Genomic DNA, 143,283 nt, shown 5'->3' with positions numbered 1-143,283 from the left:
AACTTCCAATCACTAGCCTTCCTTTAAGACCTAATATTTATACATATATATATAAATGTTCTTTTCTTTTTCTTTCCATTGATTCTTCCTATTTGCCAGTATGTCAGTCAAGCCCAATAACCAATAATGGTATCATCAAAAGTTATAATCAAATGAATTATGATATCTTTCATTCTTAAATTTAAATTCTCGAGCTCGAGTCCTTATAAATATCAAAAAAATTCAATCAACTTATAACTAGCAAGCATTCTCCACTTCAATGAACCTAATAAGGTCATGACCTTATACTACGTGGATTCATATAAATTGAGGTCTAAAATAAATACCATCGATATCGCTTTGTAAGCAAAAATGAAAACACTACGATAATGACAAAACAAAGAATAAGTGCTTTTTCATTTTGCTAGGTTCAAATACTTAATAGACGTTACATGTTATATCATTCTTCAAAAGAAATGGTTTCAATAACATGACATAAATTTTTTCGTCATAAAACTCAATAACTATAACGAGCTATAAATTCGACCACAATTTAAGTATACTCATGCAAAGTAAGTAAGCACTATTGCATGCTATTCAATGTAGAATTTTGTTAGAGTTTCATGTGAATTGACAAAACATAGGAATAGGTCAAACAAAAAACATCATTTATACAAATAATATAGTACGTGGTACGTGAGAGAGTACTGTAGTTTTTCACATGGGGATGTTATCATTATAACTCCCACAACGACCTGCACGTTACGCCTCAATTATTTCACACTATATATAAATCAAACTCGTATCTGATTTTAATTTGATATACAGATTAAAATACAACATAAAATGTGAGATTTTGAATAAGTTTTCTCTACAATTTTTTGATTCATCAAATCAACAATAATCATGTTACATGAAAATAAAAATTTACAATAAGCTAATAGCGATAATCCATTAATTAATAGGACTAATCACACTAGTTATTAATTTGTCCCTCGTGTTGTTGAATTTCACTCCGAGTCCAACCCGGGACGACTCAGTGGTAAAAAACGACCCGCCCACCGTTTTGCCATCTCCAATCACATTCTCGCCGAATATACTCGACTCGTAACTCAATCACTCAATCTCGATTTATCGTAAAAAAATATATATATAAAAAAAGGATTTAGTTTTTTTTATTAATCGTGTAAATAATTTTTATACTATTAGTATAAAGTTTCTTGTTACAATATATTAATTGTTTTATCTCTCATGTTACTAATTCCACAAAACAGAAACAGTTATTTACATTTATCATATAACTGTAAATAACTGTTCATGAAAAGCGAAGTAATAACTTGAAAAATAAAACAAGTTAACTATTATAACAATTTAAAATTACACTAATAATGTAACAATTTAGTACACAATTAATAAACCTTTAAACTTACCAGTAAATTTTATTTCCGATAAGCAAAAGAATAGTTCCCTCAATTAGTAAAACTAACTCGAACGAGTCGAACCCGGGTCAAAATCATCACCGATCTTCTTATTTTCTTTTTTATTCTTCTTAATTATCATATAACGAAATTTCGATCAATTTCTATTTTTAATTAACTCTCGAAATTTCATCCGTCGTTGTATGAATATTACCAAATGGATTTATCTGAAATTCCATTCAATAGAGGTCTTGAATCAGCCCAGAAATCAAGGTTACTCCGAATACCAACATGACAATATCTCTGAAAATCTTCGAAATTGATGAAACATCCAGCGTTGTTTTTATCAGATTCGTATCGAGCTAGGTAACATAATATCTCCTCGAATAATAATTCATCGCAGGGTATATATAACGGACCAGAATTCGAAAAACCAAATTCTTCCTCAACCTGCGCTAGTAATTTTTTGAATAATGGATGGTTTAAATAAGTTGTTCTTACGACGAATCTTTTAGAATGAGCACCGACATTTACAGCTACGTGACCAGAAGGTACATCTGAGGGTACGCGACAACGAGCAGTTGTCGCGGCCTTCTTCCTCCATCGTCGTAGCATTTGACGGAGACGAACAATGTATCGGATTTTACTGCACGCAGACATTTTTTTCTCGAGAAAATCTGAAGGAAAATTTTGATTTTTTTTGGCTGTCGTTTTGAGGGTAATTGATGGTCGTTTTGTTGATTTTTTTCACAAGGAAGAAAAATAGTAAAGGTTTTATTTTCCAGGATTTTCAGATTGGGGATGGCGGGGTTTATATAAAAGTTTGATTTGATTAATAGCCCTTGACTGTTGATTGATTTACGAGATTTGCCATTACTTCTAATTTAGGGAATTTTACGAGTTTTGCCACGAAATTTTTGTAATTTGCAATTTTGGCATGGAAAGTTTTTTGGGTTGTTCAATTTCGGCGTTGAAGTTTCTCTTTAAGGCAATTTTGACATTTATTTATTTTTCTTTTTAAATTGTTTATATCTTGAAAGTATATTTACACACTTGCTCATAACATACCTTATATTGATCTTTAATATTTTAAAATAGTTGCAATTTTGTTAGCTAAATGGATATTGACATATATAATATGTTTAATGTGGATTTTTTACGATTTTATTGTGTTAATTAAAAATGAAATGTGATTTCCGATTTATAGATGGACATATCATGGATTTAAAAAACTTATGATATTTTAATTAGATTATTGTGATTGACGAAAAAGAAAGAAATAATTAAAAATAACTGAAACCTCGTTAAAATAAAAAGCTATATTGATTATTCATATATATATATATATATATATATATATATATATATATATATATATATATATCATAATTCATAACACCTATTCATCTATTGATCAAGTGCATGTTTGCACTAACAAATAAAGAATTTTGGTAATTATACAATCATATTATATTTAACGGTAATATAATATAAATATTTATAAATATATATCTAAATAAATGTCGTTAGAAAATTTTGCAACTCTAGATATAATAAAATTAATTTAATTATCGCTAAAATATTTTTAGATTAATAAATATTATCTTAAATATCTCTTTTGTTATAGTATTATTGGTTTTTAAATAGAATTTTTCTAAACAATATATACGAGGAAGATGTCAAGGTGACGTCCCTGGAATTTTATATAAGTAGCAAAAATTAATGTCAGAGCCAAAGTCAATTACTATAATTTCTTTAAAAACAGAAAAAGAACAATAATGATTTTTTCAAAAAAATAAAATTAGAAGCTCTCAACTAGTTAATATTATGTGGTCACCTAAGTTAAGAGAATTATCTTGAAATATCATTTCTGTTTCATTTAGGTACAAAATATTTCTCAACTATCACTATTTTCCTCCAGATATACTTGGCACTTTAAAATCATTACTCTCTTCTAGTTGACATGACATGTCATTAATTTATTTTTTTAATAATATAATTCATTGTACCTATTTAACTAAAATAATGATCATATTATTTTTACTTTATTTTTAATCTATTAAGAATAATTTTTCATACTTAAATCTTTTTATCAAAATTAATTTTTTTTTATGAAGAATACATTTTTAAAATGTACTATAATTTTATTAATTTTGAATACTTATAAACACATACATTCAAAAAAATATTTATATGCAAATCACTCATTAACGCTAATTTACATCAATTAATCATAAATTGTATAACAAATCAATCATATCAAAATTCAATTAACAATTACAATAATATTAATTGTATATTTTGCAATTCATGCTTCCGATATTTATTTATTTATTTTTGAAAAAAAAAAGAAGAAAGTGAATTATATTATATTTTTATCCATTAGAAATATTAAATACCTCAAAAGTCTCGTTAAATTCTAGTTGATATGCCCTGTCATAAAATAATCATTTAAAAAAGTCTAGTAAGTTTATATATTGTTACCAAATAAAATTCAATGATAAATTCTCTGTGTATAATTATTACCTGATAATTTTAAAATTTCTGACTAAATTATTTGAAAATTTTTAAACAATTGTATTTAGATAAATTTGTAAGATTTACAAAAAAAAAAATTGGTAAGAAAAATAAAATAATTATTTAACTTCTTTTAATATTATTTTTATTTTAATTCTTTTATTTTATATTATGTTATATTAAAACTTTCCATACAATTAAACATCAATAAATAAGCTAATAATTAATTGAATTTAATAATTTAATTTGATAGTATACATATTATATGAGATTAATATACTAATAAATGAAGAATAAAATTTTATTTTCTATAAATATTATTTACTTATAAGTATATATGGATTTCAAAGCACCCAAATAATTATTTTTTATTAATTAATCGATTTTTAATATTATTGATTTGTTATACAATTTATGATTAATTGAAGTAAATTAGCGTTCATGAGTGATTTGTAGATCCATATTTTTTTTAATGTATGTGTTTATTAGCATTTAAAATTGATGAGATTATAGTACGTTTTAAAAACGCATTCTGCATAACATAAAAAAAAGTTTGATTATGATAAAATATTTTAAGTATGAAAATTTATTTTTAATAAATTAATTAAAAAAATTAAAACAGTATGATCATTATTTTAGTTAAATGAGTTTAATGAATTAAATTAGTTTACTATTAAAAAAAGACTTTAATGACATGTCATGTCAACTAGGAGAGGATAATGCTTTTGAATTGTCAAGTATATTTAAAGGAAAATAATAATAATTAGGTGATATTTTGGTTCTAAATGAAAAATAAATAATATTTTATGATAATTCCCTTAACCTGGGTGATTATTTGGGAAATTAACTCAAATATTTTACGTAATCTAATGAAACATACATATCGCTTAGCTTTCCAAGAAAATAAAATGCATATTAATTAACCACTTATCGACACCTAACTAAATAAAGAAAAATTAAGCACACACGAATCCTCTATTTTTTGTTTTCTTTTAATTTTTTTCAATCAATATGGAGATAGGATTTTACTTTGAAATAAGTGTTCTTTTTATGGACTTAATTTGTTTGTGTTTGAATTATTTGATCTTAAAACTACTGATAAGTACATAACATTAAAATAATTTGTAAATTGATAGTTATATATTTGAATAAATAGATTAAGATTGATGATAAACATTTGATATATTCAACAAAAATATTGATGATGAGTTTAATCTTAGAAATACTTGCGAAAATGTAAGAATGATGTAAATTAAATAGTGAAGAAGTTAGACGTTTATATTTAAAAAAATAAAATTATTAAAGATTCAAAATTATGAATTTAATACATATGGAGTTTATTAAGTACAGTCACAATAATTTAGAAAAGTTATTCACGAACTTGATATATTTCTAAATATTACTTATTTGCATATTTAATTTATAGTTTAACTCGAAAATAGTGAATGAACTGAATAATTAATATATAAATTATGCGAATAAGTTAAAACTTTCTTGATGAAATTCAAAATTTTGATCATATCATACATTAATTAAGTAAAAATTTATCAATATCAGGTGTTTATATCAAATTATATTATCTAATATTGATTTAGTATAAACATTAAACAGTTTATGCTCGTAAATGTTTACCTTCATGCACTTTTCGTACAATTTTTCTATGTTTGGACCAATTCAATAATTAAGTTCAATAAAAGACTGCCCTACCAACTTATAACTATTAGTTTAAAACAAAAGACAGTACAAATTACAAAAAAAAGAATTAAAAAAATGAGTAATTTCACTAATTAATTAATTAAAGTTTGATTTTCTCCTAATTCGAAGCCGCTAGTTGACATTTCCAGAATCAACAAAACATAAAAAAATTTATAATATTATAATTAGTAATATGGTTGTTGCTAGAATCTTTTGGTACAGTACTGAAATAATTTATATATCTTTCCATAAAAACAGCTATTACAAAATAAAAATTGCACTACCAATATCAACAACTAATTTTTTTTTTTTTTTTAAAGAAATGAAATTAACAATATTATTTAATTTAGATTAATTTGGTAATTAGCGGGTTGATTTAAAATCCTAATTAAGGGACTAAAAGACAGTAGAGAACAGTCATAGTGAAGTTCGTGTGTTTTCCAAATGTTTTTTTTTTTTTAAATGTACGCACGAATTGTCGACATCTCACATGTCACGTCTTCATAATTATAACAACAACAAATAAATTGTTTTTTATTTTTATTATATTTTCAAAATTTAAGAAAATAATACTAGTTTGATTTAGTGATTGTCTAAAAAAATTATATGTGCTATGGAGGATTTTTTTTTCTCGGAAAATGTTACAAAACAAGCTATATATATCGGGTATCTAAATTTCAAGTTTGAAGTTTGAAAATAACTCACAATTAAGAGATTATCAAGATTGAACATCTGGAAGTGAAAAATAACATTGTGGCACTAACTGTAATCTCATGTATTCATATAGAAAATCAAAAACAATAAAGACGAAAAGAAAAGGACAATTTGAGTTCACATAACTCATTATGTGACTTTAAGAAATTTAATCCCCTCAAGTAGTCAAGTTGTGAATTAATTTCTCTCAAGATAAAAATAATTAATCATTAAAGAAGTAGAGGTATCTCAAATTTCAAAAATTTCAACGAACTCAAAAGATAATAATGAGATCACACACATGCACAGTCATTTTAATTGTACCTTATTGAAAATATCACAATTCATTGGGAAATAAACAACCCTTTTGAAAGATCACAATACATTTGGAAAAGGTGCAACTTTTTGAATAGTCACAACCCTTTATAAAAAACACGATATTTTGTAAAGATCACAAACATTCATAAAATCACAACCTTTTCAGAAGAGTCATAACCCTTCATTTCGTATTACCATCTTTAAAACTCAAACACCAGAAACAAGAGTATTATGTCAGTCTACTTTGATATCGTTAAAAAAGTGTACATTAATTGGTATTAACTCAACTAAAAGTAGTTCGTACTAACAAAAAAATACCATATAATATAAGAAAGACAACAATTTATTCACGCAATTAATACACAACATTTTAACAAATTTATTTGCACTTTATATTCTTACTCCAAAATGTAAATCATGGAGTATATACTATATTTTTAGTTGATACAAATTTTAGAGTTTCTGTACATATTTAAAATTTATATTCACAATTTATTTGACAAATAATTTACATATATGTATTTGGTTGTTGGACAATGGACATATATATACAACAACATCTTCGTGTTCTACTTTAAGTATAATAATTTTTACTTTATTACTAAAAATAAATTAAAAGAAAATTGAGTATTTTTACATTTCTAAAAATGTATAATATAAATATTTTTGGAAGTTCTCCATATCTGACCATTACCCATGTGCAAGGATGGCCCATTTTCCCTTTGTTAATTTCCTTAACAATTTTAACCTAACTTCCAAAAAATGTTTCTCCTAATCTATTATTATATCATAGCCCATCTTTTCAAATTCTAAATATATATTGCTTAGCTCAAATATGATTGGTTCCCTCACTCTCTTTTCCAATTTTATTTTTAATTTACGTAGTCAGATTACTCTATAATGATCACTATTTAATTACAATAATATTTCTTTATAGTTATTTATTAGCTGAAACGTCTACAATCATGTATCAAGAGTATACTCACAATCCTCGCATAATGTATGAACGTTATATTTGATGCAATAACAAAAACTCTAATACCATGTAAAATTAAGTTTTGCAACTATTTCATGTTCACAAGCTAGCTCAAATACTTGAGAATTTTCAGGCCTTAGTAGGAGTCTACGAATCTCATCTCGTCTCATGCAGATCATTTCATTTATTTGTAATAATTATAGCGTTTATCTACAACAATAAAAACATATCTGGATAAACAATATCGTAACATAGAGGTTTGACCATATTTTTGATCCTTTGAACACAAATACCTTAACACATGGTATGTATTTTAAGCATCCAAAAGTTGAAATTATGCATAAGTCTTTTGCTTAACTTTATAAGTAATGAATTTTTGTCATAGATTTTTTGGATATCTCAAATTAATTGGGACAAAATTGTAATAATAAAAAGTATCAAGAAGGGCTAGTAGGAAACAAATTATGGTCCCGCATGCTTTATAAAAGTACAAATTCATCCCCCCAAAAAGTCTTTAACTGCATAAATGCCCCCACTTGCTCTAAATTTTATTTTATTTAATCACTTTTCATTTATCCAACAATTTTATTTTAATTATTCATTTATTTATCCAACAATGTTCAATGTTTTGTGCAAATATGCCTCCAAACTAACAACATTAATATTTTCTAAATTTAAAATATATTTCCCCTCAACATGCACATATTCATTTATAGATTAATTAATCTTTTCCAATAAATCAAATTGTGACTAAAATTTTTTTTAAAAATATTTTTGTTTGAGACATAAACACTACACTTTTATGAATTATTGAGGGGTATAGGAAAATAATTAAATTGGATTTGGGGAATATATGTTAAGATTTTGAAGGGTAATGCCAATTTGTGTGTGAATTTTATTTAAGTGCATGAATATTGATTCAATTTTCTCTTTATTAGATTACACTTTTGTATTTTTATGTTTGTAGATAATATTCTTCTTGATAAGATTGCGATAAAAAACTACATTTAATTTTAATAAGTTGCTACTTAAAGCTAGGGATTACTATATACAGAATTATCCAATTACTTCTTTTCATATCTAAGTTTGACTACCATAATATCATATCAACCTTTAAAAGCTTGATATATCGAATTATTTAAATTAAACTTTAAAAATATCGAACAAAATATCAAAGGACCACCCTGCCAAGATATGTGCCGACAAATTCAATCAGAAATTTCTAATAGCTAACATGTTAAAAGTCGATAAATAATAACATATATTTCTATTATATACATAATTGCTAAATTATTGTACTAAAATTTAATTTATCTAATCGTATTTATATGTTCAAACCTGTTGATTAAAATCAAAATTTTAAAGTCTACTTGTAATATTTAAATGTTGCTTGCCTAGACCCTAGTAGAACAAAAAAGTGAAAATGTAAGTGGGATTCAAATAAAGAAATTAAAAATAACGTGGGATCCAAATAAAAAGCTATTAATTGCTGGATATGTAAAATAATAAAAATAATAATCCAGATTGATGACATGGCAACAAAGAGTCCACTTCTCAAGAAGACCGTTATCTCACGTAAGCTCCAGTAGCTGACATGGCACCCTTCTTGGAACTCATCAACCTCCCATTTGCTCTCTTGAAAGATGGGGCCGTCTTCTCGAATCAAAATTTTCATTAACGAGTATCAAAATAAATTTTCAAGTTACGTCATAATGATTTGCTACGTAATATATATGTACACATAAATTTAATATATAATATACTTTTTTGACAATTAAATTTCAGATAAACCTCTTCCGTCACTTTAACTCCGTATCCGGTTCAAATGGGTCAATAAGATTATTATTTTTTGAATATAATATTAGTCCAAGAAGTTATTTTTTGTCAGAAATTTATTTTTGGTTTGGAGTTAGAACGTCTAGGTACGTAGAAGCTTAGTTGTATAGTGAGCAGTAATCACGGGCCTCTTGTGGACCCACATGGGCCCATATTCAACGTTGTTGTACGGCCCAGTTGTATTTTAAAAAAAATAAAATTACAGTGAAAAAGAAAGAGTAAAAAACCGTGGGCGTAATGTTGACTAGAATTAGCCGTATTTTACGGTTCCGTCATCTAATCACGGTTAATTTTACTCTGTTCGTTTACTTTTAACTGTCATTTTATATATATTTTAAAAAATAGTGATTATTATCGTCTCATTTTATGATATGACATTACATAAGACTTTCGAATCTTTTAACTTAGAATCATTTTAAAATATTTGAGTGATTGACTGTCATTTTATTAAGGGTGAAGGAATATTTATAAGTTAAATTATTTCTAATTATAATAAGATTAAAAAGAAAAAGCATGTCAAATAGGACACTAAGAGTAATATTTTATCACAATATTCTTATTAATTGATGTACAAATAAAAAAAATAATCTAATATCGCAAGAAACATAGAGAGTGGTTAGGAACTTAGGATAAATTTTTTTTATGCAACGTTATTCAACTTTATTTAAAAATCTCTTTTTTTTTAAATCGTTCAATTTTACTCGAAAATATTATGTATTATATTTAGAATCTTCTTGCTATGAACTTGGTTTTTTCTTTGGCAGTATAGCAAATTGGAAGTAGAAGGGAATTATACTCTTGTTGTGACCATTTTGAGTCTTTTTTACTCTCTATTAAATTAATAAGTTGGAGAAATAAAATATGTATCGGATAAGATTTAGTTGTATTTATACAGATTTTTTTTGTGGGTGAAATTATGGACTTTGAACTGTCAATAGTGCGTGTGCATGCCTTTTTATTGTTGTTTTTTTCCCTATTTTGTTTTGGTGTTTGTCTTAAAAATCGCAGCCTGTAAAAAGATTTGGTAAGTTGATAGAATTTGGATACAAACGACAAATTTTAGATAAAACAACAATAATAATATATTCAGTATAATTATATTATATATATGTATATATAATGTATATAGACTCTGTACATTTCTATCTAAAAATAAAGATTACTTATTAACGATTGATCCTCGATTCAAGAGATAAAGTAAAGATAATTTAGATAATAAATTGAAAATTAAAACAACATTAAAGTATATATTGCATGGATACTTTTGAGTGGTAGAGAGGTGACATGTGTACATTTTTAACTTTAAACTCATTAACAAATGTTTTATGTTGGTTGTTTAATATAAATTTTTGCTTTTATTGAAGAATCTTTTTTATCCTTTTTGGCTTTTACGTTAATCATGTTGGATTAAGCACGACAATCTCGGATAATTAAACATGTTACACCATATTTTATAATCACCAAAAAAGTTGGCACCACTCCATGCGCATATATCTTATATTTCAAAATCATAATAAAAAATTCACACGTCTTTATTTTTTATTAAAGATCTTTTTTTTCTGAATCATATTCGATACTCATATTGAAAGTGATTAAATTTGAATCATACTTATTTTGAAAAGTAGTTGTTTAAACTTAAACGATATTTTATTAAAATTAGAGCAATAATTTATACTTTATCATAAATTCAAAAATACCTTAGTGGAAAATCTATATTGTTAAACTTTTCCTAATACATAAAACTATTTAGTTTTTCCTTAAGAAAAATATTCAAAAATCAAAACTCTCATAAATAAATATTTTAAAATAAAATAAAGGCTATTAAACTTTATTTTCTCTATGATTTATGTTTCGATTTTTCACAACATTTAATTTTGGCGTATGCAGCACCGCACGAGGGGGGCAATGCCAGATGTTTGTTGTTACTAATTACAATAATTAACGATTTTAATTAAGGTTATTAACAAAAATTAGACACAAGATAAGATCATAATCCAAAATTATATATCTTGATGTTCTTATTTTTTTTGTTTGTAATAATACAGGTTCTGATATTCACATGGTTTTGTGATAAAAAAGACAAAGCAAAATCTTTTGCTACTTATTATGAAAAAACATGCATGCATTGTTTGTAGATCAGTAAGTCCTACTAATGTTTTATGATTAATTTGTCCTAATTAAAGGTGTTTATAAATTACTAATAAGTATAATTAATGATGTTCAATGAATATAGCACAAAGTTATTATTATTGGATATGTAATCTTTGACTACAAGATTTTGTTTTCAGAAAAAAACACATGCTTTTATTTTGTTCTTAATGGATGATTAAGCTTCCACAGAAATTATTTAATTTGGCTCAAATAAATCAGAAGAACTTTTTTTTTTGTCTCAAGATAATTTGGCTAATGATAATATTTTTTTTCCTCTTAATTAGAAAATTTAACATGAAATAAGAATTTGTTTGGCCAAATTATTAGAAACTAGTACTTGTATTTTGGAATATATTAACGAAGAATGTGTTGATGGTATTAATAATTATGTATGAAAATTTAATTTAAATTTTTCTTCAATATAAAAGCATTAATTAAATTTGTAGATTTTTCTTAACGACGATAAAATTAGTTTTTGCTAATGCTTAAGGATTTGTACTTTTTTTTTTTTATGGCCAAACACCTTAAATCTCAATTTAAGTGATTTTTTTTATGTATTCAAATATAAAATAAGCCAAATATGTTATATTATCAAGCAATTATATCTATCTATTAATCCTTCTTTTTTCTTATTAATATTTAGAGTCGACTTCAAACAAGCTGAAGTGTCTATAAACGTCAGGAGAGGTCAAGTTAAAGATTATATTTTAATATTTGGATTTGACAACATGCAATAAAGTTGTCTAATATTAAATAATCTTATCGTCATTACTTTTCTTAATTCCTTCTTTTTTCTTATAAATTTTTAGAATCGACTTCAAACAAGCCAAAGTATCTATTTATTTGCACAAATTAGAGGGTATAAACGTCAGGAGAGGCCAAGTTAAAAATTATGTTCATGAGTTATGTTTTAATATTTGGATTTGACAACATGCAATAAAGTTGCCACATATTAAATAATCTTATCGTCATTACTTTTCTTAATTGTATTCTAATCCATCGGACTGCTCAATTTTAAAGCTATTTTGTCGTCAACTAACGACTTAATTAAAATATGATTAACTTTAATTAATTAAATAATCATGTATAGTTTAATTTGTTTGCATGTTTAAGATGCTCTTGGGGTGCACATGTACTTCAGTTTGCATACTAAGTAGACTCCTAATTAACTCTTCTTAAAATTAGAGATAAAGCCAAAATATTCGTTAATTTTTTTTTATTATCTTTATAGTAATGGTTAATGAAGGTTTGTTAGAATTTTAATTAGTTTGTCTAAATCCACAAAAAAAAAGGGCAAAAGTATTTGTTAAATGTTAAAATGAAATTGATTTCACAGCTGTTTGATGGACTCTATATATGTGCTTTGTTCATGATTAGATGTGTAAAGAATATATTATTGACTAATTAAGGTACATTAATAATATCAATTCGTCCATCTATTTTATAATTTATAATTTTTGTGGTTCTTAATAAAGCAAATTCAAGGAATTTACACGTTTGGTTTTATTAAAAAATTGAAGAGATTATTGGTGCTTGGTGTATATAATAAAAGATGATATACGATAATCACCTCTATTTTATCACATTAATTTGTAACTTAAAAATTATTACATTATGATTAATATATACAACTTAAATAGTACTTACTTTATACCCTTGTATATATGCAAATTTAACGTAGTCAGACTTCAATGTAAATATTAAATGGGGCTAAAAAAAAAAGAATGTACTCGATAATCAAATTTATCAGTAGTATTTTTATAAGTGTCATAACTTTTTTTCTTTTGCGAATTCAAACTAGTGTCTTTAATTTAATAAAATACGTCTATGTAATACAGTAATTGTGATCCTTTTATCTTTAATTAAGAAATTTTGAGTTCAACTAATTAAAATTAAAAAAATTCTGTAGAAATGTCTCTCTCAAAAATGCATACATGAAATAGTGTTGCTAATATATATGACTCCAAATAATATGAAAATAAATGTAACTAATATAATCCAATTATTATACTATATATATTGATAATTATAATTATAAAATCATGAACTGGAAATGGAATATAGTTGCACCAGACTTGATCAATATATATTCCACCACCAATAACAAACAAAATATACAAATTTCATATATATATTTTACCTAATTGCCTTACAAACCGTACGACCCAAAATTCCAATTATAATATATAGTATTTATTATTTATATATTTGAATTGAAAAACAGCTAAGTTTGTACATAAAAATAAATAAATTAATTAAGTTAGTGCAAGGATGTGTTGTAAAATTTCCAACCAAAAAGTTTTGAAGACAGTACAGATAGTGTTGCACTAACACGTACGTACCCATCATTAACATTATTCCTTACGTAATAAACCTATAATATATATTTCTATATTTAAATACCCGATTTTATTGCATCATTCGATCAAATAAATCAAGCTCATATACGTATGTGAATTTATGTTTTAAAGGTGCATATATTTTTGTACCAAATTAAGTTATATGCCTTGACGTGCACAATTACATAATATATCGTATTAATAACATGTTATACAACTAGAAGTCAACACTATATTATACTCGATATATTTTTTGAAAGTGAATTTGTGTTTTGACGGTGTATGTATTTTTATACTCAATCAAATTATGTACCTTGACGTACACAATTACATTATATGTACTAATTATTATTTACATTATAAGCTTTGATAAGATAATTAGTAGAATATATAGTATCGATAACATATACAATAATTAAGAACACAACATATACATTAGGTCTATTTTTATAAGTAAAGTGAGAAGTTGTTTTTGAAAAATTATGGAGATTCAAATTAAGATCAGTAACATTTTACAGATAGTTAAATCGATGGAAATTATATTATATTAAAGTCCAATTATACTTTTCTTTTAAATTAATTGATCGAAAAATCTTAGATTATATTTGAAATTTACATTGAAGTCTCGATTAAATTCAAATCACACATTATATATCCATTCGAGAATGATGTTCTTGATAAGATATTCTCCATATTCAAATCACACCCAAAACCTTTAATTAAAAATGAAATAATTTTACCACTATATCACAATCGCGATAAAGCCGAAAGCTTTGAAAAGCCTGTTTTATAAAGAGGCCACGTCTAGAGCCCCTAATAATTTTGGACGGTGAGATGAGAATCTATCTATAGGCTAATAAAGTTTGGTATATCATGATCAAATATATCGCTGCAGACAATATTATCACGTTACAAATTTCGATATACAAATTTCTAAATTTCGACGGTTTAAATTTGGATATGAAAAATTTAAATTTTAAAATAAAATATATTTATTCATAAGCTGCATTAAAAAAATTGTAAAAAAGTATAATAAAAAATAGAATTTAGCTATTTTTAAAATTTTAATTATGTCATATGAATCGAGAAAAAAAGAGTGTTATAGAGCTAGCATGTTAGAAATTTATTGACAATAATGGTTAAGGTGAACTGGAATTCTGACTGAAATTTTGGACGTTCAGAGACTTCAAAGACGTGTAATATTATATATGTGTGGTTTGAAATCGATCGAGGAACTATTGTAATTATTTTGACCTATGTATGTTATTTTATTTTTATGATAATTATCGTGCATTTGGATCGTTGAGTTTTGAATATGAAATATCAAGGTTTTTAATCACTTTTGTTGACTACTAGGTCATACCCTTGGATACATGTCGTATTTACTTTTTTTTTTTTTATGTACAGCAATATATCTAAAATAGTTTTATGAGCGAGAGATATAAAAAAAAAAAATCCTACATGTACCTTAATTTTTCTCGTATGGTTCTTGGTTATATGTGAGCGTATATACACCTAATTACTCTAAATATATGAAATGAATACGTATAATATATTTTTTGTTAATTATTCTTGATGTATTCTAGAAGAATTCGTAGGAATTAAGCACTCGATCATTCTAAAAATCATTGAGTTCATTATATTATTTGAGGAATTTAATTCAAGATAATTACTTAGACAAAGTTATTTTCTTCCAAAATGGAACTTATAATATACCTATATATGTTTGTGTGTTGAACATAAATATTTTAATTTTTAAAACGTTGGTATAAGAGAATGGTCATAAGTCATAACATGATCATTAACGTCTAATCTAGGATCGTAGATGCTAACAGAACCCTTTTTGTATGCTCTCTACGTATAAGGTATATAACACTCTTGAAAAAATAGAAATTATTTCACACTTAATTAGAGATTTTGAATTCGAATCCTACTTAATAGACTCTGTGCGATTAATTTTTATTTTTGTAGTACATTGAAGTATTCCGTGTTGAAAGGGTAAGGACACATGTTGTACGTAAATGAAAAAAATAAATTAAAATCATGCCCTCAATTTAAAGTTATTAGCTGGATATAAATTATGATATGTCAAAAAAAAAATCATATTCACATGATGTACGTAAGTAAGATATATGTATGCAAATTGGCAAATTGCAAAAATTAGTACATTATCTTAGCTTATCTTTATTATATAATCCTTCCTGTTTTTGCACATTGGAATGTAAAACCAGGCTTAAAAATTCATTGTCATTTTGATGTAACATTTCCAATTTTAGCAACATGCCAAATAATATTGAAATTTCTACAACAACACATACATAATAATTGCTTAGCTTGAACTATATATTATATATTTGTGTTGTGTAAATAATTAAAGTTGCTTGTTCCCAAGAAAATAAATATAATATTGAGTTCCCATATAGACGTATGTGATATTTGCTCTATATATATTTGAGTATTTTATTTATTTAGTTCCCATATTATAGAGCATGTTGCGCAGCCCACAGCATTCATTTGCGTACACGTCCATTACCAGACCTTTTGTTCTTCGAGACCTAAATTAGACGCGAATAATTCTATCATAAATTATTTATTAGAGTTCGATGTGTTTATATTTTTAGAAATGTAACATATATATAATAGGTTTTGAATTTGGATGAATCTTGTAATTACACTCTATGTATCTATATTCGGCCTTTCATTGAACCTATTAAAATTTTTAAAAAAATATTTCAAATTGTAATAAGTACTCGAAAGTTAATTATTTATAAACAAATGTATTTTTAAACAGTATTTATTTTGGGTGATATCTGAGAATGACAAATGAATGAATCAGATTATGACATGTGATTGACGTTATTTTTTTTCTATTTTGAGAAATTTTGGGGATTGCAACACTGAGGCTGACTTGAAATGGTATAACCTCAACATAATCAAATTTGTTCTGTATCGACTAGAAATAAATGTTTTAATAGCTTGGAACACACTTATAATGACCTGAACAACAATCAACCTTGAGTACTTTAATTATTTTTGGATATTGATTTTTAAAAAATATAACTATTTTTGAATCAGTTATTTTTAGTAAACGCAATAATTAAAATATACTAAAAGAGCTATAATGGATTAAATACGAATTTTATTTGTTGTCTATAATTATTTACTTTTGTGTCCACTTTTTGTTTCTCTAAAAAGAAAAGAGGAAAAAGTTGCATGCAACAATAAATTAAATGGAGTAATACAGTTGGTAATTAACAATATAAAATGGGTTTAAGCGACTCATTTACGTGATTAAGGGGCATAATGATGCAACTAAACGACTTTTATTGTGACACTAGTGATCATTAAATTATTTAATTACTAACCAACAAGCTTGGTGGGTTGGATGTTACTAAGACTTTAATTATTTTCAAACTTCAATCATTTTTAATATTTCTAATTCTTTTAAAGGGATTCAAATGATTGAAAATGATTGATCGATTCACCAAATATGTATAGTTTCCTTTGAAGATATAATATTTAATAGTGGCTAATTATCATAATATATAATTTAATTGCTAGCTTAATTGTATATAGAGCTAAGAGATTTCCATCTTAGTTTGTATAAATTAAATTAATTTCGAGTTATTTTTCTATTAATCAAACAATGGAGAAAATATTACATTTTAATTTCTTAACGATAAAAAAAAATGATTTAAGTTGAAGAAAATTCATTTACAAGTGAGGCTTATTCAAGTTGTTGACTATTTCCATCATCGATCGATAAAAGTGTTTGAGTCACACATAAGAATAAGTAAAAATACTATTGATCATGTTGGGCGGTGAAATCCATTAACCTAGACATGTACATTTTATTAGGTTTTCCTTGTTTTCTGAGTTCGTGTGAGAGTCCCAACTAGATTCTGGTTGTGCACTGATCCATTTGAAGATGACGCTTCCAATATGATATCTTCATAACCAAGACTTCAAACTGAGACTTTTGATTAGGGATAAAGCAATTTCCCCCACTATACCACAACTCATGTTAATAAATTACATTTCATCAGTACGTACATTGTTAAGATAGTAGCATCAAGTGTCACATTTTGTTATTTTGTACTTCTTGACAATTTTCTTCATTGTCTTCGATATGAATTTTTCACTATCATACTTACTTTTACATATATGTTTTTTATGTTTTATATTAAGTTGAGATTGATCAACAATCAACTTTTTACCTTTCTGAAGTAGGAATAAAAATTCGTACATCTCCGTTTTCTCATATTTTACTCAGAAAATTACATTAATACTTTATTATTATCATTGATTTTACTATACTACCAAATAATATAATTTTCCTCATTGACGGTTCCTAAATTAGAAACTAGAAATTCAACGAATGATATCATAATACAAATTGTATACATACAAAAAAAACAAAAAAATTGCGAAAACCAAAGCTACCATTTATTGTTACAACATTAGTAATAACCAATAAAATTATTTGCAGATCACATCTATCGAAGATACTAATCAATTTTCTCATTATTATTTAAACAAAAAACCTTATTATAAAATTGAAAAATGCCATAATTCACATATCTGCAAAGATCTTAAAGATCTGTAGTTCATTACGATAGTGTCAGAAGTAACAAGTGTTGGGTGGAATGGGTCAAAATTATATATCAAACTTGTAATAAACCAAATAAAGATTCCAAAAGTGGCTTAACTACTAGTCTACAAATTAATAATTCAACTTCTTATGATTACCCTATAATTTAAAAATAAATTTTTAAAAAATCAAATACTATTAGTTAAATTAATTAATTAATTAAAGTTATGAAGAAATTAAAAAGATATGGGCTATTTTTGATTCTTTAATCATTGAGAGGGAGAGAAAAATTAAAAAATAGCATGGAAGCATGTTAGGAGTCCGTATTAAACGGGAATTCTTGTTTTCATTTTTTTATATTTATTTTTTAATTCATATTTTACTTATTATAATAAAAATTTAAAAAATTTAAACCCTCACATGGGAGGAAGATGCACCATTTACCAAACCACAAATAATAAAATTTAGTACTATAAGTATTTTTTTTCCCTTCCTTTTTAGACTCATGTATCATTTGTTTATTTGTATAAAAAAAAAAATATAGTGGTTACACTATAATCTATCTGTTTCGATTATTTCAACGAATACCTATTTATTATCTGAGAGCATCAATTGTGAGTTGAGAGACTAAACTAGAGGGTTGAGGTAGTAAAAGGGTTCATCTGAACATGAACATCGATCTTTAATTGAAAAATTATACTATCAACCTTTGTTCACAAAAGGATGTATGCAGATAGGAGAAATCATCTACTGTTTATGTTTATGTTTGTAATGAATCTCGATCTTGCATGATTTTCACTGATCAGTAAATCATACTTTTTAGTTACTAGTGAGTGCGACAACAAGCATGGAGGAATTCGGCAAATATAATTAAGGAGTTCAATTAAATCTTCTTCGTCAAAAAATTATATATATTACACAAGTAGGTTATGTTTATTTAATACATAATGTTGAATTCCTTGACATACTAAAGAATTCTTGTGAAGTGACAAAAATGTGGTTAATAAGAAATTTCTTTATTTCGAATTACAAAACCGAAATATAATATTCTAACATAAACTTGAATTTCTCCATATATAATAATTTCTAAATTCATTGATAGTGACTCATGCATGCTATCATTTATTTTATTAATTTTAATAAAGTAGAAGAGTATTATTTTGCTTTTTGAGCTTTCATTTTCATCTGGATTTTGTAGATGGTCCCATTATAAACATTAAATATTTTGGGGGTCCATTAAAGAATATGGGGTGTTACTTATAACAAACCAAATAACCAATGGATTATTTGATTCCCCTATGAAATTTGTTTCTATTTTCATTTCTCTTCATTAATCATTAGGTAATATGGCATGAATGCAATGTACTTGCATCCACCAAAATTACATAATCTTATTATGAGATTTTTTGAGTAAACAAGAAGCCATAGTTTATAAATCACGGGATTTTTTATGTGCATGATGTTAAAAGAAGTGAAGATGAGTTAGTTAGTGGCAGCAAGTAACTATTCAAAAGTTAGTTAGAAGTTGAAGTTAGTTGGTAGTTAGTTAGGCCTATTATTGTAATTTCAAGTTAGTAGGTTGTTACATCGATTAATGTGTAGAGTTAGTTAGTTAGTTTGTATTTTTTTGTTTGCATTATCTGATTGCTATATAAGCAATACAGATCACGTGTAGAGGAGCAATTCAATACAACAATTTTACTCTTTCATTCTTCTTCTTCTTCTTTGGTAAAAGCTTCAAGCCTCATCAATGGAGTAAGGCTTGGAAGCTACTGTTTTTGTTCATGGTATCAGAGCAGTGTAATCTGTATCATTAGAGGAGTTTAAATCTCTGTCAATTTGTGATAATCTGTAGCTTAAGATCTACAGATATGGTAGGAGTGAAGATCGATCAGAATGATCCATTATTCATTGGAAATTCTGATAGTTCTAGTGCTGTGTTAGTTCCAATCAAGTTGGTTGGATCTGAGAACTATGGAATCTGGAGTAGAGCAATGAGAATTGCATTATTGGGGAAGAGGAAGTATGGTTTCGTAACTGGCACCTGCACAAAAGATCTGTACAAAGATGAATTGCATGAGCAATGGGAAACTTGCAATGCTATTGTGCTGTCTTGGCTGATGAACACAGTCAGTGAAGAGCTACTTAGTGGCATTGTGTATGCCACAAATTCTTTCTCAGTATGGAATGATCTAAAGGAAAGATTCGACAAGGTGAACTGAGTAAGGATCTATCAATTACATAGAGATATCACCACTCTCTCACAAGGTACAGATTCTGTATCTCATTACTTCTCAAAGTTGAAAACACTATGGAATGAGTATGATGCTATAGTTCCAAATCCATGTAGTTCATGTTCTCAGTCGAAGGAGTATAATAATCATTTGGAACAGATGAGATTGATTCAATTCTTAAGTGGCCTAAATGAATCATATGATCAGGCTAGGAGACAAATACTACTCAAAGGAACTACACCTTCTATGAATCAAGCTTATGCTATGATTATAGAAGATGAGATTCAGCACTCAAGTTATATGGATAATGTAGTTGAGAAACCAAGTTCTATGGTAATGAGTGTTAACAGGAATCAAGGAACTGGAAAGGAACAGTACAAGGGAAAGAAATGTGATTACTGCCATTTCTCAGGTCACACAAAGGATAATTGTTACAAGTTGATTGGTTATCCAAGTGACTGGAAACAAAGGAAGAAACCAGGTTTTGGAAATGGGAATGGAAACACAAGAAATGGTACAGGCACAAGTCAATTCAATGGATATGGGGGACAAAGTTCAGGAAATAATGGTGGATATGGAAGAGGATTTCAAGCTGCAAACAACATCTCTAATGATCACTGTGATCATCCTAATGCTATGTCAAATAATCAGGTGGAAAACAATAACATGCAGAAGGTGCCAAAGGGACAAACATTCACTGAGAAGGAGTATAACCAAATAATGGAAATGCTGAACAAAGATGTACAAGAAACAAAGCAAGTTAATATGGCAGGTATTACAACTTGTTTAATAACAAAGCCTGCTATACAGGATTGGATTGTTGATTCAGGTGCAACTCATCATATCATTGCAAATAAGCAGCTACTAACTAGGAGACATGAATTAACAAAGTCACAAATGAATCAAGTTCATCTTCCAACAGGTGACAAGGTTACAGTCAGTCATATTGGTGAAACACCTATATTTGAAAATGAAGTGGCCAGAAGTGTTTTACATGTGCCAGATTTCAAGTTCAGTCTATTGTCAGTGTCAAAGATTACAAGAGAACTAAATTGTTTTGTATCTTTTTACCCTGATTTTTGTGTGTTTCAGGACCTCTGCAGTGGCAGGGTGAAGGGGATTGGTAGAGAAGAAGGAGGATTATACAGTTTTAAGGCTGTTTTTTCATCTAAACAAAGGGAAGAAATAAAGTGTGCTCAAGAAATAGTAGCTGCAGGAGCTGTAATACAAGACACAAAACTATGGCACAGAAGGTTAGGACATCCATCTCAACAGATATTGAGACTTCTCAAGATAGATACAAGCAGTAAAAGTGATGAAATATCAGCACATTGTCCTGTTTGCCCTTTAGCTAAGCAAACTAGACTTGCTTTCCCTGTTAGTACTACTAGAGCATCCATGATGTTGTTCATATGGATCTATGGGGACCTTATAAGACTCCTACTCTAGATAGAAAGCATTACTTCTTGACTATAGTAGATGACTATAGTAGATTTGTATGGGTTCATTTGTTGCAGTTAAAAACAGAAACCATTGTAGCCATCAAAATTTTTCTTTCAATGATCAAAACTCAGTTCAATTCTCATGTCAAAGTTGTGAGATCAGATAATGGCACAGAGTTCCTTAATTCACAGTGTAGAGATTTGTTCAATCATCTGGGAATATTACATCAGAGTAGTTGCCCTCACACACCACAACAAAATGGTGTGGTTGAAAGAAAGCACATACACATCCTTAATATTGCAAGAGCAATCAGATTCCAAGCTCATCTACCTATCAGATTTTGGGGTTATTGCATTAAGGCTGCAGTTTATTTGATGAATAGGTTACCATCATCAGTCAATTCCAACAAGAGTGCCTATGAGTTACTTTATTGTAAACAACCTAGTTTATCTCATCTAAAGGTTATAGGTTGTCTTTGTTATGCTACAAAAGTGCCTAAAGGAGATAAATTTTCAGCCAGAGCTAGTGCAGCTATTCTCTTGGGGTACTCAGAATTACAGAAAGGATATGTGTTGTTGGATATTCACTCTACTAAAGTGCATGTGAATAGAGATGTGATATTTCATGAAGAAACATTTCCTTTTGCTAAAGTGAGGCCTCAACTTGATCCATTAGTTGATGTACATGGTTCACCCTTAGAGAAAGCAGGAAATTAAACTATTAAAGTTGAGATTGATAATAGTGAACCTGCAGACACTGGTATAGTTCATGAAGACAGTCAGAGTAATGAGGCTGAGAATTCTTCAGAAGATCAGATGTTTAGACCAAGTACAACAGAGGAAGTTGCAGAAAATACTCATGTTGTACCATCACATGTTGACTCTTATGTTCGAAGATCTTCAAGAAGCATCAAGGAGCCAATGTGGATGAAAGATTATGCTATTACTAAAGGCCATAGTAGCACTAAACATCCTATGGCTAGCTATCTGAATTATGAGAAGCTAAAACCTGAGTGTAGAAGTTTTCTGAGTAAACTTTCAGAGTATACAGAACCTAAGAATTTCAATCAAGCTTCACAAGATGAAAGGTGGATACATGCTATGAAGCAAGAAATCAAAGCTCTTGAAGATAATAATACATGGCAAGTAGTTGAACTACCAGAAGGTATGCATGCAGTTGGTTCTAAGTGGATATATAAAGTTAAGTATAAGGCAAATGGTGAGATAGAAAGGTTTAAAGCAAGACTTGTAGCAAAGGGATACAGTCAACAAGAAGGGTTGGATTATCATGATACTTTTTCTCCAGTAGTCAAGATGGTAACAGTTAGATGTGTCATTGCATTGGCAGTATCAAAGGGCTGGACATTGTACCAGATGGATGTCTACAATGCTTTCCTACAGGGTGATTTAGATGAAGAAGTCTATATGAAAATGCCTGAAGGTTTTGCAAAGCCAGGTGTAAACAAAGTCTGCAAGTTGTTAAAGTCTTTATATGGACTTAAACAAGCCTCAAGACAGTGGAACCTGAAGCTTACAAAGGTGTTACAAGATACAGGTTTTAGCCAGAGTGCTCATGACTACTCACTGTTCACACTAAAGAAGGAGGAAGATATTGTCATTGTCCTAGTCTATGTAGATGATCTATTGATCACAGGAAATAACACACAACTGATTGCTGAGGTTAAGGTGTGTCTACACAAATAGTTCAAGCTGAAGGATCTAGGTGAACTTAAATTTTTTCTAGGCATTGAAGTATTAAGATCTTCTGGAGGAATTATTTTGAATCAAAGGAAGTATATATTGGAACTTATTGCTGAAGCTGGATTAACAGGTGCTAAACCTGCAGTTACACCAATGGAGTCTAATTTGAGATTAACCTCTGTAGAACATGATCAAGCAAATGGCTATGTTAATGATGATGTGCTGCATGACATTACTTCATATCAAAGGTTGGTTGGTAAATTGTTGTATGCTACTATCACCAGGCCAGACATAAGTTATGCAGTGCAAACCTTAAGTCAGTTCATGCAATCTCCCAAGAAATCACATATGGAAGCAGCTACTAGAGTGATTAGATACTTGAAAGGTTCAGTTGGTCAAGGTATATGGTTGCACTCTGAACCTACCAACATAATTACTTGCTGGTGTGATTCTGATTGGGCAGCCTGTCCTAACACAAGAAGGTCCATCACAGGATATGTGATTAAGTTTGGAGAATCCTTAGTTTCTTGGAAATCAAAGAAACAGCAAACTGTTTCAAGAAGCTCAGCTGAAGCTGAGTACAGAAGTATGGCATCAGCAGTCTCAGAAATTACTTGGCTTCTAGGATTGTTCAAGGAATTAGGAGTGAATGTTCAATTACCTATTACAATCTTTAGTGACAGCAAATCAGCTATACAACTAGCAGCTAATCCAGTGTTACACGAAAGGACAAAACACATTGAGATAGATTGTCATTTTATCCGAGATAAGATCAAATCAGGAGAAGTGGACACTGCCTATGTTCACACACATCAACAACTCGCAGACATACTGACAAAAGGGCTGAGCCAAGTTCAACATGTGCATCTTCTAGGCAAGCTTGGAGTGATCAATATTATGCACTCATCAGCTTGAGGGGGTGTGTTAAAAGAAGTGAAGATGAGTTAGTTAGTGGCAGCAAGTAACTATTCAAAAGTTAGTTAGAAGTTGAAGTTAGTTGGTAGTTAGTTAGGCCTATTATTGTAATTTCAAGTTAGTAGGTTGTTACATCGATTAATGTGTAGAGTTAGTTAGTTAGTTTGTATTTTTTTGTTTGCATTATCTGATTGCTATATAAGCAATACAGATCACGTGTAGAGGAGCAATTCAATACAACAATTTTACTCTTTCATTCTTCTTCTTCTTCTTTGGTAAAAGCTTCAAGCCTCATCAATGGAGTAAGGCTTGGAAGCTACTGTTTTTGTTCACATGAACGTCTTGAAAAAACAGTTGAAGCTTAGTCATATGTGCCTAAAGTTAATTAAAAAATGACTTTCTTTAGTCATATGTGTATGTACTTCAATCATATGAAAATTCTAGGCACCATACGTTTGAAGTTATTCTAACGTGGGTAAATTTTTATTTTTTCTACACGATACGAATATAATTTAAATGATGGTCCCAAAAAAACATCATCTATATTCTTGGGCCATTGTGAAGATCCAACAATCCAATTTAGCTTTTCAAAAGTTGATGGGTTCTTGGGTTTGGAACTTTGGATCGAGTGGGTTAAGGGTTTGTGGGGCATGGGGTTGAGGGTTTATTGGGCTTGTACTATTTAAATTCAAATTTGTCTATGAGATTCTTTAAGAAATTTTTTTATTTTATTTTTTTAAAAAAAAAACTAAATCAATGATATTTTCTTGTCGATCAAAGCATGAGAATAAGTGTGCCACATAAATTGAGATTGATAAATTTAACTTATTTAGTAAGACGAAAGTTACTATTTTATTTTTAAATTATAGCAAAATATTATATATATAGTTTTCAAAAAATTCTATGAATTTAAGGGATCATCTCATTAGAAGTCTTAAATGGGCTAGTGCCTAGTTGAACTGAAATTGAAGAAATTAAAAAAGATTTGAACTAAAATTTAAGTTGGGTTATGATCCATCCATATTTATTATCGGCTAAAATGAGTTAGGCTCAAATAGGCTAAAAAAATCGAATTGGATCATGCATGACCTGTTGGATTTGACTCCCATTTATTCTCATGTAAAATATACAAATCATAATACATTTTTCAGAATGGGCCTTGGCCCAAAGCTTAGAATTTCTTCAGTCCAAACAAATATTCCCTTGATGAAAACCAGTAGTAGTATGACTTTGGTGTACCATAATTACTTATTAACTAAGGGGTGGTTTGATACATTTTTTCATTTTCCATCTTCTCATTCTAAATAATCAAAGGAGGGGAGGTGTGAAAAGTTGGCTATAGGGGATACGTCGAGAGGTGGAAGTAGGGTAAAAGTATTAAAAAGATATAATTAGACAGGACATTATATGACTTCAAATTACCAAGGACGTAACTCTAGATATGATGGAGTAAATGTCGCGTATTCGGTCAAAAAGTTTTAAGTAAGGGTAGAGTGTTGTTTTGTCTTGCAACGGTTTGACTTATTACTACATATCTCAGTACTAATCGCACCTTTGTATTTCTTGTCATACGTTATTTATTGTGTTTTGAGTATCACACTATTTTTTTTATTTGCTCTTTTTATTGTTTCTCGCTTGTAGTCTCTACAATGTTTTTCTTATTAATTAGTGTCCTTTTGGCCATGCGATATGGTATCAATGATACGGAATCATGATATGAAATCATGAGATGAATTCGATGTTTTGTTTGGACATGCGATATGGAATTTTGATGTGGTATATTTTCTCAAAAACATAAATTCACATAAGTTCTAAAACTGTTAAAATAGTCTCAATTGTTTATTCAATCTTATCAAATAAACAAAAAATTATAAAATCGCATAATAAATTATTATAAAGTTATTTGTTCTCCACTTTAGTAATCGTTTCATCAATATATTTGAGTAAAAATGAAACACCTTTCACGGGCTCTTCAAGATTTTACTACTCAATAATCGTGAAGTGTGGGTTAAAGTGACTAAATGTTAGAGAGAATAATAAATTTTATATCGGTGAGAATAATAAATTATAAAAAGTAATGATGTGATTATAAATTTTATTTATATGTAAAATAAATGATTAATAGATATAAATGTGGGGTTGTTTTAACAAAAATATAAACTTGTGGATCAATTTTTTGTATAAAAATTTCTCAAATCATGATATGGTATCCATATGATTCCATATCATGGTATTTTGAGAATATGAAATCACATCTCATGATATGGAATCATGAGATGGAACCAGCGTAAAAATTGTATGTCCATACGCTGATTCCATCTCACGATACCATATAGTGATATGGTATCGCATGGCCAAACGCCTACTTAATATGTTTTTTTTTCTTTTTACTTGAGTTAATGCACTTGAATCAAACATCTTTTTAAATGCAGTCTTTCTATCTCTACAGATAATGATAAGATCTACGTATATTCTATCCTCTCCAATTTTAAGTTAATGAGATTTTACTAAATATATTGATATCGTCGTCGTAAGTTACATGCATTGCTTTTTTCTATTAAGGCCCACAATAAGAAAAATGAGCAAAGTGAAGATTGCATAAAAATAGATATAAAAGGGACAAAATGAATAATAAAGAGAGAACAAAAACAAAAAATGTTTCCTCACTTCCCTACACTTTATACTATTCTTATGTTCCCTTGGCAGCACGCCCAATTCCATTCTTTTATTTTGCCTTTTAAGTCCTTTCACTTTCAATCATCACTTGTGGACCCCTTATTTTATTTTTATTTTTATTTTTACCCCATGCCAATACAATTATCAAACTATTAATACTATACTCTATAATATATATTCTCAAAAACAACTTTTCTAGGATTATCTTAGTGAAATCTTACTACATTATAATGATGATGTAAATCATTTGCTTGTGCCATAAAGTTCAACCACTTAGTTTCTTAGTGTTGTGTCCACTTAGTTAATAAAATTGTTTTACTAATATGAAAATCAAGTTTATAGTACGTATTAATTGTTTTAATTCAACATATCTTATATAGATTTGTTTCTTAGACTTTATCATTGTTGAGTTAAAAAATGTGTGTGTTATATGAACTATCTCTTTAATTACTTCTCTCTCTATTCTAATGTTGATGAATTTATCTAAGGTGTCATGTCTGCCATCCTTTTTCCAAAGCTTGCCAACTTAAAATTCTATGTTCTTTTTTAACTCCTTCTCATTGTTTCGTCATTGATCATGTTCGTCACCCACAATAATGAGAAAATTGTTATAAACGTATCGCGGATTCTATTGAGTAGTGAAAAGAAGAAAAAAAAACAAATTCTTTACTATCTGATTAGAGCACTTTAACAATTATCTTGAAGATTCATATTAATAATTTCATCATTTTAAATAATTTTTGGTTTGATTACTTTTAGTTTGTTCAGAACAATAACAATAATATATAGTCTTACCCATTGAAATTTTTATAAGTTGAATCTAGAAAAGGTGGTGCGTATATATATATATGCAAACATATCTCAATATAGTGATGAGTATTGAAGATAAATAACATATTTTTGATAGACCATCTACTCAAGCTAAGCATATTCTAATCAATAAGAAAAAAAATACAGTAAAAAAGAAGTCATATAGAAAATAATGGCAAAAAGAAAAGTAATCACAACAAACAATATCATAAACAAAATTGCGAAAATATGTAAAAAAATCAAAATTGAAAGTAGCAAGCGAGTACTTGATATTCGAATACCTATTAAATAACCTTCCACCTAATTCTTGATATTCATATATATATAAATATATATATATATATATATATATATATATATATATATATATATATATATATATATATATATATATATTTATATATATATATATATATATATATATATATATATATATATTAATAATAATACTAATTATGTTCCATAAAAAAGAAAACTAGAAAAACATTATCCTTTTTATGGTATGTAAATATGATTCAAATAGGATTTATAAATGTCAATTTTTATTTTTATTTTTGAAAAATAAAAAGTACGCATGCAGGCTGATGATTTTGCGTTTGGTATAATAATCAATTATAAGATGGGCAATAATTAATTACCAATATCTTTTCATCATTCAACAATCTCAAATTATTAAAACATTGACCAAACACCAATTATTTATACAATGTTTTTTTATTTTTTAATTAAATATATATAATTAAAAAAAGATAAAAGATATTTTTCAGATAGTGATAATTGACTCTCCACTCTTATTTTTTTTTCTTGATACGTATCTCACACTTTTAAGAAAGTGCTTTTGCTTTATTAGAAGCAATCTAAGGTCAAATAAAAAGAGCAATATACATGATTAGTTGATTTATGATTACTTATAATTAATTACTTTTTTTTTTCTTCATCTTTTTTCTCCAATAACTCTACTTTTTTTTATCCTTTTGGTGAAAAAAGGGATCATCTTTATGATATTATGTACTTCTACTAATAACACTGTGGGGTACCATGATTTCTTCCAACCATAGTAATGGTTGAAATATAATTTCTATATTTTTGGAGAATATATATATATATGGTATAAAAGTGATAAAATAAAGTCAAATTAAAAAAGAAATTAATTTATTTATCGTAGATATTTGAGTAAATTTTTCATTAATTAATTATAATATATTTATTAATACAAATATGAAATAACTTTATCTAATAATATATGTATGTGTTAGTCTCTATTGAAATTTGAACCTATACATTGATTTTCCTTAAATGAATGCTCATAGTAAGATTTAAATATAAAACAATAAACTCGCGATACTTTTTTTTTCTTTTAATATAATTACTACAAACGTATAACAATCTTTTTGAGGAAATTCTGTGTAAGATGTGTCTATAAGCTTTTGCTATCATGTCACAATGGGTCGAGTTTGAGTTTTGATATGAAATTTTTTAAAAAAAATATTTTATTTATAATAAGTCATTTTAATAACGTGAATTTAAATTAATTAGGATCTAAAGCTGCAACATGAATATTGACATCAAATGAGAAAGAAGAAGAAGTTGAAATTAGGGATTCTAAATAGGGTTTGTAGAGGTTTTAAGTTGATCATATATATTATATAAGAAACCACTTTTAATGGTAAAAAAGCTTATCAATATCAAATACTTACATCAATCAATATGAATACAATACATATATATTGTTTATAAAATTTTATCACTTACCCATAAGTACTACGCATCTCTCTTTTATATTATTTGCTTTATATAAATATCAAGTGCAGATAAATATTTTCCGCGTTTAGATCCTCTAGTTGAAGAAATCTTCCTATTTTAATGGAAATTTATTTTTGTGGATAATTGGATTAGTTTTTACTACTTTCGGTGGAAATTTTGTTTGTTATTGGAAAAAAAATGTCATATTGTCTGACTGACAGTTTGACTATGTAATTGAGTTTCATTTTTCTAATAATAATAATAATAAAATTCTTTTTTCGTCCTTTTTCTGCTAGAATTTTTTGCCCATAATAATTTAAAAAGATTCAATAATTGAGAGCATGCTAAATTAGCCTCAATGTTTGGTGCAATAAAACTAAAGGATAAAATAATTGTGGTCAATAATAGCATTACTTCTTTAACAACACCATTATTAACTTAATTAGTGGTACTTCACTTTTAGTTTTGGCTGCTGCTACTAAATTTTTTTTTTGTTGTTGTTAGCTTTTTACGGATAAATTATTAAATTAAGATATATTCATCATTGTATAGTCAAATATTGACAACTTTTTTTTTTTGTCATATGAAAGGAAAATACAATTTGTCAAATAATAGTATAATAATGTAATTGATTATACGATGGTTACTTTGTTTATTCTTTACAAGTTTCATAATTATAATTTGAATCTAACTTCTTGACCACGATTTAGTATTCCTATGTTGTAGATTTATGTTGAAACAAAGTGAAAAAAATTATATCGCTCAAAATTTTATTTTTTTCCTTTATCGAATTTACGAAATATATTTTTTATTTTGATTTGTCAAATTTCGAGAAAGAACTTGATCACATTTGATTAAATTTTTTTGCTTGTGTAAGATACTTCGATTTGTCAAATTTGTCCACATCAACATGACACTTGACAACGTATATAAGTATTTCTAACTTGAATTTCTACCTAATATATCAATTTATCTAAGCTCATGTATTCAATGTCTTGTTCGATAAGATTAAGGAAGAAAAGTTCTGGCAAGTGAAGAGAAAATCAACTACAAAAGAAAAAGTGCCTCGAGAATAAGCTTTTCTCAAATCTTTACGTCATACAAATATCGATTCTTTTTTTAAAAAAATATAAAATTTAGTTTTACGTTAACTTACACGCTAATTCAAACGGAAAAAGATTGTCCAGATCATATAATAAAATCGATCAGAGTTCTCATCCCCGATGCAATATGGAATAAATCTCATCAACACCCTATTACAACTAAATTCAAATCTCTCTATTTTGCAATTTCATTATTCGATTCGTAGTGTGACATGCAAAGATCATTAATATATTCTCAACTCAATCAGTATAAACTCTGAAATCATTTCAAAATTAAATCGCAACTCTAACTCAAAGAAAATTTACCAAGCCTTATAACGAGTTCACAATTCTTATTCCGATCTTTTATATACATGAGATGACTAATTTCCACGTCATGAAAATCAAAATTCGTCATCAATCCACCGCCTAACGTACCTGATGGACCCACAAATAGTTTCAGCGGTTAGATGATGGACACGTGTCCTCTAATCGACGGTGTACGAAAATCGAGATTTTTTCTGGAAAATATAAAATCAGAAAAAATGGAATATAAATGTACAGAATAATGCGGCGAGTTTAAGTTCCAAAGGACCATAGAAAGCTGCGCTTAATGGGCCGGGCCCTACTTAACAAAAAAGGCAATTTGGGGCGTGCTATTGGGCCCAGATCTCAATGAACTGATTTTTTAACGGCTCTGATTTAGACAAAATGCATGCGTGCATGATAATTCGTGGTCCTCATGCATATTTTCACGTGCTTCTCTCCGGGATTAGTGTATTTCTCTTCTTGTTCCTTAATTATGCTACAATCTTCAAATTAATTATTAACAAATAAAATAATTGTCTCAAAAATATTCACTTAATTAATGTCATTTTGTTGTTATATAGTAGGACTTAGGAGTAGAGTTACATCGTATGAAATTAATTAATTTAATTATTTTGTAAAATTATATCGAATATATGATACTTTCACTGCGCTCTTAATTTGCCTATTTCTTTTTAGCGTTTGTGTAGCCACGTACTAATAATTCATATACATCTCTGATCCTTATTAATTTTCAACTTGAGAATCATAATTGATAACAGTTGACAAGAATTTAAATAGGTGATAGTTAAAAGACCTAAGAATAGGAGTAGTAAAATAAATATTCTCCGTCCTTGTAAACTGCGACTCACCCGTTTTTTTTTTAAATTCTCTTTTAATATTAATTAATAAATAATTTTAATATTAAATTTTTTGAAAATAATTTTGAAATTAAATAATTAAATTAATTTAAAAAATAAAAAAAGTCTCAACAATTTAATTTATATAAATTGGAGAAAGTATTTAAGATCAGCTTAAAAATCATATACTAATAATAATATCAATAATTTGTTCATAGTTAATTCTCTATTAATTGATGTATATATGTAAGTGTGCATAAATACGCTAAACATGGGTTTTCTTGCTCTTTAAATAAGTATACATATCAGCTTTAATAAAAATAATTAAATTTAAAATTTATTAAACTTATATATACATATAATTTATATCAATAATTTTATAATTTAACACGTGAGATCACAAATAAATTTAACCAAAATTTTAATCGCTAAAACACGCATACACACAAAGAGGTCAGCCATGTGAATGCCTTTTGCATTTTCGCTTCTTCGGCGCCTCTTTCCCTTTGTATTTCCCTTATATCAATGGTGGTTGGTTAAATAAAAATTTACGAAAATATCGTTATTTTATTTTTTTAAAAATAAAAAATAAAAAATGCTATGTTATTTTCGATTTTAACGTATTTTGAATGTTTGAACTTTATTAATATATAAAGTGATGAACTCATTTAGAAAGATCGTTTTTAGTAATCATCATCGATCATAATATATATGTTCTCTTCGTTTTATAAAGAAATATCTAATTTAATTTGATACGATATTTAAAAAAACAAAAAAATATTTTTGATTATGTGGTTTTAAATGAAAGTTATGTTAAATGTATAAAATTGTCTTTTAATTTTGTGGCATTAAGCATGTCATGTTGAAAATTGTTATAAAAGAAATAATCATTATTTTTGAAACAGACTAAAATGGAAAGAATGCCTTTTTTTTTAAACGAATAGAGTAATAATTTTTTCTTTTGCCTCTCTTAATTGTTAAATCTGATCAACACTATTCACTTTTCTCTATCATGACTTCTCGCGTCATTTCATTTTTAGTTTTGAACCGTAACTTCAATAATATTTTGTATTTGTTGAATTGATACACATATTTAATGTGGAGTAATTTTTTTCAAAATATACTAAAGAATTTGTGTAGAAATTGCTAACTCTTACTACTCCTGTCTCTATTTATTTGTCTATATTTCCTCTTTTAGATGTCTCTATTTATATATTTATTTTGATAAATCAAGAAATGATTTTTTTTTCTATTATATCCTCATTTAAACTCTTGAAAATTTCTAAATTTTAATTTATTTTTTTTGAAATCTTATTTAATGAGAATAAAATTGTAACTTCACTATATTAATTATTGTTATCTTAATATAATTGCCTTTTCTAAAGTCGACGACTAAATATTGACAAAGAAAGTATCTTTTATTATCCTTTAATATTTAATTAGGAGTGTTTTAGTCACGTAAGTGGCACGGCCCCTTCATTACGCTCAACACCAAAGTCATTACTCATTAGTCATTTCATTGTCTTTTATTATATTTTGTATTTTTCGTCGAAATTTCAGTACAAATATTAGATACCTGATGAAATAAAAGAATTATGTATTTAAATTGGAATTTGAATAGAAATATTGTACATCTAATGAAAATATATATACAAAAAATTATGTACTTTAGGTTGTCCTTAGCTAAGCACAATAAATTAATTAAGGCACTATATTTATCTATATGTAGTACGTGCTATTTCATCTAGAATATTTATGACTATTGCACATAATTATCAACGAATATAATTACATTCTTTGTATATTAGGTTTGTTGGAAGTACAATTTGATAGCAAAAGAAGAATTATTAGCAAAGTTTTTCTAAACGAAACGTATATACAATATATATTTTAGTCAATTCGTTCAGACTTTGAGAAAGATAAAATTATTTTAAATCTGTTTCTTTTTCTCTCAAAATTTTACTAATTTAAGTGAAAATACTAAAGATAGGAAGTATCCAATGAGAGTAAGTAGGTCCAATTTCTAAGCATATTAAGAAAAAAAGTTAAATAATAATTGCACATATTTTTGTTGGTTAATTAAGGTTATGAAAAAACAAAAAAGAATGATTAACATGGAACATACTAATATGGAAATAGAGTTTATCCTTCTATTCGACCTAACTCATAAAATTTATGTAAAATACATTGTACACCTACTTCTTTTTCTTGTTGATTATATAGTTCAATTAATAGGATAGAAACTTCAAATATAAATTTGAAAAAGTTTCTCAAATTTAATATATATTTGGTTAATATTTTTTTTTTTAAAAAAATTAAGACCAAAGAAATATCTCAAAATCAATTGATTTTTTTTTTATAAATTTATTAATTAATCAAGATAAACAGATAAATTTTTATATCAAAATACAAGATAAAAGTAATGAATTGTATTAACGTTCAATTAATATTTCATTTGAGAGAATTTTTTCATATTAAAAGTTCGATTTTAATTAAAACACGAATAACTGTACCGCGTAATTAGTCAGGTGCAAAACGAAGAAACTCTTTTCCTAGTAAATCCTTCAAAGCACTTTCCAAAGTTTAAAAAATTATTAACTTTTCAAGTATTCTTTTCAAACAAATGACTATGCTAACATGCGCCGACGTCGTGTATTACACGCGCTTGTGTGAGGGTGGGGAAAAAATCCGATGGATAAAGGGAATTGCCCATAAAGACTGAAAAAAGATGGAAAATGAAAACCCCACGCAGAGAAAATATTTCTTCTTGATTTTATTTAATACCAAAAATATATATATATTTTTTTGTCATTTTCTTCTTCCTTTCCACATGAGAAAAAATTATGTAAATTTCTCCATATTACCACTCTTTTCACATTTTGTTTCTCCATTCAAATTTGGAAAAAAAAAAATTATATGAAATTTTGTATTCGTGGTTGAATCGTTGAGGATTATCTCATTTAGTTTAAATAATAAGGATCGAGTTAATATAATATAACATAACATAAATATAATATATATTTATACAATAATATAAAATTTAAAGACTTTATATCATGTTCAAAACTAGATATTTTGAAATTCGAAAATGAATAACACGACATCCTTAATTAGATATATCAAGAAAAGTATATCCAACTTTGAAATTATGTTAAGAAATTGAATGATGAGCAATATTTAAGGTGTAGTTCTGATATTAAAATTTTAATATATTTTTAATCTAATTTTGATTGATAATTTTTTTTTTCATTTCAAATATCTATGTTGATGAAAAATAATATATATGAAATTATTAAAAGTATGCATAAACTGATTTAGACGGTCTGACTATTAAATTTTTTTTTTGAGATGAAATGACTTTGAAAGATACACGAATTAATAAAGTGCGGAAATTTCTCCAAAATCATATACAAGGAAAATTACTCCTCAATATACCTCCCACCGATAACAAATTCGTACGATAAAAAAAAATGTCGCTTTAAGATATTAAATTAGATTAGTGCGATAATAAACAAATAAGTAACCCATAATTAATTATATATCCATTTAAATAGAGATATTAGAAGTTGAAATTTCGAAAATAACCTTTTACGAAAATGCAATGAAAGCAAGACTTTGATGAATATATTGCTACGTTAGCAATGTTTACGAATTCAAATAATCGATCTTTAACTTATTTGAATCGATTAATTAATTCTTGTATAGTATTGTGTGAAAGCTTAGCAAGCAAAGTACGTTTAGTCATTTCTTTATTAGTTATAATCAATCAAGATTCCTAAATTTCTTCATACGAAGTGTTATTAGTACGATTTCGTGTTAACTTAGTTTTCCCCCTTCTTTAGCTGCAAGAGTCTCTCTCTAAAGCTGCAAAAGAATCAACCTAAAAGTATTATTATACAGAGAGAAAAGAAAAGAGTGTGTACAGGGTAAGAGCATGCAACACTCTTTTCTACTTTCAAGAAAACAGTGTAGTAGTATTTGCAGAGTTAATAAAAATTGAATCTTTTTTCATTTTTATCATAAAGGGGTTTTGGGGTTTTTATTTCTAAAGCTTAGAAAGAGAGGAATCAGAATGATGACCACTTTCATCGAAAGGTCGGTTTCTTTTGATGATAAAGAAAGTTTTTTTTTTTTTTTTGATTTTTAACAAAGGTAATTGATAGCTAAAGACCCCTCATGCTTTGGTCCGCGTGCTTTGATGGAAAAAATAAACTGACCCCTTTTGGATTTATCTTTATATTCTTCCTTATAATTTGCAAAAATTGAAAAAAAAAAAAAAGGAGAAAGGAATTTGCTTTGATGGGGTGTTGATGGAGAGTAAGGCCCACTTAGATTGCAGAGAGAAAGACTCTTTTTGCAGGGTGGGTGTTTGTTCTTTGGTTTTGGATTATTTGGGCATGCTCTCTGTGTCCAATTAGATTGTTTTCTTGTATAATAACTTAGATTCTCTCTTTGCTCTTTTATTCTCCAAGAAGATGTTGTCATGTTCTGTAGTATGTTTTCATTCCTCTTAAGAATCATTCCCTTGACTTGGAATGTGGGTTGGCAGTTATGTTAGTTTGAACTAAGAAATATGTCATCTTGTTGACTTGCTGATTGGTGGTTAGTGGGAGTTCTTTTTTTTTTTTTGGGAAAGATGGGGTCTTCGGTTTTGGTTTTGGGGTTGATGTAAAGGGAATCACAGAGGTTTTTATGGGTTCTGTTGAAGAGAAGAACAAGCCAGGGAGTTTGGTTAGTGGAGCACATACTCTACTTGAGGAAATGAAGTTGTTGAAGGAAATGCAGGATCATACTGGTTAGTTTCCTTGTGAATTCTTGTTTTTGGTGTTTGGAGTTGTGTATGAACTTAGCTCAGACTAGGCAGAATATAAAAATTGAAACTTGAAATTGATTATCTAGTTTTAATAGTTGTAAAAATTGAATCTTTACGTGGATTTTGTTGAATCTTGATGCAATATAGGGGGAGGAAGAAAGCTAATTAGTTCTGAGTTGTGGCATGCTTGTGCTGGCCCACTTGTAACTTTGCCTCAGGTTGGAAGCCTTGTGTATTACTTCCCACAGGGGCACAGTGAACAGGTTTGATCTTTTTTACTGTTATTGTTGTTTGGTACAACTACTTTTATCAGCATTTCTTTTCAAAATTGCGCAAAATTGTCTGAATTTGAATCTGTTAGCATCGACTTAAGACCGGATTGTTCAATCGTAGTCCTTCAAATCATTTATCTGAAGAAAATACTCTCTTATCCTGCTTGTTCAAACAAATGTTCCAGGAGAGCTGTTTTGTTCTGAATTTTCTTTTCTTTTGTACTATTAGAATGTTGAAGGGAATCAAGAAAACAAGTTGTAAATTTGTATTTGTAGAATTCAAACTTGAATCAAGTTATAGTTATGGCTAAGAATAATTTATGTTCATTTCTTAGTAAAGCCTTTCCCTTTCTTTTCTTTAAATATTGAAGACTTCTTTTTATACAAGCAAATATGGATATCCTGGTAAATGTATTCCAGTAGTTTTGTTAGTGTAGTTAGGAAAACCAAAAAGCCTAAGATCTCCTATGGATAACAGAGTCCTTTGGTCATTTGTTCTGTCCATTCACAGCTTGTGCTTTGTTGGTTGTTGAAAGAAGACTATTTCCAAGAGAAGCTGATAAAGATCTAACTTGTTGCAACAGGTGGCGGTTTCCACGAATAGAACAGCAACTTCACAGATACCTAATTATCCAAATCTTGCTTCTCAGTTGTTGTGCCAAGTTCACAATGTTACCCTGCATGTATGTGCTTTTAAGATGATGCTTTTACTCCATATAATAACTTTTATTATTATATTGGAGTACTATATGGAGTTATTCTGGTATCATACGTTGTTTGTTTTGTCGTGTCATTTACAGGCAGATAAGGAGACAGATGAGATCTATGCGCAAATGAGCCTCCAACCTGTGAATTCTGTAAGTTTTCTAATCTACTATTTGTACTAAATTTTATACAGATGCAAAAGTAATAATGGTATGCATGCTGAAATTCTTTTCTCGTACGTGTTCTTGGTTAGGAGAAAGATGTCTTCCCCATTCCAGATTTTGGGCTGAAGCCTAATAAGCATCCAACTGAGTTCTTTTGCAAAACGTTGACTGCCAGTGATACAAGCACACATGGAGGATTCTCTGTTCCTAGAAGAGCAGCAGAAAAGCTGTTCCCACCCTTGGTGAGAGTTATGTTTTTTTTAATGAGTTACATTTGCCAGATGGAAGTAAAATAAGACTTAAGAGTTTTCCTGACGTCTTGTGTTGTATTTACTTGCTCTTTTAGGATTATTCAATGCAACCTCCAACGCAAGAGCTTGTTGTACGAGACTTGCATGATAATACTTGGACATTCCGTCACATATACCGCGGTGAGCATGCTGAAATTACATTATACCAAATTCTAATCTCTTTTGTTTTGGTTTAATTTGGTGGTTGTTTGTCTTCTCATGATTCACTTGGCTATCAGTTTAATGTTTATTCCACCTGTTTTGTCTTACTTTATAGGGCAGCCAAAGCGACATCTTCTCACAACTGGATGGAGCATGTTTGTTGGAGCAAAACGCCTTAGAGCTGGTGACTCTGTTCTATTTATCAGGTATTGCAAAAATAAAGTAATGAAAGTTGCAGCTTCATGAATTATTCAATGTTGAGAAATATGTGCGTATAAAATTTCAAACATTCTGATTGTAAGCAAACAAGAGAGTATCCGTTACGTGGTACTCACTAATTCATATTTTGAATTTTACTGCTGTAGGGATGAGAAATCACAGTTGTTGCTTGGAGTGAGGCGCGCTAACCGTCAGCAAACTTCATTGCCCTCTTCAGTTCTGTCTGCTGATAGTATGCATATTGGAGTACTTGCTGCTGCTGCTCATGCTGCTGCTAATAGAAGCACATTCACAATATTCTACAATCCTAGGTATGTCTATAACGGCAGCTTCCATTTTCATACTTCACATAGCTGTGAGATTTGCCTATAACTAGATGCTTATTTTCTACAGGGCATGCCCTTCAGAGTTTGTCATTCCTTTGGCCAAATTTAGAAAATCTGTTTATAACACACAACTGTCTGTTGGTATGAGATTTGGAATGATGTTTGAAACTGAGGAATCGGGTAAACGCAGGTATATCTTTCATGCTGGGAATTTGTGGGACCACTTTCTAAAATTAAATTCTGATTATAGATCTTCTTCACTTCATCTGACTTTGAAGTCCTTTCACCCTCTATTTCAGATATATGGGCACTATTAGCGGAATTAGTGATTTGGATCCACTGAGATGGCCTGGTTCCAAGTGGCGGTGTCTTCAGGTGATTAAAATTTCACACTGATTGCAGCTTATTATCATGTTTTCCTAAATGTGAGCTAATTGGCACTTCACAGTTTTCTATCAAATTGACTCGACTTATATAACAGGTAGAGTGGGATGAGCCTGGATGTGGAGACAAGCAGAATAGAGTTAGTCCATGGGAAGTTGAGACACCAGAAAGTCTCTTCATATTTCCTTCCCTGACTGCAGGCCTCAAACGACCTTACCAGTCCACCTTTTTGGGTAAGTTGATCCTTACTTCTTCCTCATTTGATTAACTCAAATTTGTGATAGTTTTAACTTTTGATTAAAACAGGAGCACAAACTGAGTGGGACAGTTTGATGCAGCACCGCCCTTTCATGCGTGTTCCTGAAAATGTATATGGGGATCTTCAGAGCTCCTCTATCTCAAACCTATGGTCAGAACAGCTAATGAAGATGCTGATAAGACCTCCTCCTGGCCTTACTGGTCTTCAATGCGGTGTTCCCACAGTACAAGACATTAAGGTTGCACTACCTCAGGAAGCTAGGAATGTAGTACAGCCAGCAGGAAACCAAAAACCTGAGCTAATAACTGTAGAAGCTACACCTGCACAAAGTGAAACAAATTCGGAAGTTGTCCTTAATCAACCTGTTGGTGTTGTGAACTCTATTTCTTCACAGCAAGCAACTCTGCAGGTGAAGTCTAAACCTCCGGAAAAAGTAGAAACTGACATTATTGGAAAAAATTCCGAGCCAAGAAAAGAAACTAGTAATTCATCAGTTAAGTTAGATCAGTTTCAGTGTAATGAAGACAAAGTGGCTATCAAGCCTGCAAGTCCCCATGATCTTCCAACTGATGCGAGTGTGACAGCTTCCCACCATAACAGCTTTTCTCAATTACAAGCTAGTCCATGGCTCATTCCTCATAACCCTCAAATTGATTCTGCTGCTTCCAACAATATCCTTCAATGCCCAACTAATAATGAGTGGAATATGTCCTCTCTCCAATCTGCTGCTGGATTGCTCAGATATCCTGTGTCGACCTCCACTTTGACAAAGCATGATAATTCTTTTATGTTGCCTGATACAATTGGTCATGGATTAGCTCCAATAGGCCAGGATTTGTGGGATCATCAGTTGAATGATGTTAAGTGCTTTTCCCAGACAAACCTTCAGGTTCCACTAGACATAACTAACATGCAGTTCCTACCTGATTCTTATGGTTTTAAGGACCTGTCAGAGGAGAGCCATAACCAAAGTGATATATATAGCTGTCTTAACTTTGATAGTAACAGCGGGAGCACAGTGATTGATAATTCTGTTTCGAGCACAGTGTTAGATGAGTTCTGCAATTTGAAGCATACTGATTTCCAGAATCCTTCAGATTTTCTATTAGGCAACATCAGTTCTAGTCAAGATGTTCAATCTCAAATTACATCAGCCAGCCTGGCAGATTCTCAGAATTTCTCTGTACAAGAATTTGCTGACAACTCGGGTGGTGCATCATCAAGCAATGTAAATTTTGATGAATGCAATCTTTTGCAGAATAGCTCATGGCAGCAAGTTGCTCCACGTGTGCGGACATATACAAAGGTAAGCGGTTTATATGTAGTAGCTATGTTATATCAATCTTAGTAGCAAGGATAATCCTGAGTCGATAGATATTATGCTCATGTTAACTCATTACTTTGAGTTATAGTCTTCTTTGTCTCTTTTGGTTATTTCACCACTTCTTTTTAAGGGTTCCCTTTGCATTTTCATAACATGTCCTTGCATATGCAATCTTTATTTGTTTATCTGTTTATATATTATCCATTTATTTACTGCGAAATAGTCACTTTTGTATTTCAATGTTCTATATGTAATCTGACTGGATTTACTGGTGAACAGATTCAAAAGACTGGATCTGTAGGAAGATCAATTGATGTCTCTGGTTTCAAAAATTATGAAGAGCTGCAGTCTGAAATTGAAAGAATGTTTGGACTTGAGGGGCTTCTGAATGACACTCGAGGCTCGAGCTGGAAGTTGGTATATGTGGATTTTGAGAATGATGTCCTCCTTGTTGGGGATGATCCTTGGGAGTAAGTTCTCTTTGACACAAATCTCTCTCATATTCAGGTTGCAATACGAAGCGCATACTATGCATTTTTAACTGTAGATCAATAACTTCACAATGCATAATCCAGAAACAAACTCAGTATGATGTTCAACTAATATCTCTTGAATGGTCTTGCAGGGAATTTGTTGGATGTGTTCGATGCATCAGAATTTTATCGCCTACTGAAGTTCAGCAAATGGGAGAGGAAGGAATGCAGCTACTGAACTCTGCTGGACTGCAAAGCATCAATGGATCAACATCAGAATTCCCAAACTAAGCTCAATACAAGTGATCTATGAGAGCTCACAGTGATTGATCACTAGAGTTGCATGGAGCAACATGCAAATGTGATGTTGTTGAACAACTTAACAAGAAGATGATTCACTAGGTTTCTGTTATGTTAGTGTTGTAATTTATGAGTGTTGATGACTCTGTAAGAAAACAGCTTTAGCATATTAAACTTTGCCTTCCACATATTAGAGTTGTTTTCAGCTGCATCTTGTTTGTCTTATAAGGCTGTTTCTTAATGGAGAAAGTTGCTCTGACTTGGAAATGAAAGTACAATCTGTTTGCATTAAGCTCTAGCTATATGCAGGGTTCTGAAAGAGCCGAACTATAAATGATATATTGTATCAACTTTATCTTGCATTTTTGTAACACGATGATTTCATAGTTTAAACTTATGACCTTGTGATCACTTAACTATTTTTGCAAGACGTCGATATCACCTCTTTGATAATATATTGCATTAGCAAAATATTATGATACGTGAAAAAAAAAATATTAATATTAAAATTCGATTAAATTACATGAGTACTACTACTTTCTTATTTTTGAATAAATATTGCCTCAATATTTTATTGTCTTTTGGGTGGCACGAAGAGCCACATAATCGAAATGTATATAAATCTTATTGATACGTGTCTTTTCTCTACAATTCCTTGATGCTTTGAACTTCCCATCTTCCACCGACGACAACCGGCAAAAGGGAAAATCTGTCTATCAGACTTCAGTTAAGCTTGAAATGGGTCAATCTTCATCGGCCGAGCAAGTGTCGCCGGAGCAACGGGAAGCAGAATCTGTAGCTGCTTCAACTGGAGCTCTTCCTAATCTTAAAAAAGCTTTCTCTGTTCTTTCTGATCCTCAAACTCACTCCATCCCCATTCATTCCCTTCAGGTGATTCTTCTTCTTGTTCCGCTCGTAAAGTTTTCTTTCGCTTATCTTTGCTCAATTTACATTTTGCTGACATTGTTTGAATTACCTACAAGTGGGGTTTAAGCAAAAGTTGAAATTTTCATGAAATTTATGGATTTCCCGAACTTTACCCTTTTGTTTATCTGTGCTCAATTTTCATTTTGGTGACTATTCTTGAATCACCCACAAATGGGGTTGTAGTAAAAACTGGAATCTAGGTGGAATTTATGGATCTTCCGTTTCAGTTTTTGAGTTATTTTTTGGTTGTGTTAAGATGTTTACATTTGAGAGACTTATTTTGCATAAACCACAAGTGCTTTTGTGGCAAAAGTTGGGACTTTCATGAATTTTCTGTGTTTAGTTATTGTTTTGAGCTGTTTTGTGATTAGTTTATGTTGTTGGTTACAGAAATGTTTTGGGTTCTCTATTGATGGATCAACAAACGAAGAGTCTGTAGTGCCAAAGGAATTTCCAGTTTTGATGAGTAATTTGAGTTCTTCAATAGTTGACTTGTTTTTCTTGTCTGAAAAGGGAGGTATCAGTTGGGTTGAGTTTCTAAAGGGCTATATAAAGTGTTCTGGAAGGACAGTTAGTTCAGCTTCACTTAATAGTTTGTTGAGGTTATTTGGGATGGTATCTGTTAAGGCAGGTCTTCCGGAAAAACTACAGGTCGTTTCCGATGAGGATGATTGTAAAATCAGCGGATTTTTATTGCCTGTTGATGTTCAGATGCTTCTTTCTATGTGTTGGATTATGTGGTGGGACTCGAACAAGTTGAATGCTTCATCTAGTTTAGGTGATTCTGGTCTTCCAGATGTTACACATTTGGTTTTGTCAGCTATAAACTCTTGTGCCGAAGCTGATAAAAAAATTGATTTATGGGATAACAGCATTTTAGATATGGATATACAACTTCCTGTTGCAAAGATTATAATGTGGGCTTTGAGGACAGTGCCAAGCCTCTCCGATTGCTTTGGAAAATTTGTCCACGCTAGACTGTTTTACGTAGCCGCTCACGAGGTACTCCCATTTTAAATTTAAAAATTGAAGGATGTGTCTTGTGTTGATTGATTCTTGTGATATCATAAAGGCAATGTGCATTAAAAACTGAGTAAAGTAGGTGTTTCAATATGCCCAAAGGGTGTCATGAGACTAATTCTTGTGGGCAAAGGGAAAAATGTCGTAATCCCTCCGTCTAAATTTATGTCGAAGTGTGTGACTGGGCGCAAATTTTAAGAATGAAAAGGAACCCTTTTGAAATTTGTGGTTCAAAATAATTTATAGATATTTGTGCAATTATAAATCATCTTATTAGGGGTAAAATGAGTAGTTCAAATTTAAATTGCTACTAAATATAGAAAGGTGTCATCTTTTTTAGATGGACTAAAAAGGATAGTCTCATATAAATTGAGACAACAGAGGGAGTAGTATATATCCTTCATGAAAGAACAATTAACCCATGAGTCCTTCAGTTTTCACCATGAAGTTTCTGCCCATTAACATGCTTGATAAGCTAATTTTAACCATTGGTGTTGTTACCCAATGGTTACTAGTCAATACGAGTCTTCTGAAATAACAAGAGTAATTCTTTCTGTTATCAAAGGGTGCCATGTATTTGATGCTTCCCTTTGTTGAGGTAATGGTTAGTTCTCTAAGTTCAGTCAGCAACAACAACATACCGAGTGAAATCCCATGAGTGAAATTTGGGGAAGTTAGAATGCACGCAGACCTTACTACTACCTCGTGGAGGTAGAGAGGCTGTTTTCAAAAGATCCTCGGCTCAAGTGCAACAAATCCAGGTACGAAGAAGGAGACAGTGAAGAGAATACGACAAGTAATAAGGTAACAGTGCAAAGTCTACCAAAAACAACAATACAATAATGTGATAGTCGAAACTACTTAACAACAAACTAGGATACTATACAGATTTCTAAGTTCAGTCGGTTGCAATATTTCTGCTGTGCTTTCAAGCCTTTCATATCTAATTGGAGAAATGATAAGTTTGTTTGCTGGTTGCAATGATTTAACTGGAGGAGTCTTCCATCATGTTTACTAATTTGCTATTTAATTCTAATCATTTGTCCTCCATTTTCAATTTTTGCATCTCTTGGTTTTTCTCACTGTTAGGTTCAGGACTTGGTTCTGGGTGGGGGGCAGAACGAAAAGAAAGAACGTGAACCATAGTCTTGAGGTCTACATTTGCTTTTATCTATATTTACTAGGAAAAAAACTTACATCTAGTGCGAGTGGTTTTTCAATTTGTAAGTTCTTTTTCATTTGATTACATCTGTGCATGTTGTGCCTCATGTAGTTTTCTCGCATGCGAAGAGAACCTCTGTAATGTAGAATTGGCTTGGATTTCACTAAATCCTTTTTCTGGGTACAAAGGTCTAGACATTTTTATGCACATCATAGCACTTTCGTGGTTCTCATCTGAACAAAATAGTTTACTTTAAACAACTGCTTCTACGCTTTAGTCCCAAACAAATTGGGATCAGCTACATGAATCCTCATTTCTTCGTTTAAGCTCATATCATCAACTACTACTACTCTTTGTATGTTATATATTTTTGTCTTGCATCACTACCATAAGGTCAACTCAATATTTCCCATCTTCTGAAAATCCCTAATTCTATCGGGTGTTCTGTAACATCTATTTATCACCTTTTTGATCTCTCAAGACTAATATGTCTTCCACTTCGGGACCATGTCTTTGATATATAAAGACAATGGTAGAAGAATGGAGGGAAAAAAAATGAACTACCAACACACAGCACCTTTCTCATCTCTCAGGGCTATCCTTAAAGCTTGTTGTCCAAGTAGAACTCTAGTTTGAGTTTGACATCTTACTATAACCCTTAGCCGGATTTTTATTGGAGTTCAAGTGCTTCATATTCTGGCGGATTATTGTTGTTGTCTTCCTGATAAAAGACGAAGATAAGCAGTTATGCAAGTTTCACAGTTGTTATTTGTTGCCCGTGATGCCATACTATATATGAACACTTACTGCACTGTGATCAAGAAATTGGAATTCTGCAATCACCAACTCTGAAGTTGAATTGATAGCAGGAAAAACTTGACCAAGCGGACCTTTTCTCGCATGATATTTCTGCAAAGGAAATGAGCGTTGGCCATCTCCTTAATTCTGGAAGGGCTTGGGCTATCTCACTTACATTGAGGGGCAATTTAAGTGAAGAGATTTCAAAAGTATGCTTTCCAAGTGCTGCAGAGGAAGTAGATGATTACCTACTTTATCGGTTAGTACCTGGTTTAGGTCGACTATTAGTCGAACTCTCTGAATTTCTTGTATTACTTTCTATCTTTCTGAATTGATTTTCATTTTTCTCTCACCTACAGGTCTTCCCTTCATGGAAAAGGTCTGAACAGATTCTGGTCAAATATTGAAGGATATAATGCTCCATTGCTAATTCTTATCTCTGCTCACGAGGCCAATAATGACGCAAGGAGATGGACTATTGGTGCTCTCATTCATCAGGGTTTAGAAAATCATGACACTTTCTATGGGACTTCTGGTAGTTTATACTCCATCAGTCCAGTTTTTCATGTATTCACACCTTCAGGTAGTGTATCTGGTCTTACCAGCTCGGATAGTTCTACATGAATGATGTGCCTAAGGCTAATGTATGTTCTTTGACAGGAAAGGAGAAAAACTTTGTTTACAGCCACTTGCATGGAACTGTTAAATATGAAGCTCATCCAAAGCCTGTCGGACTTGCTTTTGGAGGATCCTCTGGCAATGAAAGAATATTTGTGGATGAAGATTTTGCTAAAGTTATAGTTCGTCATCATGCTTGTGACAAAACTTACCATCATGGTCCTCTTTACCCTGACCAGGTATAGTAGATGAGTCATATGGTAGAGGTGTGAAAATACTTCGAGTATCGATAGTTGTATAGACTTCCTGCATATTGTTTGTTCCCCTCATGCCTCTGTTAGTCAAACAACGCTTTCACTCTTTGACCAAAAAGAAGTTGCTCTTGGCATTTAATTGATTTTATTTGTAACTGCGATAAATTTGGAAAACTAGCTTAGAGTCTGCAGCACATGGATCCGATAAAAACACAAATCAACATATCCACTCTTTAGTTTGCATACATTTGTTTAATATACTTTGGACTTGATTAGCATTAGCTACTAACTTTTATTTCTTGTATAAGTACCAAGGAAAAATGCCTTTTGCATAAATGATAATACTTCAAATGCTGACCATTGCTCTTCAGAAGTTCTTGTTGTTTCTCTTCTGAAGTTCTCAATCATCTCAATGCCATATTCAGGGGTTCTTACCGGTTGAAGCTCTGATTATGGACGTGGAGGTACTGGGGTTGGGAGGAAAAAGGGCTAGAGACATTCAATCATCGTACAAAAAGAGGGAAGAACTCTTTACTGAGCAAAGACGAAAGGTAATACAACTTCAGTGGACATTATTCATTGTTTCATCATGTTATCAGCAGCATGATAAAGTAAATTTTTTTTTCCTTAATATTATCTGCAGGTTGACTTGAAAACATTTGGAAATTGGGAAGATTCCCCCGAGAAAATGATGATGGATATGGTTTCTGACCCTAACAGAGTTCGTAGAGAAGATCGATGAGCTGATTCTTCCCTAGAAGAGATTTCACACGATCCAGAACTTAGTATATACAAGGAAATGTTGGAGTTTTATGTGCTACTACACTTTGAATAAGATTTGTATGTTTGGCTTCACAAGTCTGTATTTCACCCACTCTCTGTTATCTGTTGTGTCAAAAGTAAGTTTATATAGTACACAAACATAATGCATATTATGTATAAGATGTATACTAGATTTGAGATGCTCTGTTTGGTCAAATATTATCCATCATCTATGATTTTTATACAATCCTCACTCAATTAATACTGCTATAGTTGGAACAGTTTGCGTAGAGTAATACTACTTGTTTTTTTCCAGAATATCAATTACTTTGAAACAAATATAGCTTTGCCAGAAAAAAGCACATACCACTCACTGTTTACTTCTCAGACAAGAGTGTTAGAGTCAATTCCAAAATGAGATCAAACGTTTTGGAAGGGAATTTTATTCTTTTGCGAGGATTGGAGAAATGAGGATTGGGAAGACATTTCAAAGTCTCACAATACAAAAGGATAGCAAATTCATCATCTAGTACAAATATAATGTTCTTGTTAACATAAATGCCACAAAAAACTAGCTTTGCCCCTAGTTGAAGACTCATCTCTCTGGAATGTCATATAGCTGATCTAACGCTGAAAAAATGCCCCGATGAGAAGCTAGGTGTGAGTAGCTTCGACTATTGCTTCTTCTCTTCTGCTTTCTTTGGCTGAAAATTTGTAGAGAAATACAGTTAGAAGACTAACCAAATGAATAATTAGGAATAATGAAGTTTTACATAGACGACACGCTTGTTGGTACAAGTAGCTAGTGATCTATCCTCTAAACTAGCTAACAGTTTCAACAAGTTCTCAAACCTAAGCAGCACCAATGCAGAACAAGGTTGTGGTCAACAACGAATAATTTCAAAGTTCTTGGGCAGTAGAACATTCTACGTACTAGAAATAATTTACTAGGAAAAGTAACTTCTTTCTGAAAAGGAGCAAGGATAAGAGAGATTCATGACTTATATCTCTGGGAGAAAGAAATGCATATGCATATGATTCCAAAATGTCAAGATCTCTTTCATATTCAAATCGAAGAAGAATAGATTTTCCGGGACAAGCAAAACAGGGGGAAAAAGGTGAAAACGAGAAGGGAACAGGAAGAGAAATATAGGAAATTAAACACACTTTAGGCTAGCTTGTAGGGCATGTTGAAGACCTAAAAGCAATTGATAGGCTGTCTGAGCTTAATTTGTTCGACATCTAAAAGCACAGATCTCTAACACTTCCGATTGCCTTGTCCTTCACAACTATTGTCTTCTACACAGTACTTTCCCTTTTGGGGAGAGGGGGGGAGGGGAGACCTCAGGTAACTTAGCCCTAATCAATCACTTTATGTACATAATAAAGAAGTTCATTTTATTAGTACTCCTAGACTACATTACCTTCCTAGACTAATAACTAGCAATTGATCTTGAAGCATACCAACACGAGTGACTCTTCAGTGGTAACCAAATCAGTATCAACTATCAACTACAAAGAAATATATTCTTGCTCTTATCGATGGTCCGGTTAAAAACAGAAAGTTCCTCAAAGTCTCTTATACAATTAATCTTACATAGTCTTTCCAAGGGTCTGATATCAAGGCACAAAGCTCCTCAAAACGACTACATTATCTGTAGAAAGTAATAAGTGAGACAAAAACTGCTTTATCGCAGCACCTTTAATCACAACTCTGGACATCGTCTAGATTCCACTGATCTTTTTGGGATAACTGACTAATGAAATTATAGATCCATCAAACTGATGTCTTATGAAAACCTAAATGATACATATTGACAACTAGAAAGGCAAAAACCTTAATGCAACTCCTTTCATGATATAAAGATCCCTTCTTTATGATAGTGGGCTACTCTCCGCATGATAAACATACCCTCAGCTATCTAAGAATTGTCTCGCGTATCATTTTTAAGAAACACACACACAAAGCAACACATTGGCATATAGAAGAACTGGTAAATGCAACATTTAGCTTCTAAAATCAAGGAGAGAAAGTATTTCAAGAATGTTAACCTGTTATAATATTCACCAAACAAATATTAACATGTTATTCTTTGTCAACAAATTATTACGTGAGGGTTCTTAAAACATAATCATATGCATACAATTAGGTAAACTGATAGCCACTAACTACTACAAGAGCATCTTACTGTTCTACTCAAGTTCATGCAAATTGAAGGAGTTTTCATTAGTTTTCATGTTTTAGTTGATAACAATAGGCAGTACAGATGCGAACAAAACCACAAACACGGATTCGTTAAAGATTAGCAAACAAAAGTTCCAAGACTTTGAAAATAGATCATCAGATAAGAGCTCAATCAGGACGGGATATACAAAACAGCAAATAAGGGTGCCCCGGATACAGGACGAGCTACAATATAGTAACAATAATCATGAATGTGTTACACCTCCAGCATAACAAAAGAGTTCTCATTTCATCATCCAATTTAGACAGTCCAGTTGTAGAGGATCACAAACAAACTATATCATCCTTGGAGAAGCATATCTATACAAAGAGCTACAAATTTCAGAAAATTATAGAAAGATGATAATCTTCTCTCCCCCTTTTGAGGGCAGAGTTAGGGGGTGCAAGCACTTGAAAATTAAACTACATACATACACAAGGTCAAAATTATATATTTTCGATTCATTTGGTTTCTTTGTGTGTTTACTTTGATATATTTTGAATCACCCTATTGAAAATCCCGACTCCGCTACTGCACCCACATTCTCAACCCCAATCCGGGAACATAAATCAAACTAAAAGAAAAAACATAAGCAGGTACACTCAACCTGTTCGACAATATGCCTCAACCAAATCACAACAAAAACCCACATACAATCAATGGAAAAGGGAAAAAGCTATCACCTTTATTCCAAGAAATGGTTGTTTAAGCTCTTCATCAGGAATAATAACAGGCCATTTCTCACCAGCTTCACGAAACATCTGTTCAGTCTCAAGGTACTGACCCTTTTCAAGAATCATAGTACGGATGTTCTGTGCGGGTGTAGAAGTAGCATCATAGGTCTGCTCGACTCCATTGACGAAAGTGACAGAGATTTGCGGTGGATGGTCATCAGTGCGGCGCTTGACCTGAATTTGGCAACTTGGGTTTGATTCTTTGGCTTTAGGAGCATTACATTGAGCCAAAAACTCCATACATGAAGCTATTCGTGGATCTAAGGCATTGAATTCGATTTTCACTTTTGACAAGAATTTCAACATTTTCTCTTTTGGCTACACTGATTTCTGCTTCCCCTCTCTTTTGAGTTTTGAGTATATATTTGGATTTTATTTTTAAGTGGCCAATAAAAAGTATTTACATTTAATTTTTAAGTAATTGTGCAAGTATAAAAAACCTTTTCTTATTTTTTTTCTTTTTGGTAATTAAACAATTCTATTATTCCTTCCCTGATAAGTTTATGCAGCTTTTTATGTTTAGTAGTGATCAAACATTCAAAGACAATTCTTTTCAAGTGTTTTATTCGGTGTATATTATTTCATTGAAATGACTTCCATAATTATTTTTGTCTTTGTTTTAGTTTTTTTTTTAATTCTGTTATAAAAAGAATGTGTCTTTCCTTTTTCGATAACTCTTTAATGTTAACTTTTTATATTCACCGTATGATATGTTTAAAACTACAAAATTAGAGTGTTTCAAAAAAGATTCTTGGGAAGTATATTGGTTAGCTTTGATAACCTTCTGTATCACCCAAGATACCTTTCTAGATAAAGCTTCTCAGAGACTTATATACCATTTGCATCATATAAATGTACCTATTGAACCCACAGTTTATTCTACTTCTTGCATAGTTCTCCAGCTGACTTGGGTAAATTTGAAGGCAATTTTCACATAATATCAAAAGAATCAAATGAACTTAGATGCCATAGTGGGGGAGGGGGGTTGACAGCACCTACAGCTGAAAGCAACTCTTCCAAACTTCTCATTAGCAGTCAGAAATATATCAGCCAGAAAAGCACACAATATTATAAAGATACACACAAAAGTGATGTAAAGGAAAAAGAAGAACAAGCATCTCAAACAAAATCCTTGAAAAAGAAAAGGGGGTTTGAGTAGGCATGAGAAAATAGTAAATTTACAAGAAAAATAGCTCTTTCTACATTTCTCTTCACAAATAAATAATGGCCCAGGGTATAGCTTTGCTGTGGAGTTCCTAAGAACAGATGTCAAGCACCCAAAGGAATTGCCAATAAGCCACAGAGTAACTCTACTCATCTCTGCCATTTCCTCTCTGAAAAACACACATCAGACACCAACAAAATATTACATATGAGAATTCAAAGCTCAGAATTGGAAGAAGAAGAAGAAGAAAAAAGTTAGCCCAACGGTTAAAGAACCATGGTGCCCCACAATTGTCATCATAAATTGTCAGTGAGTTTCATCCTTTTGAAGCTTAATGCCTGTGCAAACTGCCAAAATTTGCATGAAAAAGCTCAAGGATAAGCGGATCTCTAGGGGGACACACATGCATGGTTCACAATCAACAATTTTGGTGTCGATGAAAGTAGTGTAGTTAAGCAGTCTAAATATAACATAGTAATAGTAGTTAAAAGAAACAAAATGCAAGGGGAAGAATAAATGTCAGGTGATCGACGTGTGAATAAACAGTGCTGCAATTGACGTACATGCCAGATTCAAAAAGGGAGTTGATACCATTTGTTAGTGCTTAAAACACTAAGGTTTTTTGCTCATCTAAATCATTGTGATACTATATCAGCACAGTTTTAATAGTTTTCAGGTGACTAGACTGTGAATAACATACTTGATCCTATCTCGATTTTATCATTGGGGGAAAGGACGTACTAGGCAGGAAATGAGTTGGAGTACCGGGTCATAACTCCACTCAGAAACTCAAGTAGTTCTCTCATTGCAGTAATCAATAGTAATAGATTGTATACAAGGCATCTGAAGGTTTAGAAAATACCTTGTGGAGATTGAGTTCCATTTCCCTTTGCACCCTGCTGTGCATTAGACAGAGACCGCTGGATACGAGGTGAACCTTGCCTACCATTTGAACCAGGGAGAGAATGTCTCTTTTTGATGTATTCATCTTTATTGTGGACATCTGGACTAGATCTTGGGGAGCTATTTGGGATAGCTTTGGCTCTTGCAGATTCTGTTGCTTGCATGTAACTTGGGAGAGAACTGCTAGTACTGTTATCTCTAGCCTCCTGATCAGCTTGTCCAGCTTTTGTTGAACCAAACGAGTTTCGTCGCTTCTCATTTTTATGATCCTTAGATAATTGTTCCGAACTAGTTGTACCTGGAGCATGGTTTAACTTTGAAGGAGACTTTTTGCCAGCAGGTGCAGAGCGGCGCTTGGGAATCGATCCACTTTTTTCACTTCTTATCTTCTTAGGATTCACGGACACTTGACTAGAAGGTGTCCCTTGGGATTCAGGGACAGTTATATGGCTCCTTGGAGATGCGTCTGGTGATGACTTGTCTAGCCGATCCGTCCTAGCTTCTTGCTCTATTTGAACATTAACTGAATTGTTCTCTGGCTTCTGCTCTTCGGGTGATAGATCTGAACTGACCATAACATCTACATGCTTAGCATCATCAGTAGGATCCTCTCTCCCTGCCTGAACATAGTCGGAGTGTGATAAGTCATTTGTACTATCATCTTCAATGTGAGGGTATCCATTGCTCTTATGATGGTCAGTGCCACCATTGGAAGGAAGTTCCTGCTCAAATACATGACCTCCGACTTCAGACCTATCTGGTGAATCCAGGGTAGAAGAAATAGAAAGCTCCGTGCCACATTCTGAACCACCAACTTGAGCTCTTGTACTGTGAGGAACAGAATTTTCTGATGGAGCAGCATCCCTTGCCCCAAATGAATGATTAGTGATAGTTGAAAACGTATCTTCACTAGATTCATCTTCTGTTTTATGATTGGGCAAACTAGAATCTTTGGTTGATTTAGCTGCCAAAGTGAGTTCCTCAAACTTTGTCTGAGCAGCAATAAATGCAGGATTACTTGCCTTCCTTGATCCATGTAAAATCTTTTTGCTCTCAGTCTCTGAAAGTTCCAGGGAATGTGTATCCTCTCTCTCAACTTCAGTGTTTGCAGGGAAAGAATTGGGCTCCGTCTCAGGGAGAGCCTTGGCCTCCTTATGTTGAGTAGGAATAGAACAGAAAGTGTCATCTCTTGAAGTTTTTTCATCAACATTCTGAGGCTGAGGAGGTGAAAAGGGTGTGTTGGCTTGAAAATCTAAGCTGTCTGCATCATAAGTGATCAAATTATCATCACTTTCAGATGGCACTGCAGACAAGGATGCCTCCTCGCCCTGTCTGAAGTCCATTGACTCGGAATCAAGCTGAACTTCATTTTCAATAAGGTTACTGGGGTGCTCGATAGGTTCATTCTCCGGCTGATCGGCAGATAGTTCCGATTGTGGTGACGGTTGATTTCCTGGTGATGCAACAGACATCCATCTCTCTAACCATTTCCAGGCAGAATCAGATTTGGAAGGGTCACACTTAATATTTATACTTTTGGTCCTTGGAGTTGATTCAAGGAGCTTGTACCAAAGGAGAAATAACAAATCAGTTTGGATGGGAAATGATACATATTTAAAAAAATATCGCATATCAGGTCACATAGCGGAAAATGACTAATATATACCTGTTGAGCGAAGCTATTGCTCAGTAGCTTTGAAATTGAAATGTATGTGAACTCTGATTTTGTTCCTGAGTTCTCTTTTCCCTGAAATAAAGAAACATAAGAAATGTGACTCCATCAGTTGAAATAGCTAAGAGTGTGTTAGTGTCTGATCTAGGATTCCAAAGCGAGGAGACCAGAATCATTCCAATTTATGCTTGAGACAGAAATATTGCCAATATAGTTTCATACTATTGATCTTTCCAATACTTACTTTTAGCTTCTCCTTGATACTAGATCCTTCTGCAATGCGATTAGTGTGACGTGCTCGAACAAGAATTTGCATTTTGACAATAGCTTGGACACATCGCAGAGTTCCTACAGCTTGCCTGCGAACTAAATGTCCACGTACAGCAGCTTGCAATTTAGTTATATGCTTTTGCTTTAATTGAGCTCTTCGTGCCTAGGAGAAGAAACAATCAAATACAAATTAACTTTATAATTGCCAAAACCTTTAACCATAAAATGGTCAAATTAATTGAAAGAATATATAACAAAATTGAGGTACCAGAAATGCTCTGACTGCAGTCTGAATAACAAGAGCGTGTTCATCCGGAATGACATCAGCTTTAGCATCATTAAATCCAGCTATTATTACTGACTCTGATTGTTTTGCATCCACCAAGTCTGAGACCAGGGATTTCTCTTCTGATGAGATAGGAGGCTTCTCATCTATAGAGATGTTGGGCTTCTCATCTTCGGAGACCTCGAGCTTCTCTTCTTCGGATATCAAGGGCTTTTCATCCGCTGAGACCTCCACCAAGAGCTGGGGCTTCGCGTCTGTGGAGACACGGGGCTTCTCATCTGCTGAGACCTGGGGCTTCTTATCCACAGAGACTAGGGGCGTCTCATCCTCCAGGATCTGGGGCTTCTCGTCTGCCGAGACCTGGGACTTCTCGACCGTTGAAAACTGGGGTTTCTCATCTGCCCATTGGACGACAGATGCCTTCTCTGGAATGGTAGAGTTAGATTGTGTTTGCAGATTGGCATTAGCAGCTTCTGGCCAGTCCTTGTTCCCAGATGGTGTTTCTGAAACTACTGAATTGCTTAATACACGATGCCTGGTAGATTTCTTGCGGAAACTCCATCCACGTTTATCACTTGAGCTTTTACTCTAGGAAAATGTATCAAATAATTCATTCAACAAAGAATAGAGGAGGAAAAGGCAAAAGATAAATTCCGAAAAGATATTTAACTGAACATCCAATCTGATATAAAGTTGTATTGCTAGTAGCTGAGTTTAACATCCACCCACAGGAACATCAATTTCTCTTTTTACCCATGAAGTATAAGTACAAAGAGGGAACCTTTATTAGATCCATACTATGGACCACGGCGGACAAGGGAGGACGGTGTGCAGATTGTAGATCGAACATTTCTGGAATCATGTAACAAGCATACATAGATGAGTCATGATGCATATAGTAGGAACTGAATCCATTGACAACAAGATCTTCTTTATCACATCTATTCACTTTTGGTACAAATGATGATTTCTTTTCTGCCAACCCCTTAACCTCCCATGCAGAGACCATAGATAAAGAAATGAAATCATACACAAGCTTGTCTTCTTAATCATGTTTCATTACATGTATGTCAACGGACTGGTACTTGATTTGTTTTTCCATACTTATGCATTCCACCAATCAGGTAGTAGGTAATGTGAAGTCTCATAGCTGGAATTATCAGCTCAACTTATATTACAAACTACACCAGAAGCAAGGCCATAATGATGTAAGAAGGAAGACAACATATATTTGGCATACAGCATTTGGAAACAAGTAGTGCTTGCATCAGAGTATCATGTTGATGCCATCATAAAAAAATTAACTTGATGTTGAAATATTGCATACTCAACTTGAAAAGAGAACTAGATGTTATCTAAACTTACACTATAAATTTGAGAAGACATTACTAAGAACAAGTACCGCTCAATTAATGAAACTACATTTTTGACAAACACTGAAAGCCAAGTATGGTATTTTAAGATGAGGCGACGTTGATTAATTGAATGGTCCAGAAATTGAAAGGCTTCACTAGCATTTACCTTATGACAACACATCCCTAATTGACGGTCACAAATCGAATCAATTTTCATTTCTTGGTAAATTGCATCACTACTTTCCCATTCCCCTCTAACCAAAAGAAAGCCACTTACAATAGTGATCCATTTCATTTCCATTTAAAACACATTGAATCCATACAGTTCACATCTACATGGTGTAAAATGTAAATGGTTTTATATCAACTGATCAAAATCAAGCCTTCCTTGGAATTGGCAATAATTTAACTAACAAACATGAACAATTAAACTATTTAATATCTTAAACACTCTCATTTAACATTGATGTAAAATACATCTAACAAGTTCTCAACCAAACCATTCCACAATCTTACATCCCCTAATAGAGATCCAGTGACAAAGTTCAAAAGTTCCCTACATACCTTCCACAAAAAAAAAAAAGAACTCCTTTATTTAAGAACCAAATCAGCTCAACTCCATCATCTCAAAAACTTATCAAATTAGTAAAAACAAAAACCCCCCACAAAAGATCAGACTCCATACTTTGATGGGTTGATCCAAGATTCACTTCAAAACCATTATCTCACAAAAAAGATTCAATTTTTATCACACATTACCATCTTTGAAATGGAAAAAAACATAAAATACTACATGAAAATTTGATCTGATAAAAATTGGTTGTAGATTTTTCACCTCAGGATGAGCTTCAAGTTCATCACGGTCAACAGAATCACTGCCACAAGCAATGATCTTTAAGCAAGAAGAAGCTGTAGATTTTCCCATTTTCTTCTTCTTCTTTCACTCACTGATTGACCAGTCTTGTTAAGTGTTGTAGTAGATATTCTATATTTGTTGGAAATTGTACCTCATGAGCTGATAATAAAAATTAAAAAAATTAAAAGTAAAAATAAAATAAAATAAAAAAATTTAAGAAGACGGACTTGAAACACTCTCCTAAAATCTAGCTAAATTTTGTATTTTGAGTTCCGTGGCTTCAGTTTTTCTTTTTTTTACAGGTCCCAGTAGTCTCTTTATATTATTAAAAAAAAAGAAAATTAAAGAAAAAGATATATCAATAATTAATAATATATTTCCGTTATGACTTGAAGACAAAAATTATCCTATTTAAAAATTAAAGTTCAGATCTGTTCTTCTCTTTTACTACTATTCATTCGATATTATTAATAATAATATAGTCAGTATAATCTCGTAGAATAAAATGAGAGTAGAATATATATATCTTACGAATAAAGTATGTACAAATATTATTCTTATTCAAAAGATAAATGAGTTGTTTCAGAGAAAAAACATTTAAATAATTCGAAAAAGTAATGAAAATATAAGAAATAACATATAGTTACAAAAACTGAAAAGATAAAAAAACTACAAAAAATAATATTACAATTATTGATAAGATGAACAAATCAATAAGATAAAACATTATTACCTACTAATATTCTATCTTAATTTGTGTCTTTCATAGTCTTTTATCTAAAAATTATGTTCTCGATAAGTTTATATATATTTATTCATACTCAACTAAATTTAAATTCATACCGTAATATTTATATTTTAAAGTAAAGTACTACTCGAAGCAAGTTTAAACTCAAAAAATTTAACTAAAATAAAAAATATTTATCACTCTATTATAATCCTCGTTCCGTCGATAATTGGCTTTTTTTCATTCCATTCTCTTTATTACATTCACATCTATAACCTCTACTATTGACTTGAAAATGACTTTTTCTTTTATTACTATTATTATTTACTATACTATATTAAATAAATAAATGTCTAGTTCGGAAAGAAATTAATGTAAAATACAGTTGAGTAAATTAAAAAGGAAGACAAAAAGAGAAATTAATAAATGAAAACAATAAAAAAAAAATCTTTAATTACGCAAAAAGTATTTGAAAATTCAAAAGTAGTTCACCAATATCTTGTTCAACTAATAATCACAAGAAATGACATTAACTATAATCTATCTATTTATTATTTCTTTTCTACAAAATGACTATTTTTTAATCTTTTAGCATAATATATATTCTTTCATCTAATGACTTTTTAAGGTAGTTTTATCTTTTACCTTTATCTTTACTTTTAAAATCTTACTCTACAAAACAGATAAATATTTACTTGCATTTAATATTCATATTAAATTACATTAATTTCATATAACTAAATAAGATAAATATATATATTTAAGTAATTTCAGTTTTAAGTGAAATACATGCTCACACGAAAATTCAAGTTTTAAGTATCATTTTTTTATTTTGATATTAACTTTTTAATCAAAAACTATAATCTAAAGAAGATAATGATGATTATAGTTGGTGTGTTGTGTAGATTATCATTATAAATAGTCGTTAACTGACATTGACCAAAGATGGGATCAGTTAAACCAAAATCCTAATGATGGATTAGTGTAAAGTTAATCCATAAGTTAAGATGTTTTTTCCAACACTGAAATCAAAACAAAACAATCGTAACATTAAAGAAAGGTATCTAATTATACTTTAAGAAATTGATGACATTTGTGACTTATAAGATGCAAAATATTATTTATCGTAGGATAGTTGAGATCTCTTTACATATATATCTCGAATTTGAGTTTTATGAACGATTTTTTATTTATTTAGAGTGATATTTTCATAAATAGATTTTACGAACATGTATTTAAATAATATGAATACTGAATATCAAGTGGATCGTAAAAGAATATGTGGTGAGTCCAACTCCCTATTAGTGGACCATTAATGGTCCTTGCCTCCTTGATGCTAAAAAAGCTAAGGATAATTTTGGAGATTACAACCTTATTTTTAATGAAAATGACAAAAATGGTCCTTACATTTAAGGTAAGTGTAAGTTAAATCCTAAAATATATTTTGATTTTTTAAACTTTCGAAGGTTTGAAAAAGAGTCGAATTATAAAAATTTATTATGTACAATTTTATTATTATTTTATCCTAATATCTTAGGATATAATCATTTTTCGCTAAATATATATTCAATTTGTTGTGTTCCTCTTTTAGATATTTTTTATATCGTTATTTTAAAAATCACGATAAATTATTTATTACGAACGTAATATATTATATCATATGATATAATAAGAGAGGAACATATAATTTAATAGTAGCGGTGACACAGTTAGAATCTCAGTATGTAAGAAAATGTTATGACAAAAAGGTTTGAATATATTTTACGCAACACCAAATACGACGAGTCTTTATTGCCTTTTTCAAATATATTTCAAAATGATGTTAATTTTTATTTTATTACTTTAAACTTTATACTATATTAAAATATTTGATATTTTCGAAATAAGAAACATCCTATTTAAAAAGATATCTTACAACTTTCATTAATGTAACATTAATTAAGTACTGACATGAGTTATGATACAGTGGTAAAATTATTTCACCCTTAATAAGATATTTTGAGTTCCAATTCTGAATATGAAAAAAATAATGTAAGAAATTGGAAGAACGAGTTGTTATCTCCTTACATTCATAGAATCTTCTTTGTCGACTAACTTTTGAGGTTGAATTAGGTTAGAAGTTTAATTTTTCCGAGTTGTTGACAGGTGTCGTGTCCTCATTGGGTATGGTTTTCGGACAGGTTACCCGACACATGCGGAGCACATGAGAAGAACCTCCGACCCGTTTTCTTACAACTGACAGCGCATGCCAATCGGTGAATTTATTTTTAAAAAAATATATATTTTTAATATATTTTGCATGTGAGATTCAAATAATTTACATGTTGATGAGATTTATTTAATCAAAATGATTAACCGATAATTCACATATAAAAAAAATACATATTGGTCTTATCGATAACCAATAAACACAAGTTTCGTGAGTTGTAATTTATTGAATACCCAATTTAAAACGTAAAATTTTATAATAAATAAATATATATATTCTTCTACTGTTCGACCTTATTGGTTTGAATTTAAATTTTCAATTGGAGAGATTATATATCTATTGAAGTAAACACATGAATTCGTTAAACGGACTTTTAAAATCTACTATATATATAAGTTTAATTTTAACCATATTTTCCGTCGAAAGTTTGGATGAACCCCGAATCGGAAGTTGGTTCCGGCCTTACTTAAATCATATTGACTTGACACAATTCTTAAAAAAAAATTAATAGAGGTCTCTATATAATTAAAATATTCATTATGACATTTTGAAACGGTAAGAATTACATTTTCCTATAGTTATTTAGTATTAGGAACACAAAGAAAAAATATAATAAATTTTTAAATTTTTAAATTTAGATAAGTAAAATAAAATATGTAATTTTAATACAAAAGTCAAATAATATGAAACAAGTAAGCAGTAAATGAAATATTATACTAACTTATTTTTTTCTCAAAGTAGAAAAAATGCCATCAATTAATAAAATAATTAAAGTCCTGTTGTACATTATAAACACGTAATACATTTGACTTTTTTGTCTATAAGTTTTTAAAATAAAAATGAAAGAGAAAAATGTGATTGACTATAATTATTTTGTGCTTAACTAGTTTATCCTCTCAATTATTTTAAAAACTATTAAGTACGTAATTACTAATTTTAGAAAATAATAAAACAATTATTAAGTTTAGACAGGGACTACTACGTTAAAGATCCAATTAGAATAATCCAACAAAATATAGGGGAAAAAAATCATCAAATAGATTATGCTGTCTCTTTTTCCCTACATCTAAGTTTAGTGTAAAAGCATAATCTATTTCAGAAATAATTATTTTTAGGTAACACAATAAAGTAACTTGTCTTTTTGTCACCAAATAGATGAGGCTAATTGATTGTAACAATTAGTCAATTAAAAGTAGTTAAGAGAATTGATATTAGAACATGCTTCAACTGAAACGATTAGTTAGTTTTTGAGGTGAGAATTTTCGAAAAGTCATATAAAAGGACAACGTTATATTTTCTCAGTTAATTGAAGGATCGATAAACGTAGTAGGTGAGTCCAACATTAGGTAAATCAAGATTATTAATGAGTATAGTTGTGCTTCCATGTTAAGAAAAAGAATCTTGGACATAAAATAACCTAAACGCTAGTTTATAAGATAAAAATTGTCGTAAATCACATAAAATAGCAATCGTTCATTCCCTTAATTAATGTGAAACTAACAAATCAAGACATATACACAAGGTCATAGTACAAGACGACGGTCTATTAACTTTGAGAAAATAAGAATAATTGAGATCCTGCTTGTAAAATTACACTGACTTTATAAGAATTATCGTTGTTGTTGTAAGGTATCAAAGTATAACTAAACCTATCTATAACAATCATTTGCTAAACGAACATTTCACTAATAACAATGAAGATTTCTTTGGAATCGTTTTTATAACAATATTTTACTCTAACAACCAAAGTATCTGAAAAAAACAACGTTGAAATTAATAAAGGGAAGGACCAAGTAAAAAATAATGGATATGTGGGGTTCAAACCCTACAAAAGATTCCTCCTTTATTCTACCTTCTCCTCCATTATTCACAAACACAACTCAAATAATAAAAAACTTTCAATATTTAGTTTTAGCTTTGATTGTTCCTTCAAGATTTTAATTAGGTTTAGTGATACTTTCAGGTCCCATTCACCTTATATAGCAAACTACAATGGAAATTGACTAAAAAATTCTAAGGGGAAAATGAAGCTTACTTTGAAAGCATAAATTTCATAATTAAAACTTCACAAACTTACTTTAAAGTTGAGAAACAAAAGAGGGCAAGTCACATTTAGGTACCAACAATAGAAGACAAAGTTTCCACACACAAATATGCAACTTTTTACTTGTATAAAAATGGGTGGTGGGACCTTAGGCACATGGAGAAAAGTTCCAATCATTATACTTAACACAAATGTAACCTCCTAAACCTTCTCATTCTTCTTTAGTCCTTCTCACTTGTTGCTCTGTAAAATCATCATCAAAAGAAAAACACTATGTTCCCAAGAGAACAATAACCCCACCACAAACCTTTTTCATAATGTTTTATTGTACACCTACAAGTTGATTTCATCAACAAGGAGGTTTACATAGTAACAATAACAAGAGGTTATCATGAAACTCAAAATCCTAAGCAAATCATCTTTGCACAAGATCTAAGATTTAGACATAAAAACTTAAATTCCCTTCATTTTCTTTACTATATCAGGCCCCCACATTTGTTCCCTACAAAGGGAAAAGTCACCTCTAGCTTTCCATAAATGAAAGCAACAAGACATTTGTATTGTAGTTGCTATCTGTTCCATGCTTGACTTTACAAGCAACCACAATTAAAACTGTAGGGACCAAAACACACACAATAACATAGTTATGCACTAAACTGTACTTATTGGAATCACTTCAACTTGTATTACAAAAATTCCTCAGAACTCTTAAGATACAAAGAACATTTTCTGTTTTCTGGTTCTTTTAGCTCATAGACAAACCATCTTTTGTCTATCCAAGTAGACTCCAAACATGCTTATGATATTATAGGAAGATAAATCAATACTCAGCATGATCGTTGTGTAAGTCTCATCATTGATCATCAACAAGGCTAGAACGAAATGTTAAAATGATCAACTACAACAAAACATTCTGATAAATACTTCATTTACACAGCAATATTACTAATCAGCATAGATTTTCAGAACAAATGTGTTTCAGTTGCACCACAAATTAATAACAAAAATAGACATCAGAGTACACTGGGCAGAATAGGTTTTTCCTTTCTTTTCCCCTGTTTCCGCTCCTATCCAAAAAACGAGCTTAACTAGGTACAAGCTCGGATAAACACCTGTCTTTTCAGTCAATGATCTATGTCAATACGGGTTACAAGTTACGCAAATGGATTACACTTGCTAAATTTCAGAATGTTGAATGGAGTTAATGACGAAAATTAATAACTTGTGAAAGTGCAACTAATTAGCCAATGGAGAATAAAGATACATTCCATAATATAGAGAGTGCCTTACATTTTGACCAGGAAAGCCGTACTCTTACGATTTCCTCGGCCTTCCCCTTTTACCTGTCGATACTTTCGCTTCAGGTGGGGAGCTTTTGTTTGCTGCTGGAGCCCGACCCCTTCCTCGACCAGCGCCCTTTTTAGCAGCTATAGCTTTGCCAGCAGCCTTTCCTCGACCCCTGCCGGAAGACTTGGCCCGCCCATTCGATTGTTCCTCATAGTCATCACTTTCATCATCACTATTTTCCTCTTCCTCATCTTCAGATTCAGATGCATCTTTTGACTTCTTCCGTTTATTTGACTTTGCAGGCGCCTTAGCAGATGCCTTTTTGGTAGTCTTTTTAGAAGCTGGAGATTCACTCACAGGTTCTGCCCCCACTGCAGCAAAGAACAATTTGGAACTATAGTAAAAAAGGTAAATGATTGTAAAATAAATAGGGCTGCATGCCAACTATCTCCTCAGTTCAACAAGAGAAGTATAACCTTTCACCTGTCATGTCTGTGTACAAGGATTTCGATAAAACAAATCGGAAAAATTTGACACAAATTGTTATATTATTTTTTTGACAACACAATTTGTTATATTATTCCAATTTTAAGATTTGTCTTTTAAGAGAAATTAAGACTGTTTTGACACTAGAGAATTTGCAAATCTCAATACTTATCCTCCACCAAAATAATATGTCTCTGACCACAATAAAAAAGAAAAATCCTAATAAACAACCAAACATAAGAAACAATAACTAAGTGATTAATCCAAACTAGTTGGTATTAACACTAAGATTACTATTCTTTCATGCAATTAGTTATTAGGCAAGTTAACACTGATTTTGCTAAATTGTAAAATCTTTTTTAAAAAAACCAAACACATGTGATTTCAAGTCTAGCTCATTATTTTCAATTATCATTTTAAATGAAATTCAAGCATATTGTTGCACCTTCAAACTATCATATAGTTGTGCCTGCAGATGATACATCTCGAAGTCTGTAAGACATGGCAAAAGTGTCTCAAGCAAAATTCTCTGTGTATCCTCTATGTTCAATGATATCAACATCTATGGCATTCATCTCGAGGACATGTGGGCTTTGCAGACCTATATTCACCCCAATACAACATTACTAGTCTCACAACCGTTCTATAAAACTTGACTGTAGCTTGTTAGATGACTTCTATCACATAGCAGTCCCAGCACAGTCCTTTAATTTATCCTAATTGTTATATTGCATCTATCACTATATATTCCTAGAAGCCTAAATGTACATATTTGAAGTCTGTACTAGGCACCACAAAAACTAATCTAGTTTCACTTCACTTTCACCTAATCATGATATTCTCCTATACTTAGCAACAAATTTTTGTCCTGCGCATTAAATCTTCATATATCAAGCTATTGTCCTTGAAATTGAACATATATATATATAAATTGTCTGAATGTAGATGTCATATGGACTCTTTGACATATTATTATTTGCAAATAGCATATACAATCAAACCTTATCCTGCATTGTATCGAAAACAGATAAGGACTCAAGGACAAAGTAGATGAATTGAACATCATTAACAGACTCCTTGTTCTTTCATCTCCCAAGGAATTAGCAATTCAATGGCTACTTAAGTCAACTGCCCTTGAAGCAAATTCAGAGGAAAACCAGTATATTTTCCAAATGAAATAGTACAATTAGCTAAAACTTATGAAGATAGATGAAGCTTAGACCTATACCTTCCTCAGAAGCCTTGCCATCATATACATCAAGCTGTCAGGTAAAACGGGAGAAATTAGATAACTTACACGAGCAAATTAATACAAATAAAGAAAAATTGAAACTGATGTATGTATCAGCACCCCCAGACACACACCAACACCCATCCACAAACAAATATTACACTCAACCAAAAACCTGTACATATAAACTGAAAAAATCATATTCTAATTCACAAGCAACACTACCTTGTAACCATAACATTACCTGCTCAAGTCGATCCTCAACATTTGTCCTATCAATAACAACCATGGAGTGGGCAAATCCACAAGCAACACTACACAAAAAGGAACGCACTAGGATTCAGACTCTGATGTAAAGTTCCATCTTCCAAAATTTCTTTTTTAAACAGAAATACACTAACCTGATAACATGCATGCCATCTAAAATGTCCACCTTCTTAGGAACTGCAGAAGATCTTTAGAAAAATAGACAAAATAAATGAGCAAAACGCACACAAGTCACCAAAAAGAAAAGTAAAACACAAGATATGAATCAAACCTACTTCTGTCCATGTGGTCCATAACCCAGCTCCCCACACTGTGCAAGGCCCCAACTTATGCAAGAGGAATCAGCACCAACAAAGTGGTGCATATAGCCAGAATCCATACATCGGAGGTTCCACCCACTAGAAATACATATTATCAGTCCTATAGACTTAGCGACAAAAGAAAAAAAATATTGTGCTTCTGAAATGAGAATATCCAGTTTAAAACAATCCAAGCCAATGATTATGGGGGCAGAAACAACAATACATTATTACCATGTGATTGATTTTAAATAACATTCCAACATGAAATATTGAATCTCATAATTAAATACAAGAGTAGAGACTCTCTGCTAGGACTTTGCAATGAAATCACTCCATCACCCCTAGTCACGAGACACAAGGAAAAGAAAATTGAACTCTTCATAGATGTTATTGCAGATGGTTCTAACCAGAAATTATGGATAAATAATAATTCAACCAAAAATGTGGAATTTATCACACATGCAACTCATGTTGTATCTACACTAATACTATATGACCAAAATAAAAAATTGGAGATGCAAATGCTGTTAACATCATAACCTCAAATCCAGAAGAGGTTTGGGATACATCGAATCATCTCCTGTGCTCTTAATTTTTCCCCACATGTAAAGCTGCCCTCCTCCTGCACAAGAATATTTTATTAGAAGTGCCAAGTCATTTGCAATTAGTAGAACGTGACCTCATCATATCTTCAGATTACTTGCAGGCTTGCAGCGCAAATTTCAAACATAAATTTTACTTCAACAACAACTATATGTCTCAGCCCCAACCAAGTTGAGGTCAGCTATATGAATAATTATCTCCATTTAAGTTCAAACTGATGTCATCATCATACCATATAAAAATAAAATGAAAAATAAATTAATTACATACAAAATAATAGTTAATAATAATAATAATATTTAAATACTATTTACTACAATTATACAACAAAATACCCAGTGTAGTCCCAAAAAGGGGATTCGGGGAAGATAGTATGCAAACATTACCTCTACCTCAAAGGTAGAAAGGCTGTTTCTATTTAGCATCATGTTTTTTTTATTTGGACATTTTCTTTTTTTTCATCACCATTCACCAATGATTACTCAAACTCTAAACTCCACCTATGTAAGCTTTGCAAAACATATCCAATACCAAATCCGCAATAAAGACAGACTATCATGAGTTACTAATGTGAAAATACTCGAACTACTTGATTTTTCAAAATTTTGAAATTAATCGAACTCGTTAAGCATTAACATGGATTAGATTAGCGTTTACCTATTTTCACAAGTAATCCATACTAAACCATATATAACCGCACATTAATTTTACATATTTTTTACATATAAGTGTCAGCTTGCTAGATGTTCACACTCCTCAAAGCAATAACTAAATGAGCAAACACTATATATACAATCATAGTTGGTCAGAACATAGATTTAATAAAGGCAATTCACTCATTTGAATACTCATTCAACTTATACTTTAAGCAGTTTGGACAACTTGCGGAAAGATTTTTTTGGAAACAAAAAGTTGTGTAAAATGAGTGCAGCTAATAGAGATATCAAATATGATGTCATCTCATGTGAATACACAGTAACTTATAAGTGCACTGGATAAGATTTCAAGAATGATATCAAAACAGAATGGAGAGAAAACAAGACGAATCATACCGGCAGTACATGATGAGCTGGCAGAACCTGCTGAAACTATTGCATCTGGAGGCAAGACATTCTGCCGTGTAAAAACATCAACTCGTCGAGGAGCAAACTCGTCCTTCTGTTCTCGATGACCAAGCCTGTAATCCAAAAAAATCAAACATTTCATGTTTATTATAATAAGGGCCCAAAAAGAGTATGGAAAGCCAAGGCGGTTCAACAGACGTCCATTAACATAGATCTGAATATGCAAATATGAAATAGGATGTACGAACCTCCCGTAACCGCCAAATCCCCACCTAAGATTTGATTGTCAAAACAGAGAAAGAACAAATTAGCTTCTGTACACAGGGTAAAATCCATACAAAAGAGCTAAGGTGGAACTTACGTGTAAACATATCCACTCTTATCCACTGCAACTGAAATCCAGAAAAAAAGAAGGTAAATGCACTAGACATATCTGAAAGATGACAATATACAAATTTATTAAAATGAAGTTGAGATGAACCTGTGTGGTTTGTTCCACAAGCGACTTTGACAACAGTCTCTCCAGAAAAGGCAGCTATAGGTCTAGGTCTGGGTTGAGCTTCATAAGCTAGCCTTACAGAGCTATCTTTGGTATTATACTGCATGTTACAGGGCATCCTCAAATCATTCAAACAAGGCAACAACTCCCAGTTCAAATTTAAAGATAACACTGTGTGAATGCCTTCATGACAACAAGTTCCAAATTTATACATCAAGGGTATTGTCATGGAAGGGCAAAATAGTTACTATCGTCTTCCCAATTTGGTGCATTTACATTTAGGTTTCCACACTTAATTTTGGAGAAATACTAGACCAGATATCATCAGGAAACAAAAGAGTAATATGAAGTATAAAAGCACTCCACTATGAAGGAGAACAAAACAACGTTTCTTTTAGGAATAGGAAAATACTGATTATTTTGTGGAAATTGTGCTATCCACAACGCTTATCAAGTACATGCTTCAGATTGGCAAGAAGCATAAGTAAATAGAAATTGGAAAAGCAAGGAAACAAGAAATGGAAAAGGCAGAAACATGACTATATTAAGGTCGTTTGATACAGCAATTAGCACCCGACATCAGCATGTATAGATCATGTCATGCAATACATTCCAAAAGATCAATAGTAAAAAATAAATGAAGTTCTGCAAATATCCTCCAATGATGCTGCACAGTCACACGAAAGAGGCGTTTGTATCCCTAAATATTTTGCCTGTTTAGTGCACCAATATCTCCAGAACTTTATGTTCATAAAGCGCAAGCTCTTTTTAATGGAACACCTTACTTCATAAAATATAAAACTTCATGTGCCTAAAGCAGGAAGAAATCAAAGCTGAGGGAGAAATATAGAAGTCAGTATTCAGAGGTAGGATCTCATTTGATAAAAATTTCCACTCTCTATTAGCAAAAAGAACAAGTGCATACTGTTGCAATGGACAAAAAGGCATTGAACAGAATACAAGATAGATGGGAGACGATAACAACTATACTCATCCAATTGCCTGCTAATTGTGATTTCAATTTATGTAGAAGTATCACAAAAGCTGAATCACTATCAATCAAATTGAACAGATGATCTTGTCATGACATATTGTTGCCGATAGGTAATATTGCAATTTGAGATTGTTAATTTGTTATACAGCATGTAGAGGTCTAGAACTTCCGATAAATAACAATAAAATATTGGAAGTCTTTGTCCATGTCACAGAAGATAAACTAAAAACTTTTTCATGAAGTGTACCTCGTTGTCAGTAGCATGACCAAGCTGACCATACTGAGGCAAACCAGCAGTTCTAGAAGACACGAATAGCATGAAAATCAGAGTGCAAGAAAAGTTAGAGATGAAAATGCCACTACCAAAATCTTTTATTTGTACACAGCATTATCAATGTAATAGAAAGTAAAAACTTTACAAACCATACAATATAGAAGCTCCTTCAACTGAGGTTAGCCACACAGTAAAGTCAGCCCCACAAGCTACAGAGTTGACTTCAGTGACGGCACACCGGACTGGAGATAATTCAGTTTCTGCAACAATACAAAAAAGAGATGATCTTAGTTTGTTTTATAAATGAAAGAAAAAATAAGCCAAGACAGAAGAAATTAGTGAACTAATATTTCTAGGAAAAAAAGACAACGTTGCTTAAAGCAAATTCTTGGTTCCATCCTAAACTAGCTCATATTTTTTTAACTTGGATCCTACACTAGCTTACATAATAATAAATTTATTGTTCTTCCCTACACTAGATTAGCTTTGTTAAAGGTTTGTTTAAAGCATGCTTAAACCTAGAAACTTGGTGAAAACCAGGTTGTGCCCTTAGCCTCACTTAGTTGGTACTTTCGTGTAGGCGTCAAGATGCAAAAGCGTGTGTTAATGACAGATATGTTTAAGTATCCAATACATGTGCATCTAGGTTTTTGGTAACTTTGTATAAATATGATGAATCCACACACTTGTTACTCCCGTTTTGACATGAGTTATAAAACAAATGAAGGACCCATTTGACCTAGGTCATATCTGAAGATAAATGCATGATCAAAGAGGGAGATGAAATAATGTGCATGCAACTGAGACAACAACAATTTGAATACTAACAGAAGGTCTTCTCTTTTGATGCAAGTGAGTCAGAAACAGAGAAGGTAAGGAGCAACAGAGGATAACAAAGGAGCTCACCATTTTTTACAGAGCCTATACCGAGCTGCCCATGTTTATTCCAACCAAAAGCAAAGGACTGTCCGTCATCTGTAACTACCACTGTGTGGTTCTTTCCAGCTGCAGCTCTAATAATTTTATACCTGGAACAAAAAAGTTTTAAGTGATGCCAGAGATAAGTACTTGATAGACATAATTGCTTCAGGAGACATGGGCTAACCATTCAGGAAATATAAGAAGGACATTGAAAGAATTTCTTACTTCTAGACACAAAATCTCAGTTCTGAGTTAAAAAAACAAACATTACTGTCCATCAGAATATTCACCATTATAACATTATTTTCTTTCCATCTCATTTTTTACATGTACCCTAGAAGTATGCATTGCCCCAAGGCTTTGCTCAAGTGATAAGAGCGCAATGACAAAATAAAATAAAAAGGTAAATTCTTTTTCTTAAAAAAAAAAAGAGAGTAGAAAGATGGGATCTTGTCTCAATGTTTTCAAGAAAAAGAGAAGAATCAAACAACTATAAGAAGAAAAAAGAGGGTGAATTTAGGATTTTAAGAAGTGGATACGGCATATCTATGCACCCTTCACTCCTTCGTGGTATGGATTTGAACTTAATACATATTTTGAAACTTTTACTACAATATCTGTCACTGATAGAGGAACAAAACCAAGAAAAAACTTACTTAGATAGTTCTGAAACAACCGTTGGTCTATCACGTGTAATTTTATCTCCATGACCAAGCTGCCCTTTCTGCAAAGTCACAACACACTTCAGATTCCCTACATCGAGAAAACAACACAAAAAGGCACAAAAGAAAATAAAAACGAACACAGACAACACACTTGCCTCATTCCTTCCCCATGTATAACAACGACCTTCAGTATCTAGCGCTACACAGTGACAAGAAGCTGCATTTCCACCAAGAATGAAAGTAAGCAATCAAAAAGGGAAGTCTTCAATCACATTATGGAAGCGTTTAGCCTTGAAAATTGTCAGTATTTGAAAAAACAAAAGAGTAGTTTTTGGAGTTGTGTTTAACCATGAACACAAAATGGAGTTGTTTTTTTTACTTATTTAAGTATTTTGAAGTGAAAACAACTTTTCCGTGTTCTTCAAATTCCGGAATTTTATGGCCAAACGTTAAGTCATGGCCAAAATCCCCCATAATCTCACAATAAAGATGATAACTTTAAATTGGGTTCCGCTATACGAATCCTCAACATACATTTCACAACATTTTTGAGCACTAAACAAAATCAACTAAGTATACAACTAAGAAAAAATAATCTGAAAAAAAACAATCAGAACAGAGTATACCGCAGCCAGCAGCAACAAAACAAATGTCGACACCAACAAGCGGACGAAGCCTCGTCGGCGACACCAAATTCCCCTCCGTCAAACCTTTCCGGCGACCAACAGAATCCCAACAAGTACTTCCACAAAACAACAACTCCCCACCTTTCACCACCACCACTTCCGACATCTCCGGCGAACTCAACGGTCAAAAAATTCAAAAAAAAAGTTTTTAAAAATCAGATCTTGCTAAACCTCAACGTCAGTACCACAAAACCCACAAAAATTAGTAAAAAAAACAGAGATTTGTAAGTAATCGGCGGCAAAAGAAGTTTTAGAAGGAAAACATCTGAAACCCTACAACAGCATTGAGAGTTATTAAAAAGAAGATTTGTTTTGTGTATTCCGAGAATGTGAGCTTTTTATTGGTTTAATAAATTAAAAGATATAAAATTACGTGAGTTCAAAATATAAATACCAATTGGTGGAATGGATAATTACTACTACTACTGGCTTTTTTCTTCTTTTTATTCTTTTTACTTATATTATTCGTTTGGTTATAGATTTTGAAACAAAATTTAAATAATTATATTTTAAAAATTTACTGAAATTTTATAATGTTAGAGATTTATAGAATTGTGTGTAGTAGGGTTTAAGGTTCCCGCGGGTTTAGTCTGTTAAAGAATAAAGAATTTCGAGGTATTCTTTATTTGAAAAGAAGGTATATGCTTTTATTTTGTACTCTTTGGTCATTATCCATATTCTTTTTTTCTTTTTTCTTCTTTTTTTGGAATTATCTCTTGGACTTTTTTTTTTTGTTTATTAGAACTTAAAATTATTATGAGACTGTTTTCATGTGATTAACAACTAAGTAGAGGTTTTTCAATTGGTTGTTGAAAAAATAAACATAATATCTAAGTATTCCTTATCTAAAATAATTTCGAGTTCATATGTGTATAAGTCATAGATTCGACTCGTGGGTGATGCAACTCTTGTTGCAAGATGCTTTGGGCAACTATCTGCTTTTCTGCAACTTTGACTACTTTAATTTTTTCTTTTTTTTATTGAAGATGAGGGAAACAAGACAGTGTGTGATCTCTTTGTCTGGTTGTGCTAGTCCCATTGAACCAATAATACGGTGAAGTGGCCCAAATTCATAGAACTACTACTTTTTATGAGTTATAGTCCACACTAAGCTCCCTGATCGGAGTTTCGGATCAGAAGGGTCTATTGTATATGGTATGCAGATGGATTTTATACTATGCAAGTGCAAATTAACAGCCAGGCAAAAGGGCTTAAAGTTCCCTTAGAAGTAGAGAACAGTATCGGAGAAAACATTGGCACCACAAAGTTTGACTCCAATTTATTGATACAGTCATTTCCAAAGAACAAAATAATGATTCACTACATATAGTATAAATTGTAGCCAGACACACATAAGAAACTTATATAAATATAATACTATATGAAAGCTTAGTTTCTCACTGTTTGTGCGTAGCATGTAAGACCGATAATTGAAGTAATAAACTTTTAGGCTTCATGTAGAGATAATCTTCACCTCCTCAAAGGCTTTAATGTTCGCCCACTAGGCGGATGCAGGTGTTGCTGAAGCCGCAGATGCTTTACCAACAGATAATTGTTGCATTTGACTAGGCTGTTGACGCTGCATCTGGAACATATTATGCTTCACTGGCGTCTGTTGTGTCATGTTATTAGGCAACCGTCCTTCCTCCCTATGTTCCCCAGCAGCAAGCTTTAGACGTTGGACTTCTGCAGTTAATGCCTCATGCAGAGCTGCAGCGGAAAGCTAAAATTATGAATATCCATATTTATGGGCAGGTGCATCAGATGTTCACATAGTATCAGCATATCTATATGTCTTGAATGTAGAGTATAAAATGCGATTTGGACCTTGTCCCTTGTCAAATCCAAAAGACTAGAACAGTATAACTTGTCCTTCCTTCAGATTAATATAAATGTATCCTGAGATAATCAAACAAACACAGGCAAACTTGCTTTTTGGAAAATATAATGTTTTTCAAATACCTACTTAAGACTTCATGACCAGAACTGGGGAAAACAATAAAATGGGCACTGTTATAGAGAGAACTTAGTAACAAAGACGAACACAAACAGGTCCTGCTGGAAAATCTTACTTCTTGACTATCTGTGACACGGCATTTGGTAATATTGAAGTTCGGGTGTTTTTCAGTAGGAGATGTTGATGTTGTGGAACTGTTTAAGAAAATCATGCCTCCTGAGTAGGCCAGCTAGTTACTGGTTAGAATCAAATATTATTACTGAAACAGGTACATCAAATATTTTGGTTATCTGGCTCGGGTTTTTCAGTGCTCAGTGAGGGATATTGAAATTTTCACATTGCTTACATTTTGAAAATTTCCAACCAACCAAACAAAAGTAATCAAAGAGATATTGATTGTGCATCATTTTCACATATCATTGAGTTATTATTGTGAACTTGGGTCCCTAATTATTTTTCCATTTATCTCATCGGCTTCCCTGACACGAACAGTATGTTTCCTATTTGGCTTCCTTCAGAGTATTCTTCGCCTATCTTCACAGATCCAAAATGGATTTCTACCATCTCTCTCCCTGTCTTCCTTCCAGCAGGCCATAGTCCTTCTCCCCCTATTTTCCCCTTCCAAAGTCTCTATATGCCATTGTAAACTAATTTATTCTTCTCTTTTTGCACCTCACATAAAAGTACTTCACGAAACTGATCTACTTAATTATGAGTTCACGGGAACCATTAAAATTCCCTTCCTCCCAAATTCTTCAAACGATAGCAACAAATTCAATATTTAGAAGGCTAGAACCATGAAGCTCAAATCAGGCCAAGTTCCAAGCTTTTCTTTTTATAAAACTTAAATTTGCAAACTTCTCTTTCTGTAAACTAATTATCCAGCTGTATTCAGTAAACACCCAATTATTTCCAAACTTCTCCAAGTTTGATGAATTTAATTTTAAGAGGTAAAAAAAAATACATTAGAGTATATTCTAATTTAAAACGATTATACTATGGAACATATCTTATTTCATTCTAGATACCTTTTTGCAACACACTAGGGACTTGGAAAACGAAAGAAAAAAGAAATTGGAACGGTAATACCATCTCTAAGCTGTGCCTGTTGCTCCATGGCTTGGATGCGGAATTTCAGCTCACTGTTCAGGCTTGAAATCTCAACAAAATTTTTCTGTAACAAGAATGAAAATCCAGTAAACAAACCGAAGTTCATAAAAGAAGTATTGAAGGTACACCACAATATTTTCTACAGGCACCTGCAGGATTGTAACTTGTGTGGATAAGGTAGTTGTTTCTGTCTGTAGCTTTTGAACCTTGTGTTCCAATTCTGAGATGTAACGTGTTTTACGCTCCTTGGATCGAGCAGCAGACAGACGATTAGCCAGTATCCTGAGGAAAGAAACTATCAGGTACACTTGTATATGTAGCACCCTCCTTATATATATTTTTTCAATTTTTCATGGATAACACAAGTTTATGCTTCTTAATGGGATACAAATATAAACTAGAATACATTAGCATCTATTTCCATACCTTTTAGCACGCTTGGGATCTAAAACTGCAATCTCAGCAAGTCTTTCATCTGCCATAATCTTCTTCATCTCAGCTTCACTAAATTCAGAATTTCCGAAGTCAAGATTGTGCTTGCTCGAACTTTCATTTCCTGAATTACTTGGTGAAAGCTGACCGGAACGCATCATCAGAGAAGTTGGTACATTTGGTGACTCATCGCCATAGTGAAAATTTCCAATAGCACTATCCATGGAAAGACTCCTAAAGTGACGTGCAGCAGGAGCAATATTCGCATCAGCGCTCCTCTTGGTTCCTTCCCTTAAATTTGTTGGTTGGATACTAACAGTATTCCCTTTCATAACACTTTCTGCTTCATTATTGCTGCTCTCAGAACCGCTTACCTTTGTCCCACTGACAATGCTATCCTTATCTCTGTCCTCCGTGCCAGAACCGTTCAATGTCTCTATATTTTCCAAATTCATGTAGGAAAACAACAACTCATCTGTAACCTCTCCCTTTGATTTCCTCTCATCAATCTTTCCATTGCTATCCCCAAGACTCACTGCTCTCCCTAAAACCTTCTGACCACTTATAGGCATCAACTGAGGTGAAGACTGAATCATAGCCGAGAATCCCAATGGAACATCACTATTAGATCGACGATGCCCCTTCCGAGGAGGAAGACCATCCCTCGTAAACGAAGACACAACTCCTACACCTTGAGAATTCACATCTACTTCCTCCATGGATATATCCTTCAAGATAGAATGACCCGACACCATCCCCGGCTCACTAGGAGGAAAAGGACTCAATGGGGGCAAACAACTATTCGAGAAAATACTCGATTGAGATAAAGACCTCACATGAGATACAGCTCCAACACCAAAATTCTGACTACTCATAGGTGGCTTAGAATTAGACTGAGCCATCAAAAATCAACAAATAAAACCCGCAAAAGATTCAATTTTTCCGACACCCCAAATGCTATTTCTTCGTAATAATCAAAGAACTTCAGCAATTCTCATTAAATAAATCAAAATTTCAGCTCCCAGCAAAACCCTAAATAGAAAAACTCCTTAAACCCACCCAAAAAAAAACTGTTTCAACCCAATCCAATTCAAACAAACACAAAAACCCAAACAACAGATGAATGAAAAACAAGATTGAGAAAAACAGAGCAAGGAAGAAAACGGAGTACCTGAAAGTTTATAGTCAAAATTTAAAGGAGCTACAGTTGAATATGATGAGAGACAAACGTGCAAACATTGATGAAAGTGAAGTTGTGGGGGGTGGGGTTATAGGGGAAAAAAATGGGATTTTGGAGAGAAGGTGAATTTCCCGCTGAAAATGGCGGTGATTACGGTTGAATTTGTAAGAGAAAATGAAAATAACTTGTACTGATATGAAAGAGAAGAGTAGAGAAGAAGTGAAAGAGACAAAAACTTTGTCTTTGCACACAACAAACTATATTTTATAAGTGTGATTTGGAAAAAAAATAAAATATAAAAATAAAATTATTGAGATGGTTCAAAATAAGTAATTTTTTCAAAATTTAAAAGGATGATTAAATTTTTTTCTATTTTTATCTTTTTTTAGTGATATTTTTAATTACTTTATAGTAATATTTAAAAGAAGAATTTAAGAATGCTTTAAAAGGTAATTATGAAAAATATTATTCAATTGTGTCTTTAACTATCTTTTTAAAGATTTATGTCATTTCACATTCACTTTATATAAATAAGAGAAAATAATATTTACTTCCTCTTCCGTTTTAAAAAATAATAAAATAGCATAACTTAATATGAAATCTTAATACTCCTCTCATTTTTATTTATATGTTTAGATTTTACCGTTGTTTAAGAAATTAGATAAATTTATTATTATTATCTTTATTTAATTTCTCTTAAAGTCAAATCGTCAATTGATCATGAATTAATTCATTTTAATTAATCAATTAGGTTAATGGATATGAAATATTTATTAAATTTTTCTATATTGATCGTTTATATATTCTTAAAGTTAATAACTTTCGAGGATAAAATACGAAGTATAGTATATTTTATACATGATTTTGTAAAATGACAAATATTAAGGTGACATATAAATGAAAACGGAAGGAATACTCTTTTATAGTCCTTAATTGTATTTATGTCGATATGTTGAAATACTATTTAATCTTGTAATCCTTAAAATACTACAAAAGGCTTAAATTAGAACATTATAAAAAAGAAAAGGATCATTTTTTTAAAAATAAACTAAGACGAAAACGATACACGAAAAATATATATAGATAATAACAAAGAATAAAGAATAAATAATGTAATAATCAATAATTAAAAATAAATAAAATTTTATGAGAATAAATGTATGATAATTAAAAGGACAAAAACTTTGTATTTTACATAAATAAATTAAAAAAATGACGGGCCGTTTTATATCTAAGTGCAACAATGCTACGCTCTACGACAAAAACAGGATTTTCTCCGATGTTGACTTAAGATTTGACATTTTTTTATATATTTTGTTTAATTAATCCATATTTTCAGATTTTGGTCCACTAATATCAATTCGTGTCAGGTAAAAATTGTTAAAGTAATAAAGTTTCCAGTAAAATAATTCTAATTATGTTGTTTAAAGTCGTTTGTACTTATCTTGATTAATTTATCAGATTATTTATCTAAGCTGATGCTTAGATAAAAAGGAAAAGAATTACATATTAATCTCATGATTTTTTATCTGCTTAGATTATCAAATTTCAGATCTCATGACTTTCAACTTAATTTACTGATTACTAGGCTTGATTTTCAAATACAAATTAGGGCTGAGCATAAACATCGGAAAATTGAATACCTTACTGAATCGATCTTTATTGGTATTTTGGTTTCGGTTTTTTGATATTCGATATATGTTTTTGTATTTTTTGGTATTTCGATTCGATTTTCGGTATGTAATTTTGTGTTATTAGGTATTTCGGTTTACCGAAATATATTTTATTATAATATATATTTATATTATATTAATTATCAATGTTAAATAATATCATAATTTAAATAAAAAAATAAAAAGTAAAAGACACTTTTTGATGGAACTATTTTTAGCCCATTAAGCTGAAAAATCAAATAAAAAAAATTATAATTTTTTAGAAGCCCAACTAAGCAGGCCCATTACAAAAATCAAATAACAAAACCGAACCGAATTATTTCGATTAGGTGTTCGGTACACATTGTACAAGAACCAAAAATTAAAAAAAAAAAACAAAACCAAACCGAATTAATGAATGCCCATCCCTAATACAAATGACTTTTTTTTCGTAGTTCACGTCATAACTTGTTAAATTTAGATTTGTGATATGTATGCGATGTCCACGAATAGAAAAAAGTATTGTCAAACTTTTAGATTAGCTATCATTTGAAAAAGTAACGTAAATTACACTTTAGATGAATCACACATTAAAATAAAATACTTTCTAAAAAATTAAGATATAGTATAAATTTAAATTATACACGAACTCAATCTTAGTGTAATTTAAAAAAATAAATATATAAAATAGCGAATAATACGTAACATCAGATTAGACATTGATGATATAAAACTCGTTAAAAGTGTTTTCTATTAAAAAAAAAAAAGTTAGCTTTCATTTTGATAACTCATTTCATTGGCAACTAATTATAATTTTACTCCACTCAAATGGTGTATGAAATTATGCATTTATAGCCGGCCCCCCAAGTCAAAGTTTACTATGTGGTATCTATTTTGACTAATTTTGTGGAATTTCACTTTTGCCAACTTGGACAATTGTAAAGTCCATCAATCATTGACATTATCATCATATTTTGTAAGAGAAAATGTGTTTTTCGAACTAATAAATCACAATTTAGATATAAAATTTACATTTTTATTGATTTGCGTATGAAACTCAAGAAAACGAAATAGTTTAATTGTGTTTTTCTTGTACTTCACTCAATCTAAACAGACTCTCAATTTGTGTGTCTGAAGCTTAAGATGTAAGATTAGACTGAAGAAAGACTCATATGATGATTTCATTGCAAACTCTTAAAAGCACAAAGAGACAGAAAGCTTCTTGATGTTTCTAATGGCTTAGTGAAATTGTAGATGAGAAATTAAATACTCTGTTACATGCATTTCAATTTCTCCATTATGTAAAAGTTGACCTTTGTTCTCTCATTTTCTCCATTGTGCTTTTCCAGGGCTCTAAACTTTGAATACAATTTAAAAAAATGTATCTCAAACTTCATTGCCCCTTGAAAAATAGGGGCCAGACAGGAGCTTAATTACTTTGAGTATTTATGACTCTGATGGCAATACATGACCGGTGAATCTTAGCGCAAGCACTAGAATAGTTGAAAAATTCTAAAGTAAACAATTGATATGATACAATCAATATAGAAGAAGTTCAATTTTTTATTAGGTCAAATTCTTTCATAAAAAATTTGAGTTAGGTACACAGTGGATGAGTGTGTTAACTGAACAGCTGGTTTTCTTGATATGAAATAATGTTTTTTAGTCACTTTTTCGATGATAAAGTATTTTTTCGGTCATGTATTTAAATGACTTATTTCTTTAGCCATAATAGGTTTTAATTCTTCTGTTTTTATTTAGTTTTTCACCTTGCTTTCTTTCTTTGAAAGGTTAACAGTTATTCATCGTTTATTTTCAATGTTGACTTTATGAGTATGTTTGGATTAACTTCAAAGTTGGTCAAACTCTATTTTAATTCAGTTTTTAATTTTTTGTGTTTGATAAATATAAAGTTTAAAAAATGACTTAAAATAAATTATAAAGTATTTTACAAGATTAAAAAATAAGTTAAAACAAATTTAAAATGACTTAAAAACTCTACTTTTCTCACATCTATATATTGTTACAATTGAATTGCTTGATTGTTTGTATAAAATCAAATTAAAAAGTGCATTAATGATATTTTATAATATAAGCTACTGTTAAAATTTTCTATTAAAAAGTATTAATATTTGAAAATAGATTTAAGTGAGTATTCTAATTGTACTATCATTTTTCACTCGTATAATATAAGCCAAATTAATCAATATCATAGTAATTGATATTAAATCGATGCTTTTTAAATCTAATTGTTTAATATCTAAGTAAAAACTCAAAAGATTTGGAGAAAAATTTTGCAAAGACAAAATTTAAATTAAAGTGAATTATACAAAACTAAGAAGTAGAAAACAATACAGATTTAGTTACCAACAAATGCAATCATAATTAAGTCAATCGTATTTTATAATTAAGTCAATCGTATTTTTTATAAAATAGAAATTTAATAAAAATATGCTCATAATAATTGAAAAAAATTATTAAAAAGATTTTAATTAACACTAATAAGTAATAATCAATACTCCCCCTTTGTCTACCTCATACAACCCACTTTTTATAGCCCATTCCAAAGAAAAAAAAACATTTTCATATTAAATAAAATTTTAACTTTAAAATATCTATATTACTTTAAGATATTTTTTAATCACTCAGTCAAACGGTATCATATAAACGTTATAGTCTCTTGGTCAAATTATCATATAAATTAAAACAGATGAAGTGTGCATTTATAGTCTCTTAGTCAAATTACCATATAAATTGAAACAGATAGATGAAGTGTGTATATATATATAAGTTATAACTATATTTATGTTTATACTAATTATAACACAATTGAGCCGTCCCTTGTCTCTCTAATGGCTAATCATCAAGAATTATCTGAAATAGCAGCACAATGTGCTGCTATGACGGAATTAGAAAGAGAAGTTATGGATATTCTGTTAAGTTTACCGGAGCTCATAGCTGATTTACGCGTTTACGGCGTAGATCAGCTAATTGCTTGGGGCTGGAAGAGACGGAGGTCAGCCGTTAATTATCCTCGAACTCCATTACCGTCTCCTCAATCTTCTCCATCTCCTCCACCGCGAGATAATTGAAGATTTTTAAATTTAGCGTTACATATAATACTAAGGTTAACGCGATCGATCATATTGTTCATGCTTGTTGAATTATTATTTGTATAACTTATAAGAATATTTAAAATAAATAATCAGTTTAAATTTAATTTACGTTTTTGTTGTAGTACTTAGGGATTGTACGTTTACGTACATTCTTACAAAATCGTTTTATATTTATCCTTTGTCTGTAACGAAGCTTCAACATGAATGAGACAAGTAAAAAAAAAAAACCCTAATTTTTTTTTAGTTTGAGCTAAAGCTATTAGTTTCGCTGCCGTGTTATTATTTGGAAAGGAAAAATAAAGGTAAAATTAAGATATTTCATGCGGTTGATTTTTATTTGTAATTTCCTCTAAATTAATTAGTTTGTAGAATGTACAACAATTAGAACAGTTTTAATAGTTGGTAGATTCTCTTGACTAGTTATTTATTTATTGGATGATTAATCTTTTAAACGATTTAATTAATTTGTGTTAATTTTATGTAGGAGCAATATATGAAGGAGATTATTGAGTTAATACAGTGGAAAAAGGATTAATACCAACAGGTTGTTTTTTGGCAAAATATTATTATAAATTTGGAATAATTATAGAAATCTCATCTTTCAGTTTACTTATTATCATTATTCCCTATAAGTTTCTCAAATCTTCAAAAAAAATTATTTTTTTCTCAAGTCAAAAATATCATTAATATATTTAACCCTCTCTTTTTAATGTATCATCACTTTGATTTTTTGGCTATTAATGTATTCGGACCTTTCATTAATGTATCCATCCTTTTTTTAATGTATTAACACTTTAATTTTTTTATCATTAATGTATCCATTTGAGAGATTTATGTATTTATAAACTTTTATTCTATAAATTATTTATAATATAATATATGAATAATCTGTCAATATTAATAAAATATTATTATAAAGAATAATAATTTTATTAGTTTCTCTTTTGATCTTAATCATTAGAGAATTAACTATACTATCTCTGTATCTCTAGCTTATTTATCATTTGTGAGATGACAAGAAAGGAAATAGAATGTGCACGGTTACTGAATGTGATATTTTATAAAAAGAATTATTGAACAATTTTCCTGGTCAGTGTCTTCTCAAAATTGAGCTTGTCAACTTTCACATATAGCAAATAAAAAATTCGTATTTGTATGCTATAGCAAATCACACTTGTAACGCAATGGACGTATATATGAATCGATATAAAATATTTCAAAAAGACATCTCCAGATTATGATTTTCAACCATTGATAATCTTGAAACTATAATAACTATGAACAGAGTCATCATACTAGATATTCAATACATTTAACATCAACGTTGTTGCAAAGTATCCTGAATACAGGCTTCTTTACAGTTCTCTCTCGTTGATCCTACTCCGAATCCAGCTAACATTTTAGAACGATGACAAACTTACATAGGGGCTTAAAGGAAGTTGATGAACAGAAAACATAATATGTAAACGATGTTGAGGTATACCGTCCTAGATTGAAGACTTTGGAAGCATTACTTGATGGTGATGTAGCGATTCGTCCCATGCTTTGCCCAGTTGTTCTTAAGATCAACTGGATTTGATAGATCATGGCCTTCGGCTGCCAGACGACTAAGCAGCTTGGTGAATGCACTTCCACTCATTTTTCTACCACCAATTCGAGCATGTCGTTTGTTGGGAACAGCTGGTAGAGGATACATCGACAAATTGGTTGTGCAACATGAAGATTGCCAACCTCCATTTCCCCATTTGTAGCAAGGTCTCAAGACTCCGGTGCAGGAACAGACTGGGACTGGCATGGTTGTTTCATCGAAAGCAACTTGATTGAGCCCGAGGTCCTGATCCTTCCAGTCGGGTTTTGCCACAGATAACTGTCTGTTAAGGTCATCGCTTGCCCCAACCATCTCTTGTGCACCCTTCCACTCTGGAGACTTGCCATAAGTTGTTTGGTTAAGATCTTCAGTTTCCCTTTTTACTTTCTTTGATGCTTTTGGAGTCTTCTTGGAACCTGTTGCTGCCTTTGGCTCCTTGGCTCTTTTGTTTCGACGGGGCTTTGCTGGCTCCGGAGCAGGTTGGGAAACTGGTATGGCTTCAACCATGTGCATTTCTCTGGGGTTATATGTTGGTTCTCCCATATGTGGCTGGTGATGTACATGTTGCTGAGGATGGTGCATATGTTTCACTCCACGGACAATCTGACCAGCAGTCATAGAGGTTTCACGATACTGAAGTGTAGCAAAGGCATTATCCCGCTCCATGATGGCATTATTTCGTTCTGCTATTGCTGAATCCCGCTGCAGGATAGCCATGTCACGCTCTGCCAAGGCAGCCTTTTTTTCAGAAAGGGCCAGATTCCTCTCTTGTATGGCAGCATCTCTTTCTGCCATGATGGCCATTATCTGCTTCATTGATGGCTGATGCTGCATCAACCACTGAAACATGGAAAATTTAGCATTTCGACACAAAGCATAGACATATATATATATATATATGAAAAATCCCGAAAGTTTCAATAAAACAGTACATTTTGAACCCGTAACGAACATAAAGGTTGAAACCATCAAGTTTAAATTGAGGATCCACCTCTGGTTACAACACATGAGAATCATACTTAAGATCCAAATTAAGAAAGTAGACTTAAGCTATCAACCTCAACTCCTGCTACATACCTGACCCTGAGGCGGTTTATGCCTTCCATTATCGCGATTCCCGCTGTCATCCATACGATATATGCAGGTAGTTAATGTCAAAATAAGTGTCAGCCCTCAATCCAACTGAACCGACATATACTCATCAAGGAAAAACCAACACCTGTAGCCAAATGTTAGATAATCAAATAGGTCACAGCTTCTTCTTGGAAGGATAGTGTCCCTGAGTACCCAACACAGAAATTATAGTGCACAAAGTAAATGACACAACTATCATTAAGGGATCTTCACACAAATAGCCGGGCAGATTTACAATTTACTTTATCTAGCCGATATACATTGATTATTCACGATCATACACATATTATACATGAATTATATTGTACACTATATTATACATCTGCGGCCTATTTTTAGTTTAGTCAGTTGTGGCTATTTATTAATTCTTATATTTTATAGTAGTTGTGTCCTGGTGTTGTACCTACATCTAGATTTCCTTAGGTTGCCAGGGTTCCATTAGATCTTTCAGATACAAGTTGATTACAACCACGACGGTTTTCTTGCGCTCACCACGCATGTTTATAACTTTCGTTTTTTCTAGCTAACCAACAATGATGATCAAAACAACCTCTCAATTTCTCCTTTTATATCTATCTATATAGCAAAGCTCGGTCCACAAAGCATCTCGCATTCATGTACTGTCCGAGAGAAGGACCGCACCACAAGGGGTGTGATGTAGACGGTCTAACCTAATAGAAATATTAGTAGTTGCTTCCACGGCTTGAACATGTGACCTATAGGTCAAACAAAGACAACTACCATTGCTCCTAGTTTCCCCTTTTTCTCCATATTATACAACATTATAAACTATACAATCCCACAAGTGGGTTTTGGGGAGGGTAGAGCGTAAATAGGCATTGTGTCCGTAGGCGTTATCCCTACCTTTACACATAGAGAGGTTGTTTTAGATAGAACCTCGGCTCAAGGAAAAGCATATCAAAGCAGACCAACCACTCTCAAATAATTAAAGAACACATGAGCAGGAAGAATCAAGAGTCAAACCCTTCACCTTTAAATGATCTTAACAAAAGAAATAAGGGAAACATAAGAGTTGCCAAAAAGGGAAAAAATCCAACATAATTAATCCATTACATTTTAGGAAGCATGCACATATATGAGCTTTGAGTGAATAAATGAATCAATATGACAAACTTACCGACTACCAACAGTTCAGATCTGCATTCTCTTAGTCAAGGCTGAATCATAAAGAACCTGAAAGACAAGCACTCATCATTAGCTCCGTCGACCCTAAAGAAACACAAGGAAGCAGAAATGAGAAAAGAACACAAGATTTGTAATGCTTTGGTCATGGTAGAATACACATATGTTGTTCCATTAGACACCGGACATTCGAATTATCCCGACTTCATATAAAAAAAACCCAACCCAAAAGAGGAAAATAGAAGCATACATTAGTTATGAATTATGGAAAGCTAAGGCAATCACAGGAGCAGATTTCAACAGATTGGCTAGACATAAAACGTGTAAAGTTAAATTCATAGGAGTTGCTGAAAGGTAGAGAAAATATGAATAAGCTAATCCCAGATGAGAGTACGTGAGGCCTAAGTATGTTAAAAACTATTCCAGCAGTGGGTGCGCGGATTTTACAAATTCCATAGAGATCTTGGGAAGATTTTGGCACGTTAAACCAGCATGATTAACTTGTTCTATTGTGCTAAGAAAATATCACCCCAATTATGTACAAGTTCAAAACTATTGTTGGTGCTAAGATAAGTTGCATGGAAAGAATATGTATTTAAAGAAAAAGGGAAGAAGCTTAGCTCTTTCATCTAGTCAGTTTCATCAGTCAAACGATAACTGATTTCAAGATAAAATCCAAGTTAAAATACATATTGAAAAAAGAATTTATGCAATATTCACTTCTGAAACAACATTGCACCATAACTCATAATGCTTGATTGATTGAGACAAAATGATTCCATAAATACAGCTTAATTCCATATCAAACTATCAAGGGCCAGTACGAAAAAATGGAAGCTCCATGTTGCCAATTTGGTATGATAATCTTGCAAATGTCAAACTCTTAAAGAGTTGAGATAATCTTACAAATAGCACTTTCTTAAATGAGTGTGGTCTCTTCATGGAAAACATGAATGATCAATTCGGACATATTGCAGTTTCTACAACATGTTCCTGCTGACTGGAACTAAGTAGCAGGTCTATTTACAATAATAAGTATCTTCTCATGCTAAAAACTTGCAATAAAATGAACAAAATTAGTAGTCATTAGTTATCTTCCACGACTACAGCTTACTGTGGACTAAGCCCACTCGGGACGGGAGGTTTTTCAACTACTATTACAGCTATTACAACCTTGAGGAATCGAGACTAATCTAATAACTCACTAGCCTAGTGCTACTCCTCACAGAAAACTTGCTAGAATAGCTATCACCCTTTCTCTCGACTTTCTCTTTGCCAAAAGAATCCCACCTATGAAGCTCTTGGATTACCTACGAATCAATTATTTTTATCCAACAAAAAAATTAACTGCTGTGGTTTCAACTACTAATGGGAATGCCACATCGAGAAATGCTGCTTCAGGATAAACTTGAACAACCCTCAAAAATTTCATTACAAGATGCAATTTAACCTAAAGAGTAACTCATAAGCACCCCCCCCCCCTCCGACCCCCAACAGCCAAAAGGAATAAAAATCAGAGCTTTATGATTATCTGTTAACAACATACACTCTACTAACACTTTCTTCCAGCTATAAAGTGTTCACTGTATCGGCTCAACCACATACATTCTGTTGTTAAAAATGGAAAGGTTTTAAGGCTAATGAGTGTTCCATTAAACAATGCCTTGACTTAATCTAAACTAAAGCATAAAAAAAGAAAGTTCTAACAAAAAAACCTAAGTCTTTCTACATAGAAAGAACCAATCTTTATAACCAAAAAATAAGCAAATCCAGAAATGGGCACCTTAAAAATGAAATCTTGAAGATCAATCATACAAACAGGAAAATGAACTTCAGCAGCAATTAAACAATCAGCTAATCAAGATTCTGAGAACCAATTAACCCCAAAACCAAAACAAGTAAAAAAAAACAATTCATAACCAAAATTCAAGCTCAAACAACTCATAAACAAGCTCGAACACTCATCAAAGTCTACAAGATTCAGAATTTCATTCAACCACAACTGAATTAACTATAAACAAACATCAACTTACCAACAAAATACATAAAAAGTAAAAAAAGAAGATACACCCATTAAAGACTACATGTAAAGCTTACATAGCAGAGCTGATACATATCTGAGAAAAAATAAAAATCAAGAAAGAAAAGAGGGTCAAAACTCAAAACCCTAACTTGAAAGAGATAAATATCAGTGAAGAAAGAGCAGTAGTTGAAAGAAAGAGCAACATTGACATCACCCATCAACTCTTCTTTCCTTTTTTTTCTTTTTTTTCTTTTTTGGTATTTTTCATTAATTTTATCTTTTACCTGTCAACACCAATACCAACACCCATACCAGCATCTTTTTGTTTTCTTCCTCTCTCTTTCTTGAGTTTCTTTATTACCCTTTGGAAAAAAATATTACAGTACTCAAATCCACTTTGATATATCTATAGTGTTTTCTGAAAAATTGACTGCAAAGCCATGACTGTAAGTGGAAGCTTATACAGAAAAATTTGTACTAATAAGGCAAAAAGACTACCTTTTTATGTGTCTGCTTGCTACTGGTTGGATTACTTCCTCTTTTTTTTTGCTAAAATGAGAATTTTTCTTCACTAATATCACCTGAATATGACTTAACAGCTCACTTTCTTTCTTCTTCTGTATATATAAGAAGAAAACTGAATTATTTTTTTAAGGGAAAAATGAAATAGTAGTCAAAGAGAAATGTGAAAAGGGATTAAGGTGATTAAATTCTAATAAGACTAAACTTTTGAAATTTTTAATTTTTGTGAAAGTTTGGTTGATCAGTGAGCGGTGAAAGAAAATGACAAAAATGAGGGACGGTCAATGGGTAAAGGTATTAAGTGCCCCTTTGATAAAAATAAAAATGATTTTTAAGTTAAAAAACAAAAAATAGGAGAGATTCATTGTATATCTTTGCAAATACTTTATAACTTATTTTAAGTTATTTTTTATATTTGTTAAATACTGACTTAAAAATAAGTTTGATCGACTTTTAAATCAATTCAAATTGACTCTAAGATAATTGAATTTGTGGATATTCATATAGTCATTTAATTAAACTTATATATCTTTAAATTTTTGTGAAAGTTTGATCGACTTATGAGTCGTGTAATAAAAGAGAAAATGATAAAAAAAATTGGGGGATGGTTAATGGTAAAAAGTATTAAGGTAATCTAATTCGTAGATATTTATATAGTCAATTATCTAAATTTTTAATATTTGCGAAAGTTTAATTGATCCGCGAACAGTGTGATGAAAGTGAAAATGACAAGAATGTGGGATGGTCAATGGAAAAGAGATTAAGGTAGTTAAATTCGTAAATATTTATTTAATCAATCAACTAAATTTTAAAAAATTTAACTTTCGTGAAAGTTTAATTGACCTGTGAGAAACATTATAAAAGAAAAAATAACAAAATAGGTCGTAGATTTAAAAAAATTCGTTAAATATATACTTTTGTATAGTTAAATTCTTTTAAATTTATTCAAAATAAACTCTTTTTGATCTGTTAAATGAGCATTCAATAAAATTTGAGTTTTGACTATTAGATTTATTAGTAAATTGTGAAAATGAAAAAGGAATTAACATGAATTCACGTGTCAGATTTTACAGTTTTTACTATACTTGAACTTTTGATGTTTTATTTTTCCAAATTTAACGAGACTTCTCTTATTTCAAGTTAAATCTTTTTGTTTTAAAGATTCCATACAATCTAGTAATAGCCCTAATGAATAAAATTGTTCGTTTAACTTAGTTTCAACTGATACATACGTTTTTCAATTTTAAGTGTGAGCAAATATACATCTAACTTTGTACAAAATTGAATAAGGACACATATATTGCAAGATAATTCACGTAACACTCGAACTGATTTGTTTTATGTCACATAGAATGTGTGTGTACTTGTTCAACTTTACATAAAGTTAAGTATCTATTTACACACCCAAAATTAGAAGGCACAAAAAAAAACCATAAGAACCAAAAATTGTGCAAAAGTATATTAAAGAACCAATTTTAAAGCAGTACTCAAATAGAAATTAGGACTAAGTACTAACAATGACAATGACATATTCAACGTAATTTCACCAGTGACATCACGATCACGTAGAGTCGTACAACATGGAGAGAGTCCCAGTATTGCAATATTACAAGAGCAACAATTATATCAACATAGCCACAATAATGCAAAATAAACTGATTTTGAGACATGAATTCAACAGTAGTTCATGTTAAGGCCATTAAAATCTACATCTGATATTTGGCTCACACCTTCTCTAAATCTAACTTGTATGAGTTTTCTTCTCTATGCTTGACTTGCTCAAAACAATAACTCCAAGCACGATAAGGGAGGCGCCTGCAAACCACTGCAAAAGCAATACCAGTTAATAGATCATATAGGACAGGTTGATCTATCGTTAACACTAACGGGGTTCATGGATGTATCTACGTTTTAGTTGATGTAAAAGCATAGATACTTGAACATTGTTTATTATGATGTACGAAAACCAATAGCCATATCAACCATATAGGAACACATTTCTGATTTAATTAGAACTTCTACAAGTTCTCTAACATTCATTTTGAGAAACTCTACTGGTACTTATTATAAAAAAATATGCAGGAACACGTTCTACAAAAACAAATGATATTGACAAAATAGTTAGAGAACTCGTGTTCATTTACTTTATTTCCTTTGAATACCTGCTTTGAAATGTTTTACTCGTAGCCTAGGGTCTATACAAACAACCTTTCTACTTTCACAAGTTAGGGGTAAGGTCTGCGTACACACCACCCTCTCTAGACCCCACTTGTGGAGTATACTAGGTATGTTGTTGTTGCGGAAACTGATTAATTTTTAGTGTAAACAGTTGTGTATTGTAAAAAAGTTGAAACGCATCTAACGTATTGTATGGTCATTACCACCCCAGTCAAAGGTCCAAGATCCCTACCCCTTTTATCATATTTTTGATGTATAACTCTTAAGATAGCTGAATGGGGGGATAGCCCAGTGTCTCATGTTCCTCCAAAGAGAAGAAATCTCTTTCGAGTGTCTACAAACCATGGCATACTACTGCCTTTTATGTAGAGAAAAACATTAATTTCAATTGGCCATATTGATTTTATTGAGTTTATGAAATATATGACGAGAACTCGTGATTGGTGCCAAGATGTAACAGCGCAACAACACCAGGATTTCCATAAAATAGTAAGAGAGGACTGACCAAAAAGAGGGATCGGAGGATCATACTATAGTTCATAAACAGAGTAGCACAAATTTCACAAATTACCTGGATTGGTAGTGGCTCCCGAAAAAGCAAAAATCCAGCCAATCCAGATGATAAAAAGTTGGTTGCAAAGTTAGTCACAGTAGCTTGTAGAGATGATAGAGCTTTAAGGCTATTGACATAGCATCCCCACATTGTGACATTGAATAATATGACACAACCATATTTGATGAGCTGTGAATTTGAAAAGGATCACATTAAAGTGAAGCAGAAACAAAGAATGAGTACTAGTGACACGATTAAGCAAATTTACATAGACAATAGACATTATACAATTTAATGTGGCAAAGATTTATGCCAAAAATTTACCATGAAAACAATCTAGGATCTTTAGTGACAGGGAACTGAAGCTACAGAAGTAGATTACATGGAATCAATTCAAAATATGACGTGATCAATCCAGGGACATGACTCAAGTAGAAGCATCAATCTAGTTTGCAGTTGACATGTACATCACATGTAAACAGACTGAAATAGATTATATAGTCCCACTCTTCCATTTCAATAACCTCCCTCACTCCTCCCCCAACTAAGAATGTAAAATATTGAAAAAGACAAGGCATCCCACTGATGACTGATAATCCTTCAAATGCTCAGCTCAATGCAAATACTACTAATTTTTCAAGATCTATGTGTCGAGAACTCATATTTCCAGCTATCTATATTGATTATTATGAGACGTGACAAATGTTGCAGAAATCAAACATAGACTTCTGAATTCATAAAGCATATTGCATTCATGCAGGGTCCAAAGAAGGGCCACACCCCAAGAGGGTGTAATGTGGATAGCCTACCTGACGCAAACATCAGTGATCATGACAACATTTCGATCCAAAGCAAGAGACGGACAAAAGTAGCACTTTAGATAGCAAAGGGTAATTAATCATGTCCAGACCAAATAATATTTCACAAAGATAATCCATCTTTTCCAGTCTATTAGACTATTCAAGAGCGGAGCTAGTAAGGGCCCGAATTCCCTTTGTGGAAAATTACACTGTTTATACATGGTAAGAGCTATTTTTGAATGACAATCTTGGCTCCGCTCAATTCATCCCATTTCAAACTCAATAAAGGCATTTTCTTCATCTTACAAATGGACCCAATTCAGAATTTCAGATCCTACAGCTACAACATACAACTCAATCCCAAATCCACCAAGGTCAGATATAAAGGTCTGACTACGGATTCACGTGAACTCATTAGCTTTTTTTTTCTTCTTTTTTATCATATCTATAAATATTTGACAATAAACCTAGTTATTACTGTAATATTAAACTGAGCTCGTTACACTAACTCATAAACTTCAAATCCTAGATCCACCCATTAAAACCAGATGAATTGTCTACGTCAATTCGGCTCTATTTACACCAATTTCATTCCAACACTCACAGCTAATCATCACAGTAAGGAGGAAAAAGGATAAAGATGGAACAATCAGTGAAAGTATTTGACCTGGGAGGTGAAGAATTTGGCAGAGATGGCTGCAAGAGCTGCGTTGAACCCAGCGGCTATTGCCCACACATAGCCCTCCATTGATGAATTGAACTGTAGATCTCACTATAACTCTTGTCAAATCATCAGATAGTTCAAAAAATTTTAAGGAAGAAGAAATGGTATTCACTAATTATGCAGAAATCAGAATTTGGGAAATTATTTATGCAATCAAAAAATAAATAAATACTATCCATCTATTCATTTGTCATGCATATTTTTTTAAAAAATATTTTTATTCTATATTATATTTTGTAAAACATAAATCATAATCAGAAAAAAATTCATAAATAGTCACTATAATAAATTTAATTATAATATAACTATAGTTTGTATATCTACGGTTTAAAATATTTCGTTTGTATAATTTACGCATACATTTGTATAATTGAGTTATTTTTATATAAATTTGAAATAATAAATTTAAATAAAAATAAACATATGACCTTTAAACAATTATATAAAAGTTATACAAATTTCAGATTATACAAACTCGAAACTCCAGCCCACGTAATTATCATCGTATATTGGTCGCAATTGATAATTAATTGAAACTACAACTATAGTGACAAATTAATTAATATATGTTTGTTTAGCCATATAATTTTTTCGAATGTTTCTCATATTGCTCAAAATATTATATTTCTTTGTACCTCAAAAATTGTAATTGAACTAGAGATTTTTCGAAAACAACTTATCTACCTCCACAAAATGACATGGGCTGATGTACACAAAATTGATTATTGGGTCCATTAAGACAGGCCCTTTCAAATCCGGCCCAATTAAAATCGGATCCCTAATAATATATAAATCCCTTATTTCTCTTTCTTAATACCTCAGCTTTTTAACACTTTCAAATTTCAAATTCTCTCTGCAACTTTCTCAGGTAATGATTCTCTTCTCCGACGATCTTCGTTTCTTTTTCTGGTTATTGATTCCGGCGACGACGTTTTTTCCTTGTTTGTAGAGCGATTTTTCATATATTTTTCCATTTGCTTAATCGTTTTTTTTTCAGATTGTGAAGAAATGGCTCGTACTAAGCAGACAGCTCGTAAATCAACCGGTGGAAAGGCTCCAAGGAAGCAACTTGCTACAAAGGTTGGTACTTTTTTGCTTTCATAGCGAAGTTATTCTATTTTTTCTGTAATTTATGATTGGGTTTTCAAATATTTCCTTTCATAAGGTTGGAATGTATCTTACTGTCTCGTGTTTGATCCGGTATGAAGTAGCCTTTGTTAATCCTCTGTTTGGATGGTTGTTACGTATTGTTTCATAATGTATCGTATTATATTGTATTTCGTATTGTATTGTTGTGATGAATGCAATGTAGGTAAGGTAAAGGATAAAATGAAATCATTTGATAATAAGTAATGATGAAATGACTAATGAGAAATATAAATAAGATAGCGACGCGATCACACCATTCGGTCGTTACACAAAATGACACTTTTCATTGTTATGTAACAATGGATTTTATGATACAGTACAACAAAATTTAGGTTACAATCAAACAAACATTGTATTTAAACTTATAACACAATACTTATACATTAGGAAAAAATATCCAAACAAGTTGTTAGATAGTGCTTTACTTCTTTGAGCCCCCATGGAAACCGGGTGGAAACCAAATATTGATATTTTAAACTCTTTAACTAACTGATTTAGATTTACGTGGGTATGTATTAGATTTTGCAAATTTAGGAGGAATTTTTTGTTATAGTTATGCTGATTAGGGTTCTTTTTTCTAATTTGGTAGGCTGCAAGGAAGTCAGCCCCTACCACAGGAGGAGTGAAGAAGCCTCATCGTTACCGACCTGGAACTGTTGCTCTCCGGTACTTTTTCAATCTCTCTTGTTTTGACATTGTTCTTTAACAATCATGTTTTGTCTTAATCTGATTCAGCGATTAATTACTATGCATGTTTAATTGTTTATAGTGAAATCCGAAAATATCAAAAGAGCACTGAGCTTCTCATCCGGAAGTTGCCATTCCAAAGGCTTGTCCGCGAAATTGCTCAGGATTTTAAGGTAATGTCAGTCAGTTGCTCCCCTCAACACCAACTTATATGACAGTCTATTTTGGGATGTTTCTAAATATTTTGACATCATTTTACTTATAAATTGCTCAGGTCTCTGTGGTAAATGTAGAACCTGTGATGATTAGAGTATCATTTCGTTACTTTCTCCATTCTGATTTATATGTCATTGTTTCTATTTGGGATATTTCGAACTGGCTGACACTATTCTACTCATTAAAAAAATCATTGGAAACCATTATTTGTCTATACAACTTTCAAGTATATAAATTCGCTAGAGTATTCACATTCTTAACATTTATGTGATGTTAATTGTTAACTCTCTTTCCACCCTGCTTTATTATTCTATTCTGTTACAGATTAATCGGTGCCAACTGAAACACCCTCTTAGAAGATGAAACAAAGGATGTATGTTTTTGTGTGCTTGAAAAAATAGTTGGTTTGGATGATAGTAACACTTCTTTTGATCTTTGTTTATAAAACAGACAGATCTGAGGTTTCAAAGTCATGCTGTGCTTGCACTCCAAGAAGCCGCTGAAGCGTATTTAGTCGGTCTCTTTGAGGACACCAACTTGTGTGCCATCCATGCTAAGAGAGTCACCATAATGCCCAAGGATATTCAACTTGCAAGACGTATTCGTGGAGAACGAGCTTAAGCTGTTCACAGTGCTGATTAATCAATCTCTTTTTGGTTATTCGTGTATGTTTTTAGCCTTAACGTACCGAACTAGTATATCTTTTGTTTGTGCCTGGATGTACATCAGTGGATGCATATCTAAAGGACCTTATTGTGTTGCTCAATACATTGATTAATATGAACAGCTGGTTTTGATTATGTTGTTTGTATGGTTCTTTTGATATAACTCTCGATTTCAAGTCGAAATATTCAACATAAATAAACATACATGACCAACAACATTGAGTTGTATTGAGTGAGACGTTGGAAAATGACATATGATTAAAAAAATCGTTTCTGAATCATTCTTTGTTCAATATTCATTATTATGACGCAACGCGCATGAAGACATTGCTTTATTGTTCAATGGAATGTTCAGTTTGAGTTTACTAATTTATTTTCGATAGAATTATTGACGTACATTTCATTAAAAGTATATAATAATTGATATTATAAATGACATATGTCACCCTCTTTCGAATCCATAATATGATCTAATCAAGGTCTAATTTGACTTAGGTAAATGCAAAGAATTAGTCAATAGGAAAATCAAAAAAAAATAAAAAAAATTTACGTGCATCCATCAATGGAAAGCACCACTATTCTTTTAAATTATGACACGATGCCACCATATAGATAGTGACAAACATAATGTAATCCTTATTAATTAATTAAGTTAATAGGTAATATAAATTAATGTGGGGATCAACGCAAGCCTTTCGTTATTATTGCAATATTTATTCCAATAGTCAATACAAAAGAATTGAATTTATTATCATGCTTACAACAACGTAACATTCCAAAAAAAGAATTGTAGCCATCACACCTAATAATAATATTTCTTTTTATTATTTTACTAATTAAGCTCCTGCTATTTGCGGAATCAAGAAAAGACTCGAACCAATAAAAAAATATTTCGACAACTTGAATCGTGACTGATCAAACCTTGTTACTAAATCCTGATCCAAATTCCTTCACTTGGGATATCTTGATGAACCACAAATAACATATAGTAACCAGGTGGTGCTAATTTACTTGAATTTGGAAAAATCGAATTGATTTTATAAGTTGATGTTCCAACTTGTGCTACGTTTCCACTCGAAAGCACAAGTATTCTTTGATTCATAGTAAATGAATGTGTATTAAATCCTGGTGCAACCATTGTTACTTTGACCAAATTCCTATTTATCGGGCCAGGTACGATAAATCGAATATTGACCTGTCCACCGTATTTGACTTTACGTCTCGAAGCGGGTGAAATAATTTGTGGGCGTAAATTTGCAGAGTCTGAATCTAAATACGATGGTGAAAATGCCTCTAAACTCAACTCAGTTGGGTAAAGAACTCCTGTGAAGTTGTAAAGCCCATGTGGATTACTACCACCAACTAAAACTCTACCATCTCGAAGTAAAATTGTTGTTGAATGGTACATTCTTGGTATAGTACTCGGATTTTGTACCTCAAATCTTGAATTGACTGGATTATCAGGATGATAAATCACCGGACTCAAAACGGGGCTCCGACCAAGTTCCCATCCAGCCGTACCCGCCGCCGCTCCGTTAATGATCAAAACATTTCCATTAGGTAAAATTACCATATCACTCATTATTCGAGCTAGTGGCATTGTCTCCATGACCCATTGTGGATTCGGGTCGGTAATTCTAATCCGTCCACAAGTATTTAACGCACCCAAAAATTTACCTCTTTGTGCCCTAAGAAATGAACCATTTTTTGTTCCACCACATACCAAAACCTCAGCTTGAATTATTTGTGCCTCCAAATTCTTTAAAGGAAGAAGAACCGCAGAACCTGTACTTGGATAATTTCTCGGATCACTACCTGGTATCTGTGGATACGTTTTCACTATCGTATCCCTCATGTAATCGAATAATATAGCTCGATTATTCGCGAAAATAAATAAATTTCCATCGACATTAAGAAAAACAAAAGGGTAAAGATTGTTTTCCTCTCTAGGATCATTAGTTTGTTGAAGAAACGTAAGATTAAATATATTATTTGTCGATAGAGTTTTAGGATAAAACTCATAGTTAAAAGCTTCACGACCTCCTATTATAATTTGTCTGCCATCTGGCAACACATGATTGGTCGCGTACCATCGACTTTGTATCAAAGCATTTTCAATTTCTCTCCAATCACACGTACTTTTATTTCCATTACATGGTTTTAAAACTCTTACAACCTTTTCCCCATCGTTGAATCCACCGGTCTGAACCAAAGTACCGTCCGAGGTGGCGGAGCCGGAGGAGCACCACACGTCGGTCTGGACCATGAGGGGACGTATAGAGTTGGTGGACACATCGTACTCAACAGAGTGAGCAGTGCAATCGATTTTCAACGCGAGGTCATTAGTGTTGTTACGACATTTACTGTTAGATAAGGAGATATTGGATGCACCAAAGTCAGTACGATCGTACATGATGACTCTATCGTTGTTGAGAAGTTGCATGTGCATGGAGGAAATTCCGATGTTAGACATGAGTAGGTCCCACTTGCCACTGGCGGCGGCGTAAGCCGAGTTCCGGTGACGTGGCAGTAGCAGGAGTAGCTGACCAATTAGAATCAAGAAAGGAAAAACTTTTATTCTAAAAGTCATTAGCTCTATGTAAGATATAAATAAATTTAGGTCTAGATATATGTCCTCTGTATATATAGTGTTAATAGTTGAACAAAATGCAATAATTAAATATAGTATTATTGTTTGTTAGCTAGGGAAAGAAAGAATATTAATTAGTTAGAGATATTGTAATATTTGTAATAATATATTTTGTGTGAAACAAATCGTTGGTATCAAGTAATGTTGAGCACGCATTGTTCTTTCATTAATCTTACTGGACAGGTGGCATTAGTGTTGACAAGTTAAAAAGGGACCGTATGAATAATTTTACGGAAAAATTATATCGCGTAAATAAACTCATTAAAACTTAGTTAGAATTGAATGGATTGAAATTTGACCTGTTGTTTAACTCATTTAAGGTCAATCAACTTGTGATTGAGTTAATTACCAACCCAGTTTGTTAACTCGGTTCATTTTAACCTGCTTCAATCGTCATGCAACGACACTTTTTAGATATTACATATTTTCCAATTTAGTTAGTTATAACTAACTTTGTCAATTAGCTGGATGGGTTAGCCAGCCCAGCCCAGCCAAATTCTAGCGATGAAATTCAATAGCTCAGTCCATTCCTTAGGTGTGCAAAATGTTGGCCCAATTTAAACTTATGAATAGCCCAGTCCATTCCTTTAATTTCTGGATGCATGTCTGGATCATAGGTGTTAATTTTCGAAAAAATGATCATAGGTGTTAATTTTCGAAAAAATAACTGAATACACAGTTTATTTTACAATATCCTTTAAAATACACAATACTTCTTACAATTCTTTTTAATATTTTTTATTCATATTATTTGGATGTGTTGTAAAATTCGAAGCTAATTTTAATTAAATTTTGTTTAGTATTTTGAATGAGAAGAACTATGTTTGGTAGCAAATTAACAACTTTTTTGCATCCAAATTGAATTAGAAAAGAATTTCACTAAAAACATGGAATTTAACGAGATTACAATGTTCAATAAAAATCAAAATAAAATTGTTGTTGAATAATATATCTTAAATATGATATTTGGATTAATTACTTCAAATACATGATTTATCAACAAACTTTAAGTAAAAAGTGAAACCTTTTGACGCGTAACAGAAACAGTCAAATAAGAGGAGAAACTTTTTGACCTGTATCAATCAGGGAAGATTCAACGTAATTGGAGGTCCAAAACGAAATTTCAACTGGAGACCTAAAATATAAACAAATTTAGTATACATATTTATTCAAATTTTTTACAAAAAATACTAAAATGTGTAAAATAATAATATATTTTTAATAATCAATTATTTCTATAAGTATTTTAACACATAATTTGTTCTTTTAGGGTTTTTAAGGTATAAGCCTTATTTTACAAAAACATAGAGCCGCCCCTAGTAATAGTATCATTACAAAAAATATTTTGATGGTAAAATATCTTTAAAAATAGTATTATCTATTGTGTTATACTATTATTTTTCAAGAATTTATATTTTACTTGTTCTTGTGATTTTTACTTCTTACAGGTAAATTTATGAAAAAATATTGTTGTATTTTGTAATTATATTAGGATACTTATATTGTTTGATTATGATATTTGCATATGTATATATATATATTAAGATAACAATCAAAATGAATCATTATCACATTTATTAAGATGAAAAATGTGACATATCAAATAATCTCCAAAAAACTTTATTTAAAAACTTCATTTAGACCATGGAGAGGTCTAAGGAGCTCTTAAGATTATTTAATAATTTTTATTTGATTTATACTTGTATAGCTTTTTAAAATATATTGTTATAAATTATATTTGATAATTATTATTTTTTGTTTAGTTAATAGTATAGCTAATTCGTGTAGTCTTTCGTGAGATATTTAATAGATATGTATAAATTATTGTATGTCAAGATACCATCAAGAGTGTTTAGATCTTAGATAAGTTCTTTTTTAATTTTAGGTTTGGATTTTTTCTTAATTGAGTAAATTGTTACATAAATTAATAAATTATTCTATATCTAGTATAAATGTTTTTAAATAGAATTAAGATTTCACTAAATTGAGCAAGTAAATTAGCGTATATAGTCCTTACTTATATAACATCTCGTATTTAGTTTAAAATTAGATTTAAATCATTAAAATCGTAATTGTTATGTTTTAGAATATATTTAAAGTTACGATAATGATTTTTCAAATCTAACCATTTAATGATCTAATTAGTTTAAACTTAAAATATTTATGAAGAATTGAAGTAAACCTTGTAATAAAATCAAAGTTCGAAACATGAAGAATTATTTAAGTTTTATGTTTTAATCATATAGGTAGTATCAATTAATTGCCTAAAAGATATAGTAAATAGCCAAATATATTGCTTAAATTATATTTTGATAGTATGACTTAGTTTTAGATCTCATTAGAGAAAATATTATATTTCATAGAGATCTTTTTCCAATAGTTAAATTTTCTTTTCTTTTTATCCTGGCAAAAGTTCAACTAATGCATTAATTTATATGGAATAGCTTGTATTACTTCTAATTTACTTTTAATAAAATAAATACTTAACGTACCTAATAAAAAGACTTCTCCATATCAACATACATTTCAGGCTAGCTAATTATAAGCTTAAACTATTCTAGGCGGGGCGGATTGTTGCTAAGGAATTTACTCGAATTACCTGCTAAAAAATTACATTGTATATATAGAGGATAAGTTTTCAATATTTTTATATATATATAAAGTTTAAACCACCTAAATATAAAAAGAGAGATAGTCCAGTGGTACTCGAATGCACAAGTTGGACCACGAATATTATCCCTAGATTACGAAGTTAGTGAAATTTCTGAATCTGCCATTGATTATATGATTTCATATTTGTCAAAATATGTATTACTTAGGATTTGACTCTTCTCCGTTTCCATTCTATTTATTTTCTCTAAATTTTAATAATATGTCATCATCGAAGACTGAATCAAGATTTAAGCTTATTCCTATCTTTTATTGTTCTTCTAATTAACACAATATTAGTCCATTTTGTAAAATAAAAACACAAAATCCAATTGTCTTGCTAATTAATTGCAACTTCTTCTCCAAAACCAAAAAACAATTACTTCCTTCTCATGACATTATTACTCTATTAAATTAAAAAAATAAAAACACCAAAACAAGTCTTCCCATACACTTTAGTTGGAAGTAAAACAAAATTATGAAAAATAACAATTCGTAAATCAAATCAAATGCATATGGTTAATTAACCCTGACCCAAATTGCCTCACTTGGTATGTCCTGATGAACCACAAATAAAAGATAGTAACCCGGTGGTGCTAATGAACCAGATTTTGGAAATACACAACTCACTTCATATACAAATCTTCCCACTTGTCGTACAATTCCTCTCGGAAGTACAAGCATTCTTTGATTCATCGTATTCGAATGTGTATTAAAACCCGGTGCAACCATAGTCACTTTGATCAAATCTCGATTTAATAACCCTAAAGCAGTAAATCGAATGTCAACACGTTGTCCATACGTGAATTTAAGATGTGAATCGGGAGAAATAATTTGTGGTCGTAGATTAGCGAATTCCACATCCAGATAGGACGGTGAAAATGCCTCTAAGCTTAAGTCCGTTGGAAAAACTACTCCGGTGAAATTGTAAAGCTCATTTGGGTTACTACCGCCAACGAGAACTCTACCGTCTCGGAGTAAAACTGCTGTTGAGTGGTACATTCTAGGTATGGCATTCGGGGTTTGTACCTCGAATCTAGAATCAGATGGGTTATCGGGTCGGTAAATCACCGGACTGAAAACCGGGTTCCTTGCAATTTGCCATCCAGCTGTACCCGTAGCGGCTCCATTAACAATCAAAACGTTACCGTTTGGTAGAATTACCATATCACCCATGGTTCGAGGTAGTGGCATGGTCTCCATGGTCCATTGTGGATTTGGGTCGGTAATTGTAATCCGCCCGCAAGTATTTAATGCACCGACGAAATCCCCTTTTGTTGCTCTAAGGTATGAGCCTTTTGGTGCTCCACCACACACCAAAACCTCAGCTTGAACCTTTTGTGAACGCAAGTTCTTTAAAGGAAGAAGAACTGCAGAACCTGTACTTGGATAATTTCTCGGGTCACCACCTGGTATTTGTGGATATGTTTTCACTATCGTATTTGTTGTGTAATCGAGCAATATAGCTCGATCATTGGTGAAAATGAATAAATTCCCATCGACGTTGAGAAAAACAAATGGGTATAAATTGTTTTCCTCTCTAGGAACATTAGTTTGTCGAAGGAAAGGTAAATTAAATACGTTGCTTGTTGACGCAGTTTTGGGAAAAAACTCGTAGTTAAAAGCATCACGGCCTCCTATTATAATTTGGCTTCCGTCAGGAAGAATATGATTGGTGGAATACCATCGACTTTGACCTAGTCCATCTCCCATTTCTTGCCAATCACAAGTGTTGCATGGGTTAAAAGTTCTCACCATAAGTTTACCATCATTGAATCCACCGGTTTGGACCAACGAACCATCCGAGGTGGCAGAGCCCGAGGAGCACCACACGTTCGTCTGGACCATGAGGGGACGTATTGAATTAGTGGACACGTCATATTCAACAGAGTGGGCAGTGCAATCGATTTTCAGGGCGAGTTCTTTAGGATTGTTACGACACTTGCCATCAGGCAATGAGATGTTGGATGCACCAAAGTCAGTACGATCGTATATGATGACTCTATCGTTGTTGAGGAGTTGCATGTGCATGGCGGAAATGCCAATGTTGGACATAAGTAAATCCCATTTGCCACCTGCAGCATTAGCCAAGTTCAAGTCATGACATGATAGTAATAAAAGCAAATGTAGCTGCCAAAGAACAAGACTTGTTTTAATGGCCATTAGATATGTTTTTCTTTGAAGAGTATACTATGATGTGTGATGTTTGTGTTGTTGTGAGAAAAGGCTATGGGTAATGTCCTTTATATACTATTAAATGTGTGTATTATTTATACACATAATTATGCAATTAATGGTTTGCATTATAAATAATTGCCACAAGTGGTAGTTTGGGGGTGGAGGGGTAGGGGGGATACAAGTAATTAAGACACTTCTTAATGCAAAATTGACTTTTTTTTGAAGAATATTTAAGATTTCATTAGTCAACACCATATGTTGTAATTGTTCTAAAAATCACTAGGAATTAGGAAAGATGAATGCTCTGTTCCGTGTGTTTAATTAGGATATATGAGATTAATATGTAATATAATATTATCGGTGAAAAAAAAAATACATTTTCAAATTATCGTAAATAGTAGATAGATATCGTTCATTATATTTTTGGGACATTGATGCTTATGTCGTTAATAAAAATTAAAGTATACTTTTGGGACATTGTGCTTTTGTCGTCGACAAAAACTAAAGTATATATGTTCTTCACTCAAATGGAAGACTAAATACACGTGGCGCAATCTTATCTGTCGATTCGATATTTAATAAATGTCGGATCGGTTGATAAAATTATGACATGTGTACGTCCGTTAGTATAAATATTATATATGCTTTAATTTTTGGACGACAGGTACACCAATGTCCCAAAAATATGACAGTAAGTGTTTGCATAATTCGAGAGTATATTTATCTTTTTTTCCTACTATCAATCGGTTGAAGTATAATATTATATTTTGTTCATATCTTATTAAACTCTTCGAGATGTTTTTCTGTATATTATTTGACTGTTTTATTCAAAAAGATATCTAATTTAAAAAATTGCTAATTTTTATTTCTAAAGATATACTCCGATTGACATTGTGAATCAATCATGCCCATATTTTTGCTCGTTATTTTAATATCGATTAAGCACTTATTTAATTTTATTCTTAATATGAATTTGATTCTCATGGAATTATAAATATCATTAAATCGACAAGAAAATATGCCTTTTTGTTGTAAAAAGAAATGCTTCATGTATAGAGAATATTTTCTCCATTATTTTTTTAAAAAACATTGTATCCCCTATAGTTTTTCAATTTATTGCCAAATTCATGCAATTAATTAATTTTACCTTTATTTTCGCTAATTGTTTTCAGTTTGCTCCCATATTATGGTACATATATTATAGTATTTTCGATCATTAATTTGACAACTAGATTAGGAATAATTTGAGTTAATTAAGGAACCATCTTGGAACAAACATTTCCAATTATCTTTTGTTTTAAAACAAATAAGGTGATAAAATTGTCCATAAAAGAATTTTGAAGAAAAAAATGCATGATTTTTTTGGCCTAATTACATGTTGAGAGTTTGAAGCAAGTTTATTCCCCTTCAATAAATTCTATGAATTTTAGGCAGAATTTTTGAGAAAAAATGTCATAATTGGCTTGTCAGAAGATTTTTTTTTTAATTGAAAATTCGCTTATTTTTAGTAATAGCGGTTGAACTATGATCAGTATAATTTAACTAGTTATAACTCTTGATTTCAATTTTCTAAGTTATCGTATTTACTTACGTACTATAGACATTTACTACATATTCAACATATTCTATACTATTATTATACTTACCTAGTATGATAACTTAAATTTTATTCACACAAATAGTTCTTCACCATCGACGATCCACACGTTTCTCCATGCAATTTTATTTAATTTAGTTTTGCCTTATTAAAGGTTTTCTATTGAAAGAGAATTTGATGTTTGACTTGTTGACATATTTAATAAAATAAATAATTAAACTAATAGATAAAAAGATTTGATTTCTTGTCAATATCCACATACATTTTAGGCTAATCGAATTATAAGCTTTAATCATTATAGTATGGTTTCATATTGCCAGGACATATACATGCATTATCAGTTAAGTAAGTTATGTACCAAATCAACTGATTAATTAATCAATCGATCTTTACTAATTAATTAATTAAGTGCATAATTATTATGACTTGAAATGTCATAATAATGAGCTCTTGCATGCATGCACGTTTCTTTTTATTCTTTTCTTATGTGGAAATTTTGACATGCATGAACAGAGATGGAAAACTAAATGAATTATTTCAGAAATTGTAATATTTTAGAGAGAGATAGAGAATTTGACAAATGTCAATTGTTTTTTTTTTATACTACAAAAACGTATTAGTCGTGTAATTCGAAAGTAAGATCTGTAAATATAGAATGTACATAAATTTTATTTCAATATTAGAAAATAGAGATATTACTTTCGATAGATTGATCTATCTAGAAAAATGAGTAAAGAAATTATTTCAGATATATAAGAGTAATCAATATTAAATTTTTTTAATCCTTTAGTTATTAGTATATTCTAATGTTTAGTCTTTGTGGTATATCTGACTAAAAGTGGGCGTTTTGAATGACTTATTTTTATTGATTTTGGCTTTTAAGCTATTCTTTAGTTTATATAATGTTCTTAACAATAGCCAAGAAAGTCAAAAGTTGGGGTTTAACCAACGTTTAACTTTTAATTTATAAGTCACTTAAAAAAAATTCAATTTTAACATTTTTTATAGTTTGTTTGAATTGACTTTTGATATATTTCTCCCTTTCATTTTAGTTGAAAATCAAGTGCTTTCAAGCACTTTTAAATTTATCCAAACAATAACAAAAAAAAAGGATATTTTGACTTTGGATTTTTTAAAATAATTCAATTCAAATATGCTCTAAGCTTATATAATCTTTAATTAATTGGAATGTGCACTTTAATCACTTTGGCAAATGTCTATGAGTCTTTTACTTTTATGTCATCAAATCGTACTATAAGATTTAAATCACCATTTGTTATCGGATTCAACTCAGTTTTTTTTTTTTTGACATAATACATAAATATGTCATTTAACTTGACTTCAAATTATATTTATGCCCTTCAACATAGAATGTGCACAAATAGATACTTAAACTTCTATAAAGTTGAAGAAATAGACACACATGTCCTACATGTCATCCTACATGTCATTTTTTGTCCTAGGTGGTGTCCTACGTGTATTTTGCCATGTAGGACTCATGTGTTTATTTATTTAAAAGTTGAATAGTTAAAGTGTATATTTGTACATTATCGAAGTTGAAGGTCAAAGTTAAAATTTGAAGTCAAGTTTAGAGTCCAATATATGTATTATGCCTTTCTTTTATTACGATCCCCATGGAATGAATATTGCCCGCTTTGGGTTAGGCCAACTCAATTTTAATTTACCATTATCGTTATATCAGATCAAGCTTAAAAATTTGTATAAAGTTGAGACATGCTTAATCAAGCTCGTTATTTTTTTCTTATTCTGTTGTGAAATTCGTTTAAGGTATCATTTCGTTTAATCTTTAAAAATTTGTCAACCTAAAAATTTGTCAATCCGACTTGATCCATTCTCATCAAAGCGTGTCACATCTTTTTCTTCTAAACAGATGCTAACTTTAAAAATCTATACCTAATGAAATATAATTATTAGTTAAGCAACAATTAAAACAGAGACTATCTTATTATACTCTCAAACTTATAAAGATCAAAATTAAAAACAGATCTTTAGAATAATTGAATTAAAAGTAATTAAAATTTAAAAGATCCTGACCCAAATACCCTCACTTGGTATGTCTTGATGAACCACAAATAAAAGATAGTAACCCGGTGGTGCTAATGAACCCGATTTCGGAAATAAACAATTCATGTGATACGAAGATTTCCCAACTTGTTTTACGACTCCATTTGTTAGTACAAGCATTCTTTGATTCATCGTATTCGAATGTGTGTTAAATCCTGGTGCAATCATCGTCACTTTGATTGAATTTTTGTTTACTAAACCGGAAATGGAAAACTGAATGTTAACCCGTTGCCCGTGTTTGAATTTATGGCGGGAAACAGGGGAAATGATTTGTGGTCGCAAATTAGCAGATTCTGAATCCAGATAGGACGGTGAAAATGCCTCTAAGCTTAACTCTGTTGGGAAAAGAACTCCAGTGAAGTTGTAAAACTCATTTGGGTTGCTACCACCCACAAGAACCCTACCATCACGGAGTAAAACTGCAGTTGAGTGGTACATTCTAGGTATTGCATTCGGATTTTGTACCTCAAATCTAGAATCGGGTAGGTTATCGGGTCGATAAATCACTGGACTTAAGACCGGGCCCCTAGCAATTTCCCATCCAGCACTCCCCATCGCGGCCCCATTGACAATCAAGACATTTCCATTTGGTAAAATTACCATATCACCCATTGTTCGAGGTAGTGGCATTGTCTCCATGGTCCATTGTGGATTTGGGTCGGTAATTGTAATCCGCCCGCAAGTATTTAACGCACCGATAAACTCACCTCTTGTTGCTTTGAGGTATGAGCCTCTTGGTGCTCCACCACACACCAAAACCTCGGCTTGAATTGTATGTGCTTCCAAGTTCTTTAATGGAAGAAGAACTGCAGAACCCGTACTTGGATAATTTCTCGGATCACCACCAGGTATTTGTGGATACGTTTTCACTATCATATTTGTTGTATAATCGAATAATATAGCTCGATTGTTTGTGAAAATGAATAAATTCCCATCCACATTGAGAAAAACAAATGGGTAAAGATTATTTTCCTCTCTAGGATCATTAGTTTGTTGAAGGAAAGGTAAATTAAATACGTTATTTGTCGACGCAGTTTTGGGAAAAAACTCGTAGTTAAAAGCATCACGGCCTCCTATTATAATTTGGCTTCCGTCGGGAAGAATATGATTGGTGGAATACCATCGACTTTGAATTAATCCATTTTCGATTTCTAGCCAATCACAATTACTCTTTTTCCCAATAATGCACGGTCTGTAAACTCTAATTACAAATTTGCCATCATTGGACCCACCTGTCTGAACCAACGAACCATCTGACGTGGCAGAGCCAGACGAGCACCACACATTGGTCTGGATCATGAGTGGACGTACAGAGTTGGTGGAAACGTCGTACTCTACAGAGTGTGCAGTGCAATCGACTTTTAATGCAAGGTCATTATTATTGTTACGACATTTACCATCAGGCAAAGAGATATTGGACATGCCAAAATCAGTACGATCATATATCACAACTCTATCGTCGTTGAGGAGTTGCATGTGCATAGCGGAAATACCAATATTGGACATGAGTAGGTCCCACTTGCCACCGGCAGCGGCGTAAGCCAAATTCCGGTCATGACATGGCAGTAGTAGAAGCAGAGGCAACTGCCATATAATGAAACAAAAAATAACTGATTTTCTAATAGCCATGAGATGTGTAATTTTTTTTTTCTCTTTTATATGGTTTTGTGTAGAGGCTTTGTATTAAATGTGAATGTATACTATTAATCGTAATGGGGATGTTATTTATATACTATAGTAAAAGTATATAGGGATTGTTAAGCGCTACTTATTATAATTTATACGTAAAGCAAGTACTAAATAATTAATTAATGGTTTATATAGTTAATTAATAATTGTTGCATGCCGGTGGTATATATATAGTTTGTTGATCGGCGAAGAAAGGAATAATATTTGTAAGATTACAATCTTTTAAAAACTATTACTAGTTATTAGTAATAGTTAAAGTGCATTACTAGCTAAATACGGTTACTAATTTTTTAAAAATAACATCGCTTAAATTTATTAAGAGTAAAAAATTTATATTTTTAAATACGTTTTTCAATATTATGATATGTATATTTAAATATATCATCATCCTTAAAGTGCTTGAACAACAAAATAATGTTTGTAACTAAATATACTCTTTAGCGTAATTAAAGTTACAACTATATATTATAATTAACATTTATATTATATGATCTAGAATATAAAAAAGAACATGTGGAATATAATTAATAAAGCATGCAATAAAAAGTGCACGTGCCTAAAAGATAAAATTTCGTGCGTGTTAATCAACTTTTACAGGTCAATTGATGCTAGGAATATATACCTAGGTTGTATACTCTACTTTTAACCTGGTCGAATATTATTTTGCCCTAATACTAATATTAATAATAATAATAGGTACTTAAAATTGGATTTGTCGAAGAAAATAAAGTTTGGACCTAATGAGATCAATTTTAGTATTTTCATTTTCTTCTTTTTTTGATTTTTTTTTTTACCTAAATATACATCTTCTTTTGCCATAATGTCTATAATTTCCTACCATTGAAATGTTTTTCATAAATCCCTTCTCGAATACATCACTCTCCTCTCGCTGATATATTTTATCCCATCTCAGATATCTCTCTCTTCTCTCTAATACATCCGTCATCTATGTATCCTGATTCTGCTGATCATGTATCCGAAAGCCCACTGATGTATTTGGATGTCCAATCCCATCCCTGATATATTTCTTCGCTCTCGAATACATCTCTTGCCTATATATCCATATGTCCTGTGATGTATCCGAAAGTCTAGTAATGTATTTGAAAATTTAGTGATGTATCTAAAATTCATAAATTTTAAGAGATTTTGTAATTTGAAAAAGAGTAGACGAATATGTAATTAACTTTGAATGCTACGAGACTTACGTAAAAAATAAATTAATTAATTGTTGATTGCCTAGGTGCACGTAATAGAGAATCTTTTCTCAATTAATATTTAATTATATATTCTATATAGTTATTAATATATTGGTTCTTATGTGAAGTACCATGCATATTTAAATATTGTATAAGTTCGTTTATCGTACATAATTGATTTGTCTATATATTCTCAAGCATGAAAATTCATTTTACCGTTGTCTCCGCTAAATGTTTTCAGTTTTATAAATAATGTACAGATAAGTCGGTTATTATCGTTTTTTTCAATCAATTTTTAACAACAAGATAAAATACTCCATCCGTTCGAAATTGTTTGTCATGTTATGCTTATCGAAAGTCAATTTAAGTAATTTTCAAAGGTAAAATAGATCACATTAATTCGATATTTTAAACAAAAAAATTAGATATTCTAGAACTATATGAAAAGTGCTATAAATTACAACTTTTTGCATATTAATATGATGAAAAAATACATCTTAAAATACTAGTCAAAATTTTTATAGTTTGACTCTAAAAATAGAAATAATGACAAATAAAACTGGACGGAAGGAGTAATATTATGAGTATTAAGGATCCATATTAGAAGATTGATCCTCATTATTAAGGGATGGAACAATTAACAAAGCATTCCAAATTATTGGGTTGTTTTAAATAAGCAAGTTGATAGAATTGCTAATACAAATATTTGAAGAGAGGTTAATAGTCTCTTTAGTCAAGTTTTAGGAAGGTCAAAAATGTTTTATTTTTTTCCAAAAGATACTTATTTTTTAAAAAAATTAAAAGTTTTGAGGAGAAAATAACTGATTTCGAGAGTAGCAAGAATTGTGTTTAGAATTTTTTTAAAAATTTAGTTCTTTTCCAAAATATTTTTGAAAAAAATACACTTCGAAATACTTTTAAAAAGTTTTGCCCATACATTAATTGATGCTAAAAAATACTTTCTACGTTCACTTTTTCTTGAAATGGATTTTTATTTTTACTTGTTTCTTTTAACATATTAAGAAAAGATAATAATATTTTTTCATGTTTACCCTTGGTATTAAATATCCTTTCTTCAAATCATTTTTCAAGACTCAGTACTAAAGGTCATTTAATAGGAATAGTTTGATAAATTACCTATATCAATAATCATTTTCTTAATGGACTTGTCAAGTCAAAAAGTTATAAGTAAAAAGTGAATGAAAAGAGTATTTATTTTTCAAAAAAAGTTATTGATCAAATAGAAACTGCTTTTCACCAAAAGATTTTTTTTTTTTTAAAAAAAATACTTCTTAAAATAAGTCAATTTAAATAGCTTGATCGAATACCTATAAATTAGAAAGATAAGACGATTTTTGTTATTTGTTAAGAATGTAGCAAGTTTAATCCCCTTTCAAAATTTTCATAAATTTTGCATATCTAATAAAATAATCTAGTGAACTAATTTTTTTGTAAACATCTCCAGATTTTTTCTTATGGAAGGAGTTTGAAGTTTTATGCAATAATGATGTAGAAATTTAATTAATGACCTTATCTTTAGAGGTAATCCTTTTTAAAAAAATTAAATTAGGTTTTAAGGTCCATGTCTTTAATAAGGTATTGAAGTTAAATTTAGAATTATTTTATTTATTATTTATTGATATTTTGAACTTTTCACCTTATATCGTTCATGTTTTAAATATTTAATTTTGAGTTGTGAGATATTGAGTTTGGAAATGTAAATTATTTATGATCTTGATGATTTTTTACCCTTAGCTAACTAGGGGCGGAGCCATCTTGGTACACCGAACTCCCTTCGAAGTTTAAAAAAGGACGATCTAGTTTGATTTGGAACGGAATTTAAGAAAAGAAAGAGGATTTTTTAATTTTGTGGTTCTAAATTAAAGTTATGTAAAATGTATCAAAATGCCCTTCAATCTTGTGGTCTTACACATATCACGTGAAAAGTTAAAGTTTAAGTGTTGCCAAAAAAGGAAAGGGGTCATTCTTTTCTAAACAAATTAAAAAAGAAATAGATACATTCTTTTTTAAACCAAGAAAGTACTATTTATACATGATTAAAATAATATTTTATGTATATATAGTAAATATTAAATCCCGACTTTTCAGTAGCTAACTTATGGGGTGAGGCGGTGGCTAGATCCAAGTCTGTCTTCTCATTGTTTACAAATTCAGATAAATCGCTAAAAAAAAATAATCACAATTAGTAACCAACTAAGAAGAATGGTAAACATCAGCTTAATTATAATTAATCGACTAAACTAGAATACTAATATGTGTATAAATTTTAATTTTCATTTCGAAAAAAAATATATATATTCCACACAACGCCACCCATCCACACGTTTCTCCGTCAATTATTAAATTTTAAATATTTTAACTTAATTTCTTCCTTATAATTAATCCTGCAAAAGTCAAACAAATGCATATTCAATTTGAAAGGAAATTTCATGTTTGACTTCTTGCTTCTTCTTTTTTAATGAAAAAAATCTTTAAATTACTAAATAAAAAGATTTGATATTCTTTGCATATATCCACATACATTTTTAAGGCTAAGCCAATAATTATTAGAAGAGTACTTAAACATCCATGCACTAGTTAAGCTAGTTAATTGTATTGTTTGATCTTTAGAATCAATTTAATTAAGTACTCAATTGTATATTCATAATGCTTCGTATATTATTATAATAATTTTAATAATTAATCTGCTTTTGCATGCACGAACATTTGTCATTTGACAATTAATCCTTCTCAATGGTTCCTTTAATTTTGTTGTATAAATTAACAAAACAAAACTAGTGAATCAGTAAAATATCAATTTTAAACAACAAATTATAATGTGTTATTGGTGTTTCAAGTGTTCCCTCACAAACTTTTGATAAATCATATATAAACAAAGATAGATTCATAAATTTAAGTTTAAAATTAATTATGTACATACCGTATTTAGAATCATAATCTAATTTTAGATTAAATTATTAAGTTCTGTCAAACTCTTTTAACTACAATTATAGATCTGTCTAAGCCTTAACATAATAAGTAACCTTATATTCTTGAAAAAAAAATATAAAATCTCAACTAGATATCGATAATTGAGGTAATAAATTTTCTTTTCTTTTTTAAAAAATATCATTTCAAAAGGTATGATGAACGAAATTTTAAAAGAATTCATTTTGAAGGATATGACGATTCAAATTTAAATGATGTCATTTAACAGTTCACAAAATTACTTTGAACAAGTATCAACATTGGAACGGTCCACAAAGTTGGTTTGAACAAGTATCAACAGTGAAAAGGTCCACAGAATTGGTTTGGACAATTATAAAGGTTATTTATCATTACTCTCATCCTATTTTGTGGATTAATATAAAGTATGTGGTTTTGAAATTCTAAACCCTTATAAGTTATTGAATTTTAATTAGCGACTAATTTTTACTATACATATATTAAATTTTTATTTAAAAAAAATATAAAAATAATTATTAAGTTCAATGAAACTAGCTAGACTGTACTCCCATCAAAGCTTACCAAGATGATGAAAATACAAAAGATAAGAAAGAAGAATTAGATATATAGCAAAGTAAGGTGTTGACTTGCTAGACTAATTTAATTTGTTTATTCTTCAATTTTTCTTCATAAATATCTATTCTCATATTGGACTATAAATTATTTAGTTTAAACATTATAATACTTGTACTAATTATGATTAATAATGCAGAAGTAATTGAACACATAAACAATTGATTACGTAGTTGTGCACTAAGCAACCATGATCAGCATATATTGATGAAAATACTATGTATGGCAATTGCATAATTATAAATAATGCCAAAGATATGAATGCAAATTAAGAAATTTAATTAACAATTTGTACTTTGATTTCTAAACAAGAGAGATCTTTGACAGATGGAGGAATTAATTAAATTAATAAAACTATAAACTTCTATAATTATTATTATATCTTTAATTTTTGGGAGGGCACATCTGACCAAATTGAAAGTATGTAAGATATACATAAAATAAACAATAGAAACAGATTTTTTAAAAATTAAAATGGATCTAACTCAAATTACAAAAATATTTACTAGTAGATCACATATTTAGTGTAAATTTGTGGAGACCAATTGCACCTCATTTACAATTGTGATGAGACTGTTCTAGGAGGCAAAGTGTGTATCATCGACTCTAAGAAAAAACAGTTCAAATTAATTTTTAAAAAAAATTATGACGGATTTTTCTACACGTCAGATCACAAGAAACAACAAATAACATCATAAATTTAAGGGAAAAGAAAATAGAAGAAATACAATGTTTTTCTATACAAATCTTCTACTATAGTCTATAACATCTATAATTTATAATCTCCCATATACGATCATAATATTCTCGATAAACTGAATTGCATCGGCTCTTTGTTCAATTACCTCTTTCTTTCTAGTACTTCAAAGTATTCACACACCTCCACAAGGAGGAAAAACTATAGCTACATGGCTTTCTATTTTATTTTATTTTATTTTATGGTGTTGACTAAATCCTTCAAAATATTCCTAAGCTCAATTTCACATTATGAAATGTCATTCTTTCTCCAGACAAAATTATTTTTTGCAAACTAATATTTGTATTATTTCAAATATTAAAAGATAAACCCCAAGAGTATATAAAGGACACCCCTACTTCACATTTTCATAACACACTTTTCTCTATTTATCTTTTTTGTCTTAAAATTCATATACACCTAATTATGATGACTAAAAAATCAAGTTTTGTTTTCAACATTCTTCTTCTTTTACTATCATGTCATGACTTAAACTTAGCTAATGCTGCAGGTGGCAAATGGGACTTACTTATGTCCAACATTGGTATTTCCGCTATGCACATGCAACTCCTCAACAACGACAGAGTCATTATATACGATCGTACTGATTTTGGTGCATCTAATATTTCCTTGCCTAATGGCAAATGTCGTAACAATCCTAAAGACCTTGCATTAAAAATCGATTGCACTGCCCACTCTGTAGAATATGACGTGTCCACTAATTCAGTACGACCTCTCATGGTCCAGACCGATGTGTGGTGCTCCTCGGGCTCTGCCACCGCTGACGGTACGTTGGTTCAAACCGGTGGATTCAACGATGGAAGAAATATGGTGAGAACGTTCAAACCGTGTAGCACTTGTGATTGGCAAGAAATTGGAAATGGATTAATTCAAAGTCGATGGTATTCCACCAATCATATTCTTCCTGACGGAAGCCAAATTATAATAGGAGGCCGTGATACTTTTAATTACGAGTTTTTTCCTAAAACTGCGTCAACAAACAAAGTATTTAATCTACCGTTTATTCAACAAACTAATGTCCCTAAAGAGGAAAACAATCTCTACCCATTTGTTTTTCTCAATGTGGACGGAAATTTATTCATTTTCGCAAACAATCGAGCTATATTACTCGATTACACAACAAATACGATAGTGAAAACATATCCACAAATACCTGGTGGCGATCCAAGAAATTATCCAAGTACGGGTTCTGCAGTTCTTCTTCCTTTAAAGGCACAAACAATTCAAGCTGAGGTTTTGGTATGTGGTGGAGCCCCAATTGGCTCATATCTCAAAGCGGCAAGAGCTAATACTTTTGTAGGTGCGTTAAATACTTGTGGGCGGATTACAATTACAGACCCAAATCCACAATGGACCATGGAGACAATGCCACTAGCTCGAACAATGGGTGATATGGTAATTTTACCAAATGGAAATGTCTTGATTGTAAATGGAGCCGCGGCGGGTACGGCTGGATGGGGAATTGCTAGGAACCCGGTTTTGAGTCCGGTAATTTATCGACCCGATAACCCGTCTGGTTCTAGATTCGAGGTACAAAATCCGAATACAATACCTAGAATGTATCACTCAACAGCAGTTCTACTCCGTGATGGACGAGTTCTTGTTGGTGGCAGTAATCCAAATGAGCTTTACAATTTCACTAGAGTTCTTTTTCCAACGGATTTAAGTTTGGAGGCATTCTCACCGTCCTACTTGGAGTCAAACTCTGCTAATTTGCGACCACAAATCATTTCTCCGGGTTCTCATAAAAAAATCAAGTATGGACAACGTCTTAACATTCGTTTTACTCTTTCTGGATCACTCGTCAACACAAATTTGATCAAGGTGACGATGGTTGCACCCGGATTTAACACACATTCGAATACTATGAATCAAAGAATGCTTGTTCTTTCGAATGAAAAGGTAAAAAAAACCGGAATACTCACTTATCAAGTCAGTTCAATTTTCCCTAGTTCAGGTAAATTAGCACCACCAGGTTATTATATGTTATTTGTGGTTAATCAAGATATACCAAGTGAAGGAATTTGGATCAAGATTCAATAACCACGTTGGTTATATTTGTGATAGAGATTAATTTTTTCTTTGATTTTCAAAAATTGTAATAATAAATTAATAATAATATATTTTAATTGTTTTGTATTTTTTATTGACGATATATTGCAATCATTTTCTTGGATATTAATAAATTAAAACACTTGAAAGATATATAAATGATGTGATATAATGTGGTGGTATGGAAATTAAAAAAAGGGGGGTAATATAATGTTAATTATATAATTGTGACCATGCTTCTTCAACATATTGTGTCTTTATATATTTTCTTATTGGCTAGACTATGATTAATTAGAAATTATATCTTCTATGCATTTTTTAAAAAATTGACCTCTTTTGAACTTGGTTTATAAAATCATATTTAATTTATATTCTTGAATTTGTATAAATATGATATTGAATGACATTTTTTTTTGACAGTTGACATGAAAGACTAGTACATTCATATATAAATGTCTTATTTTGTTATTCAAATCAGAACATTCATATAATTACTGAGACTTAAGGTTATTATGATCGATCTTAATGATTCAATAACATATCATGTTACATTTAAAAGAAATTCAACTTAATTGATTGCATTCAAGTTTGTAAATATGTGATTTCTAATGATATTTTGTGACATGAAAAAAAAAATTAATAAATCTATTATTGACCTTATTGTCCATATGATTCTTATGGATAAAAATATTTGTTGGCCAATCATATCAATCTAATAACACGTCACATTACATTTAAGTGAATTAAAATATTTTAACAAAATTAAACGTTGTACATTTAAATTAAATAATTTAATTTTCTCTAATAATCCTATTATTAGAGAATTTCAGCTTAACTAGCCATTTCCAGGGTTCATATAAATATGTGATAAAAAAAAAACTATAAACTCATAATTGACTTTATTATTATACAAATCATGATATATACTTGTAATATCATTGGGGATTAAGGTCGTTATTGATTGATCTTAACAATCTAATGACATGTCACAATATATTTAAGAGAATCTCAACTTAATCGATCGCTTTAAGGTTTGTACAAATACGACATTGAATGATATTATCTTGATAGAAAGATCTTTAAATTCACAATTGACTTTATTAATGTACAAATTAGGAAAGACATACAATCGTTAAGGATTAAGGTCGTTGTAAGCTATCTTTCATAATCCAATAATCTGTTACGTTATATTTAAGAGAATTTCAACCTAATTGCTCGTATTTAGGTTTGTACAATCATAAAATTAAATAAAATTGTCGTGATACGAAAAATCGTTTAAATTTATAATTAACTTTATTATTGTACGGATCATGGTATTTATATAATCATTGTGAATTAAGGTTATTGTTAGCTAATATTAGCAACCAATAACATGTCACGTTACGTTCAAGCAAAATTAAACATTACACATGTTAAATTCAAGAACTTGAATTTTCCTTCTAAATCACTTGCTTCTCCTCTATCTTCTTTTTCTCACTCTAAAATACGAATTATAATGTTAAAAATTCAACAAAACATAAGTAAATTAGCTTAACAGATTTAATCGATAAATTATAAAAGTGTCACATTATATTTGTTTGTTCTCTTCCAGAAGTTCAAACAATATTTAGTCATTTTTTACCTTAACGAATAAATTAATTTATTTTTATGACGATTCATATTGATTACTCACAATAACTTGAACTTAATAAGAAATACAAGATAACTCACAATAAACTAAAGTTGTAACTAGCACTGCCAAAAATATAAATATAAAAATAGAGGATCATAATTTTATTTAAGAGAATTTCAACCTAATTAACTAAATTCAGTTCATGAGATAATTGCAATAAAATTAAAATTGTAAGTAGCTTTCACAAAAATAAGAAGTAATTAAAAACCATGAATGTTCACATGCAAGTTAGTACAAATATATCATCAAATGACATTATCGTAATATAAAAGATCTGGTAAACTCATAATAAACTTTATCGTGTTGTGAATATATCATGATATCCATAAAATCATCAAGGAATTAAATCGCTATTGTTGGTTGCCTAACTGGTTATATTAAGATTTTGTACAAACATGACATTATTACAATGTAAAAGATCGATAAACTCATATATTAATCTTATTATTTTACGAATCAAGACATCCTATTACCATTAAGGATTAAAATAGTTATTAATTGATCTTAACAATCCAATAACATGTCACGTTACATTTAAGAGATCATAAATGTCAGCCTAATTGATCGCATTTAGATTCATACAAACGCAATATTAAATGACATTATTGTGACATAAAAGATCGGTTAATTCATAATTAACCTTATTATTAAACAAATTCAGACACCCGTAGAATCACTGATAACAAAAATCGATATTGACTAATCTTAACAATTCAAGAATATGTCACATTACATTTAAGAGAATTTCAAACTAATTAACTAATCACATTCATGTTCATACAAACGCAACATCAAACAACATTATCACAATATAAAAAATCACCAAACTCTTAATTAACCTTATTATTGTATAAAATCAAAGCATACATTCAAATCATTAAAAATCAAAATCATATATTGATTAATCTTACCAGTCTAATAGAATGCCACGTTACATTTGAATACAATAGTTTACATTACTTTGAATATAACGCCCAACGACAAACACTCTAACAGAAATTTACGTTACACATTAAATGGAATCTAATTTTCATAATTACTTTTTGTCATTTACTTACCAACTTCTAATAAAACAAGGGTTATTCACACCAAAAACATTTAACCCTCTTTTTGTGTATTTATTATAAATCCCCCCAAAAACATATATCCCAATATACATTTTATATATCATACGTCAAATCTTTCATTGAGACAGTAGGAATAGTGTTTTCCTTCAGCCGGTGATGCTAACGTGCGCAGCCCCTCTTGTTCTCCACTCTCTCTCTCTTAGAAGATTTCACTCACGCGACCTACGGAACAACAGCTTCAACATTCAGGTCCGATCCTTTCAAAAAAAAAAAAACCCTAATTTTCTGGTAATTTTGTTACTTTTTGTTCTCAATTTTGAGCTGTTTTGTGTTGTTAACGATTTACAGGTGTGGGAAGTGTTGAGTTTAGCGTAATTTGATGTTTTTTTAGTTACTGGAAACTGAAATAGTATTGTGGAATTGTTTGCATTGGTTCAAAGGGAGAAGATTTGTGTTTTAGGATATGAATGATATTATTGTGTATATGAAATTGGGATTTGTTTGGATGATTTAGTGATATGTTGTATGTTGTATGTGAGAAGGATTTTTTGCTAGGTTTATATGTGGAGGGAGGAAGTGTAAGTTTATTGATATCTTAAGGATTTGTGAAATTTGGATTTGTTTTGCTGATTTAGTGTTTGGAAGGGTTGTATGTTATATGTGGAGGGAGGAGGTGTAAGTATAAATTGATAACCCTAATAAGGGTTTGCTAGATATGGGGGAGGAAGAAAATGTTGAGTTGAGGTTAGAGAGAGGAACTAAGAAGCGGATTGAGATGAAGTTTGATTCAGGAGATGATGAGCCTATTGGGTCTTTGTTGAAGTTAAAAAGCAAAAAACAATCGAAGAAAGCGAAGGTGGATTTAGGTGGTAGTAAGGATGTGGTTCAGAAAACGGCGGTTAAGGATGAACATTTGGTTGGCATGGATGATACATTAGCTAGTTTTAGGAAGAAATTGAGGGGTCCGAAGAAGGATAGTGGATCCGTGTCAACAATTGGGAAAAGCTCAAGTAGCAATGCCAGTAAGTTAACAGTGGAATCTCCAGATGGGTCTGTGAAGGCAGTGGCAAAAATTGTGGAAAACGGTCTGTCAGATGTTGAATGTCTATCTGAAGGGATAATTGATAAGGGTTTTGAGAAAGGGAATAAGAGAAAAGGTAAGAGACCAAAGGTTTCTTCGGAGCTGAAGAAAGTAGAGATATCTGAGGATATGTCCCTGCAAAATGATAAAGAGAGTGGAAAAAGCCCTCCGAATTGCATGGATGGTATTCTAGAAGATTCACTATCAGCTTTTCTGAAGAAAGCACAATCTGGTATGTTTAAGAAATCACACAGCTCTTTGCAGTTGAAAAGAGGGAAGGAAAGTGAAGTTTTATGTGACGTTTTGAACTCTTGCCCTACTGCAACTGAAATCTTTCCTTCCATATCCAAAAATATGTGCCAGAAATTGGTTGAAGAAATGCCTGAATCCAATGAGAATGTGCATGTTGCACTTGATAGAGGTTCAGTCGATATGCACTTGTCTGAAAATAAAGAATTTGTGCAACTCATTCAATTACAATCTGATTCAAGGCCAGAGCTTTTTTCATCTGCATTGAACAATGTTGAGTTGTTGAAATCAAGCATCGCCATAGATGATACTTCTTCCATTGAAGGATCTCAATTAGATTTACCAGCATGTTTTAATAAGATCGCAGGTGTCCTAGATGGTAAGGTCAAATGTCATAGTAAACTTAGTGAGGAGGAAACTGCCACAACATATAATATTGTGCGTGGAAATTGCAAATATCTTCACGATGAGGATGTCTTGAAGAACTGTTCTATTTATTATGAACAGTCTGCTTCCAAGGATGGTTTTAGTGATCGTCCAATGGCAACAGGTCGTGATGTTTTGTCTGCAGGTATCATTACTCCTGAGAATGTTGAGATGCTTGAGCATCCCGTGATAGAAACCAAATTCAATGCTGATATGGATGTGAATGCAATTTTAAGCAGCCGAGAAACTCATGTAGATGATCAAATGTGCTCTTCAAATCAAGTAGATGATTCAGGTTCTTGTAGAAGTGTTCAGCTATTGAACAAACTTGATCATACATCTGAAGGAAGCATCTGCAATGTGTTTAGTCGGACTTTGATTTCCTCCACTTTCCGGTTGGAAGGCTCAACTGCAGCCAAGGAGAAGACAGACATGGAAGGTTCTGGGTATGCTCAAGTTCGTTTGGCGCCCGATTTTATTGCAGTAGAGAAGTGTTCAAGTGACTTTGATAATCAACAGCGAATTTCTGGTGATTCTGTTAATGAGCAAGCTTGTTCTCCAGTTTCTTTGCCAAAGGAGGATGGTCAAGTGTTTGCGGGTGGGTTGTCTCTGGTGTCTATAGGAAGGAGTCAGCAAGTTAATGCCAGCCAGATGAAGCAGGAGGACCAAATCATGGAAAATGATGATGACTTATATGATTCTTCCAAACAATTGACTATTGATAATGCTGCTACCTCATTGCGCAAATGCAGTTTGGTTTTCCATCAGAGTGAACTGGCTGATGAGAATTGTGAAGGTGCACATCATCAAAGTCGTGTCTTTGTTTCTGGAGATGATGAGGCTGATGACACATCTTCTCCGTCAATTACACCAGAATGTGATGGAAGTGTTGCTGAAGAGACTGAGGCTAAGCTGGCAGCTGAAGAAAAAGAGCAGAGAATCTTTTCAGGTCAACGTGCTTCACGCAAGACCAAAAAGCGCAGGCACGGGGATATGGCCTATGAGGGGGATGTGGATTGGGACGTTCTGGTGCATGGGCAAGATCTTTTTTCAAGTCATCAAGATGGAGAGGGTAGACATGCCTTCAAAACAAGAGAGAAGCTTGAGTCGTCGTTGACAGTTATGGATACTGAAAATGGCGGGATAGCAGCAGTATCTGTTGGACTTAAAGCTCGTGAAGTTGGCCCAGTAGAAAGAATCAAGTTTAAGGAGCTCCTGAAGCGCAGAGTTGGACTACTGGAATTTCTGGAATGCAGGTAATGACAAATTTTGCACTCTGAATACCATATCCGCTCTCTTCTAATACCTTGTTATTAAGTGCCTTACAAGAGGTTTTTCCATGAGATAATTAAATTATGTTTATAATGTTTCTTTTAATTTTGCTTCTTTGGGTTCAGTCTAATCCATGCTCCGGTTCATTATTGCAAAACTTAAGGTATTCTATGGTTATTTTGAACAGAGAAATGAATATGCTCCTGCTTTCCTTGAAAAGGCATTAGATAGAACTCGTCGAAGGGTTTAACGATTAAAAAGAACTCTTGTAAGAGTTAGAACTAGGGACCTCCTTTGAGGGCAAAAGACCATACAAATAATGTTCAAAGATAGTTCTTATGGTGAAAGGGGTGAAATTTCTAGATAATAGTTTCATTTATGAATACTTACAACATAATTTAGATGGGTGCTCTGTTTAGTCTGCTGGCAAGCAATGGCCGTCTTTCTTGTTAGTTTCAGTAAATACTGGGACGATATTGCAAAAAGTTCTTCTCTCTTTTAGACAGGTGATGCTGCCTGAAGGTTTAGTTTAGATAAAGTATGCCTTAAAAGCCTAGTATCTTTCCTCCCCTTTTTCCTGATTACCAAGAAATGCCCCAGAACTAGTGGCGAACGGTTCAAACATGGTGATAATGGGCAGCCCCCTACCATTCTCCATTCAAATATTAGGATCGTCTTTTTTCTGCAGTTGGTTGGATAGGTATGTTTTTCATTCTCCTTTTATGCGTCTTTACATTCATATCCTGGTGGTCTGTAAGAGAAGGGAACAAGTAGTTCCTTTTCGAATGGGTTATTAGTTTCAAATCTATGTAGAGATCCAAAGTACCAATTGTTCCTCGATGCATCCTATGAGAATATCATTAGAATATGTTTGGTTCCCGTAGGGAAGGGAGGGTACGATACAGAGAAGCTAACTTCTTTCCTTCTTTGGTGAATATTGATTATTTTATTTTGAGTTGGGTATGGTTGCAACTTGGAAGGGGTAAAAGCAAACATCCTTTCTCGTTTGATTTCATTTCAGTTCTAGACGGATTGGAAAAGCTGATCTGTAGGGAAATCAAACCCCTCACTTTTGGTTGTATCTCAGCAAACAAGAGATATATCCTGACACTCCACTTTTACTTTTCCAATCTCCACCTTTCTTCTCAACAAACATATTGTTCACGAGCACTGCAAGTATTCAAAGAACATGAGAGATGATGATCCGTTTAGATGGTAATACTATAAAGCTAAATTTCTTTTCTAAATAAAACAAGAGAATTTAAAATTTCTCTGTAATGCAGGTGGGTGGGTCTTTAGGGTTCTCACCTTACCCTAACTTGCAGCATCTACTGTAAATTATGCATGCCCGACCTTGCCCCTTCTCATAGAATTTATACAAAAGCCACTCTTTAGGAAGGTGGGCTTATGTATGCTCATGCATGGACAATAAGAATATTGTTCCGGATACTTGTTTTTTTTGAACATGTTTTCTCTCTTATAACTACTGTATAGAGGCAGAGGCATACACTCCAGAGTTTCGAACCAGCGCACTAAGTCGGACCAGCAGCCCGTAGGGGATTTTTTCAATGATAAGAAAGCTCTCTCTAAACTATTCTTGAAAGCTTTCTTACTCTCTAAATTATTTGTTAGTGGGCAGTGGAAATCTAAGCTTTGTGACTGAAGGAGTTTTTTGTTTTGGCACTTTCAATTGTTAACTTGCGTAGATTGGGGATCATAGTTTAATCTGCATGTTAACTTTCTGTTATGATGCAGTGTAATCGTCTTTGTTTTACATATTTTCATAATTGACTCAACTTTTTTGGTGAATCTTTGTTGCGATGCAGGAATCAGATTTTGAGCCTTTGGAATAAAGACATCAGTCGCGTCTTGCCACTTTCAGAATGTGGAGTGTCTGAAACCCCTTTAGCGGATGAGTCACCTCGGGCTTCTTTAATACGGCAAATCTATTCATTTCTTGATCAATGTGTAAGTTTATTGCAATCCTCCTAGTTAACATTTGAACTTTCTTATTCAAGATTTACAAAGGAGATCCGTCCCTTCTTTTTTGTATGATCTTTCTATATAAAACTACTTTGGTTCATGACCTTCTCTTTGCTTGCTTATCATTATTTTTCACAATTTAACCACTTTTAAACAGGGCTACATAAATTTTGGAATTGCTTCTGAAAAGGATAAAGCTGAAAATGGTGTTGAACACAGCTTGAAAATTTTGAAGGAAGAGAAGACTATAGAAAAATCTGGAGCTTCTGTTGCTGATAGAGATGATGGAGTTTCTTTTATTCTTGGGAGGTCAAAGAGTTCTGAGATTATCATGCCGGAGAAGAATGATGTCTTATCTGATGAAGGGAAAAAGACAGAAAAATGTGGAGCTGATTGCCAGCTCATTGATAGGCAGGCCATAGAGTTATCTACTTTAGCAGAGCCGCGAGAATGTCCTATTGATGATTGCCGTGTAAATGGTTATCTTGATATTCAGTCACCGCGTCAACCATTTGATCTAGGTTTAGTTGCTCAAGTGCCTTCAAGTGAAGTTAAGGATAGTGAATTACAGAATATTGTAGATCCAGGTCTTTTGCCTCCCAACAATACAGAGATTGATGGTAGAGCAGCCGATAAACACATTGTGATTTCAGAAGATTCTTGTGGGTTCACATCTGACTCATTAGGGAGTCAAAGCCTAAACACTTGCTGTGATGCAAAAGGGAAAAAAGAAATAATTGTTGTTGGTGCGGGTCCTGCTGGCCTAACTGCAGCACGGCACCTGAAGCGCCAAGGTTTCCATGTCACCGTGCTCGAGGCCAGAAGTAGAATAGGTGGTCGTGTTTTTACAGATCGCTCGTCTATATCTGTTCCAGTGGACCTTGGTGCTAGCATTATTACTGGTATTGAGGCAGATGTGGCGACTGAAAGAAGACCAGATCCTTCTTCATTGATTTGTGCACAGTTGGGTCTTGAATTGACTGTATTGAACAGTGATTGTCCCCTGTACGATGTAGCTACTGGCCAGAAAGTACCAGTAGATCTGGATGAAGCATTGGAAGCAGAATTCAATAGCTTATTGGATGACATGGTACTGTTGGTTGCTCAAAAAGGGGAGCATGCGATGCGGATGTCCCTGGAGGATGGTTTAGAATATGCCCTTAAGAAGCGTCAGAAGGCCCGGTTTGCGAGAAATCATATGGGTAATGAACCACAAAAATTATCAGTGACAGCATTGGAATCCATGGCACTTTCTGATGTCGGAGTTCCTCAAAATAATAATTCTAAGGTAGAGATCTTGAGCCCCCCAGAGAGGAGGGTAATGGATTGGCATTTTGCTAACTTGGAGTATGGTTGTGCTGCATTGCTTAAAGAAGTCTCTCTTCCTTATTGGAATCAGGATGATACATATGGAGGTTTTGGTGGAGCTCATTGTATGATTAAAGGCGGCTACAGCTCCGTTGTTGAAGCACTAGGTGAGGAACTTTGCATTCACTTGAACCACATTGTTACTGATATTTCATATTGCAAAAAAGATGTTCTTTCAAATAATGATTTGTTTAACAAGGTAAAAGTCTCCACGACAAATGGACGAGAGTTTTCTGGAGATGCAGTGCTTATAACAGTTCCATTAGGGTGTCTTAAGGCGGAAACAATTAAATTTTCACCACCTTTACCCCAGTGGAAAGATTTATCTATCCAAAGGCTTGGTTTTGGTGTCCTTAATAAAGTTGTCTTGGAGTTTCCTGAAGTATTTTGGGATGATTCTATTGATTACTTTGGTGCGACTGCTGAAGATACGGACGAGAGGGGCAGGTGCTTTATGTTCTGGAATGTCAAGAAAACTGTTGGGGCACCTGTTCTTATAGCGTTAGTGGTTGGAAAAGCTGCCATAGATGGCCAGGAAATGAGCTCCGATGACCATGTAAAGCATTCGTTACTGGTTCTGCGAAAGCTTTATGGTGAGAAAATGGTACCTGATCCAGTTGCTTCAGTGGTCACCAACTGGGGAAAAGATCCTTATAGCTACGGGGCTTACTCTTATGTGGCTGTAGGGTCATCGGGAGAAGATTATGACATATTGGGCCGGCCTGTGGAGAACTGTTTATTTTTTGCAGGTGAAGCTACCTGCAAGGAGCACCCTGACACGGTTGGTGGTGCAATGATGAGTGGGTTACGTGAAGCTGTGCGCATAATTGACATATTGACTACAGGCACTGATTACACAGCAGAAGTAGAGGCAATGGAGGATGCAATGAGGCATTCAGATGTTGAAAGGAGTGAAATAAGGGACATTATAAAAAGACTTGAAGCAGTGGAGCTCTCAAGTGTTTTGTGCAAGGAGTCTTTGGATGGGGTGAAGATCGTGACCCGGGAGAATTTGCTAAGGGACATGTTCTGTAAGGCCAATACAACAGCAGGAAGATTGCATCTCGCAAAAGAATTGTTGAAACTTCCGGTAGAAGTTTTGAGATCTTTTGCTGGAACTAAAGAAGGGCTTAGCACACTTAATTTGTGGATGCTGGTATTAATCGTCACATATTTTAGTTTCATGCCATATCTGTTGAACACAAATTGCTTGTTGTCTGACTAATGTTTGTTGGTCACAGGACTCCATGGGAAAGGATGGGACCCAACTCTTGCGCCATTGTGTTCGTCTACTAGTACTTGTTTCAACTGATTTGCTTGCAGTCCGACTGTCAGGTACATTCCCCTTTGAGTAAAGGAACTAACCCCCACCCCCTTCTGCTCTCCTTTGTTTTTTCTATTGTGAACCTTCTTTTGAGATTTCTTTTTGGGGGTGGGTCGAAGAGGCAGCCCTGCCATTCTGGAACTGTTCACCTTTATTCCGATATTGTTTGCTATAAGCTGATTTGTACCTTCAAATTATTTATGTGCACAACCCCATCGGGGCTATCAATATTCTCTGTTAATGTTTCATATTTTTCAGCTTGTATGCTATAAACTCAAAATATTTGCTTTCTATATCCATTAATGGCTAATGATCCTTATAATTGTCATATCATTAGCGTATTGCTTTGTCCTTGCATTGATTTAACTGATTCTATTCCTGTCATATTTTATCCAGGTATTGGGAAAACGGTTAAAGAAAAAGTCTGTGTGCATACTAGCCGTGACATACGTGCTGTAGCAAGTCAGCTTGTCAATGTATGGATAGAACTTTTTCGAAAGGAGAAGGCTGCTAATGGTGGTCTGAAATTACTAAGACAATCCACTGCCACTGATACTTCGAAGAGCAAACACATTGCAGCACCTGGCAAACCTCCTATTCGCAGTCATCCTTCAGCAGTAGACAGTAAACGGAGTTCTAAAGTTTCTTCATCGGCAGGAAATCACTTAGCTGTTAGTGTTAACAACAAGAAGCTGAATGTCAGGCCAGCCACGTTAGGAGCTATTCCAGTTGTTGAACCGTCAACCTCTCAAGCTTCAGTAGGAAGGCAAAATGATACCAGTGAGGAAACACAAAATTTTCCCATGTCTGAGGAAGAGAAGGCTGCGTTTGCTGCTGCAGAAGCTGCTCGCCTTGCTGCTCTAGCAGCTGCTGAGGTTAGTGTCTTATAATGTATTGTATCCTAGATTTATTAACTGTGGTGACTCCTTTGTTCAATATGGGGATGTGCTACATTTTTACTGTTTTTTTGGTTATTCCTCGAGTATGCAAGTTATTGAAAAAAGGGGAAACACACAAGCTAGATTCCCTGTTATGTTGCTTTAGAAAAAAAAAAGACAGATAAAAACATTTATAATATGGTGCAGCCCAAAAGCAACATAATGGTGTATCATCCCAAGATTTATTAGTCGTGTTGATTCATTTGTTCAATATGAGAAGGGAATATGCTATATTTTTTTTATTATTATTCCTCTAGTATATAACTTATAAAAAAGGGGAAAAACACAAAGTTGGATTCTCTATTACTTTGCTTTTGGGCTTCTCTATATTGCAAATGTTTTTGTCTGTCTTATGTTCTTTTTTGTCAAATAAATCTTGCTTTTCTCTTAAGCAACTGTACAATGATTACCCTTCATTGCAGGCCTATGCTTCATCTGGTGCCAAGTGTAACATGCCACTGCAGCTTCCTAAGATACCCTCATTTCACAAATTTGCTCGACGGGAACAATATGCAAATATGGATGAGTCTGACATCAGAAGGAATTGGCCTGGCGGTGTGGTAGGAAGGCAAGATTGTTTATCCGAAATTGATTCTCGCAATTGCCGGGTGAGGGATTGGTCTGTTGATTTTTCTGCTGCTGGTGTGAACCTTGACAGTTCAAAAATGTCTGTTGATAATCACTCACAGCGTAGCCTCTCAAATGACAATGCAAGTCAGCTTAACTATAAGGAGCACTCTGCAGAATGTGCACCTGTAGATAGTAGTATATTCACCAAAGCATGGGTTGATAGCTCAAATAGTGTGGGGATAAAGGATTACAATGCCATTGAAATGTGGCAATGTCAAGCAGCTGCTGCTAATTCAGATTTCTATGATCCAGTGATGCATGTCACTGATGAAGAGGATTCAAACGTGAGTTCCAAAATGGATATGAGAAAGCATGATGTGTTAGTGTGTGAAAGCTCTGCCTCACAAATTACTGTAAATAAAGAGGCATTAGATAATCAACCGAGAGGAGCAAAAAGAATTAAGCAGGCTGTTGTAGATTATGTTGCGTCTTTGCTGATGCCTCTTTATAAAGCAAGGAAACTCGACAGGGATGGGTATAAATCCATAATGAAGAAAACTGCTACAAAGGTCTGCTTTTGTCCTGACTCACCCTAACTTCTCGTAGCCTGTTCGGTTCTTTATTCTTTGTTTCCATAATTGAGGTTCTTTAATCTTTTATATCTATAATTAACTGATCCTGTTCCCAACTCCAGGTAATGGAACATGCCACAGATGCTAAAAAGGCCATGCATGTGTACGAGTTTCTTGATTTCAAACGTAAAAACAAGGTACAAACTACTCTCAGTTGATTTCACCTTTTTGCATTGTTGAATAGGTTCTAACTGCTTATTGTTGCTCTACTCTTAAAGTTTCTTTAAACTAGAAATTTGATCTGCAATATATAAGCATTTCAAAAGGACACAAAGCTAATAAAGTTGTGAGTTACATTAAATGCAAATAAGCATAAGCGTATGGAAGACTGACCCTACTCTTAGTGTATAAAATTCTACTATTGCATAATTTAGTCTGGCCAAAGACCTTTCACGTCAGTTCCTTTAAATTCATATGGCAGTTCACCAAATGCCAAGTGTTAAAAAGAGTGTGGAAGACCTGCCCCTTTTTTGCTTTCTCAGAAAAGGGCCTCTCTTTTGTGGATAGAGAAGGTTTAGAGGTTAAACTATTGATTGGATCTTTAGGTGTGAATTGTGATTTATCCTTGGTATTATGGGTTCCTGTATACAGAAGAGCCACTCTTGGCCTAGTTGTTGGAAATTTGGCAAACATTCATTTGTATATCTTAAAACTTGGAAAAGGAAAAAAAAATATGCTTTTTCTCATGCAAATGACTCGTATTTTCTTACTTGCATTAGGTATGATGTTTACCTGGTTTAGTCTATAGGGATGTGTATGAGATATAGAGAACCTTTAATCTAGGTTTAGTCTCTTAACTTTCCTTAAAAGCCAAATTGTCTAGTATTGAAAGGATAGGATTGAGTGAGATTGAGGCATAATTGATTGGTTGAATGTGAGATTGTTGAACAAACTTTCCCACCATTCACTGTTATCAGATAAAGTGCCTTTACATATATCTTGTAGCTGAAAGTGGAAATTTTGTTTTGGGGGTAAGTTAGGCAGTGATTTAGACTTGGGACTTCCATGTTGGAGGTCTCAAAGTTCGAAATCCCTTGCCAGCGAAAGCAAGGGATTTGCCTTCTGGATCGCGCTCGTCGCACCAAGCTTGGTTAGTGCGGTTTACCGCTTCGGTGTGGTTTGCATAGGAATGGGGGCTTTACCCTGCGCTCACCCAAAGGGGTAGCGGCTGTGGATTTTCCTTCATAAAACATAAGAGAATGGAAAGGACCTCAATTATATACAGAAAATAAGAAGAAGAAAGAAAAGAGAAAAGGGAATGGGCAAGTGGAGGAGATAGTGAAAGGGAACTGTTTTCTCTTGTTTGGTTTGAGAGTAAGGGGAGGGGAAAAGCCTATTTATTCAAATTCTAGACTGGACAGGACAGCCTGTAAGAAGCTATGCTGATTTATTGTTTCCTCCTTTTTTTAACTTCCAAACATAGATATCTTAAAGCTCTTATAACGAGTACTCTTAAGTTTGCATAGATAGTAGTTGTTTCTTTCTTTAAATTGGGTTTATCTTGTCAAACCTTGCAAAGTACGACTAATCCCCACAGTAGAAAAAGGAAACAAAACATGAATCTATTTACTCTTCTTGCCTCCATGTATAGTCTTCTGGTGACATCCTATAAAATGGAACAATACAGAAAGATTAGCATGGCCTGTCCACAAGAAGGACAAACACGAATCTTCAAGCCTTCATGCATTTGTCCTCAGCTGAAAACATTGCTGAGAGTGAAAATATTCTACTCTTAGCTCTCCAAGCTTGTGCAAGTGAAGAGATTTGGTGTTGGAAGAAAAACTTGATCCTTAATCTTGTATTATTTTCACTCCTTCCTTTTTCTGGAGTTCTCAATAGTATGTAATCATCAAAATGGGGTTGCTTTTTTTCCAGATCTGCCCTTCACCCCAACAAACGTTTATATTGTACATGAAAACCTTTAGCCATCTTTCGCATCTCAAAACCGTGGAAGAGCAAATATGTCATAAGATATGGAATGGTAATACAGGGATGTTTTTCTTATCCTCTGTCATTATATCGCCCTCCATACAGACCTTTGGATAGGTTGGATTATTATGATAAAAATAAAATAAGCCTAAAAAATAAAAATTATGTGGATCTGTTTGGAGATATACTCCAACTAAAAACACTTGTATTTTTTTTATAGCATTCACTCAATATGCTTGGTATTTATTTTCATTTTCATTGCATTTCTGCCTTTGATTTTTTGTATTGGTAAATCTGCAGATTAGAGATTTCGTGGACAAGTTGGTTGAAAGGCATATTCAGATGAATCCGGGTGCAAAATCATAATGGACAAAGGATGAGCAGTCACTCTTATTGATGCTTTACCGCAGGGTGATTAGTCTCATCAACTTTTTCACGAGTGGGTGCAACAATCATGGACGAGTGAGGAATGCAGGCTTCATTGAACAATTATCCTTGCCAAGCTAGTTATCGTCTTCAGAGACTCTTTTGTTGAATGTATCATGGACTGTTTATTGTAAGAGACTGATTAATTGTCCTGCAAATTTGAGACTTTTGACATTTCTGTTGCGGTGTCTGCAAGAAACAATCTCAAGGTGATAAAGTCGGTGAAAACATGTCTGTCATGTGAATGTTATACTACTACTACTCCTGCTGACTGACGTGAATTCCTTAAGAGATAGCAAGATTAGGTTTAGAATTGGTAGTCAGATTTGAAGTTGTATTATATAGAAGAAAAGTAGCCCTTTGTTTCTTTCAGTTCAGGGTTCCCCTTTGATGAACAATCACTTCTGACTTTTCTTTAGTTTTGGTATGTGTACAGCTCAGGATTGTTATCATTGGAACAAATATATAGAACATTTTGAGGGCGTCATATGCTTCCTTCATTTTGAAATATTGATTTCTCAGAATAAGTAAAAACAAAATCCTCCTATCTCCCCTCGTAAAGATTTTTTTTCTTATAGTGTAGATGAAATCTCTTAGATATGCTATATTGAATGTCTTTCTATGATCTTGGATTGCTCCACTCAATCAAAGAGAACATTGTTGAGATGTGTGCTTTTGGTGATTGTGTCCAAGTGGCTTGATATTTGTTCATGAGGTTTCTTAATCCCTATGCACTATCCAGTGAAGAAGGCCAAAAGAACAGGGATTACATAAGTAAGTTTTCTATATCGCCTTCCATTTTTTTGTTGAAGCTGAGGTGATTGTTGCCTTGTGTACTCAGTTCTTTCAAGGGATAAGTTAGTCAAAGACATTTTAATTCTGCATTTGAAGTTTGCAATTGATGAAAAGATGCATGTGCATAACACTAGTAATCCCTTGATTTCTCACATACATTATCTGGTCTTATATATTTCCTTTATTGTCAGGTTAAGCATATAGCTGAGAGCTGAGAGACTACTTGGCAGCAGGAGGAGAGCCTTCTCTTTGGACGACTTGCTAATTCCAGTCCTTACAGGTTGTGATTTCACTCGGCCTTCCTATTTACTTTTGAGGGCCTGCTTTTATTTTGGTATTACCAATTAGAAATTGTGGTCATTTTTCCTCCTATTGTCTCACCCTCTGTTTCTCTTAAGATTTCAATGAGATGGGTCTATCCATCAGGCTAGTAGTATACCCTCGGTTTGAGGTTGGTGAAATTTGATGGTATACAGTTCTGCAGAAACATATAACTTCTCATATTGAACATCTTGGAATGAGTACCGGTACCGGCAGTATGTGTACTACTGGCAGTAGATAAAGATGAAAATATCAGCTATGTTGTTCAGTGCAGAATGATGTTGAATTGGGGAAGAGGTTCTTGATTGGATTGCTAACGTCCAATCAAAATCTCTCGTTTTCCTCATGTTCAATGCAGTAGATAAAGATGGAAATATAAGTCTTCTGATGTTCAGGTCAGGCAGGCATACAAAGAGGAAGCCTGAAATTCTTTAGGTCAGTGATCATTGTTCACTGGCCAATTGTAGTGGACTTCATAGTCTTTTAATTAGCCAAGTATGTGTGTGCTGATTCTCTTTGCAGAAGTAACTATTTCCACTTCCGTCATTTAGTTCAATGTCAGATTTCAATATGCTAGTATGGAAGTCATATACACAACAGCTTTTACATAATTCCCTTGGCATGTAGTAACTTCTTGATGCATGATTGTGATTTCTGTGCTTATTTGTGCCCTAGTGAGCACTGCAGTTCATAACGTCACTTCCTACATCTGTTGTCTGCCTCGATTTACTGAATCTTCTATGTGCATTTAGTTCCTGTTTGCTGTCACGGAGCACAAGCACTTGCTTGCCAGCAAGATCTCTGTTACAAGATAATTGATGATTTGCAGCTGTTGATTCATCATTTCAGTTGCCTCTACCGATTTCACGGTATTATCTCCCTTCCTCCCCTGATATTTGCCCCTATTATCTTTGTTTAATGTTTTGCTTAAATGTTTAATAGTGCCTCTTTCTGATTTTGACAGCGTACACTAATCAAATGATTATGGTCATATGTGGAAGATTGAAGAAACCGTTCCTATGAGGCTTAAACATGGTCGCTGAAGCTGAAATGCCAGTGCTTCTTTTTAAGTAGTCTGCCCAGTGGCCTTATGTTTGAAACTTTTTGTTGGATTATGGTGTAAAATTTCTAGGGTACGACCTATATACCATTTAATCTTTTAGATTTTAAATTTCAGATTTCGTGCGCAAATACGCAGTACAATCGCGTATGCATGTTTAAGGACAATCGTTCCTTCGCTTCTATTCCTTTTTATTTCTTTGATACATTTGCTCGATGTTGGTTAACAATTTCATTTCACTATTTTTTGTTATTTAAATTGTAATTTTATTTAGCATGAAATGTATGACGTACCATGATGGCTAAATAATGTAATCGCGGGAGTGAAAATGAATAAAACTAAATTGAGGTCATGGATGAAATGGATGGAGGTACTACTATGAACAAAATGAAATGAGACAATCTCCTCAACAAAAGTTTGGGATGGTTTTACGCAAATATTTGACGCTTGTGTTATTTCGTTACTCTTTTCGTATTCTTAATATGTTATATACTTGAATTGAGGGTTCTTCGGAAACAATCTCCTCAACTCTGTAGTACGGATATGGTATGTGTATACTTTACCTTTTTTGAGATTCCACTAGTTATATTGTTGTTATTGTTATTGCTTTCATTTTCGTATTCTCTTTTTCCATTTGTTTCCCTTTTCATTTTTTTTGGGGGGGGGAGGGGGGGGGGGGGTTAAGCTAAGGGTTTACTGGAAACAACCTATTTCTCTCAATGAGATAGGGATAAGGTATTCGCGTACACACTACTTTCTTCACACCGTATTTGTGAGATGGAAACAACCTATCTGAGATAGGGATAAGGTATTCGCGTGCACACTACTCTTTTCACACAGTATTTGTGAGATTATACTGATATGTTATTAATGTCGTGGATTCTAAATATAGAACTTTAGACACCTTATGTCTGAAATGGCTAAACTTGCAAATTCATGTTCCAAAGATGGGCTTTAGGCCCACACAGATACTTGATTAGTCAGAGTCGGGTTAAGGCCCATTTAGAGCTCAAGTGATGGATCAGGTTGACGATCTCAAATGTATTATTTAACAGAAGCATTTTAGATCAATCAATCAATCGATTCCAATAAACACTCAGATCGCAAATCACTTCAATTTCCCAATTCGAAGAAGATAAAAATGGCTTCTACGTTTAGCGGCGATGAAACGGCACCGTTTTTTGGCTTCCTCGGCGCTGCAGCTGCCTTAGTCTTCTCCTGTAATTCTTTTTCCATTAGATCTAAGCTATGATTTTTTCAATTTTCTGTTTGTTGAATCCAAATCTAATATTTTTTTTTTGTGAATTTAGGTATGGGTGCAGCTTATGGTACAGCGAAGAGTGGGGTAGGAGTAGCGTCGATGGGTGTAATGAGGCCGGAATTGGTAATGAAGTCAATTGTTCCAGTTGTTATGGCTGGAGTTTTGGGTATTTATGGGTTAATTATTGCTGTGATTATTAGTACTGGGATTAACCCGAAAACTAAGTCGTATTATCTATTTGATGGATATGCTCACCTTTCATCTGGTCTTGCTTGTGGACTTGCTGGTCTTTCTGCTGGTATGGCTATCGGAATCGTTGGTGATGCTGGTGTTAGGTATTTTACTATTTTTGCTAATTTTCTGTATTGTGTTTAATCATTGTGCTATTGCAGAAATGATATAGAGATTCATAAAGATTTAATTTTTTGATATTGCATTATGTTTAATTATATGCTGGTATTGGGATAGATGTGAAGAGCATGTGGGTTTGGATCTTTAATCAGTTATGGCAGATTTTTTGTTACCTTTTGGCATTTCTATGTATGATCTGTCTGGATTTACTTACTAGCCAAGCTTTTATTGGTTGTCCTTTATTAAAAGATCACTCTTTTATTGGTGTCCTTCATTAAAAAAGATCACCCTTTTTTAGGATTTTCATGATTTGTCTGAATTGAGTAATGGTGAATTGTGTATTTGGTGGAGAGATATTAGGCTACCAAATATTTGAGTTGTTTCTTTTTCCTTTAAACTTGAGTTCATTGCAACTTGATCTTTACTTGCATGTGGTTGACTGTGATAAAAATAATAGATGGCCTTTAGTGAATAAATAGATCCTGGATTCTGTTTAAGGACTATAAATTGTTCTTCATGACTGATTGGTGTAGATAGGCGAAGGTGCAAAAGAAGGGGAAGGGGGGACTGGAGAGTGGTGATTATAACGTTCGGATTATCAATTCTGCATGGTGGGGTTTGACTGAACTTTGGGATACAGCAATTCTGCATGTTTGGGTTTGAACGGGAAATTGGAGATTAAATTCACCTTTAAGGATTCTTTTTCCTTTGTTAGTCTCAAGAGAACTTCCAGGGCAGCTTTGGTGTAACACATGATGTATGTGTTAGGCGCATGACATGGGTTCAAATCCTGCCACTAGATTTATATTTAAGTGGAGAGAGTTATAGATGTAGGTCCTTTATCCATCAAGTTTAAAATCGTATGCTTAGCTGTTAGACTTTTACACCTTGGTGGCTTAACTGAGTATATATAAAGTTGCAGTCTTATGTTGTAGGCTTTGTTGGTTAACTAATGTAGGGGTTGATAGTCACAACTTCCGTTTTCGTATATAGCATTCGACATTCATATAGTTCTGCTAACTTCATTTATCCTTTACTCAGAAGGAGGTTTCCTCACTTGAGATGAGAGGACATACCAATTAATGCTGCATTTCTTTGTTTCTGTTGTTTCCAGAGCTAATGCACAGCAGCCAAAGCTTTTTGTTGGAATGATTCTGATCCTTATTTTTGCTGAAGCCTTGGCTCTTTACGGCCTTATTGTCGGTATCATCCTTTCTTCTCGCGCTGGTCAATCTAGAGCAGAGTAGAGAAAGAGTGTCACCTGTTCCATAATTGTGAAGTATCTTTGTGTTCTTCCTCGTTCGATGAGCTAGTTTGGCTGTTAAATTACATTTTGTTTAGTTTTGGCCTTCGTGATTATGTATTTGATTGCTTGGCAAAGAAGATTCCCTCAATAAAGATATCAAACTTTTCGGATATTTTTGAAAGACAAATAATTGGATTGCTGTAAAATGTTCCTTGTATTAATTTATATTGACTTTACTTTAAGCTTTCATTTGTTTCTGGATATCTTTGCCATTTTACATCTATTGATTTCTGCTACTTGGACCTTGGTATCAGCTTTGAATGGTATATTTTTTACTCTTCTGTTGATTATATTAAAAAGATGGACAATAAACTTTTTGCCTGCTTCCTGATTTCAAAAGAACTGCTCCTTTCGTTTTCAATCTGTTTGTCTAGTTTTAACTTTTCAATCTGTTTGTCTAGTTTTAACTTGATATGAAGTTGTGATTGACCGTAATTTCCGACACATGTTTTGCCTTTTTAAAAACATGAAATATGGCTTATATCCCTAATGGTATTTAAACTGGGAGAGTGAGTTTAATTTTAGTCGCAAGATCAATATCTAGAGGATATGGTTTTTTTTTTTTACTATTATTTTTTGGTTTTGGTTGGCCTTTATGAAGACACGTGTACTCCCATTATTGTTAGAGATAATGACATCAGTGATCATCAACATAAACTAATTTCATGTGTCTACAGAGGCTAATCTAGAATTTTAAAAAGGGAAAAGGCTTAAAATGTCACCGACATTTTAGAAAAGACTCATTTATATTTTCTGTTAAAGTTTGGTTCATCTATCTGTTTAAGAAAAGGTTCATTCATGTTATTATTTTTTAACAATGATTTCGCAAAATTATTTTTGACATGTGATCAATTATAATTCGACAACGTCATTAATTTTTTTAATGAAAAAAATTAAATTTCTGAACAAAATTTGAATTAAAATAACCCACCATAATAAATTAGGGATATATATTTTAAAATTTGAGTGGGTCTTTACTTTGGTGGGTTTTTTAATTTAATTTTTATTCAGAATTTTGATTTTTTTCTTTTAAAAAAAATTAATGACGTGATCGAATCATAATAGGCCATGTGTCAAAAATAATTTTGCAAAATCATTATTAAAAAATAAAGGCATGAATGAGTCTTTTGTTAAGCGATAATTACATAGATGAGCCAAACTTTAACGGATGACGTAAATGAGTTTTTTCTGAAAATTCGATAGACATATTTGAGCTTTTTCACTTTTAAAAATATAAATGCATTACTAAAAAGGGAAAATTGTATATAATAGCAAACTAATAACCTAAAATAGATGGAATAGCTAGAGTTTGATTTAATTGTGCTCCATAGCAAACGTTAGCTAAAATTTGCTAGCGTCTCTCTCCCAAGAATCTCGCTCGCCACTCTCTATTCTCGCTCGCCTCTCTCGCTTTATACACAGAAGTGTATAATTCTGTTTCTGTTTTGTATAAAGCGAGAGAAAATTGTATATACACATGCAAAAATGTATATCCTCGTGTTATACACTTAATTATAAACATTTTACTTCAAATATTGCAGAGAAAAAGGCCAACAAATTATACAATTACGAATTATACAATTGCAGTGAAATACAATTTTCTCTAACTTTATACAACATAAGTGTATATATTGTGCTTCTGTTTTTGTATAAAGCGAGAGAAAAAAACATATATCTTCTTGCAATACACTTATAATTATGCAATATACATATATTTTAATTCGATTCAACTGTATGCAAAGCAAATTATACAATTGCAGCAAAATAGGCCATCGAATTATACAATTTAGGCCAATTATACAATTGTATATGTATAGCGAATTATACAGTTTTATGTTTGCTATGGAACACAATTATGCAAACTTTGCTATAGCATACAAATATGAATTTTTTGTTTGCTATATGTGAAAGTTGTCTTACTAAAAACATGGGTGTGTCGACAGTTTTTTCAAAAAAAAAAAAAAGCAAGGAAAAATATTTTAACTAAGGATTGATTCCTTAGTCCCTCAGGTAAATAATTAGTTAATCTACTTATACCTATTTCAAAAAATATATACATAATATACTCAGTTTTATAAGGAGATTATGAATTCACATATTTTTTTCAGAAGTAATCATGTTTGAAGCCTGAAGGTCCAATTATGAACATACTTTTAAGAATCGTGTTATCGTCTCATTGAAAAACTAAAATAATTAAAGTTAAGGAGACAACCTGATGAGCAACTAATATTAATACTAACTATTATACAATACATATCATGGACATAATTGCAGAACGACTCTCTTAAAGTATATTAAAAATGATTTGAATAAAATAAACTCTAAATTCACTTTTATCGAATAAACGAGATAGAAGTCTGCAATGAATTTATCATATTTCATAATGATACCATATGTACCACATGCTACATGGATTATATTCTATTTAACATCACCAGCAAAGCAATCCATAATATACCATCATGCCATTATTTTCGACCGTTAAGCTACTTCATTCTTGGAATTTTCATGAATATTAAATTGTACATAACTATAAAAACCGTAAAATAATAGTGCTACTATATATACTTATTTATTGTAGTGTATGTATATAAAACAATTTAAATTATCTTTTGTACTTGGACAAAGAACCTGCCTCTAAATGACAAAAAAGTGATGACTTTTCATGAGAGTGGTGAATCAGAATATAAATACTATGCAATAAATAATGACATTTCACCATAGGTTAAAATTACAGCCATATATAAATTTTATGTCTGAACACTGACCCCTCATTTCAGTCATGTACTTACTGATGTTATATAGACACTGTTTTTGAAAACTCATAATTTATATTGAGTCAGAAATTCACCAGACTTGGGTTTCTAAGGATAAAAAATAACATATATCTCGTAAAATTAATTTAAATGTTCATTTGAATTTCATGATTTTAAAACTCGTATTGCATTGAGATTTGATCACTAAATTTGAATATAAGCTTCTAGTATCGTAATAGCGTACGTATCCGAATATGTTCATAGAATTGAATTTTAAAATATAGTTCTAACTATAATATATTTTTTCAAATATATTTATCACAATAAGACACAACAGAGGACCACATAGATGGTCAAAGTATAGCTTATTTTCCGTAAAATCCGACGTGGTTTTGTTATTTGGACCAACCAATTCCCAAATAGCAGTAAAAGCACTTGTCACCTAAATTTACACATAAAATATTGGTCCTCATTTCCTTTTCCAATGAATTATATTACGGTGAAATGATAAGTATTTTTTTATTTGATTGATAAATTTTAAATTTGATTCTGATAAGTATTTTTTTATTTGATTGATAAATTTTGAATTTGATTCTTACTTAATGCTAAATTATTTATTTATTTTTAACAATTCAAAGTATAAAATCACTTTTATTAAAAATATTTCACTTTTAATATAAATTTAATTAGATTTTAACATGTATCGAACATCCGAAATTATTTAGACAGATGCTAACGTCTGGGACCCTACAATTTCCATTTCCCATAAAAAAAGCTTTTTGGCTTCAGTTTTCACTGTCACATTAACGGCTACTTTCTTATTTATAATAAATATATACTCGTATTTTCCACTTGTACATATTCTATCTATTTTTTATTCTTTTTATTACTATTTTGGCGGGAATTCATATTTTTTTTGTTCCCAGTTGATTCCCTGATTTCTCAATTATAAAAAAGTACCACTTTATTATATTGTATTCTCCGTCCCAAAAAGAAACAAAGTTTCATCAACAAAAGAATTTGTGATAAAAAAAATAAGTTTTAGATATTCCATATGACTATATATCACCGATAAAAAATCATATATATATATATACCACTTTGTTTCTAAGTGATTTCAATATTTTTTTTTTGTGTCAAATCTTTAACGATCAAAACCTGATAAATCAATAACCGATAAGTCAATATTTTAATGATTCTATAACGGTTTAGCATTTCTACAAACTGATAACCAATAAGCCAACCTGATAATCAAAGGTTTGCTAAAGCCATTGAGAAAATAGACTTGAAATATAGTACTTGCACAAAACAAACAAACTCTTGAATGAACAATGTACAAACAAAATGATAATGAATGGAATAATAACAATACATTGAAGAAATGCATGAACAACATTGAACTGAGAAAATTGAAGGAAATTTTCTTGCAAAGAATTTGAATTTTCATATCACATTGGTGAAGGAAGAGTTGTAGGATCAGCTGAAGAGGGAATGTCAGGACCAACTCTGCAGCCTTCGAGCATGAATACAATATCGGTCATCGATGGTCTTTCTAGAGGATCAGGCATGGTGCAAAGCAAACCAACTTTGATTCCCAACAAAAACTCTTCCCATTCTGATGATTCAGGATCCAGTTCCAGCAACCCCGGCTCGAGCAATTCTGAAATTTGGCCTCTTTGTAGTTGTCTCTTCACCCACTTGACAATGTCCTCGTCCCCGTTGAACATTACTGGCTTTCTTCCTGTTAGTATCTCTAACAATACAATCCCAAAACTGTATACATCAGCTTCTTTTGTGGGTTGTCCAGTTAATGCCACTTCAGGTGCAATGTAGCCTAGAGTTCCAACTGGGGTGGAAGATGTTGAAGTCTCTGCTGGGGTTGCTACTAGGCTTAGTTTATCTAAACCAAAATCCGAAAGATGAGCTTCAAAATCTGCATCAAACAATACATTTTGTGGCTTTACATCCCCGTGAATCAATGAAACGGAATGAAGATAAGCTAAGCCACGAGCAATGCCAAGAGCAATCAGGTGGCGCATTGGCCAATTGAGCACATGGCCATCCTGATGAGACGCCTCTTGTAAAAGTGTAGCAAGATTTCCATTAGGCATGTAGTCGTACACAACAAATCGAACATCAGGTGGTGGTCCTGCATAGTATCCACGAACAACAGTCAGATTGCGATGTTTCACCTTGCCGAGGGATTCAGCTTCCTTGCGGAATGTGTTCACTTCGATTGATGTATCAGGAAGGCGACGGATAGCCAAGACCATTCCATCTGCAAAAGTGGCTTTGAATACTAGGCCATACTTTCCACGGCTTAACACATTTTCCTCATCAAATTGTCTTGTCGCTTCTAAAGTCTCTGCATAAGTGATCTTGTTGTTAAACATAACAAGCTTTGGACCTCCATTCTCTCCACTTCCACGGCCCCCTTCTCCTCCTGAACTCGCACGGCCTGGGCTTCGCTTCTTCCCTTCAGCTGAACCTTTTAACTTTTTGTGCCAAAGTATAAGGCCGTAGATGTACCCACAACAAAACACTGCCACGAAAAAGGCCCCTACAGCAGCCAAAACAATGAACAAGATCAACTTCTTTCTTTTCCTTCTAACGTCATTGCACTCCTTCAATGGCTTTCCACACAAATCATTATTCGCAGCAAACAAAGAAGGGTCCTTGAACCGAGAACCCAACGCCTCTGGAATCTCACCCTCGAGATGATTATGGGAAATATTCAAGTACCTCAGGCTGGAAATCAGAGACAGACTTGAAGGAATTGATCCATTCAAACTATTTGAAGAGAGATCCAGCATTTCCAAGTTTGATAATTTCGACAACGACTCTGGTATGTGACCTGAAATATGGTTAGAATCCAACAAGAGAGTAGCCAAAGACAAACAATTAGAGATGTTTTCAGGGATTTCCCTGGTTAATCCATTGTGTCCCAAATCAAGCTTCCTTAGATGAGATAAACGTGAGAAATCCTTCGGAATTTGACCTGTTAACTTATTTCCTCGAAGCTCAAGCACTTGAAGGCCTGAACAGTTACCCAACTCTGCTGGAATTGAGCCATTAATACCACTGTTAGACATAGAAAGAACTTTCAAGGATGTCAGGAAACCATATGTCTTCGGAACTTGTCCATAAAAGGCATTAGATGACAGATTCAAATATTCCAGACCAGATAAACTGCTAAAACCTTCAAGACCATCCCCAGTTAACATGTTCTCTTGTAAAGCCACAACTCGTAGACTTGGCAACCCGAAAATGTCAAAGGGTAATTCACCAGATAGGTTTTGCTTGCTCACATCAAGAGTTGTCAGCCTCAACAAACTTCCGATACTAGTCGGAATGTTCCCTGAGAACCCACAATTGCTAACATTTAAAACCTCTAACCCATGCAAGTTTCCAATTCCTCTTGGAATTTCACCATAAAACAAGTTGCTGGACAAGTTCAAACTAGTCAAATTGCTAAGCAACATAAGGTTTTGAGGCAAACTCCCATTCAAATCATTCATGCTCAAATCCAAAAACTCCAGCTGATAAAGACTCCCCAAACTATCCGGAATTGAACCAGAAAAGCGATTTCCACTAAGAGACAGCATTCTCAACCCTGTCAATTTACCCAAGAACTGTGGAATCAATCCAGAAAACCGATTTCCACCTAAATCAAGTACCCCCAATGAACCAAAGTTCACAATATTAGAAGGAATATCACCAGTTAATGTATTGTTACCCAGTCTAAGCTCCTCAAGAAACCTTAAATTCCCTAAATCATTTGGCAGAGTTCCAGAAATTGCATTCCCGGAGATATCAAGAACCTTCAAAGACGAAAAACTCGTCAACCATTCAGGAAAAACACCATTAATGTGATTCCCGTGAAGGGTCAAGACCTCTAAAGCACTCAAACATGCTGCATTTTCAGGTTTTGTTAAACCCGTGATTGCATTGAAACTCAGCTCAATGATCCTAATAGCATGAGCATTTACTGACCCATTACAGAAAAACGATGCAGGGACCACACCCGATAGTTGATTTTGCGACAATGTGATTACCTGTAAACTGGAAAGTGAACCGATTGTTGCCGGGATTAATCCCTGCAAATGATTATCACTACTGCTCAAGTGTATTAATGTGGAAATGTTAGAGATTGCTGAAGGTATAGTGCCGTAAAGTTGGTTAGAATCAAGCCAGAGATACTCTAACTTCTGTAAAGCTCCGATACTCGCCGGAATCTCACCGGAGAACCGGTTAAACGACAAGTTTAACAGTTCGAGCTGAGAATCAGCTGAAAAGTTACCCGGAATGCCACCGGAGAGGAGATTAGAAGAAAGGTCGAGAAACCTAAGACTTGCTGGAACATTACCAGAGACATGACCGGAGAGGAAGTTGTGAGCAAGGTTTAAAACTTGAAGATTGGTAAGGTTCGAGATAGCCGGCGGGAGTTCGCCGGAAAAAGAGTTGTAATGGAAGTAAACAGCGCGTAGCAAAGCACATTGAGCTAAAGAGCGTGGTACAGAGCCATTAAAGTTGTTAGAATGTAGGCTTAACCTCCGTAGCTGGCGTAAATTACCAACCTGGTCAGTTAACCTTCCACTCAGCTGTAACCCAGGTAGGCGGAGTTCACGAACTCTGCCGGCATCACACAGAACCCCACGCCAATCACACGGAGCTAATGAGGTAGATAAATCCCAACCGTCTAATACCCCAAGTGGGTCTTCCAAATTCCTTTTGAATGACATTAACGCTTCCATTTCCGTCTCTGTAACGTTTTCAGCCATGGAAAAAACACTGATAAGTAGCAACGTTAGTGCCACCACCACCAATGGCGGAGAGAGAAGAAAAGTAGCCGTTGACATGAGAAGGAGTGGTGGTGGGTAAGGGTAGAGAAGAAGAAGAAGATCAAATGGAGGAAAAATCAAGAATGGTGGGTGTTAATGGAAGTGGGGAAGAGAGGAGCGTATGAGCTGAAAAAAAAAAAAAGTTTCAGTTTGAGAAGAAGAAGCAGCAGCAGCACTGACAAAGACTAACGCCATGTGTTGTGCTATGCACTGTGGCTTTTGGTACTAAACATTTATTTCATTCCATATTTACATCAAAATAAACTATTATAACGACCTATTACACGTTTTTATTAATATTATTTTGAAACGAAAACATCACTCGCACAAATATGGTATAATACACTTGTTGCTATATCAATGACATTAATTTATGTATTACTAAGTATATATTTTATTTTCGATGATCAATTTAATTAATTTTATTTTATATAAATAATAAGAACTTATATGTACCTAGTTAATTTAATATTAAAATTTTAGATATTTGAAAATTTTATTTCAAAATCATAAATTATTCTTCTTCTTATATCAGTAAATTAAAAATTTATTTTAAAAATATTGATAAATATTATAAGTGAAGTGTGGACCTGATAAAAATTTATTTCGACCTAATTTTATTTTTATGATATGGAGAGATTGTTTTTCATAATTGCTATAGTTAATTATTAAATTGAAAAAACTTTATAGTCCCATATATATGATGACATCTATATGTTAATTTGATGTAACTATATGTGGATAACTTTTACCCTTTGTATAGGTGCCTATGAGTTTCACTTTTTATATTTATTTTTACCTTTCTGTTGGTCTGTTTCCCCTTTTACCTCTTCCCATAAAATTGTCTTTATTCGTAACAGTAAAAAATATGATGGAAGTGATTTATTCATACTACAAAAAATTTAATCTAATGTAAGTGGAGATAATCCACTCCAATGAAAAAATAATTTAACTTTATGAATCGAATTTGTCTTTATTTTTATCATATTCTTATCGACATAATATATTTACGCCTTTTACAATAATAAATTTTTATAATAATATATTCAGTATGATCCGATAAAATATAGTCTAAGCTAGATAAAGTATATACAAATTTTATTTCTACCTCAAAATAGAGAGATTACTTCGATAAAAACAAAACGTGATATTTTA

At 32.0% G+C, this 143,283-nt stretch overlaps 17 protein-coding genes and 2 long non-coding RNA genes across 32 annotated transcripts; 8 read left to right on the top strand and 11 right to left on the bottom strand.

Moving 5' to 3' along the window:
- Positions 1-833: 833 nt before the first annotated feature.
- LOC101257659 (protein SMALL AUXIN UP-REGULATED RNA 12) lies at positions 834-2,174 on the bottom strand. The gene has a single exon (XM_004238292.5). The coding sequence runs from the start codon at positions 2,055-2,057 to the stop codon at positions 1,608-1,610; it is 450 nt and encodes a 149-aa protein (XP_004238340.2). The 5' UTR covers positions 2,058-2,174; the 3' UTR covers positions 834-1,607.
- Positions 2,175-36,951: 34,777 nt separating this feature from the next.
- On the top strand, positions 36,952-42,218 carry ARF5 (auxin response factor 5). Its single transcript, NM_001247616.1, is given in 14 exon segments — positions 36,952-37,077; positions 37,243-37,358; positions 37,952-38,050; positions 38,168-38,224; positions 38,326-38,478; positions 38,583-38,667; positions 38,804-38,894; positions 39,054-39,218; positions 39,301-39,423; positions 39,533-39,608; positions 39,715-39,850; positions 39,924-41,182; positions 41,480-41,670; positions 41,826-42,218. Coding segments are annotated over 14 exon segments (2,793 nt in total). The 5' UTR covers positions 36,952-36,974; the 3' UTR covers positions 41,965-42,218.
- A 227-nt stretch (positions 42,219-42,445) lies between these two features.
- Positions 42,446-47,761, top strand: LOC101257070 (uncharacterized). 2 transcript variants are annotated; one of them, XM_010322116.4, is made up of 7 exons: positions 42,446-42,864; positions 43,291-43,902; positions 45,952-46,139; positions 46,240-46,463; positions 46,541-46,737; positions 47,178-47,303; positions 47,396-47,761. In XM_010322116.4, the coding sequence occupies exons 1-7, from the start codon at positions 42,712-42,714 to the stop codon at positions 47,492-47,494; spliced, it is 1,599 nt and encodes a 532-aa protein (XP_010320418.2). In that variant the 5' UTR covers positions 42,446-42,711; the 3' UTR covers positions 47,495-47,761. The 2 variants fall into 2 exon arrangements, with proteins under 2 accessions (XP_010320418.2, XP_010320417.2); XM_010322115.4 differs by having other exon boundaries at positions 42,557-42,864; positions 45,949-46,139.
- Positions 47,762-47,941: 180 nt separating this feature from the next.
- Positions 47,942-50,967, bottom strand: LOC101257366 (uncharacterized). The gene is made up of 2 exons (XM_004238291.5): positions 50,423-50,967; positions 47,942-48,218 (listed from the first exon to the last, which is right to left on the bottom strand). The coding sequence occupies exons 1-2, from the start codon at positions 50,777-50,779 to the stop codon at positions 48,189-48,191; spliced, it is 387 nt and encodes a 128-aa protein (XP_004238339.1). The 5' UTR covers positions 50,780-50,967; the 3' UTR covers positions 47,942-48,188.
- Positions 50,968-51,475: 508 nt separating this feature from the next.
- LOC101256771 (SUN family protein SUN14) lies at positions 51,476-57,366 on the bottom strand. The gene is made up of 6 exons (XM_004238289.4): positions 56,960-57,366; positions 54,752-55,357; positions 54,458-54,646; positions 54,208-54,288; positions 52,501-54,103; positions 51,476-51,807 (listed from the first exon to the last, which is right to left on the bottom strand). Exons 1-6 carry the CDS (start codon positions 57,047-57,049, stop codon positions 51,788-51,790), a joined length of 2,589 nt encoding a protein of 862 aa, XP_004238337.2. The 5' UTR covers positions 57,050-57,366; the 3' UTR covers positions 51,476-51,787.
- Positions 57,367-62,888: 5,522 nt separating this feature from the next.
- On the bottom strand, positions 62,889-71,750 carry LOC101256481 (uncharacterized). 2 transcript variants are annotated; one of them, XM_004238288.5, is made up of 16 exons: positions 71,180-71,750; positions 70,709-70,770; positions 70,545-70,612; positions 69,874-69,995; positions 69,122-69,227; positions 68,941-68,992; positions 67,682-67,799; positions 67,562-67,592; positions 67,449-67,472; positions 67,189-67,313; positions 66,074-66,155; positions 65,507-65,629; positions 65,366-65,419; positions 65,209-65,278; positions 64,962-64,995; positions 62,889-63,618 (listed from the first exon to the last, which is right to left on the bottom strand). In XM_004238288.5, exons 1-16 carry the CDS (start codon positions 71,343-71,345, stop codon positions 63,275-63,277), a joined length of 1,581 nt encoding a protein of 526 aa, XP_004238336.2. In that variant the 5' UTR covers positions 71,346-71,750; the 3' UTR covers positions 62,889-63,274. The 2 variants fall into 2 exon arrangements, with proteins under 2 accessions (XP_004238336.2, XP_069153564.1); XM_069297463.1 differs by having other exon boundaries at positions 70,545-70,770.
- On the top strand, positions 63,518-64,651 carry LOC104647201 (uncharacterized). Its single transcript, XR_741311.4, has 2 exons — positions 63,518-63,655; positions 64,209-64,651. It is a non-coding gene; the product is annotated as an uncharacterized lncRNA (long non-coding RNA).
- Positions 71,751-72,482: 732 nt separating the features above from the next.
- vsf-1 (transcription factor VSF-1) lies at positions 72,483-76,142 on the bottom strand. Its single transcript, NM_001247619.2, is given in 4 exon segments — positions 72,483-72,949; positions 74,286-74,370; positions 74,456-74,588; positions 74,733-76,142. Coding segments are annotated over 4 exon segments (1,335 nt in total). The 5' UTR covers positions 75,641-76,142; the 3' UTR covers positions 72,483-72,740.
- Positions 76,143-81,925: 5,783 nt separating this feature from the next.
- On the bottom strand, positions 81,926-87,382 carry BBR/BPC4 (GAGA-binding transcriptional activator). 11 transcript variants are annotated; one of them, XM_010321751.4, is made up of 5 exons: positions 87,073-87,297; positions 86,859-86,936; positions 84,547-84,602; positions 83,352-83,493; positions 81,959-83,114 (listed from the first exon to the last, which is right to left on the bottom strand). In XM_010321751.4, exons 4-5 carry the CDS (start codon positions 83,403-83,405, stop codon positions 82,197-82,199), a joined length of 972 nt encoding a protein of 323 aa, XP_010320053.1. In that variant the 5' UTR covers positions 83,406-83,493; positions 84,547-84,602; positions 86,859-86,936; positions 87,073-87,297; the 3' UTR covers positions 81,959-82,196.
- A 1,187-nt stretch (positions 87,383-88,569) lies between these two features.
- Positions 88,570-91,623, bottom strand: LOC101254482 (uncharacterized). The gene is made up of 3 exons (XM_004238279.5): positions 91,295-91,623; positions 89,846-90,016; positions 88,570-88,921 (listed from the first exon to the last, which is right to left on the bottom strand). Exons 1-3 carry the CDS (start codon positions 91,373-91,375, stop codon positions 88,838-88,840), a joined length of 336 nt encoding a protein of 111 aa, XP_004238327.1. The 5' UTR covers positions 91,376-91,623; the 3' UTR covers positions 88,570-88,837.
- A 528-nt stretch (positions 91,624-92,151) lies between these two features.
- LOC101254197 (histone H3.3) lies at positions 92,152-94,203 on the top strand. Its single transcript, XM_004238278.5, has 5 exons — positions 92,152-92,219; positions 92,349-92,431; positions 93,090-93,166; positions 93,270-93,360; positions 93,854-94,203. Exons 2-5 carry the CDS (start codon positions 92,360-92,362, stop codon positions 94,022-94,024), a joined length of 411 nt encoding a protein of 136 aa, XP_004238326.1. The 5' UTR covers positions 92,152-92,219; positions 92,349-92,359; the 3' UTR covers positions 94,025-94,203.
- A 542-nt stretch (positions 94,204-94,745) lies between these two features.
- LOC101248100 (aldehyde oxidase GLOX1-like) lies at positions 94,746-96,668 on the bottom strand. Its single transcript, XM_004238570.5, has one exon. The coding sequence runs from the start codon at positions 96,656-96,658 to the stop codon at positions 94,997-94,999; it is 1,662 nt and encodes a 553-aa protein (XP_004238618.2). The 5' UTR covers positions 96,659-96,668; the 3' UTR covers positions 94,746-94,996.
- A 3,086-nt stretch (positions 96,669-99,754) lies between these two features.
- LOC101253891 (aldehyde oxidase GLOX1-like) lies at positions 99,755-101,679 on the bottom strand. The gene has a single exon (XM_004238277.5). It carries the CDS (start codon positions 101,528-101,530, stop codon positions 99,887-99,889), a length of 1,644 nt encoding a protein of 547 aa, XP_004238325.2. The 5' UTR covers positions 101,531-101,679; the 3' UTR covers positions 99,755-99,886.
- Positions 101,680-105,088: 3,409 nt separating this feature from the next.
- LOC101247818 (aldehyde oxidase GLOX-like) lies at positions 105,089-106,923 on the bottom strand. Its single transcript, XM_004238569.4, has one exon. It carries the CDS (start codon positions 106,854-106,856, stop codon positions 105,183-105,185), a length of 1,674 nt encoding a protein of 557 aa, XP_004238617.2. The 5' UTR covers positions 106,857-106,923; the 3' UTR covers positions 105,089-105,182.
- Positions 106,924-112,612: 5,689 nt separating this feature from the next.
- On the top strand, positions 112,613-114,544 carry LOC101253584 (aldehyde oxidase GLOX1-like). Its single transcript, XM_004238276.5, has one exon. The coding sequence runs from the start codon at positions 112,854-112,856 to the stop codon at positions 114,489-114,491; it is 1,638 nt and encodes a 545-aa protein (XP_004238324.2). The 5' UTR covers positions 112,613-112,853; the 3' UTR covers positions 114,492-114,544.
- Positions 114,545-117,281: 2,737 nt separating this feature from the next.
- Positions 117,282-129,924, top strand: LOC101247522 (lysine-specific histone demethylase 1 homolog 3). Of its 2 annotated transcripts, XM_010322113.4 has the most exons (9): positions 117,282-117,488; positions 117,588-120,251; positions 122,094-122,235; positions 122,408-124,774; positions 124,860-124,953; positions 125,339-125,817; positions 126,303-127,019; positions 127,145-127,219; positions 129,312-129,924. In XM_010322113.4, the coding sequence occupies exons 2-9, from the start codon at positions 117,955-117,957 to the stop codon at positions 129,375-129,377; spliced, it is 6,237 nt and encodes a 2,078-aa protein (XP_010320415.2). In that variant the 5' UTR covers positions 117,282-117,488; positions 117,588-117,954; the 3' UTR covers positions 129,378-129,924. The 2 variants fall into 2 exon arrangements, with proteins under 2 accessions (XP_010320415.2, XP_019069262.2); XM_019213717.3 differs by lacking the exon at positions 117,282-117,488 and having other exon boundaries at positions 117,499-120,251.
- Positions 129,925-130,386: 462 nt separating this feature from the next.
- LOC138347873 (uncharacterized) lies at positions 130,387-131,853 on the top strand. Its single transcript, XR_011220440.1, has 3 exons — positions 130,387-130,512; positions 131,306-131,422; positions 131,518-131,853. It is a non-coding gene; the product is annotated as an uncharacterized lncRNA (long non-coding RNA).
- A 427-nt stretch (positions 131,854-132,280) lies between these two features.
- LOC101253279 (V-type proton ATPase subunit c2) lies at positions 132,281-134,677 on the top strand. Its single transcript, XM_004238275.5, has 3 exons — positions 132,281-132,833; positions 132,924-133,209; positions 134,340-134,677. The coding sequence occupies exons 1-3, from the start codon at positions 132,755-132,757 to the stop codon at positions 134,470-134,472; spliced, it is 498 nt and encodes a 165-aa protein (XP_004238323.1). The 5' UTR covers positions 132,281-132,754; the 3' UTR covers positions 134,473-134,677.
- Positions 134,678-138,558: 3,881 nt separating this feature from the next.
- LOC101247216 (probable LRR receptor-like serine/threonine-protein kinase At4g36180) lies at positions 138,559-142,363 on the bottom strand. The gene has a single exon (XM_004238567.5). It carries the CDS (start codon positions 142,144-142,146, stop codon positions 138,736-138,738), a length of 3,411 nt encoding a protein of 1,136 aa, XP_004238615.3. The 5' UTR covers positions 142,147-142,363; the 3' UTR covers positions 138,559-138,735.
- Positions 142,364-143,283: the final 920 nt, after the last annotated feature.

The sequence above is a fragment of the Solanum lycopersicum genome, chromosome 4, assembly GCF_036512215.1.
Source record: "Solanum lycopersicum chromosome 4, SLM_r2.1".
Lineage (NCBI taxonomy): Eukaryota > Viridiplantae > Streptophyta > Magnoliopsida > Solanales > Solanaceae > Solanum > Solanum lycopersicum.
The sequence above is the reverse complement of the archived record's forward strand: the minus strand, read 5'-3'. Positions and strand labels throughout refer to the sequence as shown.

What these genes read in the sequence shown, in the direction of transcription:
- LOC101253584 (XM_004238276.5), top strand. Translation starts at nt 112,854, where the DNA reads ATGATGACTAAAAAATCAAGTTTTGTTTTCAACATTCTTCTTCTTTTA.
- LOC101257659 (XM_004238292.5), bottom strand. Translation starts at nt 2,057, where the DNA reads ATGTCTGCGTGCAGTAAAATCCGATACATTGTTCGTCTCCGTCAAATG.
- LOC101247818 (XM_004238569.4), bottom strand. Translation starts at nt 106,856, where the DNA reads ATGGCTATTAGAAAATCAGTTATTTTTTGTTTCATTATATGGCAGTTG.
- LOC101257366 (XM_004238291.5), bottom strand. Translation starts at nt 50,779, where the DNA reads ATGTTGAAATTCTTGTCAAAAGTGAAAATCGAATTCAATGCCTTAGAT. An exon ending in AACCATTTCTTGGAATAAAG is followed by an intron (nt 48,219 to 50,422) that starts GTGATAGCTTTT and finishes ACAAATTTTCAG; the next exon opens with CCAAAGAAAGCAGAAGAGAA.
- LOC101253891 (XM_004238277.5), bottom strand. Translation starts at nt 101,530, where the DNA reads ATGGCCATTAAAACAAGTCTTGTTCTTTGGCAGCTACATTTGCTTTTA.
- LOC101257070 (XM_010322115.4), top strand. Translation starts at nt 42,712, where the DNA reads ATGGGTCAATCTTCATCGGCCGAGCAAGTGTCGCCGGAGCAACGGGAA. An exon ending in GATGATTACCTACTTTATCG is followed by an intron (nt 46,140 to 46,239) that starts GTTAGTACCTGG and finishes TCTCACCTACAG; the next exon opens with GTCTTCCCTTCATGGAAAAG. An exon ending in GTCCTCTTTACCCTGACCAG is followed by an intron (nt 46,738 to 47,177) that starts GTATAGTAGATG and finishes TGCCATATTCAG; the next exon opens with GGGTTCTTACCGGTTGAAGC.
- LOC101253279 (XM_004238275.5), top strand. Translation starts at nt 132,755, where the DNA reads ATGGCTTCTACGTTTAGCGGCGATGAAACGGCACCGTTTTTTGGCTTC. An exon ending in AGCTGCCTTAGTCTTCTCCT is followed by an intron (nt 132,834 to 132,923) that starts GTAATTCTTTTT and finishes TTGTGAATTTAG; the next exon opens with GTATGGGTGCAGCTTATGGT. An exon ending in GTTGGTGATGCTGGTGTTAG is followed by an intron (nt 133,210 to 134,339) that starts GTATTTTACTAT and finishes TGTTGTTTCCAG; the next exon opens with AGCTAATGCACAGCAGCCAA.
- LOC101256771 (XM_004238289.4), bottom strand. Translation starts at nt 57,049, where the DNA reads ATGGGAAAATCTACAGCTTCTTCTTGCTTAAAGATCATTGCTTGTGGC. An exon ending in AACTTGAAGCTCATCCTGAG is followed by an intron (nt 55,358 to 56,959) that starts GTGAAAAATCTA and finishes ACATTTTCCTAG; the next exon opens with AGTAAAAGCTCAAGTGATAA. An exon ending in CTGCAGTCAGAGCATTTCTG is followed by an intron (nt 54,647 to 54,751) that starts GTACCTCAATTT and finishes TTCTTCTCCTAG; the next exon opens with GCACGAAGAGCTCAATTAAA.
- LOC101248100 (XM_004238570.5), bottom strand. Translation starts at nt 96,658, where the DNA reads ATGACTTTTAGAATAAAAGTTTTTCCTTTCTTGATTCTAATTGGTCAG.
- LOC101254197 (XM_004238278.5), top strand. Translation starts at nt 92,360, where the DNA reads ATGGCTCGTACTAAGCAGACAGCTCGTAAATCAACCGGTGGAAAGGCT. An exon ending in GGAAGCAACTTGCTACAAAG is followed by an intron (nt 92,432 to 93,089) that starts GTTGGTACTTTT and finishes CTAATTTGGTAG; the next exon opens with GCTGCAAGGAAGTCAGCCCC. An exon ending in CCTGGAACTGTTGCTCTCCG is followed by an intron (nt 93,167 to 93,269) that starts GTACTTTTTCAA and finishes AATTGTTTATAG; the next exon opens with TGAAATCCGAAAATATCAAA.
- LOC101247216 (XM_004238567.5), bottom strand. Translation starts at nt 142,146, where the DNA reads ATGTCAACGGCTACTTTTCTTCTCTCTCCGCCATTGGTGGTGGTGGCA.
- LOC101247522 (XM_010322113.4), top strand. Translation starts at nt 117,955, where the DNA reads ATGGGGGAGGAAGAAAATGTTGAGTTGAGGTTAGAGAGAGGAACTAAG. An exon ending in CTGGAATTTCTGGAATGCAG is followed by an intron (nt 120,252 to 122,093) that starts GTAATGACAAAT and finishes GTTGCGATGCAG; the next exon opens with GAATCAGATTTTGAGCCTTT. An exon ending in CACTTAATTTGTGGATGCTG is followed by an intron (nt 124,775 to 124,859) that starts GTATTAATCGTC and finishes TGTTGGTCACAG; the next exon opens with GACTCCATGGGAAAGGATGG.
- BBR/BPC4 (XM_010321752.4), bottom strand. Translation starts at nt 83,405, where the DNA reads ATGGATGACAGCGGGAATCGCGATAATGGAAGGCATAAACCGCCTCAG. An exon ending in ATAAACCGCCTCAGGGTCAG is followed by an intron (nt 83,115 to 83,351) that starts GTATGTAGCAGG and finishes TCCATGTTTCAG; the next exon opens with TGGTTGATGCAGCATCAGCC.
- LOC101256481 (XM_069297463.1), bottom strand. Translation starts at nt 71,345, where the DNA reads ATGTCGGAAGTGGTGGTGGTGAAAGGTGGGGAGTTGTTGTTTTGTGGA. An exon ending in CAGCTCATCATGTACTGCCG is followed by an intron (nt 66,156 to 67,188) that starts GTATGATTCGTC and finishes ATTCTTGTGCAG; the next exon opens with GAGGAGGGCAGCTTTACATG. An exon ending in GATGGCATGCATGTTATCAG is followed by an intron (nt 65,279 to 65,365) that starts GTTAGTGTATTT and finishes CTTTTTGTGTAG; the next exon opens with TGTTGCTTGTGGATTTGCCC.
- LOC101254482 (XM_004238279.5), bottom strand. Translation starts at nt 91,375, where the DNA reads ATGGAGGGCTATGTGTGGGCAATAGCCGCTGGGTTCAACGCAGCTCTT. An exon ending in CCAAATTCTTCACCTCCCAG is followed by an intron (nt 90,017 to 91,294) that starts GTCAAATACTTT and finishes TCAAATTCACAG; the next exon opens with CTCATCAAATATGGTTGTGT. An exon ending in GGGAGCCACTACCAATCCAG is followed by an intron (nt 88,922 to 89,845) that starts GTAATTTGTGAA and finishes TTGCTTTTGCAG; the next exon opens with TGGTTTGCAGGCGCCTCCCT.